At 43.5% G+C, this 107,017-nt stretch overlaps 2 protein-coding genes and 1 gene segment (V, D, J or C); all 3 read left to right on the forward strand.

The window, feature by feature from the left end:
* Positions 1-53,684: 53,684 nt before the first annotated feature.
* LOC144696943 (Ig heavy chain C region, membrane-bound form-like) lies at positions 53,685-71,416 on the forward strand. The segment is given in 7 exon segments: positions 53,685-53,775; positions 64,081-64,380; positions 64,594-64,908; positions 65,533-65,844; positions 66,559-66,888; positions 70,670-70,797; positions 70,936-71,416. Coding segments are annotated over 7 exon segments (1,437 nt in total).
* Positions 71,417-82,133: 10,717 nt separating this feature from the next.
* On the forward strand, positions 82,134-95,043 carry LOC144697840 (uncharacterized). The gene is made up of 2 exons (XM_078569816.1): positions 82,134-82,232; positions 92,321-95,043. The coding sequence occupies exons 1-2, from the start codon at positions 82,134-82,136 to the stop codon at positions 92,837-92,839; spliced, it is 618 nt and encodes a 205-aa protein (XP_078425942.1). The 3' UTR covers positions 92,840-95,043.
* Positions 87,691-103,627, forward strand: LOC144697237 (uncharacterized). 2 transcript variants are annotated; one of them, XM_078569157.1, is made up of 5 exons: positions 87,691-87,762; positions 88,158-88,281; positions 89,588-89,687; positions 101,145-101,194; positions 102,008-103,627. In XM_078569157.1, the coding sequence occupies exon 5, from the start codon at positions 102,373-102,375 to the stop codon at positions 102,961-102,963; it is 591 nt and encodes a 196-aa protein (XP_078425283.1). In that variant the 5' UTR covers positions 87,691-87,762; positions 88,158-88,281; positions 89,588-89,687; positions 101,145-101,194; positions 102,008-102,372; the 3' UTR covers positions 102,964-103,627. The 2 variants fall into 2 exon arrangements, with proteins under 2 accessions (XP_078425283.1, XP_078425284.1); XM_078569158.1 differs by lacking the exons at positions 87,691-87,762; positions 88,158-88,281; positions 89,588-89,687; positions 101,145-101,194 and adding an exon at positions 100,993-101,071.
* Positions 103,628-107,017: the final 3,390 nt, after the last annotated feature.

Raw genomic sequence — 107,017 nt, forward strand, 5'->3', positions numbered from 1 at the left:
ATTGATCGAGAATGACAAAGCTGCGTTGCATAACTGCGCACAGCAAGGTCCAACAAAAAGCGATGAGATTCATGATCCGATTGGGCCAAACTGATCGTGAACATCAATGGTCAAAGGTCAAATACATGCAGTTCAACACTGCTCTGGAGTTTCAATCTGCCGTTCGTTCCATTTCCCTATTTTCATCCATCAACAGGATCCAATTTTCTCCATTTCCGTTTAATTTGAAATATTTCCATTCCGTTCCCCTTTATTTTTGCATTTACTTTGTGCTGTTAGCGCTTCTTACAATCGTGGGAACTTGTCCCAAACTCTCTCAGCTGTCGGTTGGGTTCAGTCTGTTCACTTTCCACTGTGGTTTTGCTATTACTCACTGGGAGCTGCCTCTTCCCGCTCTCTGACAATTTCAATTCTTTCCGTCCATTGACTGATTCTCTCCGCGTTCTCTGAGCGGAGTTTTCTCTAAGTTTTACATTGTACAGGTTCTGCAGGAGATGAAAACGCTATTCGGTCCAACTGAGTCATGGCTGTGTGTACACTTCAGATCAACCTGCCCCGCCCGAAAACTGACTCCCCATTTCTATCCAGCTCCCTGTGTCCGCCTGTCCCGCTCTCCCTCCTGTATTTTCAAGCCTTTCCCCAAATACATCATTACTATCTGCTCCCGGTGGCAGCAACTTTCAAATTCTGAAGGGTCTTTGTTTAAATTTATTTTTCTTAACATCCTGATTTGTTCTGTTAGTGAGGAGCATGTATTTGATGGCCCATTGCTCTGGAATCACCCACAAATAAACAGTAGCTCAACATCCAACCCCAGTGAACTCATTCATAATTTGAAAGGTTTCTCCGAATTCTCCTCGGGGTTCTATGTTTCCCAGAGGATAGATGCCCAGCCTGCTCACCCTCTCCCGTGAAATGTCGATTGTTCCTTATTTCTTTTCTCAAAAGTGCAAGAAATCAAAGCAGATAATATAAGAAATAGAAGCAGGCGCCACCATGACACCTTTCAAACATTCTCTGCCATTCAATAATATCGTGGCTGATCTCCTTCTTCAACATCACATTCCCACACTGTCCCCATATCCCTTGATTCTTTTCAGAGTCCAAACATCTATCGAACACTGTCTTGAATACACTCAACACTGAGTGTAATCTGAAACTGTGACCCCTAGTTATAGGCTGCCCAGCCTGGAGAAACACCAACCCAGAATCTGCCAGTCAAGTCCCTTAAGAATGCTTTATGTTCCAATTATATCAACAGTTATTCCTCTAAACTCTAGGGAATATATGCTTCGACTACTTAATCGCTTCTCATAGGACAATCCCTTTAACTCAGGAAGCAGTCTGATGAACCTTTGTTCACTTCCTTCAAAGCGTGTAGATCCTTTCTTAATAATGAGTGCAAAATTTCACACAGCATCCAGACTGGGGTCCATTACAGTCTTTGCCACTCACATTGATCTTGATGATCAATAAGTGACAAAACTGATTCATCTGCTCAGCTGGAGATAGATGGTAAACAGCAGGAGGTATCCTTGCCCATCTTTGACCAGATGCCAAGAGACTTCATGGGGCCTGGAGCCAAATTGAGGACTCCCAGGGGCAACTCCCTGAAGACTGTATATCACTGTGCCGCTGTCTCTGGGCCTGTCCTGCTGGTGGCACAGGACACACACAGGGATAGTGAAGGTGGTCTATAAGGCATTGTCTATAAGGAATGATTCCGTGAGTGTGACCCTATCAGGCTGTTGCTTGTTAAACCGTGAGACAGCACTCCCAATTTTGGCACAAGCCTCCAGAGTTTGGAGGACATTGCTGGGTTTGGCTATGGTCATTTCGGGTGCCTGGGTCGATAGCAGGTGCTATGCCGAGTGGTGGGTCCGGGTTTCATTAGTTTTTATTTCAGGCTTCGTAACGATTTCATTCATCTGAGTGACTAGGCCATCAGTTCAGGGAGCATTGAAGAGTAAATTACATTGCTCTGTGTCTGGAGTCGCATTTGGGTTAGACCAGGTTCCATTCGCTAAAGGACATTAGTGAACCAGCAATGGTTTCATGATCATGAGCTTTAAATTGCACTGGTTTATATTATTTGATTTATAATTCGGCCAGTTGCTGTTGGTGGGGTTTGAACCCGAGATCCCAGCTCTTGGGCCTTGGCCTCTGGAATACTAGTCCAAAGGCATAACAACTAGACCACCCCCTCCCCAATGTGAACATTACGCTGGATAGTCTGTAACACATGGCGGTTTGGTGTCACTTACCGGCAGTGACAGCCAACACCGTCCCGGATCCATCTTCATAAGCATCTTTCGAAACGGTGCTCCCACATCTATATCTGTACTGAGCTTTACAGTAATAGGTGGCGGTGTCTTCAACTGTCAAATCTCGAATTTCCAGCGAAAATGTCTTTTCTGCTTTATTCACCGACACAACAAATCTCCCTCCGCTGGAGATCCTTTCCCGCTCTGTCCCGGTCTGGGTTTGTCTGAAGAAATGGCCGTTCTCTAAACTATGAGAATTACCATAGAAAACGCAAGTGATGATGAGAGACTGACACTCCTTTCTGGTCACCACTGCAGGGGTCTGTGTCACTGACTGACTGAAAGAGCCTAGAAATTAAACAGAGAGAGTTTAATGTACCATCAGAGCCGAACCACAGAACGGGGTTAAAACTCTAGATAGTGTCTGTAATTGGGATGGTCTCGGGCAGCTTTATATTAAATCCACACAATGTCGGTTTGTTTGATCTGTACTCACGGGGTAAACAGACACACAGGGTGAACACAAAGAGTATTCTTATCGTTATGCTGACCGGAGCTGAGGGTTTATATGACGGGGAGTAGGAGACTGCAGCCCTAGACTGGTCTGGGAGGCCGGACCTCAGAGCTGGACTGAAAGACCTTAGAGGGTAGAGTTTCTTTGCAGAGGACAGTGTCCCGCGGAGCATTGACGGGCCACACGGTTCCCATCTCTCTGGTCCTGTGTTGCGTGATAAAGTGACATATTTAGAAATGGAAACTGCAGTTTCATGCTGCTTCATTGGGGTCAATAAGCCTGATGTGAAGCCCCCTCTCCTATTTTTCTGATGTACAGTGTCCTGCGGGGTTGGAGGGGTGAGTTGGGGTTGTTTCCGTTAGTGAAGTCTACCACCCTCATTCCCCCACAGTAATGAGCTGGTAGATTCGTCCATGTGTGTTTGGTAAGTGGTATTTTATGAGGGTGGGATGTGGGATATTCCCTCCTTCCCCAATATTATTCCAACTGTCATGAAAAAACAGAATGTGCTGGAAAAAACTCGGTAAGTCTGTCAGCATCTGTGGAGAGTGAAACAGAATTAACGTTTCTTCAGAGCTGGCTGCGCCGGAAATTATTAAATATCTCTCTGAAATGCCTGGTGGGACTTCAGTTGAACGTCTGGTCCAAGCGAAGGAGCCTTAGAGCAGCCGGTTCCAGCGACTGAGGATCAGGTTTCAATGTGAGACAGTCCAGTGACTTTGCAAATATTCAGGCAGAAGTACATAATGACCACAAAGAATGAACTCTCCACATCATTGAAAGAAATGCCTGCTGCACACCTTCCTCTGTGATTTACATTTGAGGGGATGATTCCAGTAAGCAATGTTTGATTTTCAGGTTTGAATTATTCAGTTTCCAGTTGCACTGTTAGAACATGAAGCCGCACACAGAGGGACAGTGAAATTGGGGTGGACACTGTGTTTGGGACTTGTTTTCAAGATCACACTCAATGCCTTGTGAAATCTTGTCATTGTGCATAAACTGTCCCGGATCTAACAACACGTTCTGTTCAAATAAACTTTGCGAGCCGGCCGCGGTCAAATGCTCCTGGAAACTGACGGGGACAAGGGCATGGGGCTGCTCAGTAATCCAGGCAGGTACCCAAAGGGCAGAAAAGGGCCAAGAAACATCTTCACGAGCACAGAACTTCACACTAATTTCGTCGACTGTACGTCACTCAAACGTGCTCGATTGTTGAATCGACCTTTGAGTTGCTGCCGCTGATCCCCAATGTGTAATCAAAGACATAAATCTCATCTGATTCATCGAAACAGTAAAAAAATACCTGAAAAGACCTCTTTGCTTCATACACATGTTTTGCACGTTAAATATTGTCCAATTTCCTTCTGATTTTGAATGCTACTGGCCTGATTCAGCGCAGAACAGCGCATGACATAAACATGTTTTGCCTCACAGCTACCAAAAATACAACTTGTATTTTAAAGCACATTTAATACAATGAAAGGTCCCTTCACCAGGTAGTGACAGTGATCTTCGTGAAACATGAATTCTGAGAGGCCGATGTGGCCGATCACCCGAATCACCGTCTGCAATGTGGGACCGCGGCTATATTTTGGCATCATGATTACCAACACTCAGATTGTAGCAGTTTAATTTTAAGAGGCCACGATTCTTTAAAAGTAATCGGAAGGAGAAATATTGACTGAACATTTTTCAATCAATATTCGATTGAAAAAAACATGATTTCTTCTATCAATAGTTTTCATTTTTCTCCAATTCCATTTATTTTGATATATTTACATTTAGTTTGATTTTCTTTCGACATTTCCTTTGTACAGTTTGCGCTTCTTGCATGGGAACGTAGCAATCGTGGGAACTTGTCCCAAACTCTCTCAGTTGCCGGTTGGATTCAGTCTGTTAAGTTTCCGGATTGGTTTTACTGTTACTCACTGGGAACTGCCTCTTCCGTCTCTCTGACAATTTCAATTCTTTCCGCACATTGACTGATTGGCGGGCTCTCTGGGCGGAGCTTTCGCTAAATTTCACTTAACACAGAATCATCCATTCGGCTCAAATGATTTATCCATGTGCATTTGCTGCGGACGGGTTGGTTCGGGGTTGCCATCCGCCCGAAATCTGATTGACCATTCCAGTCAGCTCCCTGAGTCAGTCTGTCCCGTTCTCCCTCCTGTATTTTCAAGTCTTTCCATAAATGTATCAATACTATCTGCTCCAACCACTCCCTGCGGCAGCACGTTCCACAGCCTGACCTGCCTGCTTTTTATATTCCTTCTTCTTAACGTCTTTATTTGTTATTTTAGTGACTATCTTATATTTATGGTACATTGCTCTCGACACACTCACAAATAAACAGCGATTCCACAAACACCTCATTGAAATCCATTAATTATTTAAATGATTTCTGTGAATACTCCTCCTGCTTCTCTGTTCCCCAGAGACAAGAGGCCCGGCCTGTTCAACCTCTCCACAGAGATATGGATTGCTCCTGATTTCTTTTCTCAGAAATGTAAAAAATCTAAGAGTTTGATATAACAAACAGAAGCAGGAGCAGCCACATCACCTTTCAAATCTTTTCCTCCATTCAATAATATCCTGACTCATCTCCTAGCTCAACATCACTTTGCCGCAATGACCCCATATCCCTTGATTCTTTTAGCATCCAGAAATCCACTGAACACTTCCTTTCATACACTCAACCACTGAGCATACACAGTTCTCTGAGGTTGAGAATGTCAGCGATTCCCAACAGTGGTTTGACTGAAGAAATATCTCTTCTTCTCCGTTCTAATGGCCTAATCCTTATTCTGAAACTATGACCCCTAGTTATAGGCTTCCCAGTCGGGGAAAACACCCACACGGAATCTATCCTGTCCTGGGTGTTAGATGTTCTCATGAAATTACATCTCATCCCTCTAAGCTCGAGCGAACATAGGCCCAGACTACTCAATCTCTTCTTTTTGGACAATCCCTTTATCTCAGGAATCAGTCCCATGAATCTTTGTTGCACTCCCTCCAAGGCAAGTAGATCCTTCCTTAAATAAAGAGACCAAAACTTTACTCAGAATTCCAGACTGGAGTCCATTACAGTCATTTCCTCCATACACGTCACCCAACACCCTGGGCTTGGATTGTACGTTGAATGGCGCAGAGATCATCCAATACTTCTCTCCCTTTCGATGAATTATTTATTGATGCTTCTAAATGAACATTCCCCCAGTTTATAATTGTTTCCTTATATTAATATTCTTCTTTATATGTTTAATACATCATGCTGACGGTCTCACTGCACTGTGCTGTTTTAATTCACAGTAACCAGGGATACAGATAAATTACAGCAATCCCATGTCTCAAACATCGACAGACAATATAGAGAATTGTCTGCAGTTCCAAACTTTCACATTCGGTCTGAGGGCGGAAAATATGGTTATATGAAGGCAATTGAAAAAATGGCGGGGACAATGTCACTAATTTCAGTCACTGATTGTCTAATAATAAAATTCCATCTGGACCCACATCAGGATCTCTTTTATCTGGAGTCCGTTGTGTCACCCTCCCGTTTCTCTCCCGGGTCAGGTACAGAACGAGCCGTTGCAGGTATCCGAACTGGTCGCAGTTGTGTTGAGTTTATTGACCCGGTGCTTCATTCACATTGCGCGGCTCGGACTGCAATCTGCTGCCCAAGAGAGAGCTCTGTGACCCCGCTCCCGGGCTCTAAGGGACAGACAGAGCTCCCTCGATCACAGTTAACACCGGGAGTGGAGTCCGGATTGTCAACAATCTGCGCTCATTCAAAGCGATTCAGAGTGTGAGAGTCCGTGATGTTGATGTTGTCCCCGATGTGCCCGTTAAACCAATAATGGTCCCGATTCCGTCAACACACACATCCCACCCAAACTCCACTGATATCAATAATAAACTGTCGGTGAACATTACCCGGGACAGGCTGTAACCCGGCGGGGTTTGGAGTCACTTACCGGCTGTGACAGTCACCACCGTCCCGCATCCATCCGCATATTTGGTATACCTCCACAGTGACACCGCTCACAGTCTCCCCGGTACAACAACCACCGACACCTCAACCTGCCGGGAAATCATCATCAGACAGTATAAGCTGCTCAATTATTCAGCGGGTTTAAATAAATAAACAATATTCAATGTTTGAACGTATCTGTCGGTTCAAACTGTTCTTTGTGAGGCCCTGAGCTCTGAGTAAATGGTCCTGGGAACGAAATGTTCGCTTCATATAAACCAACAAAAATATCAAAGAAAGATAACTGAATGGTGGAAATTACAATGAAATGTAACCAGGTTCCAGCGATAATAACATCAACCCGACAATTCACCATCTTTGCCTAAGTAATTTATATTTTAATTGTACAGAGGTATTTGCTCAGGTTTCTCACGTTGTGAGTTCCCCATACGCTCACACAGTGTTACAAGTCAGTTTAAACTCCCCTGGGACCTTGGTGAGATGTGGGGACTTTAGTTAAACAGATGGGACTGTGGTTCCCCTTTCCAGCTGTTAGACGAGGATCACATCTGGTGTTCGGGGCTTGTAATCGGGATCAGTCATTCCCAATCCCCATTCACTGACACCAATCCCGGGAAAGACATCACCATCCGCACACACTCGGCAGTTATAAAGCTCAAGATGTTAACGGCAATAACCCAATCTCATTATAAACTAGACTGTGGGGCAGACAGTGTGAAGCAGAACTGTCGGGGTTTAACTGCAGATTAACTCCGCTTTTTCTTTTGTTTCTGTGATAATCTGCAGTAAGAGTTTTTGTATCGCGGGAAGCCGAGACCCATCACTGTGCGCTGCCGTACTGAGCTTTACAGTAATAGATGGTGGTGTCCTCAACTCTCACATTCCGAATTTCCAGCGAAAATGTCGTTTGTGGTTTATTCACCGACACAACAAATCTCCCCCCGCTGGAGATCCGCTCCCGCTCTGTCCCGGCCTGGGTTTGTTTGAAGAAATGTCCCCCTTGGAAATAATTCCGCGAAGCACCGGAGAAAACACAGGTGATGGTCAGAGACTGACACTCCTTTCTGGTCACCGCTGCCGGGGTCTGTGTTACTGACTGACTGAAAGAGCCTGGAAATTAAACAGAGAGAGTTTAATGGACCATCAGAGCCGAACTACAGAACGGTTAAAACCCCAGACAATGTCTGTAATTGGGATGGGCTCGGGCAGCTTTATATTAAATCCACACAATGTCGGTTTGTTTGATCGGTACTCACGGGGTAAACAGACACACAGGATGAAAACAAGAAGGATTCCCATCGTTCTGCTGCCTGGAGCTGAGGGTTTATATGACGGGGAGTAGGAGACTGCAGCCCTGACTGCACTGGGAGACCGGACCTCAGAGCTGGACTGAAATACTTTAAGGGGATCGAGTTGATTTGCACAGGGCAGATCCGCTGAGATTATTGATGGGCCGCACGGTTCCCGGGTCGCTGGCTAAGTGTTGTGTGAATAAGAGACAGTTTTATAAAAGGAGGTTGCAATTTTCTGACTCTACATTTGGATTGTGATCCGGATGTGAAAGCCCCTCCCACAATACTCTGGTGTACAGGGGTGGGGGAGGGGAGCTTTTCTTTCTGCCAGTTGTGCTGCCGCCTTCCTTTCCCCACAGAGATGGACTGGGAGGTCGGTGCATGTGTTTGTATTGGGTGGTGTTTGTTAAAGGTGGAATGTGGGCCCAGGACACCAGGAGAACCCCCCGCCCCACTCTTATTCCAATATTCCGGATATTGTTTAACATCGCCCTGAACGGACTGGTGGGACCTCAGTTAGACTTCTGATCTGAAGGCCAGCGCCTCAGACTCGGCATCCTTCCTGGCCCGGCAACTGGGGGCCAGGTTACAATATGAGGGAGTCCAGTGACATTACCAATATCCTGGCAGATATACACAACATACACAAAGACTAAGTAGCAGCTCGTTACCTTACTTGGCTAGGTGGCTAGTGTCTGCTTCGGAATAATGCCAATAGTACGGGTTCTGGAAGCATAGGAACATTCGAACAGGAGAAGGCCATTCAGTCCGTCGAGCCTGCTCCGCCATTCAATACAGTCATGGCTGATCGAACACTTCAAAGCCTTTTTAAGCAGTAGTAATTCAGGCATGCTCCAGCGTAATGCAAGCAGACATGGGTAATGCCGCAATAAATGAGATTGGGTCTCATGTACCGTAAACAGAGACACAGGCTATTGTAATATAAAGAGTGACATTATCTTGTGAAATACTGGGACAGGATGTTGCATAACACTAATGGAGATGACCTCTTGCAATAATAAATGAGATATGACCTAGGATCACATTGACAAAGATGCATTCTATTGCAAATAACTGAAAAAAGGAACGAATGCAATATAAAGTGGGATGTGGTCCAGTGTAGTTCGATTGGGGCAGTGTCTAGTGTAATATAAACATAAGCATTAAAATGTTGTAGTCAGTAATAACAAAAATAGGGCCTTGTCTAACATAAGTGGAGGCATATCTACTGCAGTAATAGCTAAGACATCATCTAGTGTAACAGTGCAGTGCAGTAATAAATGAGGTGACCTCTGGTTTAATATAAACAGAGGGATTGTACAGTGCACTAATAAATGAGTATTGCTTAATCCTTGAGTAACTGTGTACGACCAGGCACTGAGCTCATGCACTGAGGTGGCCATCACTCAAGTCACAGTAAAGGTGCTCAGATTCCTATACCACGTGTTTGTTTTATTTAACTTGCTGTTTTTTTCTGTCAGCTGTGTGCTAATGTTTGCCTTTGTTTCCCGTTGTTTCCTTTAGCGTCATCCCCATTTTCCTGATTAAAATCTCCAGGATTCCCCAATTTTCATGTTTCCTGGTGTCACTGAGGAGTCTACAGACTGTGTGTGCGTCCCAGAACTTCAGTCCGTGTTAGTCTTTCTTGTCCATTTGTATTGCACAGAGCAGTGATGATCCCTTTCCCGCAGTTCACTGCACCAAATGTCATATGGGAGAATAGCCATCATCAACTGTTTATTTTCTGTGCCTTTATATTTATAAATACATTTCTGCATCAATACCCTTCTGCTATTCTCGCTTTGTACCACTAACTGTCCTTACCTCAGCATTATACATCTCTCTCTGTTAATATGTCTCTATCACTCAATGTAATCAATCTCACCTTCATTTATGTCCCTCTGTTAGTGTTTCTCTTGCATTATCACCTTACTGAGTCTCATTTTTTATCAAACTCCATATGCATCGCCCATCGTTCTTCGTCTCAACTTTATATTCGGCATTGTGTAGGTGTCTGAACGCACAGACAGACACAGGGCTAATCTGTAGACGAGGTACACATTCGCCTGTCACAGCTCAATGTTTCAAATCTTTAACTAGTGAGAGCAGGCGGAACTGAAATTATTCACCATGGGGACCTCATTCGCTGATCTTCACAGGTAAATCTCTCAGGCCTTTAACCATTGAGGCCAGACAGGCACTGAGCCGATATACGACGGTGATGGTGGAGGAACATTGTTCAGGTTTTAAACACTCGGTATAAAGTGTGGGGCTGATGTACCGTGGAGCAGGCGGCACTCGCGTGCACAGGGACAATGTTCAGATCTTCCTTTCAATCGCTGACATTGCACGATTCAATAATTTTAAACCGCTCTCTCCTTTTCTGCTTTCTGCCTGGATTTGTAAACTCGATTTATTTATTTCATTTCTGTTTTTATTTATGCTTCTTTCTCTCCGTCTCCCTCTTCTGTTTACAATCCACAGGATCCCCCGCTGCCAGGCGGTGAGAAATTCTCCGTCTATTTACTGAATTCGCTGGACTTTCTTTATATAAGGAGCTGTGTTTGGGCGGCTGAGAGTAGTCGTGAGGTGCGGGGAGTCCCCTGGGTTTTCGGGGGTTGGGGGTGTCCCGTGGGGGGAGTTGGAGTCTGAGAGGTGGGGAGACTCCCTGGGAGTTCGGGGGTGTGGAAGGAGACTCGTGGGCGTCAGTGTGGCTCTGTACAAAGTTACCCAGAAGCTAGAAGTGGTTTTAATTCTAACTTTTCCTGGGCAACTCTTGATGTAGGACAGTCCGAGGTTTGCAATGTAAATTTTATTTTCTGTTTGTTCCCAGTACAGAGCAATTGCCCATGGGAAGTTTCCACTTCCCGGGCAATTGCCGTGTAAACCTTGCCTGGGAAATCCGGGCGAGGTGTTCCCCGGCGCATCTTTGGTGTATCCTCCACTTACACGTCCTTGGAGTTCGGAGGTCATGGCCCAACAGAATGTTGCGGTTTTCTTGCTCCTTTAAGGAAGCTCCGCCTGCATCTGACACTAAGGCTGAATATTTGCCCTTGTTTCCCGGTGTTCGCGCGCCCTCTGCTGAGCATTAACTGAGCCGCTCGTTCTGGCATTTTGACCGGGATCCGCCGTATCTCTGCCGTGAGGCTTGTGCACAGAAATACTCGGCTGTGTCGCAGATCAGAGCCTCAGCTCCGTTATCTTGGTAGTTATGTTTAATGTAGAAGAGAATTGACCAACAATGTCTGTCTTCTTGTTTTCATTCTCACCGATCAGATTATTCGGGAGCTGTGGATGTTGCCCGGGCTGCTGACTATACCAGAACAAATGGTTATGGAGCAAAAACGAAAATAGCTGGAAAAACGCAGCAGTTCTGACAGCATCTGCGGAGAGGAAGACAGTTAACGTTTCGAGTCCGTATGACTCTTTGTATGGTTATGGAGATTTGCTTTGAAGATGCAGATCACGTGGTATTACTGCCGTCTTCGTCATCATTTCAGCTTCGGCATCATTTCAGCTTCGGTATCATTTCAGCAACCGACTCGACCACTGTGTCTGGATGGCTCCATCCTAACATAAAGTAGTTGGGTAGATGTCATCATTATCAGGATCATCATCACCATCATTTCAAGTAGCTACATCATCAGCAGCATCACCTTACAATTAATAACATGTGGGTTACAACAGTCAGGGGGAGAACGGATTTTTTCTGGGAAGGAAATACTTACTAAGAAGTGATATAATGACGAGGACCGGGTGTGATGTAATTCCCCATGCTGCTCCCTGAGTCTGTAACTCTACAGTCCGCCAAATCCTCTGTCAGGGCAGAAGTGCAGATCCTCGGCGCACTGTACTATTGATCCAACCAACATCAAACCAGGAACAGTGGAAAACAACTTTCCAAATCACAGGAAAGGCAAGGAAGGTCAGAACGAGAGAAACAAACAGAACTACAGGGGAGGCGGCCGCGGGCACTGTTGTCACTCGTAAAATCTATCTATAGTGAGCTGAATTCAAGACTAATGCGCTCAACAGAAATTATATAATTCTGCCGGTCTGTCAGGACTGCGTTACGTTCATAGTCATTTCAAATCTGGGGAAAACAGTCTGGCGACAGGAATTAGGGAATTGTTGTATTAGTCTGTAATTACAGATACCTTCATAGTTGAAATCAGTTAAAACAAGGGGCTGAATCTGTCGTGGGGAACAGAACAACTGGGCATCCCATCCCAATGTACTGGAGCTGGGCTGTTGATTAACACTGAAATAAACTTCCCAATTATGGGTCTCTAAGGAAACGTCACACTAATGGGCATAAATACGAGATCAAACGCCATTTCTCCTCAAGTATTTTTAAGGAAGTATGTCAGGAGGTGGGAATCCACGGCCTGATGCGCCACCTGGTGGCCGAACTTAATGAATCTTATTTTCACTGATCTCACATAACACGGGAACGGTGCGAGTTGCCCCGAGGCCTTTCTCACTGAGGGTCTCAGCACACAGTAATACACGGGGTTGTCAGCGACCTGAAGCGCAAACAAGGTGAAAGCAGGTATAGTCTTGGGTATTGTTCGAATGACTGAAAATCGACCTTTAATGTTCTTTCCACAAGAATGTGCCCGAATTACGAAAGCTGCAGCCGGGTTCTGGTTTTGACGATGAAGCTGCAAAAAATAATTCACATCGGAAGTTGAATAGATGCAATTTATGCTCATCGAGATGCCTTCCAGTTATTGGGCTTCTGTTGACCACTGTCCGACTGAACCTCCAGAACTCACTCCTGCAGAAATTATTTCATGGTTAACCATGGAAACGTAATGAACAACAGATAACGAATAGACGAATTAATATATAGATGGCGGGATAGATAGATAGATAGATAGATAGATAGATAGATAGATAGATAGATAGATAGATAGATAGATAGATAGATAGATAGATAGATAGATAGATAGATAGATAGATAGATAGATAGATAGATAGATAGATAGATAGATAGATAGATAGATAGATAGATAGATAGATAGATAGATAGATAGATAGATAGATAGATAGATAGATAGATAGATAGATAGATAGATAGATAGATAGATAGATAAATTGGCAGATGGGTGTGTGGCTGGATGGATAGATAGGCGGATGGAGGAATGGACGGATGGAGTGATGGACAGATGGACAGATCGGGGCTTGGAGAGATGGATGCATGGGCGGATGTAAAAACAGAAAATGCTGGAAAAGCTCAGCAGGTCTGACAGCATTTGTGGAGAGAGAACGAGTGTTAACGGTTTAGAGTCTGTATGACTCTTCTTCAGCTGGATGAATGGATCGGTGGAGTGTGGATGGATGTGCCTGACATTTTCACCTTTACGATTGACTGCTCCATAACTTACAGCAGGTCCTTTATTCCATTTGTGTCTGTCTGGTGCTTTCAGTCCTTCCCGATTTTCTGGATCATTCCAATTCCTTGGCTGTTGACAGCTGACGAGCTGAACGTCACCAAGTGCAACCTGGAGATATCCCTACCTGATCAGTGCCTGATGATCCTTTTCTGGTGATGCTGAATCTTCATCTCAAAGTTAGAAAGCGGTTTCATGACTGTGATCAGAAACAGGAATTATAACATGTGCAACCTGCGGCCTTTTCACCTACAACACTCAGCATATCCTCAAACGAATTACTTCAATCGCAGCAGAAACATAGCAGATGGTTGAATACATACATTTTTTTTCACATTTCCCTGGTAATTTCTTGCTGCTCTGTGATCCTGGTGCAGTCACACCATTCTGAACACCACGGGAAAAACGTGCATGAACTGTGACTTTCTTTACGCAAAATATTGATTGAAAACCATTTTCACAATGAAACATATCCGATGGGTATTACAGATTGTTGTCGCAAATTCAAAAGCCCTTAACCCCTTTAACCACACTCCCGAGAAGCTTTCCATTCAGTACATTCGTGCAGAGAATCAATTCTTCACGAGTTGGATGGGTGATGTCATTACTCCGATGAGATGCGCTCAGGATCGCCGCGATGGAGATTCTGGTTAGATCGGACATGGTGCATGAACTGGACAGAACTGAGTCGGTGAAGTGGCTGAAGTGATTTGAATCACAGTTTTGAACATGAACACAGGGTCAGTGCTCTATGGGACAATATGAATCCAAGCTCATGTTTTTTATACGGTTGCAGTTGCATTGTGAGACGTTTTAGGATCGGAGGGAAATGGTGTTGTGATATGAAGCCTCCAACGTGGAATCAAAGTGGGAATATTCAGTAATTACCTTTCCACCCAAATTTCTGCTCTGAATTTAGACCTTGAAACCCTTTGCGAATGTTCAAAACTACGGCAAAATGAATTATTAATATTGTTATTAATATAGTCATTAATATTATATTGGGGAAATGATTTTAGGTAAACAGCACAGAGTTCCTTAATACACAATTGATCCTCCCTCATTGCAGAAGAGGATCTCTACCTTTAACGAGGATAACTACCTGCTCTGTGCACATTGCCGTTCATGTTCAATGTCCCACTATCAGGAGTAACTGTCGCTGTGCCAACTAACAGAAACAGTGACAGACAAATGGAGAGATAGTTCCAGATCCATGTGTTATGGCGTAGCAGATGATATGTGGCCATGTGGACCAAATCCACAAGGGAAACGTGGTCACGCCATCACAAAGGTTTTCAATTTGTAATAATTATGAGAAGATGAGTGAACTGTCTTCAGAGGTGAAGAGTCCACTAAGGCTTTTAGAGATTTTTAAAATTAAATTATAATATATATTGGCAAAATAAAAGATTTGTTCAAACAGGCTGCGGTGTTTCCTACATTACAACTGTGAATACACATCATAAGTGCATTTTTGGTTGTAAAACACTCGGAGAGTTCCGGTGATCGTGAAAAGCGCTGTAATATATATATATATTATTTTTTTTTCCTTTTCCTTTTTATGAAGTATAGGTGCAAAATGAAAAGTGTTGGATTGAGCCAATAAGTCATAGACTTCTAGAATGAACCCGTGCTCCCGGCTGGGAAGGAGGTCATTCAGTCCCTCAGGATTGTACCAGCATTTAAAAAAAAACTATCGAATTTATCTCATGCACTCGCACCAGCCCCACCACACATCCCGCAGCACCCCCCACCCCGCCCTCGGAGGCTCTGGAGCACCTGAAGAATCGGAGAAAATCACCGCCATCACATTTCAGGTGGTTCCATGAAGAAAAAAATCTCTCCCCACTTCACACTGGTTGAGTTGGTCATTAAAGTTCCCATCATTCCCACAATATGCGCCTTGGTCAGCTGTGGCTCAGTTCATAGCACCCTCGCCTTTGAATCAGAGGGTTGTGGGTTCATGTCCCACTCCCGGAAACCAAGAACTGTGATTGTACTCGAAAGAGTTGCAATTTGTGACTGTTGATAACTCGAAAGAGTTTCTTCGGTTGAAACAAGATCGTCAAGAATTAATCAATATGAATTGAGACACTTTGCTCTTCTCGTGACCTTTAAGTGCGCAAATCAGCCACGTTAATCTGCCACAGTTGCACCATAAGTATTAGGAGTTCTCACAGGAGGTAATGAGCCGATACATCAGTAGAAGTGGTTTCTTGATACATTAAGCCAGCGTGGATCTGTTAAGGGAAAATCATATTTAACTAACTTGTTTGAGTTTTTTGATGACAGAGCAGCGATGGTTGATGAGGGTAATGCTTTTGACGTGGTTTACATGGTCTCCGAAAGACATTTGATGAAATGTCGCATAACAGACTTGTGAGCAAAGTTGGAGCTCACTGGAATAAAATGGACGGGAACATCATGGATTGGGAACTGGCTGAGTGCCAGGAAACAAAGAGTAGTTTTGAACGTTTGAGTTTCGGACTCGGGGAAGGGTTATAATGAAGTTCCCCAACGGTCAGTGCTACAACGCCTACTTTTCATAATATTTATTCATAAACTGGGCCTTGGTGGACAGGGCACAATGTCAAAATATACGGACGATGCGAAATGTGGAAGCATTGCGGGCCATGAGGAGCATAGTTTAGAACTTCAAACAGACATCGAGAGGTTGGTGGAAAGGTCGGACAAATCACAGATGAAATTTAACGCAGAGAAGGCGAGAAGTGGTTCAGTTTGGTCGGAAGAACGCAGAGAGACAATATAAAAGAAAGGGTACGATTTCAAAGGGGCTGCAGGAGCCGAGTGACCTGGATGTTTATGTGTATAAATTATTGAAGGTGTTAGGGCAAGTCGAAGGAGCGCGGTTAATAAAGCATGCAACATCCTGCACTTTATTAATAGAGGAAAAGCGTATAAAAGCAAAGAGGTTATGTTAAACGTGTGTGACACACTGGTTAGGCCTCAACTGGCGAATTGCATCCAATTGCGGGCACCACACTTTAGGAAGAATTTGAAGGCATGAGAGAGAGGACACAGGAAAGATTCGTGGAAATTCTTCCAGGGATGACGAACTCCAGTTATACATAAAGAGTGGAGCAGTTGGCTTTAATCTCGTTTGAGGAGAGAAAGTTTAGAGGAGATTTGATCGGGATATTAAAAACCATGAAGGGTCTGGGCAGAGTAAATAGGGAGAAATTGTTCTCATTGGTGGAAGGATTGAGAACCAGGCAGCTCATGTTTAAAGTAACCTGGAGAAGAAGCAATGGAGATAAGAGGAAAACTTTACACGAACTGAGTGGTTAGCATCTGGAATGCACTGCCTGACAGTGTGGTGGATTGAGGTACAATTGATGCTTTCAAAACGAAACTAGAACCTTATCTGAAAAGAAAAAAAATGCTGGACTACGGAGAAAGCAGTGGCACTAGGTCAATTACTCCTTCAGAGGGTTAGCACGGACAGGACTGGCCGAATGGCATCCTCCTGCGCTGTAAGAATTCGATGATTCTATCGTTAAAGTCGGAAGCAGCAACAAAAAGCGACATTTTCACAACATCTGCAATAGTAGAGTCTGTCCAGTAGATGGCAGTGAAACAGTGAATATTGACATTAGATGAAACAAGCACTGTCTCAATCATTTCTGCACTGAACCCTTTCCCTGTTCGTATTAAACTTGACCTTTGTCTGTATATATTACACTAGTGATGTATCTGACCATATTACAACAGGTTGTGTCTCAGTTGTTTCTATAATAGCTGAATCTCAGTCAATGTACTGACAAAGGCCATATTACACTATACATTCAGTTATCACTGAACTAAACCATGTCTTGGCTAATATGATAATAGTCCATGTCTCAGTTGTTACTGCACTAGTGCTTGTCTCTGCTTATACGAAACCAGAATACGTTCCTGTTTACATGACACGAGGCTCTCTTATTGCACGACTAGACTTTGTCACGTTTATACTAAACTAGGGGATGCCTTGGCTAATGCTGCACCAGCCTATGTCTCTGTTTATATCACACGATGCCCTGTCACTGTTATTATTGTATAATACCGTGCCTCTCTATTATTGCTGCACTTGCCCACATCTCTATTTATATTAATCCAGTCCCTGTGTTGGTAATTATTGCACTGGCTCTTTCTCGGTTTATTTTAGACAAGGCCCTGTGTCAGGTGAAACTGCAGTAGACCCCGTGTCAGTTTCCTTTCACTAGATTCTGCCTCAGTTATTACTGAACTAGACCATGTCGGTGTTCATATGACACAAGACACTGTCTCAATCATTACTGCACTCGGCACTGCCTCACTTTTTACTCCACGACATCAGGCCCCTGTTTATCTTACACTAGATCACGTTTTTGATTATATTCTGTTAGACCCTATCTCAGTTTATATAAAACTACGCCCTGTCTCAGTTTATGTTACATTAGACCCCGTCTCAGGTAATATTACACTGGGGCCCGTCTCAGTTTATATTACACTAGAGCACGTCTATGTTTACATTACAATCGACCCTGTTTCAGTTTATATTACACTAGACCCTGCCTCAGTTTATATTAAATTAGACCCCGTCTCAGTTTATATCACACTAGACCCTGTCTCAGTTTATATTAAACGAGACTCTGTCTCAGTTTATATTACACTAGGCTCCGCCTCCGTTTATATTTCATTAGACATTGCCTTTGTTTATATTAAAATAGGTCCTGTCATTGTTATTTCTGTGTAGACCACGTCTCTGTTTATACTACACAAGGCCAAGTCTGTTATTACTGCACTAAATCCTGCTCAATAATTGCTGATACTAGGCACAGCCTTCGTTTGTATTACTGTAGATGCTGTATCAATAATTGGTGCACTCGGCCCTGTCTCAGCATTCCTGCACCAGACCCTGACTTTATTTATATTGAAATGGATTATGCCTATGATAATATTACACCAGTTCCTGCCTCAGTTATTTCAGTGCTCGGCCTCGTCTCAGCTGTTCCTGAATTCGGCCGTATCTCTGGCTGTATTACATGCGGAAAAGTCTCAGTTATTACTGCTCTGGACCCAGTATCTGTATATACAACGCTAAACCTTGTCTTGGTTGCTGATGCACGAGTCCATACATCTCCTTCTATTACACTCGCCCTGTCCCTGTCTTTATTCCAATAGATCATGTTTCTGTTTATCTTACATTGTAGGCAATCTGAGTTATTTCTGCACCAGGCCCTGTCTAGGATGTTATTAATCCATGCGCTGGATCAATCATTACTGTTCTAGCCCCGAGAGAGGATTAATATCAATTGACCCAGTGCTTAGTGCGCTAACCCTGCCTCAGTTATTTCTACGCTAGGCCATGTCTCTACGATTACTGCAGTGGTCTATGTCTCCAACTGTCAGTTGGAGAGATACTATTTTCCGCAAAGATGTTGAGGTGGGAATTGTTCCCTGGCGTTGGCCTAAAACGGGCGGTATTGAATGGCCCGTTTTTTGCAGTACCTGATAGTTATTTTCATTTAGTTTTAGTCAAAGAAATTATAGATCAGATATGGCCAGTTGTTTGTGCCGTATGGAAAAAAATCATGCCTCTTGCTTATACCGCCGTTTCTCAAAGATAAATGATGATCTTCACCACAATGTTTCAGTGTTTAATTTACTTTTACTCAACCTGTCACTGCGGACGATGTAACATTGTAAGCATTTATTGTTAACATGTTTCGTTGTGTACTTTTGCTTAGAAAGTGATGTCATACTGACCATTTAGTTACTAAGGCGAGCATGTCTATCACCAAATTCACTGAATATCTCTTCTCTCTCTGTCTGAGGCAGCATCTAACTCACTGAACCTCTTCTCTCTTTCTCTCTCTCTCTCTCTCTCACCCTTTCTTCCTCTCTCTTTCTCTCTCTCGCTCTCTCTTCATCCACCATCTAACTCCCGCCCCCCACCGCCCCCGCTCTCTCTCTCTCTCTCTGAAACAGTCTCTTATTCATTTTGAATCTCCCATTGTCTAATAACACTCCTTGGAGAATTTTTTGTTAGTAATTTCCCTTCATTCCTCCCAGTGCTAACTTTCAGTCCTCTCCAGCCTTCAGTGATTGTGTTCAAATCCAAAACTATGCATTTATTTAAATTGTAGATTGTTTAATACTGTAAGTATTTATTGATAACCAGTCTGTTGTGCGCATTTGTTTATAGAGTGATGTCAGACTGACGATTTCGTTTCTAAGGTGCTTTATCTGTCTCCGGTGATCAGTTGGAAAGCGGAGTAAATCACATCCAGAATAACCTGCAGTTTATTAACAAATGATCACCTCAATATCTCACAGAAGCTCCTGATAATCTCGAATGTCTGATGATGTGTGCAAGTGATGGCAAAAATAAAACTTTACCTGCACCTGACATGAGACTAATACACCTGTAATTCCCCGATGTATTATTCCAGTTGATGGGAAGGATTGAAACTCCTGTTGCTCTCCAGAGACTTTCACTATTTCTATTTCCACTTTTTCAACTGTTACCTTCACAAATTCCACCACAACCACTCGAATCATGTTTGGACGGATTGGTTTAACTGCAGGTTATATAATCAATGTAATCTTAACGAAAATAAACCAGGGCCTAGTCGAGCAAAAACAGAGACCGAACTTGGTGTAACATAAGCAGAGATATGGGTTACTGCATTAATAACAGAGACAGTATCTGGTTTAATATAAAAGGAGATATCGACTAATGAAGTAATAACAGAGACAAAACCTGGTGTTATATAACCAGGGATATGGGCCCGTGCAGTAATATCAGAGACAGGACATGGTGTAATATAAACATAGGTATCGGCTAGTGTAAGTAATAACAGACACAATACCTAGTATAGTACAGACAGAGGCATGTGCTAGTGCGGTGATAACACAAATTGGCCCAAGGAGTCAAATAAACAGAAATTGGCTAGTTCAGGAATAAGAGAGAGGGAGGACTTGGTATAACATTGAATGAACCGATATTTGTGTGATCATAATAACAAAAACACTTTGTAAAATAACAATTGAAAGAGGTCATGGCGAAACACTAGCAGAAACAGGGTCAACATTAACAATATGAGAATCAGATTATTATTGAAAACTGATCGGCACAAAGTTTTCAGAAATAATGAGAGAGGTTTGCATTAGAATTTTAATGACATGTAGGCTCTTCGTGCAACAATTACAAAGACAGCGTTTTATACAATGAGATTGGATAGGATATAGGGAACAGACTAAAAACGGTAAAGCTCTGTGTAATTAGTACAATGTTTGATGATAACAGAGGATAGCAGTTTGCAGTGCATCACTGAATACATTACTGGGTCCAGTGTGATAACGACACAGTCAGCACCTGATCCACCCAGGCTGAAGTTGGGTCTGATATAATAGTGTGTGTGAGGCAGCGTCAATTGATACAATAGCAAATCGTTTGCCTAATGCCCAATAACAGAGTCAAGCACCACTGCAATATGAATGGGATGGAGTTGGTGCAATAACACTGACACAGTCTAGTGTAATAGCAAATAAAACATTACATTCTGGAATCACTCTGCAGGTCAGGCAGAATCTGTGGCGATAAACAGAGTGAACGTTTCAAGGCGATGACCCTTCAGCAGAACCGGGGTCATCGATTAGAAACTTTAACTCTGCTTCTCTCCACAGTCACTGCACTCCCGAGTGGTACAGTTGGTGGTCCTTCTGCTTTTGAGCTGTAAGATCTGTGTTCAAATCCCACTCCCGGCTCCGTTGACCACGGGAAGTGTGTTTGTGTGTCTGAACGCCGGTTTTTAATTAGCCTCCAAAATCCTCCCGCCTCTCCAAACTTTCCCCAAGACTGATATATGACGATCCGGAAAACAAACAGACACGACACCTGCTGTCTGACCTGTTGAAGATTTCCAGCACAATCGGTTTTTATTTTAGATTTCTAGCATCTGTCATATGTTGCCGTTGTACCAATGCAATGGGAACTGGAGATATATCATGTCAGCATTGACGAATTAGCGTCACTTTTACCCCTGGGTCAAACGGTTGTGGGTTGAAGCCTCGATCCAGAGAGTTGACCATTTAATAACGCCCAGTGCTCACGGTGATAGTTTTTATGTCAGCCTTTCTGTTCTTTTATCCATTATTTTCTTACACTCAGGAGGAGGAATTAAAGACAGAGAAACTCTGGACAGTTTCTCCATCCAGCAAAGGACAGGTTCCTGGGACATTGTTGCTGCTTTCACCTTCCCGCCCTCTCCAAAAATTCAAACAACATCTCCCTCCTTGGATTCGCAAAGGGAGTTCTGACTGCCGGGCCCGGGCCAGACTGGGGCCTGGTCCAATAATAATCACAGAGGCCGGCTCCAGTGTGTCAATAACAAGAGGCTGCTGGTAATCTTACATAAAGAGAGGCAGGGGTTCTAATAAACATATGACCGTAATAGGGTGTGAAAGTGTGAGGAAACAATGATGTTTAGGGCCTCAGCGCAGGCTTCTGTGTTATGGTGAGTGACCCAGGGATTTGTGTGGTAAAAACGGAGCGGAAACATCATTACAGAGGCCCGTGTGACTGACTCCACCTGACTGAGAGCTGTTATACCCAAGGGGAGGACACTCATGGCGGACTTCAGAGATTTCTGATATCTGCAGGGTCAATGCTGCATCTGTCAGAGGAACAGAAAATAATCTGCTCCCTCTCATTCTTACCGACAGATTTCCATTTACACAGACACGCAAGGGCCGGACCCGGCAGCTTGTCGAAACCAATGTTTAAACCTTCAGCTTGAGGCACATGATGACTGAAAGGATTGAACACCAAAACCTCACCAGAGGAAAAATCAGAGCCGTAAATGTTAAAGATAATCGTGCTTTCTACTAAACGAGCTCTATTCAATGTTATTATTTTGTTCAAAGTAGTGGTTTGTAAACACTAGTGAACTTCTGAATGATCTCTGGCAATTATCGACACACACACACTCAAGCGCTGTCAAAAGACAGGATTAGCAGAAGACGAAAGCTGTGTAATTATTGCATTTTATTTGGGCTCAATGAAGGACAGAGATAGATATAGGAAAGGTGCTGGGACAATGATATAGATGAGCCGTTCAATTGGCCCCATTCCCTGTCATCTTTCAAATTTTAACCCCTTCAAGTATTTATCGAATTCATTTTACAAAGTTACTATGAATCTAATTCCATCACCCTTTCAAGCTGTGTTTCCAGTTCAGAACAACTCGCCGTGTTAAAAAAATAAACAATTACCCTCCTGTCTTCCTGTTCAATAAAGTATAATTGCTTCCCCTGGTTACCGACCCTCCTACCATTTGAAATAGTCTCTCTTTATTCACACTATCAAAACTTTCATGATTTTGAACGCTTCTATTTAACAGACACACAGAGAGGTGGAGAGGGATACACTAGAGAGATAGACAGAGATACAACGAAGGGAAGGAGACTTAAAATGAAAAGGGGAGATGGAATGTTGCAGAGAAACAGAGGAAACAAATTTGGAGGGAAAGAGTATGTGCAGGGAGTGTGTGTGCGTGGCGGGTGGCGGTGGGGCGGGGGGGCGAGTGGTGTTGGGATGCGGTGTTGGTGGGGTGTGGAGGGGGAGTTAGAGTGGGGGCGGGTGGTGGAGCATGACAACGAAAAATGAAAGGTCGCAAGATCTCATTTCCCCGCTTCGGGGACTCGCGGCAGCTCAGTGACTGACCATCCAGTTATGTCCTGGAAATGGAAGCTCTAAACGGATCACACAGGCTCATTTGTAAATGTCACCGCAATGTGATCTGTGTGACTCTGCCCTGACTCTGTGGCCAGATATAGGCCGCCTTGACAGATGTTCTCACCAGATTGTGGCCCCTGGATTTATTTTCTGCTCAGAAGTGAGATGTGCGGTTTGGAACCGGCAGCAGAGAAACAGGAAGTTGTGTTACCTGAGAATGAAACAGCAGGCGTCAGTTCCATGTTATCACCGTGAACAGTCTTCCTGCCTGTGAGGGTGAACTCACTCTTACAGCATCAAGAACAACCAAACAGAGTGCTGCCGGTCTTAGCATTGCATTCACCTCCATTCCCAATTTAAACAATTAAATAAATTAGATTATTTTGGTTACGAGATGGACTGAAGTTTATCACTGGGAGAAAAGTGGGGAAATTAAAACAATAATACCGCTCACAGGGGGTTATTCTAAAATGGAAAGTTTTAAGAGGGTTTGGTGCTGCCTGAGAGAAAGAGAGGAGAGAGGTTAAGTGAGTGAGCTGGTGTCTTTATGGCACTGAATTTTCCTCTAATGAGGTTTTGACGCTTAATCTTTTCAGTGATAATGTGCCTTAAGCAAAAGATTTAAACATTGGTTCCTCATAGCTGCCAGATCCGGCCCTTGTGAGTCTGTGTAAGTGAGTTAAGTGAAGTCTGAGAGAGGGAATAGAGGTTAACTGATTTAGGTGTAGTCTGAGACAGAGGAAGAGAGGGAAGAAGTTCAGTGAGTCTTTTGAAAGATGTATATTTTCCTTGACAACGGAATGTCCAGCTTGACATTACTTTCCAGAGCACTCAAGACAATGCATTACCGATAAATATTAACGACAGCATAGGCAGCATATAGATATATTCTCAATAAACTATCGTAACGTGCTAAAAAAATAATTATAATATCTTTTGCAAGCAATGAAGCATGATATGATCTAGATACATACAGCTGCACACATTCACACACACAGCCACACACACAGACAAATGCGCACACACAGCCACGCAGACAGACAAACAGTGACACAGACACACACACACAGACACACACACATACAGACACACACACAACAGTGACACACACAAGAACAATGGTTATTCGGAGCCTGAGGCTGCCCATTCGCCTGAGGTTGCGGCTTCAGACCCTGTCTCTCACAATCAGTGGCCACGCCAAAAGCAAACAGAAATTCCTATTGGAAAAGTGAAAAGTGTCTGGAAATTAAAGAAAACTGTGAGCAATTGCCACTGATCAACTCAAGTATGGATTATTCATCTCCAACACAATGCAGTTTGTGACTAAGTTGTACAATGTGCAGTGAAATGTGGTTCACTTTTATTTCTATTCCTCAATCTCATTGATGAAGGGAATGTTACAGGATTCACCCCAACCTTTCAACACAAACATTACACACATCACACTAGAGCAATTAGAAATTGCACACAATGTATCATAGTTAGTCACAAGACTAAATATATTCTTCCAAAACCTTTTTACCTACAGGATATTATAACATTTTAAAAATTAACACCCACCTATCCACCTGGCTCTCTCTCCAGCTCTATCCAGTTAGCAGAGACCTGTTATAGTGCAGTAATAACTGATACTTGGTCTATTGCATTAATAAATGGGATTGGACCTTTATAATATAAGGTGAGACATAGAAGAGTACAGTAATGAATGAAGCAGCCTAATACAGTAATATCATAGGATCATAGAATCACAGAACTTTAATGGCACAGAATGAGGCCATTTGACCCATCTTGTCTGCATCGGCTCTCCAAATGAGCATTCTGACCTAGTGCCATTGCCCTGGCTTTTCTCCGCACCCGTGCACTTTGTTTCTATTCAAATAATCATTTAATGCTCTCTTGAATGCCTCAATTGAACCTGCCTCCCTCACACTTCCAGGCAGTGTATTCCAGACCCGAACCACTCGTTGTGTGAAAAAGCTTTTTCTCACATCACATTTGCTTCTTTTGCAAATCACTTTAAACCTGTGCCCTCTCGTTCTTTATCCTTTTACGAATGGGAACAGCTTCTCCCTCTCTACTCTGTCCAGCCCACTCATGATTTTTAAAACTTCAATCAAATCTTCTCTCAGCCTTCTCCCCTCCATGGAACACATTCCCAACTTCTCCAATCTACCTTGATAACTGAAGTTTCTCATCCCTGGGAATATTCTTGTAAACCTCTTCAGCACTCTCTCCAATATGTTCACATCCTTCCTTTAATATGGTACCAAGGACGGTGCACAATATTCCAGCTGATTTCTAACGAGGGCCTTATATAAATTCCGCATAACCTCCCTGGGGTACTCTATGCCCCTATTAATAGAGCCCAGGACACTATATGCTTTAGTAACTGCTCTCCCCACCTGTCCTGCCACTTTCGATGTTCTATGCATATACACACCAAAGTCTTTCTGCTCCTGCACTCCTTTCAAAACTCCACGCCTTATTTTATATTGTCTGTCCATGTTCCTCCTACCAAAGTGCATCACCTCACACTTCTCCACATTGAACTTCATCTGCCACCTATCTGTCCACTCCACCAACTTGTCTGTGTCCTCTTGAAGTTCCACACCGTTCTCCTGGCAGTTTACAACACTCCCAACCTTCGTATCATCCACAAACTTTCAAATTGTCCCCTACACACCAAGGCCTAGATCGTGAATACATAACAGGAAAAGCAAGGGTCCAATACCGAACCCTGGGGAACTGCACTACAAACCTTCCTCCAGCCTGAAAAACATCCATTGACCATTACGCCCTGCTTCCTTTTTTTCAGCTAATTTTGTATCCACATGGCTTCTGTCCCTTTAATTCCATGAGCAATAACTTTTCTCACAAGTTGGTTGTCAGGTAAATCCTAATTTACTACAAACGGAGACTTTGTGCAATGCAACAGCAGCTCAGAAATTGTCATTTGCAGTATATATAGAGGCACAGCTATGTGCATTAATAAATGAAGCATCATATAATGTAATAGAGATAGAGACATAGTCTAGTGCAGTAATAACTGAGGAAAGGTCAATTGTAGCGTATATAGAGGCATGGTCCAGTGCATTAATAAGTTAAACTGCAGATAGCATTATGTACACAGATACATTGCTGAGAGAAAGATAAAAGGAGAAATGGTAAGTAATTTGGAAAGCTAATAGAATGTTTTCATATGTTGCGAGGGGAATTGAATACAAATGTATGGAAGTTATGTTTCAGTTATACAGGGCACCAGTGAGATCATGTTTGGTGTACTGTGTACAGTATTGGTCGCCTTATTTAAGGAAGGATGTAAATGTGTTGTAAAAGGTTCAGAGAAGGTTTATTAGACGAATACTTGGAATGGGTCGGTTGTCTAATGAGGAATGGTTGGGCAGACTAGGCTTATATCTTCTCTGGATTAGAAGCATAAGAGGCGACTTGACTGAAACATATAAGATCCTGAGGGGTATTGACAGGGTGGATGTGGAGAGGATGTTTCCTCTTGTGGTAGAATCTAGAACTAGGGGTCACTGTTTAAAATAAGGGGTCGCCCATGTAAAACGGAGATGAGGCGAATTTTTTTTCATTCTCAGGTTCGTGAGTTTTTGGGAATCTCTTCCTAAAAAAACAATGGAAGCAGAGCTATTTTTAAGGCAGAGGTGGATAGATTCTTGCTAAGTAAGGGGGTGATAGGTTATCAGGGGTCGGCGGGATGCAGATTTCATGTTACTATCAGATCAGCCATGATATTATTAAATGGCGGAGCAGACTCGAGGGCCTGAATGGCCTACTCCTGTTCCTTGTTCGTATGCTCGTATGTTCGTATGGCCCAGTACAGTCATCACTGAGACAAGGTCAGCAGGTCAAAGACAGTGATCACTGAAGCATAGTTCAGTGTAATATAACGAAACACAAGGTGCAGTGAAATATAAATTAAAACATGGTTGTACTACAGTGCAAACTGGAAAAGGGTTAAATGGAGTGTCCACAGAAGCATGGCCTAATGTGGTAATAACTGGCGCAAGACCTAATGATATAAACAGGAGCAGGGTCAGGTGCAGTGATAACTGGGAAAGGACCAATTGCAACACAAGTAGAGATATGGACGGCTGCAGTAATAAACAAGATAGGGCCCATTGTACTATTAACAGTTACGTTTACCTATACAACAATAACTAAAACAAAGTGTAATCTAGCGTTTACAGTTACACATGAGGGCGTGAAATAAATTGAACAGGGAATGTATAGGAATTATTAAAACAGGGCCTTGATTGACATAAACTGAGGCAGGGTCTAGCGCAGTGATTCCTGATGCAGGGCCTCGATTATTATACGCTGAGACAGGGCCTAGTGCAGTGATTACTGATACAGGGTCTAGGCTGGTACAAAAACAGAAAATGCTGGAAAGACTCCATCCCATCCTCTCAGTTCCCTCGCCTCCTTCGCATCTGTTCTGATGATGCCAGTATCCAAAACGATGCTTCTGACATGCCTTCCTTCTTCCTTAACCAAGGTTTCCCACCCACTGTGATTGACAGGGCCCTCAACCATGTCCGACCCATCTCCCACGTCTCTGCTTTCACGCATTCCTCTCTCTCCCAGAATCATGATAGGGTCCCGCTTCTGATCACATTTCACCCCCCCATACCAGCATCCAAAGGATCATCCTCTGTCATTTCCGCTAACTCCAACATGATGCCACCACTAAACACACCTTCCCCTCACCACCCCAGCCCCACCCCCAGCCCTGGCGGCATTCCGCAGGGACCATTCCCTTCGAGACACCCTGGTCCACTCCTCCATCACCCCCAACACCTCATCCCTTTCCATGACACCTTCCCAAGCAATCAGAGAAGATGCCACTCCTGTACCTTTCCCTCCTCCCTCCTCACCATCCAAGGCCCCAAATACTCCTTTCAGGTGAAGTACCGCTTCATTGCATCTCCTTCAATTTCGTCCACTGCATTCAATGCTCCCAATGCAGTGTCCTCTAGATTGGGGACACCAAACACAGACTGGCAGACGGCTTTGTGGGTCACCTTCAGTCTGTCTGCAAGCATGACCTAGGCCTTCCTGTCCCTTACAATTTCAACACACCATCCTGCTCTGATACGCATATGCCCCTCTTTGACCTGTTGCATTGTCCCAGTGAAGTCCAACGCAAACTGGAGGAACAGAACCTCATCTTCCGATTATGCACTTTACAGCCTTATTCATTTATTCATTGTTTTATCCTCTTTTTTATCCCCTTTTTTATTCCTTTTTATAATGTTTTTTCCCCAACCGCTGCCCCCTCCCCCTACCACACCCCCAAAAGGGCCATCAGTTACTTGTCCCATGTTGTTCTTTCACAGTGTGCTGATTCTGGCTCTGCTGTTAACACATTCTGCTTTCTTACCTTTATGACTGCATTAGCACCTACTTTGTCATTACCACTGCCATTAACACTCCCTTTTCCTTTTTACCTATGATATTTTTGACAGTGTCACCTTACCCCCACCTATTGCTTGCCTTCTATCCAGCCTGACCCGCTCCATCCTGCTTAAACAGCAAATGTCATCACATTTTGACTTCTCTTTAGCTCTGAGGAAGGTCATACGGTCTCAGAAAGTTAGTTCTGCTTCTCTCACCACAGGTGCTGTCAGACCTGCTGTGATTTTCCAGCATTTTATGCTTTTCTTTCAGATTTGCAGCATCCGCACTATTTTGCTTTTATCCAGATTAATATAAACTGAGACAGTGCCTAGTGCAGTGCTTACTAATGGAGGGTCTAGATTATCATGAACTGAAACAGGGTCTAGTGCAATGCTTACTGATACAAGGTCTAGATTAATGTAAACTGAGACAGGCTCACGTGCATTGATGACTGATACAGGATCTAGATTAATATGAACTGAGACATGCTCGAGTGCAGTGATTACAGACACAGGATCTAGATTAATATAAACTGAGACAGGGTCTAGTCCAGTGTTTACTCATACAGGGTCTCGATCAATATAAATTCAGACAATGTCCAGTGCAGTGATTACTGATACAGGGTCTAGGTTGATATACACTGAGGCAGGCCATAGTGCAGTGATTACTCATACAGGGCTGAGATAAAAATAAACTAGGACAGGGGCTAGTGCAATGATTACTGATACAGGGTGTAGATCAATATAAACAGAGGCAGTGTCCTTTGCACTGATTATAATACAGGGTCTAGATCAATATAAACTGAAGCAGTGTCCAGTGCAGTAATTACTGATACAGGGTCTAGATTAATAAAACTTGAGATGGGGCCAAGTTCAGTGATTACTGTTGCCGGGTCTAGGTTGATATAAACGGATGCAGGGGCTAGGGCAGTGATTACTCATAAAGGATCTAGACTAATATAAACTGAGACAGGACCAAGTGCAGTGATTACTGATACATGGTCTAGATCAATATAAACGGAGGCAGTGTCCAGTAGAGTGATTACTGATACAGGGTCTTGATTAATATAAACTGAGACAGGCTCTTGTACAGTAATTACTGATTTACGGTCTGAACTAACATAAACTGAGACATGGCCTGGTGAAGTGTTCATTGATATAGGGCCTAGATAAATATAACTGGGACAGGGGCTTGGGCAGTGATTACTGATACAGGGTCTAGGTTAATATATATTGAGACGGGGCCTAGTCCAGTGATAACTGAAACAGGGTCTAGATTCATAAAAAAACCTGAGGCAGAACATAGTGCAGGGATTACTGATACCGGGCTGAGATTAATATAAACTCAGAGAGGCTCAAGTGCAGTGATTGCTGATATAGGGTCCAAATTGATATAAAATGACATAGGGTCTAGTGCAGTGATTACTGATACAGGGCCTAGATTGATATAAACTTAGACAAGGCCGAGTGCCATGATTTGTGTTATAGGGTTGGATGCATATAAAATGGGACAGGGTCTAGTGCAGTGAGTACAGATACAGGGTCCAGATTAATTGAAACTGAGAAACAGTCCAGTGCAGTGCTTTTAGGTTCAGGGTGCAAATTATTATTACCAGAACAGGGTCAAGTGCAGTGATTACTGAAACAGCGTCTTCATTAATATAAACTGAGACAGGCTCTTGTGCAGTAATTACTGATACAGGGTCTGAACCAACATAAAATGTGACAGGCCCTGGTGAAGTATTCACTGATACAGGGCCTAGATAAATATAACTGGGACAGGAGCTCTTGCAGTGATTACTGCTGCAGGGACTAAATTAATATAAACTGAGACTGGATCTAGTGCAGTGATTACTGATAGAGGGACTAGGCTAACGTAAAGTGAGACAGAGTCCAGTGCAGAGATAACAGATGTGGGACCAAGATCAATATAAACTGAGACAGGGTCTAGATCAATACCAACTGAGACAGTTTCTACTTCAGTGAATACTGATACAGGGCCTTGATTAATAAAAACTGAGACAGGGCCTAGTGCAGCGATTAATGTTACAGGGGCTAGATTAATATAAACTGAGAGAGCCTCAAGTACAGAGATTACAGATACAGGGTCTAGATTAATATAATCTGAGACAGGTCTAGTGCAGAAATGACTGATACATGGCCTTGCTCAGTATAAGTTGAGGCAGTGTCCAGTGCAGTGCTTACTGACACGGGGTCTTGATTGATAGAAGATGCGGCAGAGAACAGTGCAGTGATTACTGATGCAGGCGCTAAATTAATGTAAGCTGAGACAAGGTCTAGTATGGTGATTAATGATACAGGGTCTAAATTGATAAAAACTGAGGCAGGGCAGAATATAATTCTAAAATTGGCTTTGTTGTAGGAGACAGAGGATGATGACGGAAGGATGCTTTAGTTACTGGAAGCCAGTGTCCAGTGGCGTAGCACAGCGATCTGTGCTGGGTCCCCCATTATTTGTCATTTATATAAACAACATAGATGACTAGATTAATAGAAACTGAGACAGGTTCTAGTGCAGTATTTACTGATACATGGTCCTGATCAATATAAACTCAGACAATGTCCAGTGCAGTCATTACTAATACAGGGTCTAGATTAATAGAATCTGAGACAGGGTCCAGTGCAGTGAAAACTGATGCAGGGTCAAGATTAATATAAACTCAGACAATGTTCAGTGCAGTGATTATTGATACAGGGCCGAGACAAATATGAACTGAGACTGGGCCTACTGCAGTGATTGCTGATACAGGGTCTGGATCAATATAAACTGCGACATTGTCCAGTACAGTGATTCCCGATACAGGGTCAAGATTAATATAAACTGAGACAAAGCCTAGTGTGATGATTGCTGATACAGGGTCTAGACGATAAAAACAGAGGCAGGGAATAGTGCAGTGATTACTGATACAGGGGCTAGATTAATGTAAACTGAGACAGAGCCTAGTGCAGTGATGACTGATGCAGGGCCGAGGTAAATATAAAGCAGGACAGAGGCTAGTGCAGTGATTAATGATACAGGACCAATATCAATATAAACTGTGACAGTGTCCATTGCAGTGATTACTGATACATGGCCTAGATTAATATGAATTGAGGCAGGGCCTAGTGCAGCGAGCACTGATTTAGGGCCTAGGTTAATATGAACTGAGGCAGGCCATATTGCAGTGAGTACTGAACAAGACTCTAGGCTAATATAAACTGAGACAGGCCTAGTGCAGTGATTACTGATACAGGGTCTTGATTAATATAAACTGAGATGGGGTCTAGTGCAGTGATTACTTATACAGGCTCAAGCTTGACAGACACTGAGACAGGGCATTGTGCAGTGATTACTGATACATGGTCTAGATAAATATAAACTGGGACAGGGGCTAGTGCAGTGATTACTGTTACTGTGTCTGGACTAAAATAAGCGGAGGCATTCTCTAGATCTGTCATTAATGATACAGGTTCTGGACTCATTTAAACTGAGATAAGGTCTAGTGTAGTGATTACTGCCATAGGGTTTAGATTGATATAAACTGATGCTGGGTCTAGTGCAGTGATTACTGATATACGGTCCAGATCAATATAAACAGAGACAGGGGCTAGCGCAGTAATTACTGATACATGGTCGACATAAATATATACTGGGATAGGGGCCAGTGCAGTGATTACTGATACAGGGTCTGGACTCATATAAATGGAGACAGGGTCCAATGAAATTATTACTGATACAGGACCTGGATTGATATAAACTGAGGCAGGCCATAGTGCAGTGATTAGTGATGCAGGGCCGAGATAAATAAAAGCGAGGACAGCGGCTAGTGCAGTGATTACTGAGACGGGGTCTAGATCGATATAAAGTGAGGGTGTCCATTGCACTGATTATTATGCAGGGTTTGATTTATATAAAATGAGACAGGCTCTAATGCCAGGATTACTGATGCAGGGTCTGGATCAATATAAACTGAGACAGTGTCCAGTGCAGTGATTATTGATACAGGGTCTAGATTAATATAAACTGAGACAGAGCCTAGTGTGATGATTATTAATACAGGGTCTAGATGATAAAAACTGAGACAGAGCCTCGTGCAGTGATTACTGATACAGGGCCGAGGTAAATATAAAGTAGGACAGAGGCTAGTGCATTGATTAATGATACAGGATCAATATCAATATAAACTGAGAGATTGCAATGATTACTGATGCATGGCCTAAATTAATATGAACTGAGTCAGGGCCTAATGCAGCGGTTACTGATCTAGGGTCTAGATTAATATGAACTGAGGTAGGCCATATTGCAGTGATTACTGACACAGGGACTAGATTAACATAAACTAGGACAGGGGATAGTGCAGTGATTAATGATACAGGACCAGGATCAATATAAACTGAGACAGTGTCCATTGAAGTGATTACAGTTACAGGGTGTACATCAATATAAAATGAGACAGTGTCTAGTGCAGTGATTACTGATCCTAGGTCTTGATAAAAATAAAACTGAGATAGTGTTTAGTGCAGTGATTACTGATAAATGGTCTAGATTAATATGAACTGAGGCATGGCTTAGTGCACAGATTACTGATTTAGGGTCTAGATTGATATAAACTAAAGTAGGGAAAATTACAGTAATTGCTGATACAGGGTTGAGATTGACATAAACTGAGGCAGGGCATATGGCAGTGATTACTGATACAGGGTCTAGGTTAATAGAAACTAAGAGAGGGCCAAGTGCAGTGATTATAGATTCAGGGTGCAGCTCATTATAACCAGAACAGGGATGAGTGCAGTGATTACTGAAACAGGGCCTTGATTGATGTAAACTGAGACAGACTCTTGTACAGTAATTACTGATACACGGTCTGAACTAACATAACCTGAGACAGGGCCTGGTGCAGTGTTCAATGACACAGGGCCCAGATAAATATAACTGGGACAGGGGCTCGGGCAGTGATTACTGCTGCAGGGACTAAATTAATGTAAACTGAGATAGGGACTAGTGCAGTGATTACTGATACAGGGCCTAGATTGATAAACAAAATGACGCCTGGCATATTGCACAGCATCTAGCTTAATATAAACTGCAGCATGGCCGAGTGCAGTGATTACTGACACATGGTCTCAATCAATATGAACTTAGACAATGTCCAGTGCAGCGATTACTGATGCAGAGCCTAGATTAATATAAACTGAGGCAGGGCCTCATGCAGTGATAATTGATACAGGGTCTAGATTAATATAAACAGAGAGAGGGCCAAGTCCAGTGATTACTGATAGAGGGTCTAAATTGATATAAACTGAGGCAGGGCATATTGCAGTAATTACTGATACACTGTCCCGATCAATCTAAACCGAGATAGGTCCAAGTGCAGCGTTTACTGATACAGAGTCTGGATTAATATAAAGTGAGACAGGGCCTCGCGCAGTCATTACTGATACAGGATCTAGATTAATATAACCTGAGATGGGGCTTAATGCAATTATTACTGATAGATGGTCTGGACTGATATAAACTGAGGCAGGCCATAGTGCAATGATGACTGATACAGGATCTAGATTAATATAAACTAAGACAGGGTCTAGCACAGTGTTTATTAATGCAGTGTCTCAATCAAAATAAACTCAGACAATGTTGAATGCAGTGATTACTGATAGGGGATCTAGATTAATGTAAACTGAGGCATGCTCTAGTGCAGTGATTATAGGCACAGGATCTAGCTTAATATAAACTGAGACAGGTTCATGTGCAGTAATTACTGATACATGGTCTCAATCAATATAAACTCAGACAATGTCCAATGCAGTGATTATTGACACAGGGCCGAGAAAAATATAAACTGAGGCAGGGCCTACTGCAATAATTACTGATACAGGGTCGAGGTTAATAGAAACTGAGAGAGGGCCAAGTGCAGTGATTATAGATTCAGGGTGCAGCTCATTATAACCAGAACAGAGATGAGTGCAGTGATTACTGAAAAAGGGGCTTGATTAATATAAATTGAGACAGACTCTTGTACAGTAATTACTGATACACGGTCTGAACTAACATAACCTGAGACAGGGCCTGGTGCACTGTTCAATGACACAGGGCCCAGATAAATATAATTGGGACAGGGGCTCGGGCAGTGATTACTGCTGCAGGGACTAAATTAATGTAAACAGAGATAGGGCCTAGTGCAGTGATTACTGATACAGGGCCTAGATTGATAAACAAAATGATGCCTGGCATATTGCACAGAATCTAGCTTAATATGAACTGCGGCAGGGCCGAGTGCAGTGATTACTGACACAAGGTCTCAATCAATATGAACGTAGACAATATCCAGTGCAGTGATTACTGACGCAGAGCCTAGATTAATATAAACTGAGGCAGGGCCTCATGCAGTGATAATTGATACAGGGTCTAGATTAATAGATACAGAGAGAGGGCCAAGTTCAGTGGTTACTGATCGAGGGTCTAAATTGATATAAACTGAGGCAGGACATATTGCAGTAATTGCTGATACACTGTCCCAATCAATATAAACTGAGATAGGTCCAAGTGCAGCGATTACTGATACAGGGTCTGGATTAATATAAAGTGAGACAGGGCCTTATGCAGTCATTACTGGTACAGGATCTAGATTAATATAACCTGAGATGGGGCTTAATGCAATTATTACTGATAGATGGTCTGGACTGAAATAAACTGAGGAAGGCCATAGTGCAGTGATGACTGATACAGGATCTAGATTAACATAAACTGAGACAGGGTCTAGCACAGTGTTTATTAATGCAGTGTCTCAATCAACATAAACTCAGACAATGTTGAGTGCAGTGATTACTGATACAGGATCTAGATTAATGTAAACTGAGGTATGCTCTAGTGCAGTGATTAAAGGCACAGGATCTAGCTTAATATAAACTGAGACAGGTTCATGTGCAGTAATTACTGATACATGGTCTCAATCAATATAAACTCAGACAATGTCCAATGCAGTGATTACTGATACAGGGCCGAGATAAATATGAACTGAGGCAGGGCCTACTGCAGTGATTACTGATACAGGGTCTAGGTTAATAGAAACTGAGCGAGGGCCAAGTGCAGTGATTATAGATTCAGGGTGCAGATTATGATAACCAGAACAGGGACGAGTGCAGTGATTACTGAAAAAGGGGCTTTATTAATATAAACTGAGACAGGCTCTTGTACAGTAATTACTGATACACGGTCTGAACTAACATAAACTGAGACAGGGCCTGGTGAAGTGTTCATTGATATAGAGCCTAGATAAATATAACTGGGACGAGGCTCGGGCAGTGATAACTGATACAGGGTCTAGATTGATTTAAAAAAACCTGAGGCAGGACATAGTGCAGGGATTACTGATATCGGGCCGAGATTAATATAAACTGAGAGAGGCTCAAGTGCAGTGATTACTGATATAGGGTCCAAATTGATATAAAATGACATAGGGTCTAGTGCAGTGATTACTGATACAGGGCCTAGATTGATATAAACTGAGACAAGGCCCAGTGCCGTGGTTTGTGTTACAGGGTTGGATGCATATAAAATGAGACAAGGCCTAGTGCAGTGATTACTGATATAGGCTTTAGATTAATATAAACTGAGAAACAGTCCAGTGCATGTGCTTTTCGGTTCAGGGTGCAAATTATTAATACCAGAACTGGGTTAAGTGCAGTGATTACTGAAACAGGGTCTTGATTAATATATACTGAGACAGGCTCTTGTGCCGTAATTACTGATACAGGGTCTGAACCAACATAAACTGAGACAGGGCCTGGTGAAATGTTCACTGGTACAGGGCCTAGATAAATACAACCGGGACAGGAGCTCTTGCAGTGATGACTGCTGCAGGGACTAAATTAATATAAACTGAGACTGGATCTAGTGCAGTGATTACTGATAAAGGGAGTAGGCTAATATAAAGTGAGACAGAGTTTAGTGCAGATATAACTGATGTGGGGTCAAGATCAATATAAACTGAGACAGGGTCTGTTGCAATGATTACTGATACAGGGTCTAGATCAAAGTCAACTGAGACAATGTCCATTGCCGTGACTACTGATCCAGGGTCATGATTGATAAAAACTGAGACAGGGCCTAGTGCAGTAATTAATGTTACAGGGTCTAGATTAATATAAACTGAGAGAGCCTCAAGTACAGAGATTACAGATACAGGGTCTAGGTTATTATATTCTGAGACAGATCTAGTGTGGAGACTACTGATACATGGTCTAGCTCAATATAAACTGTGGCAGAGCACAGTGCAGTGATTACTGATGCTGGTTCTAAAGTAATGTAAGGAAGACAAGGTCTAGTACATTGATTACTGATACAGGGTCTAGTCTGATAAAAACTGAGGCTGGGAACAATATAATTCTAAAATTGGCTTAGTTGTAGGAGACAGTATGATGACAGAAAGACGCTTTAGTGACTGGAAGCCAATGTCCAGATACCACAGGGATCTGTGCTGGGTCCCCCATTATTTGTTATTTATATAAACGAAAGTAGATGCCTACATGTGGGGTAGGATTAGTAAGTTTGCGGAGGACACAAAGGTTGGCTGGTTGGTTAACAGTGATGTTGAGTGTTTTGGGCTACAGGAAGATATAGATGAAATGGTCAAATGGGCAGATAAGTGGCAAATGGAATTTAGCACTGAAAAGTGCGAGGTGATACACTTTGGAAGGAGTAATTTGGCTAGGAAGTATTCAATGAACGGGATGACACTAGGAAGTTCTGAGGAACAAAGGGACCTTGGCGTATGTGTCCATTGATCTCTGAAGGTGGAGGGGCATGTTAGTGGGGTGGTGAAAAAGGCACATGGGACACTTGCCTTTATCAATCGAGGCATAGGTTACAAAAGTAGGGAGGCATGTTGGACTTGTATAGAACCTTGGTGAGGCCACAGCTGGAGTACTGTGTGCAGTTCTGGTCGCCACATTATAGCAAGGATGTGATTGCACTGGAGGGGGTGCAGAGGAGATTCACCAGGATGTTGCCTGGTACGAAACATTTAAGTTATGAAGAGAGGTTGGATAGACGTGGGTTGTTTTCATTGGAGCAGAGAAGACTGAGGGGTGACCTGATCGAGGTGTACAAGATTATGAGGGGCATGGACAGGGTGGATAGGGAGCAGCAGTTCCCCTTAGTTGAAGGGTCAGTCACAAGGGGACATAAGTTCAAGGTGAGGGGCAGGAGGTTTAGGGGGCTTTTGAGGAAAGACTTTTTTACCCAGACGGTGGTGACGGTCTGGAATGCGCTGCCTGGGAGTGTGGTGGAGTTGGGTTGCCTTACATCCTTTAAAAAGTACCTGGATGAGCACTTGGCACGTCATAACATTCAAGGCTATGGGCCAAGTGCTGGTAAATGGGATTAGGCAGGTAGGTCAGGTGTTTCTTACGTGTTGGTGCAGACTCGATGGGCCGAAGGGCCTCTTCTGCACTGTGTGATTCTGTGATTCTGTGATAATATAAACTGATTACTGATACAGGTCTAGATCAATATCAAGCGAGACAGCGTCCAGTGCAGTGATTACTGGCACAGATTCTAGATTAATATAAACTGTGACAGGGCCGAGTGCAGTGATTACTGACACAGGGACGAGATTATTATAAACTAGGACAGTGGCTAGTGCAGTAATTAATGATACAGGATCAGGATCAATATAAACTGAGACATTGTCCTTTCCAATGATTACTGATAGAGGGTCTGGACTAATATAAACTGAATCAGGGCCTAGAGCAGTCATTACTAATACCGGGTCAAGATTAATAGAAACTGAGACAGGGTCCAGTGCAATGTTTACTGATACATGGTCCTGATAAATATAAGCTCAGGCAATGTCCAGTGCAGTCTTTATTAATACAGAGTCTAGATTAATAGAAACTGAGACAGAGCCTAGTGCAGTGATTACTGATACAGGGTCTGGATTAATAAAAACTGAGACAGGCCTAGTGCAGTGGTTACTGATGCAGGGTGTAGATTAATATAAACTCAGACAATGTCCAGTGCAGAGATGACTGACACAGGGTCTAGATTAATGAAAACTGAGACAGGGTCTACTGCAGTGATTAATGATACAGGGTCTAAATTAATATAAACTGAGACAGTGTCTACTGCGGTGATTCCTGATATATGGTCTGGACTAGAATAAACTGAGACAGGGCCAAGTACAAGAATTACTTCATCATTGACGCCCATATCCCAAGAACGAATTAAAACGCTGCAAAATACTGCGGATTTGGGAAATCTAAAGCAGGGCAAAAAATAACCACTCAGCAGGTCAGTGGGCATCAATAGAGAGAGAAACAGGTCAAACGTTCAGGCCGATGACAGGTGCAAAATCTCCCTTGGTACCAATCTATAGAGCAGGACTGTTCTCCCCACTATCCTAGACCTGTATTCATTCTTAAACTAAAATCACATCTTATCTCGTCATTTTTCGCAGCTCTATTCGTGGGAGCTTGCTGTGCACAAATCACCGGATGGAGTTCCAACATTTCAGCAGTAACTAAACTTCAACAAATGTACATCAATGAATTTCAAGGGCTTTAGGACGTCCTGGGGTCATAAGCAGCGTTCTATAAATGCAAATTCTTCCTAAATGTTAACATTTTAAAATGCTAGTTGTGATATGTTGAAAACTCTGAGATTAATATGATTATAGGTCGCTCCTCTGGCTGCTGTTTTAAATTGTCCATTTTTAATCGGTTAAATCTTCCAACAAATTGACATTCAGTGTAATCCCAGCCTGTTCAAATATTCATCATTGATTGTGACAGTAGAACTTTCAGAATTGAATTATTAATTTAAATGTATTTTTAATTATTTGAAATAAATAACATCTGTTCTAATGGACGTTGAAAAAGTTTCTATTAATTTTGTACCAACTGTCAATATTCTTAAAATAAACCCTTGTTTAGAGTTGAAACCAATCAATAAGTGTCTGTGTTTATCTGGTTTTGCTGCAATGAACACTTCATTGAAATCAGTGAGGCGTTTATGTAAATAAACACAGAAATAGAAGTCCCAGATTAGATTCTGGAGACACAAAAACACAACAAATATTTCCCCATCAACACAGCACAGAAATAGAGTCAAACATGCAAATACATCAACCGATTTCAGTAGCAATTGTTTTTTGGGCATTTTTAAAATCAGTTATATGAGAATTATGTCAGGATGATATCTATGTTCAGAATTAAGAAAGATTCCCACTTATCATGAAATATAATGACATGGCAAATGTGTTTGTAAAGATTTCCTGTACCCTCTCTCTCTCTCTGTCTCTTTCTCCTCTCTGGTTCTGTGTCTTGTCTCTCCACCATGGGTCACTGTCTTTACTCCACAACATGAAGTCAATGCCTAGCCAATGTATTCTCTCAGCCCGATTCATGCACTTCAATCTAAATGGATCTAATGAAATGGATTGGAATCCGTAGAGGGAACTTTACTCTAAATCTGTTCTGAGCATTCACTGACCTGAGAGTGCTTGATGGGAAACTGCAGGTGAAACTTTACTCTGTATCTAACCTGTGTTGCAGCCAGTAGCGAGGATTTGGTGTGGCTGTGCCGAAGGATCTTTCCCTGTATCTAACCCCTGCTGTCCCTGCCTTTGGAGTGTCTGATGGGACAGTGTAGAGGGAGCTTTACTTTGCACTTAACCTGCACTGTGACTGCCCTGGGACTGTTTGATACGACTGTGTAGAGGGAGATTTACTGTATCTAAATTGTGGTATACCTGCCCTGGGAGTAATTGATAGGGCAGTTTAGAGGGAGCTTTACTCCGCATCTAAACCATGCTGTATTTGACATGGCTGTGTTTGATGAGACAGTGTAAAGGGAGATTTGTCCCGTATCTAAGCCCTGGGAATGCCTGATGTGACGGTGCAGAGGCAGCTTTCCTCTTAACCTGCCCCCAGTGTCGAGCTTCCTGGGAAATGTCTGATGAAGAGTGCAGAGGAAACTTTACACTGCATAGAACCCTTACCCTACATGCCTTAACTGTGTTTGAGCTGACAATGTAGAGGAAGTTTTACCCTGTATCTGAACGGTGTTGTACCTGACCTGGGAATGTTTGATGGCGATAGTGTAGAGGGAGATTCACCCTGAATCTAACCCGTGCTTTGCCTGCCTTGGGAGTTTTTCATGTGGCAATGTAGAGGGAACTTTACATTATTAATGTAGCCCCATGCTACACCTGTCCTGGGGCTGTTTGATGGAGCCTTGTCTATGCATTACACTAGACTGTGTCTAACCATATCTAACCCGTGCTGTATCTGCCCTGGGAGTGTTTCATGGTGACAGTGTTGAGGGAGTTTCCCTCTCTCTAACCTGTGCTGCATCTTCCCTAGGAGTGTTCAATGTGACAATGTAGAGGTAGCTTTAAATTCTGTGCCTAGCCCCATGCTGCACCTGTCCTGGGAGTGTTTGATGGGACAGTAGACCCTGTCTCGAATATGCATTCGAACGTGACCCAGTCCCTGCTTATATTACACAGACCAGACCCTGTCTCTGTTTATATTACACTAGGCCCTGTCCCTGTTTATATTACACTTGACATGTCTCTGTTTATATTGCACTAGACGGTGTCTCTGTTTATATTTCACTAGACGGTATCTCTTTTTATATTGCACTAGGCCTTCTCCCTGTTTATATGACACTCAACATGTCTCTTTTTTATTTCGACATGTCTCTGTTTATATTGCATGAGACGCTGTCTCTGTTTATATTACACTAGGCCCTGCCCTGGTTTATATTACACTAGACCCTGTTTCTGTTTATGTTACACTGATCCCTGTCTCGGTTTACATTACATTAGACCCTGTCTCTGTTTATATTATACTAGGCTCTGCCCCTGTTTGTATTACACTTGATATGTCACTGTTTATATTACACTCGGCATGTCTCTGTTAATATTATACTCGATATGTCTCTGTTTATTTTGCACTAGGCCCTGCCCCTGTTTATATTAAACTGGGCCCTGTATGTTTATAATACACTAGACCCTGTCTCTATTTATATTACACTGGACCCTGTTTCTGTTTATATTACTCTAGACCCTGTCTTTGCTTCTATTAAATAAGGCCCTGTTTCTGTTTATATTATAATCGACCTCTCTCTGTATATATTAATCTGTTTCTGTATTTCAGTAGACGCTGTCTCATTTCTGTGCTAGATCATATCTGTATTTAAATTACATTAGACCCTGCCTCAGTTATTACTGCACTGCACAAGTGCAATAATGTGGAAATTGGCTGGGGTGGAAATAGTGAAGATAAGGCAGCAAGATGATGGGAACAATTATCATGGGTGCCTATTTAGAAGTTATGACTTGTCCTCCCTGCATCCCAGATTTGTGTTCATGATCCGCAGACCTCTCTTATCTTGCGGCTGTTTAAATTAAACCATTTAACTCCTATTTCCAGGGTCTAGTGTAATGAAGTAAGGAAATATACTAATGTAATATAAACAGAGGACAATTACATAAATAACTGAGACAGGACCTAATGTTACAGAAACAGAAATATGGACTAGAACAGTAGCAATGAGACAGGCCCAGTGTAATATGAACAGAGACCTGGTGGAGAGCAGCAATAACTGAGACAGGGTCCCGTGTTACAGAAACAGAAACATGGACTAGAGCAGTGACAATGAGACAAACTGAGTGTAATATGAACAGAGACATGGTGGAGAGCAGCAATAACTGAGACAGGGTCTATTATTACAAAAACATGGACTAGAGCAGTAACAATGAGACAGACCCAGTGTAGTATGAACAGAGGCATGGTGGAGAGCAGCAATACTGAGACAGGGTCTAGTATTACAAAAACGTGGACTAGAGCAGTAACAATGAGACAGGCCCAGTGTAGTATGAACAGAGGCATGGTGGAGAGCAGCAATACTGAGACAGGGTCTAGTATTACAGAAACATGGACTAAAGCAGTAACAATGAGACAGGCCCAGTGTAGTATGAACAGAGGCATGGTGGAGAGCAGCAATATTGACACCAGATGCCCTGAAGTCCCACAGAACCAGATAAGATATGGGTGGAGATACCTCCTGGTGATTACCACCTATTGCCCTTCCTCAACTGATGAATCTGTACTCCTTCATCTTTAGCACTGCGTGGAAGAAACACTGAGGGTAGCAAGAGCAACGGATGTGCTGTGAACTTTCAAAATCAGTTACCATTCGACAAGACCACGAATGCCGGAGCTGGATGAGTCCTGAATGACGTATCTGCAAGAATGGACCTGCCACAGATGGTTAGAGAGCCAACACGAGGGAAAACCTTACCTGATCTCCGGCCCACCACACTATTGATATAGGTGAGATTGACCCCTGCACTGTCCTTGTGGAAACCAAGGCCGATATTCACACTGAGCACATTCTCCATTGTGTTGTGCGGCACTGCCGCTGTGCTAAACGGGATACATTCAGAACAGGTCTAGCAGCTCAAAACTTAGCATCAACGAGACACTGTTGGTCATAAACAGCAGGATAGTTGCATTCAATCACACCCTGTAATCTCATGGACCAGAATTTCTCTCACTCAAACCTTAGTGTGCCTATCCACAGATTCTTGAAGGTAGCAGAGCATGTAGATGAGGTGGTTAAGAAGGCATATGGGTTACTTGACTTTATTAGCTGAGGCATAAAAGAGCACAAGAGCAGGGACGTTATGCTGGAACTGTATAAAACGTTAGTTAGGCCACAACTGGAGCACTGCGTGCAGTTCTGGTCACCACATTTCTAGGAAGTATGTGACTGCACTGGAGAGAGTGCAGAGGAGATTTACCAGGATGCTGTCTGGGCTGGAGGGTCTGAGCTATGAGGAAAGATTGGTTATGCTGAGGCTGTTTTCCTTGGAGCAACGATGGTTGAGGGGGTGCTGAGGGGCATAGATAGGGTGGATAGGAAGGCACCTTTTCCATTAGTAGAGGAGTCAAAAACCAGAGAGCAGAGATTTTAGATAAGAGGTAGAAGGCTAAGAGGGGAGTTGAGGAGAATCTTTTTCACCCAGAGGGTGGTAGGAATTTGGAACTCACTGCCCGAAGGGGTGGTTGAGTCAGAAACTCTAGTAACATTTAAGAAGGATTTAAATGTTCACTTCAGCTGCCATAGCCTCCAGGGCTATGGGCCAAGCACGGGAAAATGTGATTAGTGTAGTCAGATCTTTGTTTACCGGGGCGGAAACGATGTGCCGGAAACTATGGGCCGAATGGCCTCCATCTGTGCTGTAAACGTCTATGAGTCTAACATCCAGCCTGGGAATAATGAGGAATGTAGGCCAGCAGGTCAGAAGCAAAGCCAGGCATACCTGAAAATGATGAACCATAGCGTGAAGCTAGAACACTGTATGTAATGGACAACAGATCAGGCCTGTCCCCTTGCAGCTCAATCAGTCTACTCTCAATCATCAGTAAAGTGAATGAAGGTGTCGCCGACCTGCTCACCAAAGCTCAGATTGGATCCACCAGGGTCAGCCAGCATCAAACCTCATTGTAAACTTGGTCTGAACATGGACAAGAGAGCGAACTTCAGACATGATGTATGATTGCTTCAGTACTTGATGTCAAAGTAGCTATTGACTGAGTGTGGCATCAGGAAGCCTTGGAAAGTGTCAGGTCAATGGGAATCAAGGGCAAGTCGCTCCACTGGCTGGAGTCACACCTAGCGCATCTGAAGATGTTGTGTTGTTGGAGACCAATCATCTCAGCACCAGGACATCATTCCAGGAGTCTCTCAGAGAAGTGTCCTTGGTCCAACCATATTCAGCAGCTTGATCAATGGCCTTCCCTTCATCACCGGGTCAGGAGTGAGGATGTTCGCTCATATTTTCACAGAGTTCAGTTCCATTCATGATCTCTCAGACGATGAAACTGTCCTTACTTATTGCATCTCGAACTGGACAAGTTTACGTTGATAAGTTGCAAGTGATATAAGCGGCACACAAGTGCCAGGCAATGACCAGCTCCAACAATAAATAAACCAAACATCTCCACATGACGGTCAAAAGACATTACTGTCGTTGAAACCCACCATCAACGTTGTGCAGGTGCCATTGAACAGAAACTGAACTGGACCAGCCATATAAATACTGTGGCTACAAGAGTAGGTCAGAGGCTGGGGATTCTGTGACGAATAACTCACCTCCGGATTCCCCAAAGCCTTTCCATCATCTGCAAATCTGCAAGTCAGATGCCTGTTGGAAATTGTTTACTTTCCTTGACTAATGTAACTGCAGCAACACTCAAGAACCTCCATACCAACCAGGGGAAATCAACCCCTTGCTAGGCTCCTCAACCAGGAGTTAAACATTCACTCCCTTCGCCACCGATACACAGTGGCTGCAGTGTGTGTCATCCACTGCAGCAACTCGCCAAGGCCTCTTCAACATCACCTTCCTTACCTGTGACCTCCACCTCCCAGGATAACAAGGGCAACAAGCACATGGGAACACAATGCCCTGCATACTCCTACACATACCACTCCATAGGTGGGAAATTGGCCTTTGGTGCCGGAGAATAAGGGATATCTGAAATCTAATTCTGCTGACTGCGCTGAAGGTGAATATCAAGGGCTGCGTAGCATATACGGCCGATCCGATACCATCCTTTCAGGCTACTACCAGATACCGATTTCTAGCCTTACGTCTTTATTTATAATATTATCTCTCCATCTCACAGAAGCATGGAGTAATGCAGCCATAATTTAAACAGAGGCATAAATAAAAGCAAAATGCTGCAAATGCTGGAAATCTGAAATAAAGACAGAAAATGCTGGACAAACTCAGCAGGTTGGACAGCATCTGTGGAGAGAGAAGCAGAGTTAATGTTTCGAGTCCATATGACTCTTCTTCAGAAACATAGCCTAGTGCCGTAGTTACAATGACCACTGTAATGTGACATAGTCAAGATTTAACATAACATAAACAGAGACAGGGCCTAGTGTAATATAAACAGAGAAAGAATCCAGTGCAATACAAACTGAGATGGCTTCCAGTGGAATATTAATGAGATAGGGTCTATTTTAATACAAACAGAGGCCTGATCCAGCACAATAGAAATAAAGTAGTTCCCAGGGAATTAATAATCGAACCAGGATCCTGTATAACATGGGAGGGACGATCGTGCAGTGGGAACGTCACTGAATCAGTAACCCAGAGATCCAGGCCTGTTCCCTGGGGATAGGGGTTTGAATCCCGTTATGGCAGCATGTGGAATCCAAATTCAATTAATAAATCTGGAATTGAAAGCTCATCTCAATAATGGTGACCATGAAACGATATTCGATTATATTAAACATCCATCTGGTTCACCGATGTCAATTAGGGACGGAAACCTGCCATCCTTCCCAAGTCTGACCTACATTTTTGTTTGTTCGTTCATGAGAATGGGGGCGGCGCTGGCTAGGCCAGCATTTATTGCCCATCCCTAATTGCCCCCTTGAGAACAGTGTGGCTTGTTAGGATGGGTTTTTACGACAATGTTTTCAGGGTCATCATTAGATTTTTCGATTCAAATTTCACCATCTGCCGTGGTGGGATTCAAACCCAGACCCCCAGCAATTTACTAGCCCAGTGAGAATACCAGCACATCACCACCTCCCATACATATAACTCCAGACCCACAACTTTGTGGAGCCCCATTCTCCAGTTATTTGTTTACTTGTCCACCACCATTTACGACTGGATGTGACAGGACTGCAGAGGTAAATCCGATCGGTTTGAATTGGGAAATTCCAGGCTGTGTGATATAAATATTGGTATTGACTGGTGCAGTATTAATTGAAACAGGGTACATTGAAATATAAAGAGAGACAGTGTTTGGTCTAACATAAAAATAGCTGGAGTCCAATTTTAAAAGACAGAGACAGGGTCCAGTGCAGTATTAACTGAGACAATGCCTGTTTCATAGAATGTGTCCAGCAAGATTTCACATCCATCTGCTGGCCAAACTTTGCAATTGTAGCTACTGTGAAAATGTCGCTGTCAGGTTAGGTCTTTGACATTATTGTATCAAGAATACACTTCCCCAGATGTCACACCACATCGCCTTCTGTTGGAGGTGGTGTCAAAATTTAACAAAATTCAACTAATTGCAGATGAACGTGGTTGATTAGCGCACATTAAAGTCAGCACCAGAGTAAAGCGGCCCAATTCCTGATGATGTAACTTTGTTCATCTTGATTAAAGGGAGGTATGTTGACCAGGGCACTGTACAGAGACCATGGGAGCATTAATATCCAGCTCAACAAACATAGTGTTGGGAAGATTCATGATACCACCTGATAGACAGTTAGGGTCATTTTCTTCAATAGTTAAGGCCTATGGAGCCTCCCAGGAAGTCAAGGTGGCATCTTAAGTTGAAGCACAAGATGCCATCTTGGTCTGTGTGTGTGTGTGTGAAGGAGATTGGGAGGGAGAGAAAGAGAGGGAGAAGCAAATCTCATTGTTTGCAACTGAATTTCATGAAGATCCTGGACAACCTTCCATCTATGAAAGGTCACAGACACACAATGGAAACAAAGCCATTTCTGATGTGCTGATTGCTAAGGAGGCCAATTATTGTGAGGCAGGTTCTGCCACAAGTGCTGCACATGAAGCTAGAAAATGTCGTTGTGGCTTTTTTTTTTCCCGGTGTTAGCCTGGATTACCAAACCACTGTAGCCAATGGTCAACGTGGTGGCTCACGCCAGACCACAGGAGGTGTCGCTATTTTCCTCAGTCGTCAGTTAGTTACACTCAGTTGTGATAATCGATATTTAGGGCCTTCACTTCAAGCAGCCTTGAAGCGGAGCTTTGGGCGTCCCACTGGTTGTCTGCCTCCGGCTCCCTCACCAAACAGAAAGTCCTTGTGTATGTGACCATCTTCCATCCTGCGAACGTTCCCAAGACACAAAAACCGCTTCTGTTTGATGAGTTCTGCAGTTTTGGGAGCTCTGCCTTTGACAGTACCACTGCATTCGTGACTTTATCCTGCCAGTACATACCCAAAATGCAGGCAGTGAAGATGGAAATTGTGGAGCTTCTTTTCTTGATAACTGTAATTCGTACATGTTTCACAGCCATAGATAAAGGTGCTGAGAACGCAGGCCTTATAAACCATCAGCTTGGTCCTAAGGGCCAGTTTGATGTTATTCCAGGGGTGTTTCATGAGTCAGCCAAAGGTGGCAGCTGCTTTCCCCATACGGGTATCAAGTTCTGCAGCAAGGAACAGGCTGCCTATCACCATGGAACCCAGGGAGTGGAATTTACTTCCATCGGTTTGTTATTTAGTCTGATCAAAGATGGAAATGCAACACCTTATCCCAGGACCACGGTTTTCTCCATGCTTATAGTCAGGGAGAACAAGTTACAGGCATGGGAAAGACAGTCCATCAGTCTTTGTGGCTGAATTTCCGTTTTGATGACAGAGTTATCAGCGTGGAGGAATTCTCTGATCAAGATTCAATGTGTTTATGTCTTCGCTTTCAGTCTTATAGATTGTGGAGCTTGTGGTTTGATCGAGTGTATGTCGACTCCTTCCATATTTACAGGGAAGACAAAGATCAGCAGCATGGAGAAGGTGCCCAACAGAGTGGGGATTGGACACAAGTGTGTTTTACTCCATTCTTCACTCCGAATGTGTCGGAAGTGGAATCATCAATCTGTACAGTGCAGGGCATGTTGTCATGGAAGGAGTGAATGAGACTGAGGCGCTTTGGTGAACAGCCAATTTTCCCAAAAATCTTCTCGAGTGGTGCTCTGCTGACGGTGTCCAGCGTGTGGAGCAAATCATGTCCAGAGTATAGCTTCCGATAAAAACATCACATTGTGCTTCAGCCTGCAACCAGATGAAGTCTTTAAAGCATGACCCGAGCAAAGGCCTTCACCGTAACTCTATGAGTGAGATATCCTTGTAGATGTTGCAGTCTCACCTGTCGGCTTTGTTTTCATATAGTGTGGTGATTTTTGCATCATTCACCTCCTATGGAACGGATCTTATCTTTCAGCAGAGAAGAAGAAGGTCGTAAAGGCTGAGAAAGGTAAATAATTATCAACACAAATTATTATCAACTCACGAAGGTAAATAATTATCTTCAAGAATTATCATCAATTCACAAAGATAAATAAGTATATTCACCAATTGGCATCCATTCACAAAGATAAATAATGATATTCACCAACTATCATCAATTCACAAAGATAAATAATTATATTCGCCAATTATCATCAATCCACAAAGATAAATAATTATATTCACCAATTACCTTCAATTCACAAGACAAATAATTATAATCAGCAATTATCATCCATTCACAAAGATTAATAATTGTATGAACCAAGCATTTTCAGCATTTTATTTCATACAAAATGTAATTGCGATTCATTTAATATCATTGACATTGATTGAGATCACACTGACCATTCTGTCAGCAAGGAATCACATCTGTCCCAGAATTCCGTAGAAAATGGAATTAAATCAGACCGAGGATAATGAGCAGCTACCCAGAAGCCTCTGCGCTTTATTGACAAGTAACCAGCTCATAATCACACAGAAACTCCTGATATATAACTGGAGTGGGTGAGGATTTGTAAAGTGATGGTATAAATAAAACTACCTGGACCTGACTGTAAGTTAATGCGGTTCTCCAGTGAGTAATGTCTGTTACCTTCGGTAATTTGGGTGAGGATATGTTGAATGCTTTGTTTTCCATGAAAGGACCACATGTTCCAAATATTACAATCCTCCATCCTAAATCAAATTATGTACCCGCTTTCTGTCTGAAAGATGATGATTCCCCATCAGCAAGAAAGAATCATCAGTACCGCAGGGACATCTCCAGCCTTCTCTTGGTGACGTTCAGCTCGATACCCTGGAGATGGAATACATCCAGAAAATCTGGAGGGACTGAAGCTTTTAGACTGACACAAATGAAATACTGGACCTGCTTCAAGGTTTAAAGTAGTCAAGCACCAAGATTAGAAAGTAAAACAGTATCGTCCAGATGTGCCTATCGATACATCGATCAATTCATTCACTGATCCCTTCATCAAAATGTTCAGGCATCCAACTATGATTCATTCCCGCATCACTGCAGCCATCCCTCCATTCTTTGGCAGACGGTGGTGTTGTATTAATGTCACTGGATTAGTAATCCAGAGACCCAAGCTATTCTCCTGGGGACACGAATTCAAATCCCGCCATGTCAGCTGGTGGAATTTAAATTCAACAATAAACCTGGGATTGAAAACTGGTCTCAGTGAAGGGAACCAGGAAGCTATCATCGACTGTGGAAAAAACTAATCTGGTTCACTAATGTCCTTTAGGAAAGGAAATCTGCCACTGGACCTAGTCTGGCCGACATGTGACTCCAGATCCACAGCAATAAGGTGGACTCTAACTGCCCTCTGAAATGGCCCAGCAAGGCACTCAGTTCAAAGGCAATTATGGAGAAGCAACAAATGATGGCCTTGCCAGTGACTCCCACATCCCGTGAAAGAGTAAAGGGGCAAAGAAATCACACATGTTTGACTGTAACAAAATGTACTCTCTCTATGAGTCATCTCTGATAATCTGCCTGTAATTATTTCCATCTATCTATCCATCACAATATTATGATGTGTTGGAGAGATCCTCCAATGAGCCATTGATGCTGACAGAGTGTCAGAGAAGCTGGATAACTTTTCCTTCCTGAGAGCTGGGCACAGTCCACATAAGTTCACAATTTAAAAAATAAAGCTGACTCCAGTGTTGTTGCTGGGTAGATTTGTTATAAATAGGCCTTGTTGACAATGTTAAGGGTTTGAAGTTGGCTGGCAGCCAAGCAGTCAGTACTGAGGAAACAGATCTTTCATTTACTGCACAAACCCGCAGATGCTTCCTGTAAATAACATTGGACATTCGAGCCTCCCTGACTGCAGCCGGCTGGCTTGCTGCCAAATACTGTGTGGGGCAGATTAGCCTGGATATGAATGAAGAAAATGGGATTTAGCCATTCAAACAATAAATGTTTCTGTCGCACACGAAAGGCACATTTTAAATGGCATTTCATCTAAGGAAACATTTTAATGAATGCCGTGTTCGCTGAGGTTAAACACGATCAGGAAATTGGCCGTATACTATTTAATTTATATTATTTCTAAGTAAAGGACATTCCAGTTATTAAAGCCGGTTTATTAAGAACTTCATGAAGTGCGAGAGAGCGATGTTGATGGTCCCAATCCCCCAGTCTAATGAGCTGAGTAGAAAGACAAAAAAAGAAAAGAAATTAAATTAAAAGAAAATCATAGAATTGTCTCGAACCCGCAGGAATTCCTTGAATATTCTCAGAGTTCTGCACCTCATTTAACCTGAGGAGTCTCTTATACCCGATTAGCACCGTGTACTGTACAGTTTAATTTGTGCTCATTTCGATTATTTAACAGTCCCTCTCATAGCTGCCAATGAGTGGAGAAATGGCCAGTTCATGACCCGCTTCAGTGGAAGATAAAACATTTATTCTTGTGATATTGTGTAATATGCCGTAAAGCCCTGATACCCTGTGTTCCCAATACCAGTGAATGGTAGACAGCCGGTGGTCAATAGAATTAGCTGCAGTGATTTGGATGCTGAAGGATAACTTTGTTGATCGCCGTGTCCGTCCTGATTCATTAACTTCTCTGTCAAGAGTTGATGTAAATTTTACGTTTCTGTGTAAACTTACTGTTTAATTATCAGGAAGGCGGGTTTCTTAAACCGCTAATTTTCAAAGGGCTGTCATAGGGTCAGGGGCAGTTCGAGAAATGCAATGAGAGACGTTGTACAATGTGAGGAGATTCTTCTTATCTCCGGACCCAAATTGTACAACGATAACCACCCACATTGTTAATAAAATCACTTTGTTCATCTCCCGCATTTAGTTACATAAATCAATAATAATTCCTATGACTGATGATACTTTATTGCTGGAATGAGATAGAGACCCGGAGTTGCTGCAACAAAGGCTGACAGTCCCTTTATTCCCTGATAATGTAATTTATTGTTTTAGGTTCAGCCCCTTGTGAGGTAGTGTAGAAATAAATGGACTTAATTTACAATGGAATTATATTTTTATTAACAGATGCTCAACTGTAATTTCACCATTAGAACCACTGGAGACATTACAATAAATCCATTCAGCCAAATATCCCGATACAGATATAATGTCCACTTTTAACAATAACCCATTGTAAATATCTGAGTCCATTCTGTTGGGGATGTGGAAGGTGGGGCGTGGATCCAGTCGCCGCCTCCACCAGGGAATCAACAGGCGGCGCCTGGAAACCCGCCCCCTTCTGCCTGGTATTTAAATGCCGCTCACTGGGACCGGAATCCAACAGTCCGGGAGCTGGTTTGTTCACTGAGTTCTGGACAGAACCATTTTCCCCAAATGACCAGAAGGATGAGGTCGGCGATTTCTCTCAGTTTGTTGCTGACTTTCTTATCCCGTGAGTAGTTTTTATTGTCCAAGTCTCTCACTGCTACTGTCTCAGTGTTAGTCTCTCTCTGGAATGTTACAGAGTCAGGAATCGGTTCACCAGGATTAATCCCCTGGGTTTTTGATATATTTTTACAGGTGTCCAGTCGGAGGTTGTGTTGACTCAGCCAGAGGCAGAGACCGGGCGTCCCGGAGGCTCCCTGAGACTGACCTGTAAAACCAGTGGCTTCGATCTTGGCAGCTACTGGATGCACTGGGTCCGACAGGTTCCCGGACAGGGGCTGGAGTGGCTGGTTTACTACTATAGTTCATCGGACAACAACTACGCCCCAGAAATTAAGAATCGATTTACTGCGTCCAAAGACACTTCAAGGAACATCTTCTCCTTGGACATGACGAGCCTGAAGACTGAAGACACCGCCATCTATTACTGTGCAGCAGAACACAGCGAGAGGATCCAGGGCTGGACCCGATCAAGAACAGATCGAGAGGGACTCAGCAACTTCCATCATAACCTGACGGTCAGTACTTGTTTTAGATGTAATATTAACTGTAATGATCAGAACCAGACAACAAGCAGCTCTGACAAAACTAACACAGAGAAATTTTAACAGTAAAACCTAACAAACCAATCGATATAATGGGCTGAGATTTTACTGTGTTTATATTTACTGTTAACAGTTTCCGCAATTACAGACCTGGATATAATGTTCATTTTAACATGTCTGATACATGGAGGAGGGTCTCTGTTCATTTAGTTTTGTAAATTGTTGCATAAAGGCTAAACTGTATCAGAAGTAAACGTCTATTTGAAGTGAATATTGAGAGGCAGCACTAAACAGAGAGTGGGTGCAGTTTTTGTGCGGGTGTATTCCACTGTGATACTGCGGGGGCCACAGTGCTGTGCACAGCGACATCCTCATACAAAAACCTCAGAGAAGGAGTTTGTTCAAATTGGTGATCACCAATACAGCAGGAACGTCAAAGAAAATGAGATTTAAATAAAATAATGGGGAGAGGTAATATTGGTCTGTAATAAGATATAAAAGTCTTCCACTTTGTTCGTGTTGACGGACACGCTAAATCTGCAAAGAGATTTTAAAAGTATTTCATTCACGTTTATAAATATAATGACCAGCACAAGCTGAAATGTCTCACTGATTCACTCTTAAGCGAGTCGGAATCAGGTTTTTGGAAAGCGCAGTGAAATTAAATCTCTGTATTTTACAGTGAACAGTCTGTCGCAGTATTTGACATGGTGTGTCTCACTGTGATATACTGGATGGCACAGCAGTTACTGTCAATACAAAAACACCTCAGCACTAATTGAGTGCTCGCTTTTACAATCCAACTATATTTACAGTGAAGTATTTTTTTATGTCCAGCACTGCCCAAAAAACATGGTTTAAGATGGAAAAGCTGTGATAATTATCCATTCATCAGTTGGTGATTTCAATAACATGTTCATGTGTTACTCTGTGAAATGTAAAACATGAGGGCCATTGATGAATAGCTAAAGATATCTACAACGCAAATATAATTTAGTGAAGATTCATCGTGATCTTCCTTTGCCTCTGAGTTATCAACATTTAAAATAATGGTGGATTTCTGTCTTTTTCGTGCAGGGACACTTATTGTATGGCACAGCCCATGGAATGTAACACTGTGACATCATGGGCTACTGGGGACAAGGGACCATGGTGACGGTGACTGCAGGTAAGAACCATGCACTGATTTGGTAATTGTTTTATTTGAGCCTTTGTTTTATATTTTTGACTATTTTTATAATTCATTCGTTCACTGAAATGTGGGTTTGGTGGATTCTGTATTGAGATTTTTTAATAATATTTCAGATGATTCTGCTGAAAAAGGTTTTTATAATTTGGCTTTTTCTCGACAAAAAAGTGCTGCTGAGGAATTCAGTCCCTGGTGGTTGAGATTTGGTGTTTATCTACTGAGGATACCGTGTGGCCGGGTTACTTGAAATGCCCAACGTCTGTTAAAACAGTTTGACGTATCTGCAATGTTTAATCTCGGTGACGTCTAATGGCTGCGGGTTTTACCATCTACTGCACAAGGGTTTAAATATGTTTGAAATCAAACACAATATTAACAAAATATGCTTAAGTTTAAATGTTAATTTATTGAATATGTTCCTACTCACAATGCTGTTGACATTATTCCATATTTATGTTTAATTTAATTATTCATTAATTTGGTGACGAGAGGTTGTTTGGATTCAATATTGAGATTTTATTGCAATGTTACATTTGATTCTGTTGGAAGTGTTTGTCGAATTGAGTTGCTTCTCCATGAAACGGGTTTCAGCCCCTCAGTGATATGATTTGGTGTTTTTCTCCTGAGGAGATTGTGTGTCTGGGTGACTTTGAACAAGTAGAATTTGTGAAACAGTTTGGCGGTTCTGCATTGTTTCTGCATTGTTTAAACTCGGTGACATTCAGCTGTTGTACGTTTTGTGATTGAATGGAAACAGTCTACGCGGTTGCATGTGCTTGAAGCGCGATTGTAGGCAGAAAACAGACAGGTTTCAAAAAAAGCAAAAACATTTAAAGATGTGTTGGAACATTTTGTTTTTTTTATTTTAAGTGATAACTGCAGATTAAACTAAGCCATGGATTACGGCGCTCATTCAGAACACAATTCGTTACTGCAATCAGAAACTAAATAATTAACACGTTTTCAAATTGTACAGTAACATTTATATAATTCAAACAATTATAATGTAATATTTCTCCATATTGACTGAACAGATTTCATATTAACATAATTGATCATTAATTGCCTTTCACAATTCTGCTGTGCACTGCGCACTATTAACATGATCGGGAAAGTTTTTAGGCTGGAAACATTTTGTGATTATGCATGTAAAAATTTCAAGAAGAATATACTGATTCTACAGAATTGTTCAGATTCACAAGAGATTTTGAATTACTTTTTTATATCCCTGATAACCTTCGCATTTACTTCAAGAGGAGTTTGACATTGCAGTTTGGCAATATGTCTATCCGGTTATTACATTCTTTCTGTGTAGTCGTAACCATATTATTCCTTCAATGTCATTGGGATTTGGATAGCGAGATAATTGTCACTTATCTAGTCTTAAGCAATTTTCTGGGGGTGGAATTTGCTGGCAGTAAAGGAATTGTTCTTGCATGTTTCTGGAACTGTCAGGAGGTTCAAACTGCATATGATTAGAGATTGACAAGTAAGAGTTTGAAATTCGAACAGATTAATTTAATTGCAAAAATTAATATTAGTTTTGAACTTAATAACAACATCCTGTCTCCCATTGTTGTGCTGTACACAGGATAGAATTGTAGGAGAAGAACGGATTATATCTGAGCTTCAAGTTTAATTCTTATTAAATATTAAATTGAAGAACAAAATCTCGAATCAATTTGCTGATTATATTTCATTGTCGAAGGCGAAGAAAATGAATTGACAATAACAACATAATTAACTTACAATAAAATATTAGGGATAATTAATTCAACATAAATGAACTCCAACAATTAAGTAGCTTCCTGGTCATTATAGTGAATGCAAAATCTCAGCGTGGAGAGAATTGTTACTTGTATCCAAACTGATTTTAGAAAATAATACTTTTCTTACTCAGCTGTGCTCAGCTCGATAAGGTGTTTCACCTCGATGATTTTATTGGTTCTATTTATCCCTAAAATCAAATCAAATCAGTGGGTAATCGGGTTTCAATGTGAGTGTTTCCTGATTTGTTTAATTCTTACCCCGTCATTGAGTCTCTGTTACGGGCACCAAATTATCCTGAATCTGTCATATTTGCTGTGCTCATTTTCAGGGTAACTTAAATCTTACACTGTGGAGATTTGAGACAGATTAGCCAGATTAGATGGAGTTCAAAGGGAGTTTTGAAATAAAAATCAGATTAATTTCAAAGAAGTTATAGAATAATTGTCATAAATTGACCATTGATCAATTGGAATCAAATAGCTTGAATGAAATGGACAGATTGAACAGATCTATCTGCTGGGAACTCGTTTGTTGCATCATTTGTGTCTGTTCTGTTTCTGTGCGCGTGCTCACTGTGCTGGGACCAGGAATCTTCCTGACTGGTTGTTAACCTTCTGGTTCGCTCTCCTGGATTTCAGGAAGTGCAATTTGATTTATTTCTTCAAAAAACTTGTATCTGTGAGAAATGTGAAAGTTTGACTTTTTGACCAGGCGCCTCAGAAATGAGATACCCAACCCATTGTGACAGTCAGAAAGGACAATTCAGAAACGACAGACAGACTGTCGAGGGAGATTTGGTTGACTTTAAATCAGTGATAAATCAGTCTTGGGAGTGTTTGGTTAGGCAATGCAGAGAGAGGTTTATTCTATTTTAATCCGTGCTGTAGCAGTCCTTGACCTATTTGGTTGGACAGTGTGGAGTAAGAAATTAGCCTGTATCTTATTTTTAATCCTGTCATAGGATGTTGGGGTTACTGGCAAGGCCAGCATTTGTTGTCCATCCCTAATTACCCCTTGAGGAAGTGTTGAAATGCCGCCTCCTTGCATAGCTGCAGGTTCACTCACAGTGCTGTTAGGTCGGGAGTTCCAGAATTTTGACGTATTCACAGTGAAGGAACGGCGATATAATTCGAAATCAGGATGGTGGGTGCCTTGGAGGGGAGCGTACAGGTGGCGGTACAAGCATACTGCTGCCCTTGTCCTTCTAGTTAGTAAAGGTTGCGGGTTTTGAAGGTGCTGCTGAAGGAGCCTTGGCGAGTTCCTGCAGTGCATCTTGTATAAGGTAAATACTGCTGTCAGTGTGCAGCGGTGGGGGAGGAAGTGAATGTTTGAGGCAGTGGATGGGGTACCAATTCTGTGGACTGCTTTGTCCTGGATAGTATTGAGTTTCTTGGGGTTTTTTGGAAGTTTCACTCATTGAGGCAAGTGGAAACTATTCAATCCCAGTCCTGACTTGTGCCTTGTAGATGGTGAGTTGTCTTTGGGTGATACGAGTTGAATTACTCACCACAGAATTCCCAGATTCAGACTGGCTCTTGCAGCCACAGCATTTATATCAAAACCGGATTGAACCCTCTCCTGGGCATATTTGATGGGACAATGTAGAGAGAGTTTTATTTTATATCAAACCGATGCTGTACCTGACCCGGAGTGTTTGACAGTTCAGTGGAGAGTTGGCTTTCTGTTGAATCCCACCCTTGCAGCTGATGACAGGAGTGTACTGGGGGAGGAGTGGGGGCTTTAATCCATATCTTAACTTGTCCTGTTCCTTACCTGAGTCTTTTCCATGCAGAGGTCAAACAAACTGAATCAGCATCGAACTAACTGGCTGTGGGTTCTCGAGCCAGATCTGTGAAAATAAATTGCTCCATTGCTCGGTTGAAATGACGCACGTTAATTGTTATTAACAATATTTCTGGAGAGAACATGTATAAATTTTAATGAATTAATTATGTTCAAGCATTTTGAGTATGAGAAAATCATTGAATGTGAGTGACCTGAACTTGAGCACAATTTCAGAACAAACAGAATCAGGGAGTGACAGTGAGGCTCCAGAGAGCAGCGCCTGTTCTGATCTGATCAGAGGCTGCGAGTTATTTAAACGATTGAAATGGACAATGACCAGGCTCTCACTCCAGATAACCAGCCGCGGGGGATTTGGGGAAAAGGAGCCGCCATCAAAAACTGAGTCATTGGATTGCCGCCTGCTGGGGGAGGAGTGAATTACAGAAATGAGAGCATGAGGAGAGGCCCTTCGATCCTGCCCTCCATTCAGTAAGATCATGGTTCATCTACCTCGACACTCAGTCTCTTTACCACACACCTTCACTCGCTCACTCTCTCTGTCACACACGCTCTCTCTCACATACGTGCCCTCTCTCCCTCTCACGCACTCTCTCTGACAGACACACACTGTCTCTTTCTCTCTCTGTCACACAGACACACACACACATAACTCTCACATTCTCCCTCTCACATACAAACTCTCTTTAACACGCATGCACTTTGTCTCAAACATTGCCTCTCACTTTCACACACACTCTCACACATACTCTCTCAACTACACACACTCTCACACACGTGCACACTGTCTCTCCAACACACACATGCACTCTTGCTCACACATGCACTCTCACACACACATTCTCTCTCTCACACATACAAACACACACACACACGCACACTCCCTCTCTTTTATGCACACCCACCCTCTCTCACATCCATGCAACCTCTCTCCCACACACATACACACTCTCACACATGCGCACACTCTCCATTCTCTCTCTCTCACACATATAGATACATAACACTCTCTCTCACACACATGTATCCTCGATCTCTCTCTCTTGCACACGCAGAAACACAAACACATTCCCTCTCACACACACACACACTGTTTCTCTCACACATGCATTCTCTCTCATTCTCTCTCTCACACACACTCACATACTCTCTCTCTCACTCTCCTCTCTCTCTGACACACACACTGGCTCTCTCTTTCACGCACTTTTTCTCCCACACACACACGTTCTCTCTCTCTCACACACTCACTCTCACAGACTTCTACTACCTATCACTCACACCCCTACACTCTCTCTCTCACACACACACAGTCGCTCTCTCTCACACACACACATTTCTCCATCTCAGACAATCTCACACTCTCACACACGCTCTCTCACTCTCTCCCACACACACACTCTTTCTCTCCCACACACGCAGATTCTCTATCTCACACACTCTCACTTATACTCCCTATCTCACACACACATACTCTCTCACATACACACTTTCTGTCTCTCTCTGTCTCTGTCTCTCTCTCTGAAAAACACACATACACTTGAATGCACTCTCTCTCTCTCTCTTTCTCACGCACACACACACACATTCTCACATACAGAAGTGGGCTGAAAATATTAATTGCTGAATGAAAATCCGTTAAGCTGCATGCATGTTCACTGTCCCATTTCTGATGTATTTTTGTGTAAAATGAAATTATACAGGTGACATCACTATATATGTGGAGAATTTCCAAGTGTTGAACCAAACACATAGAAACAAGGAAAAGGGAGGGATCTGATGGAGACCACGGTCGCCTGGATCTACAATACTGGTGCACACTTGGTGCAAGATGCCTGCATGGCCCATCCTGGTTTTGCTGTAACCGTCTCCTCCAGACCCCTCAGTCTGCCTATTCTCGCACTGACACGGGTTTCTCAAAGAAAGACATCGGCATTAAAGCAGCTGGCCAGCGATCTACACTGCTGCCTGACTTTACACAGCCGGTGTTACTGAAAGCTGATCAATATGGAGAATCGGGACAGGATCGATGGAGAGGAAGAGGAGGAGGTGGAGGTGGTGGAGCCGAATGGAGGTGCCCCCAGCTCGGCTGTGGACAACAGGCAACGGAAAGCTGAGCCGGAGCGGAAAATCATCCAGAGAAACATCGCCTTGATGAGTCTGCAGCACCTGGGCACCCTCACAACCCACAATCACTCACCCTCACTCACCATCACTCACTCACTCGCCCTCACTCACTCCCTCACCCTCACTCCCTCACCCACCCTCATTCACCCACCCTCAATCACTCGCCCTCACTCACACCCTCACTCACACACTCACTCACTCACCCATCACTAACTCACACTCACTCACTCACCATCAATTACTCACTCACCCTCACTCACTCACCCTTACTCACTCTCACTCACCCTTACCTAGCCAGCCTCATTCACACTCACTCACCCACCCTCCCTCACTCACCCTCCTTCACTCACACTCATTCATCCTCAGTCACCCTTACCTACCCAGCATCATTCACACTCACTCACCCTCACTCACTCAACCACCCTCATTCATCCACACTCACTCACCCAGCCTCATTCACACTCATTCACCCACCCTCACTCATCCTCACTCAAACTCACTCATCCACCCATCCTTACTCACCTACCTGCACTCACAATCAATAACGCATCCTCCCCACCCTCACACACCCACTCACCCTCACTCACATACCCACCATCACATACCCACCAACCCTCACTCACCCACTCATCTCCCCTCATTCAAACACCCACCTTCACTCACTCATCCATCCTCACTCACCCACATTCAGGCACCCGCCCACGCTCACTCACCACCCACCCTCACTCACTAATTCACTCACCCACGCACCCTCATTCATTCAGCCACCCGCCCTCGCTCTGTCACTCAGCCACCCTCACTTTGTCAATCATGCACACGCTCACTCACTCGATCACTTTTCCTAAATCGGTGTGTGAGAGGGCGGGAACTGCGGGGAAGAGAGACCTGGAAGCGAGGCCTGAGGCCTAGCAGTGCCGGAAAGTGGACCATGGCCCAAGGGAGTGACGAGCGTCAGTTGAAAGGGCAGAGAGGCTAGGCTAAAGCGCAAAGAGCCTGGGGGAAAGGGCAGGGAAGCGGGGGTAAGTGTAGAGGGTCGGGGAAAGGGGCAGCGATCCAGAGGAACGTGCATAGAGATGAGGCAAAGGTCAGCGAGCCGGTGAACGGGCAGAGATCCGTAGAGTAAGTGCAGAGAGGCGGGGGAGAAATGGTAGAGAGGCGGGAGGGTTAAAGGGCAGAGAGGCGGGAGGGGGCAAGGACAGAGAGGGGTGAGGGGGCAAGGGCAGAGAGGGATGAGGGGGCAAGGGCTGAGAGGCGGGAGGGGGCAAGGACAGAGAGGGGTGAGGGGTAAAGGGCAGAGAGGGGTGAGGGTGCAAGGGCAGAGAGGGGTGAGGGTGCAAGGACAGAGATGGGGGGGGTAGGACAGGGAGGGGGAGGGGGCAAGGGCAGAGAGGGGTGAGGGGGCAAGAGCAGAGCGGGGGGAGGGGGCATGGGCAGAGAGGGGGAGGGGGCAAGGGCAGAGAAAGGGGAGGGGGAAAGGGCAGATGGGGAAGGGGCAAGGGCAGAGAGACGGGAGCGGGGAAAGGTCAGAGAGGCGGGAGGGGAAAGGGCAGAGAGGCGGGAGGGGGAAAGGGCAGAGAGGCGGGAGGGGAAAGGGCAGAGAGGTGGGAGGGGGGAAGGGCAGAGAGGCGGGAGGGGGAAAGGGCAGAGAGGCGGGAGGGGGAAAGGGCAGAGAGGCGGGAGGGGGAAAGGGCAGAGAGGCGGGAGGGGGAAAGGCCAGAGAGGAGGCGGGGAAAGGCCAGAGAGGAGGCGGGGAAAGGGCAGAGAGGAGGTGGGGTAAAGGGCAGAGAAGCGTGGGGTAGGACGGGCAAAGAGGCATGGGGGGAAGGACAGAGAGATGATGGAAAGGGCAGTGAGCCGGGGGAAAGGTGAGAGAGTCGGGCGAATGTGCAGCGAACCTTGGCTTAAGTGCAGAGAGCTGGGGGAGAAAGGGCAGAGAGGCGAGCTGGAAAGGGCAGAGAAGCAGGGGGAAGAGCAGAGGGGAGGGGGGAATGGGCAGACGGGAGGGGGGAAAGGGCAGAGAGGCGGGGAGAAGGGCAGAGGGGAGGGGGGGAAGGGCAGAGAGGAGGGAGGGTAAAGGGCAGAGCGATGGGGGGAAAGGGCAGAGGGGTGGGGGGAATGGGCAGAGAGACGGGGGGGGAAGGGCAGGGAGGCGGGGGGTGGAGGAAGGGCGGAATGCCGGGCTATAGTGGGGAGAGCCGGGCGAAAGCACATAAACCCATGCAGAAAGCTGGGGGGCGGGGGGAGGTTGAGGGCAGAGAAGAGGGGTAAGAAATGGCAAAGAGGCGGGAGGGGGAAAGGGCTGAGAGGCGGGAAGGGGAAGGGGCAGGGAGGCTGGGAGGAAAGGGCAGAGAGGCAGTGGGGGAAGGGCAGAGAGGCCGGGGGGAAGCGCAGAACCGGGCTATAGCGGGCAGAGCCAGGGGAAAGCAAGTGCGAGCCGAGGCCCCAGGCACCCTGGGCCCCTCTTTTTCTATCTCTCCCTCTCTCTCCCTTATGGTCTCTCCTCCTCCCGAAATCCTTACCATTCCCGGGGAAAGGTGCTATGTGCCTGGGATAGAAGGGAGACAATGTCTCCATGCGCTTCCCCCCGGCTCCCTGCGCCTTTCTCCAGCGGGTATTCGCTGCCCTCCTATCACAACCTGTTTGTTTCCCACTTTTACTGCTGATAGAGCGAAAATGCTGGAATCTATTATTATGGAGTCTATCACGGGTCACTTAGAAAATCCAAATGCAATTATGTGGATCGATCATGGTCTTGTGAAAGGGAAATCATGTTTGGCTGATTTATTTGGGGCCTTTCGAGGAAGTAACAATGAACATGAATAAAGGGGAATCTGTGGATCTGCTGTACTTGCGCTGCCAGAAGGCATTTGACAAAGTGGCACATCAAAGGTTACTACAAAAAATAATGGTGTCGGCAGTAACATTTCAGAATGGGTGGAAGTTTGGTTAGCTAACAGGAAACAGAGAGTAGGGATAAATTGGTTATTTTAGATTGGCAAGATGTGAGAAGTGGAGTGCCACAGGGATCAATGCTGCGGCCTCAACTATTTACAATTTATATCAATGACCTGAATGAAAGGACTGAATGAATTTGCTAAATTTGCTGATAACACAAAGATAGATACAAACGTAAGTGGTGAAGTGGGGATAAAGGGTCAACAAAGGGATATAGTTTGGTTAAGTAAGTGGGCAAAAAAATGAAGATGCAGTATAATGTGGGAAAATATAAACTTGTCCACTTTGGAAGGAAGAATACAAAAGCAGCATATTTTTGAAAGGGAGAGAGATTGCAGAACCCTGAGGTACAGAGGGATGTGGATCCCTTCGTGCATGAATCACAAAATGTTACAATACAGGAACAGCAAGTGATGAGGAAGGCAAAGGGAGTGTTGTCATTTATTACAAGGGGAATAGAATATAAAAATAAGGATGTTTTGCTGCAGTTTAATAGGGCGTTGATGAGACCTTGTCTGAATTACTGTGTACAGATTTGGTCTTCTTTAAGAAAGGATATAAAAGCATTAGAAGCTGCTCAGAGAATGTTCGTTCAAATGTTACTGGGAGGTGTTGTCGGTTATATCATGAGGAAAGTTTCGATAGGCTGGGCCTGTATCCATTGGAGTTTAGAAGAATGAGAGCTGATTTTATTGAAACATATAAGATCCTGAGGGGAATTCAGAGGGTGGATGCTGAAAGGATGTTTCCCCTTGTGAGAGAGACTAACGATAGGGAATGCAGTTTAAAAATAAGAGGTCTCCCATTTCAGACGGAAATGAGGAGATTTTATTTTTCTTTCAAAGGGTAGTGAAAGTTTGGAACTCTCTTCCCCAGAGAGCGATGGAGGAGGAGTCATTAATATTTCAAGGCAGAGGTAGAGAGATTCTTCATTGACAAGGGAGTCAAAGGTTAGCGGAGAGTAGGCGGGAATGTGGAGTTAACGCCACAATCAATCAGCGATGAACGGAGTGTATGGTGGAGGCGGCTCGAGAGGCAGAATGGCCTATTCCTGCTACTGATCCGCATGTTCACATGTACATACGATTGGAAAATGTCGTACTTACTGTAACTGGTATTCAGTTTAGAGTTCTATGGTCATTATATAGGTACCATTACAAAGGTACTTTCGAAGGGTCGTTGCTATTCTTTGTTTTGGGGGGACGTGGAGAGGGGAGGGGGCATCAGCCAATTTGAACAGATCCAATTTCCAAACAGCAATTATATGAATGACGAGACAATTTCTCTATCACCAAGTGCTGTTGATTGAGAAATCAGTGGTGGCGAAATAATGGGGGAAATCCTCTGCTCTTCCATTTTAATCCACTGAAAGGTACGTCATTCAGATGACATCAAAATGTTCTATTTTAGTCATGGGATAGAAGCGGAAAAAGAGGTGTGGGTTTCTAAAGAGGGAACCGACAGATGAGGATCACCAAATGATGGAAATAATAAATGATCAAATGTGGATGTGGGTTTTAGTTGGAATATATCAGGATATGTTTATAGTTATAGTCAAATTTTGAGTTGTTTGGTTACTTAATGATCTCAAATCACAGAGTCTAACTTGTTCAATCGGCCATTCTTTCCCAGCGACACCGTCTTCGCCCACTCTCTACAGCCTGGTCTCCTCCTGTCAGCAACACAACACCGACGGCTCCGTCACCTACGGTTGTTTGGCGATGGACTATTCCCCAGAAATCACCAAACTGACCTGGAAGAAAGATGGGCAGCCGATCACCACTGGATTTAACACTTACCCGTCAGTGAGAAACCAGAAGGGAACCTTCACCCTGAGCAGCCAGTTAACCATCACCGAGTCAGAGGGGGAATGCAGCAAAATCAAGTGTGAGGTTCAATACAGCGGCTCAGACAAGAGCATTGGAATGCAATGTAAGTGTTGGGGAACCTGTGACAAACAGAACGGCTGTGATTGACCTGTATAGCGCCTTGGTTATAACACATTTATAGTGCTCTGCATAGTTCTGATCCCTGGAAAATCCAGGTTAGTGTCTATTAACGGAAAAAGCCTGTTAAAATATACGATTTCATTGTATCTGTTATCAATTTCTGCTGCAAGAATTGTTCAACCTGTGTTTTTTGAAGGTGCTGGACCTGACTTACCTCCAACTGTTCTCCTCACCGTGAGCTCCAGGGAAGAAATCACAACCAACAAATTTGCCACCGCCGTCTGTTCAATCATCGATTTCCGTCCAAGTTCAATGACCGTGAAGTGGCTGAAGAATGGACAACCCATGGATTCAGGAATTGTCACCTCTCCCGTCTTTGAAGTGAACGGGAACTTCTCGGCGACCAGTCGGCTGAAAGTCTCCGCTGGGGAATGGTTCACCGACGCGGTCTATACCTGTCAGGTCACTCATCAAGGGGTCACCCAAAGTCGAAACGCCACCAAGTGTGAGGGTAAGAAATACAAACCGAGGAAGCAATAGATCATTCTGCTCTCCGATGTTACTCAAATCAGGAATTTATTGGAGTTATTAGAAAGCACGGAACAACTTCTAATTTACTCTCATGTAGTTGGTGTTTCATTCCGATGTAAGGGCTGCATTCGGATTGTTCACCATTCAGGATTTTATCACGTCACGTCTCTACACTGACGTCACAGAATGAGTGAGGTGGAGTTGATATCAGATTTACCCTGAGTCAGCTGATCATATTTGGAGAGGCAGAAGGTGTCTGGAACCCTTCACTGGTAACAGCTTCGGGAGAGAGTGTTGGAAAGTGCATCCACCCTATTTATAAAACAGCTTTCAGTACTGCATTCCAGGGCCCAGGAATGGTATATTTGTAGTGGGACTGGGGCAACATAGATTCATGAGAATGTTACCGGGGCTGAAGGACTTAAATTATGAGAACGATTTACACAGACCAAGCTGGTTTTCCATTGTGTAAATAAGATTAAAGACGATAGTTAGAGGTTGATATGTCCAAGGTGATTTATTTTCGTTAAGAGTGTGAAGACTGAATACTGCTGTCCTGATTCTGAATGTGAAACTTTGGTTGATTTTCATTTCTGTCTCACAGGTGATTCCCACTGCAACGATCCCACAATTACTCTACTGCCACCGCCAATAGAACAGGTCTTACTGGAGGCGACCGTGACCTTAACCTGCATCGTTTCTAATGCTCCTTATGGAGTCCTCGTGTCCTGGACACAAGAGAAGAAGCCTTTGAAATCAGAGATCGCCGTCAAACCGGGAGAGGATCCCGACAGCGTGGTCAGCAACGTAAACATCTCGACACAAGCCTGGCTGAGTGGGGCTGAGTTCTACTGCGTGGTGAGCCATCAGGATCTGCCGACTCCTTTAAGAAGTTCCATCCACAAGGAATCACCAGGTGAGCTGTGAGATTGAAGCAATAAGTAGTTCAATGTGTCTATTTCCAGTGTAAATGTCAGGATCAATATTTACTCTTCAGTGTATTCATGGTCTACTCTGATTAGCAATTTCGCCAACTAAACGCTCTGGGCCTGTGAAATTTCAGGGGGAAATTGATAAGTAGATGAATGAACAATGAACTGAAGGCTGTGCCATTGGGTTTAGATGAAGCAAGATGGGAGGAGCCTGGTGTGGAGCTTAAATACCAACACAGACCAGTTGGGCCGAATGGCCTGTTTCTGTGCTGTAAACTTTGAGAAACTTTCCAGTCCAACCCCATAAGTTCTCAGGGAAAAGGATTGTATCCATCTCTGCTCCGAGCTGGAAAACCGGACAGATCCCAAAGTATTTTATTTATTAATCAGTGGGATGTGTGCGTCGCTGGCTGGGCCAGAGTTTATTGCCCATCCCTAATTGCCCTTGAGAAGGTGGTGGTGAGCTGCCTTCTTGAACCGCTGCAGTCCCTGTGGTGTCGGTACACGCACAGTGCTGTCAGGGAGGGAGTTCCAGGATTTTGCCTCAGCGACAGTAAAGGAACGGCGATATATTTCCTAGAAGCGGATAATGTAAACCTTTAATATTCAACCCAAAAACACTTCCCTCACCCTAACCAGTGGTTTCATTGACTCCGAAATTATCCAGTTTATTGACATTTATTGTACATTTTCTGCAGGTAAAAAACCGCAGGAACCGTCCGTGTCTGTCCTCCTGCCCTCGGCAGAAGATGTCTCCGCTCAGAGATTCGTCTCCCTCAGCTGCTTAGTGAGAGGTTTCTCCCCGCGAGAGATCTTCGTCAAATGGACCGTCAATGACAAGCCGGTGAATCCCGGGAACTACAAGAACACTGGGGTGGTGGCGGAGAACGGCAATAGCTCCTTCTTCATGTACAGCCTGTTATCTATTGCAGCGGAGGAGTGGGCCAGCGGCGCTTCTTACTCCTGTGTGGTGGGACATGAAGCGATCCCCTTGAAGATCATCAACAGAACGGTTGATAAATCCAGCGGTAAACCGAGTTTTGTGAATATTTCCCTTGCACTGATGGACACCGTTAATTCATGTCAATGAGAATCTCTCGGTTACATTTCAAACTTCAATAAAAAAAATAATAAAGTCCTTTTCTCCAATCGTGATTTAAATGCACAGTCGCTTAATTAATTTTGTTTTCCACTTTTGCTAATGTTAGAGCTGTTTAGTTAAAATCGGATATTTCCAGGGCTCAGAACCAAGTCTTGTACACCCAGTGCTCCCAGCTCAGATACACCCTGGGTTAGAGACAGAGTAAAGCTCATTCATCACGGGATTCTGCAAAATAACATCACCAACTCTCCTCCCACTGAGGAGAAATCTGACAATTTCCTATTTCCGGCAAACAAACTCAGCACATTTAGATCTCGGTGTTGCTGCTTCTCTTATTGTTCATTCCTTTAAAATGGATATCAGCTTTAAGCTGCTGCATCGCACCCACTGGGAACTGAAGTGAGGGTCACACAGAAACATGTCTCAACAACCCCCCATCAGAGAGAGGGGAAAGGAAAATTGTTAACCCACTGTACCCCCCACTTCCCCAACAGAGAGAGGGGGAGGGGAAATTGTTAACCCACTGTACTGCGCACTTCCCCAACTGAGAGAGGGGAAGAGGAAATTGTTAACCCACTTTACCCCCCATTTCCCCAACTGAGAGAGGGGGAAGGGAAATTGTTAACCCACTGTATCCCCACTTCCCCAACTGAGAGAGGGGGAAGGGAAATTGTTAACCCACTGTACCCCCACTTCCCCAACAGAGAGAGGGGGAAGGGAAATTGTTAACCCACTGTACCCCCACTTCCCCAACAGAGAGAGGGGGAAGGGAAATTGTTAACCCACTGTATCCCCATTTCCCCAACTGAGAGAGGGGGAAGGGAAATTGTTAACCCACTGTACCCCCGCTTCCCCAACAGAGAGAGGGGGAAGGGAAATTGTTAACCCACTGTACCCCCACTTCCCCAACAGAGAGAGGGGGAAGGGAAATTGTTAACCCACTGTACCCCCACTTCCCCAACAGGGAGAGGGGTGAATTGTTAACTCACTGTACCCCCACTTCCCCAGCAGAGAGGGGGAAGGGAAATTGTTAACCCACTGTACCCCCACTTCCCCAACAGAGCGAGGGGGAAGGGAAATTGTTAACCCAATGTACCTCCACTTCCCCAACAGAGAGGAGTGGAAGGAAAATTGTTAACCCACTGTACCCCCACTTCCCCAACAGAGAGAGGGGGAAGGGAAATTGTTAACCCACTGTACCTCCACTTCCCCAACAGAGCGAGGGGGAAGGGAAATTGTTAACCCAATGTACCTCCACTTCCCCAACAGAGAGAGGGGGAAGGGAAATTGTTAACCCACTGTACCCCCACTTCCCCAGCAGAGAGAGGGGGTAGGGAAATTGTTAACCCACTGTACCCCCCCCCCCCCCCCACTTCCCCAACTGAGAGAGGGGGAAGGGAAATTGTTAACCCACTGTACCCCCACTTCCCCAACAGAGAAAACGGAAAAGAAAAATTTTAGCCAATTTTACCTTCACTTCCAAAGCAGAAAGATGAGGAAGGTCATTGGTTAACCCGGTGTGTCTCCACCTTCTCAGCAGAGAGAACCAAAAGGGAAATTGCTTAGCCAACCAGACGGAGCAAAACTATTAACTCACTGGACTCTCAGTCCTCGAGCAGAGAATCTGGAAGGGAACGGGCCTCCACTGTAAGGACCCAGTTACCAACAGCAGAAGTCGGCTTCTCGCTTACTGGCCACAGGTTTTAAAGTCCCATCATGCTTAAAATGTTGTAAAATATATATTTATGCAACATAATTTTAAGAAGTTTTCACACTCTTGTTCCAGTTAATCTTATGCTAAGATTGATTTCCTATCATCCGAATCTAAACTGGTTATTAAATCCTCCCTGGGTTGTTCACGGTTCTGCCCCTGAATTTTATGAGGCAGATGGTTGATTGTTTGCATTCGTTCACCTGATATCACCTTGCACCTCACAGAAAACACGTTTATCCAGAACATTGAAAGTATTCACCAAAATTTTCACTATCAGGGTCAGACTGGATCGTTGGGACCTGGTGAAACTCTGAAAAATAGTAAAAATGCACACAAGGGACACAAGTGGACGCACACAAACATACATACATACACACATAGGCACAGACACGCAGACACAAACACACACAGTACAGGCAGACACACACACACACACACACACACACACACACATACATACATAGGCGCACACACACACACAGGCACAGACACACACACAAACACACACACATAGACAAATACACATACGCGCACACACAAACAGAGGCACAGACGCACAGACACACATACACACACACACGTACACACAATCACACATAAACACAAATACACACACAAATGCAGGCACAGGAACACACATATACACAATCACACACACACACACAAATACACACGTGCACACACACATACACACACTCACACACATATACACAATCTCACACACACAAACAGATAAAACCAGACAAGCAGACTCATACAAGGACACAAATATGCATCATTAAACATTCACAATGACAGAAATACAGACAAAAAGGCACACACTATCATATACATTAAAACAAGTACATGGATACACATGAACACATGCACACACATGAGCAGACGACACCCAGACAGACAAACACATAGAGGAACAGACTAACACATTCACAGGCACACATGTAGACACAAACATGAAACACGCATATACACACGAGAACACAAAAAACACACGTTAGTACATATGAAAACATAAACACACATTGATACATAGTTTTAAATATCCATCAACACACAAATGCACACATTAAAAACTCTCTCTCTCACACACACACACACACACGCTGTGACACAGACATTAATATGCTGACACATACGTGGAACACAAAAAGAAACATTAACACATATTAGCAGACAAGAACGTATAAACACACATTAACACAGATAGTAATAAATAAACAGAGATATCAATACATAAACACACACAATAACACACTCATACATACACATTGGCAAAAAAACAAAATGCACATGCAGTCGCAGACACAAAAATGCACAAGTCAGCACTCATTGCAAATGAACACACCTCAATACTCATACACACATATGGACACAGAAATAAAGGGTGATTCAAGGCACGATATACTCATGCACACATATATAAAAGCTAAAGCATGACACAAACGCCAGGCTATTGAAGAAGGTATAATTCAAATGCACTTTTTTAACCAATGTATTCTCCGGCAATTGTCCCTATTACATAATGATCCGAAAATCACACTGAAACAATGTTCTTACTGAGAAACTGATTTAAATTAATGACGCACCAAACATTCCCATCACAAATAGACAGCCAAGATGGGAACTCACATCCGAGATTTTAAAAAGCAACGTTCACAGTTTCCAAATAAGTTGCTCAGTGAATCTTTCTCGATATCCATCATAATATTCTCCAATAATAGATCGTACGAAATTGTTCGAAAATAAACTGATATTGGAGATAATTTTCTATATTTTCCGACTCGGACTATACGAGGATTGTAAAGGAAGAACAGCTGTGGAGATAGTTACAGAGATAGGTTGCTGAAATTCACGAGCTTAACAGTAGATATATATTGAACATTAAATTAGAGAATACATTAATAACTTAGGAAAGAGTAAAGAGTATATTTTTTAAAAGATATCCAAGATTAATAAACAACCTAATTGTATTTCCTCGGTTATATCCTCGCAGATTCCACAGATCGCACCTGGATTGAAGACTCTGAGCACGATAACGGCAACATCTGGACAACCGCTTCCACATTCATCATCCTGTTCTTCCTGAGCATTTTCTACAGCACTGCCGTCACTCTGGTGAAGGTGAGAAGATTCAATCTACTCACACTTCAAACTGACAGAAGCGATTTGAAAAATCTCTCAATGTTTCATTGATTAAAACACTAACATAAATGTCCCACATTCTAAACATCTGCTTCATTATTTTATCCTCTTTTGCAGATCAAGTGACCGGTTGAATTTTGGACACCGTAGATTTTCCTCAGCCGTTTATTGAGATCTCCGTATTACGAATTTAAAATATGTCCTCTCGGTGAATCTAAAAATGAAATACCTTCAGTTCATGTTTCCGAATTTGTAACTAAGACAGTCATGGACGGTATTTCCGCTTCTCTGTTTGAAATGTGCGAGATAATTATGGCTGTGTTGTAATTGTAGCTTATAATTCCCCAGTAGTTTGAATTCCATATGTAAATAAGTAGCTTTTCTCATTCCTCATTCACAATTATTCCCTTCCCTTTATGTTGAGCTCCGGTTTTCTCTTTCTGGTCTCTGTTACAGCTGTACATGCAGTTGGCAGCTCAGAGCGAATGTGTTCTGTTCTCAGCGTGACTCAGTCATCATATTCAGTCCAGTTGACTTTAAAATAAACTTTTCTGTAAAATGTTCTCCGAAATTGTTAATAAATCATGAATGTGAAACGAACTGACTTTGCTGAACTCCTTTCCCCCAGGCCCATCGACACCGCTCCATTTCCCCTATTACACTGTTTCCTCCCCTTTCCCAGATTTTTTTTAACCATTCCTGTTTGGAATGTGAATCAAAAACAGAAAATGCTGGAAAAACTCGGCAGGCCCAACAGCATCTGTGGAGAAAAAAAAGAGTTAACGTTTCGAGTCCTCATGACTCTTCTTCAGAGCCCAAGGTCCTTCAGTAAAAGAGTCACTGCGCCATCCAGCGACCCATCGGTGTTAATACACCTTTACCTCTACCTTTTTATGGCAAACCCCAGAGCCAGGATGATTACACAGCGAGGGGAACCTCGGTGATTTCACTCATACTCAGGCCTGTCACAGTCACATGTCAGGTAATTGTAAACAGCAGGGATCTGCTTCATCAGAGGCCCATACAGGACAGTATATGGAGGACGGAAGTTTCCTTTACACTGTCCCATCTAACACTCCCAGGGTCGGTGCAGCAGGGGTTAGATAGGGAATAAAAGTCTTTTTTATCTCTTTACCCTTTCATGATGTGTGGGTGTCGCTGGCAAGGCCGCCCAGAACAGCCCGGCTTCCAAGGCCATTTCAGAGGGCAGTTAAGTGTCAGTCAGGTTGCTGTCGACCTGGAATCACATGTCGACCAGACTGGGAAAGGATGGCAGATTTCCTTCACTAAAGGACATTAGTGCAGCAGATGGGTTTTTACGACAATCGGTGATAGTTGTCATGGTCACCATTACTGAGGCTAGTTTTCAATCCCAGGTTTTAATAATTGAATTCACATTCCAGCAGCTGCCATGTTGGGATTTGAACCCATGCGCCCAGAGCATTCGCCTGGACTCTCTCCACCTTGTCCAATTAAACATTCACAAGGCAGAGACGTCACAATCCACCTTCTCAAGGCAATTAGGGATGTGCAATAAATGCTGGCCCAGACAGCCACGCCCACATCGCATGAATGAATAACAAAAAATACACAAATACCGCAGACTGAACCGTTGACACAAACCATGGGAGATTCCTGGAGACTAGGGCCGATCTGACACAAACACATTATCAAGCAGTAATCCTGCAAATTATTACCACAGTTTGGGGCTTATTAGGAACACCAGGGAGCACAAATCGTGGAAATTCCCAGGCCCTGCGGCCTGCCAGGCACAACAAACAACTGAATTCACGGAACATCACCCCAGGGATCCTCTCTCCCTGCTCCATTCCCTCTGACACCATCCTCCTGAACTCACTGAACATCACCCCAGGGATCCTCTCTCCCTGCTCCATTCCCTCTGATACAATCCTCCTGAACTCACTGAACATCACCCCAGGGATCCTCTCTCCCTGCTCCATTCCTTCTGATACCAGCTCTGCTGGGATGCTTCAAACTCTCACTCCACTGATTCGGCACAGGCTGTTATGCGTTTTCAGTTTTAAATCAATAATAAAATCGCCCTGTTCGAGCAGTGTGGACATGAGCAAAGAACGCTAATTCTCACACGAGAAATTGAACCCGGGCCACGGCGAGTCCCAGCCACTAGGCCAGCACGGAGGCTACCCCTGCAGTTTGATAAACGATACTTTTGCCATTTTTTTCATTTCAGACCACTTTCTCCAAAGACAAAATGACCAATTCAGCTAATTAAAACAACCATTGCCATTGGCAAGAACATGGAATTGACAGTGTGGTGAAATAGTACCAAAAGCTGTGAATTGCAAAATTCAATTTACAAAAGCCACCAACCTAATCACTGCGGCTCCTGTGAAATGTGCAAGGCGATATCAAATTCCTCCACTTTCATGTTACATATTTCAACTTTCAACCTCCGCCTCAGTCATTCCCAGTTCTATTTAATACCCACGTGGAACTTTAACTCTGCTCCTCATTCCATGGATTTTGGCCGACTTGCTATGCATTTTATATTATGATAAAGCCAGGAATTCGTGCTGTAATAAAAACAGAGGGCCGCTGAATTTCACAGCAGGTCTGACAGCACCTGTGGAGACAGAAACAGAGTTCACGCTTCCAGTCCATATGACTCTTCTTCAGAACTCAAGGGAGGTAGAAACATGATGCGTTTGATGCTGCTGACGAGGGTGGTTGGAGCAGATGGAGCAAAAAAGTTCAGGGGTAGGTTGGAGGTCAGGAGAGATTCAGTGACAAAGATATCGTGGAACACAAGTCAAAGGCAACGGGAATGATATTATTAATTATGAAAGCAAGCGTTAATATCTAGACAAAGGTCAGCACTGACTGGAAGCAAAATAGCTGAATGTGTTAATAGCAGAAAAAGGGTCAGCGCTGTCTGAAAGCAAAACAGAAGAACAAGATGCAGACTGGCGCTTGGGGGGTGTGGAGGCTGCAGGGAAATTAAAATGGAGGACAGAGTTCATAATGTGAATTTGTTGACCTCAATGTTGAGTCCAGAAGGCTGTAGAGTGTCGAATGAGAAGATGAGGTGCTGTTCCTTCAGTTTGCGTTGGGCTTCACTAGAACATTGTAGAAGGCTGAAGACAGAAATGTGAGCGTGAGGGCAAGGTGTGAATTGAAATGGCAAGTGAAAGACAGGTCTGGGTCATTCTTGTGGACTGTGTGAAGGTGTTCCGCAAAGCAGACAGTCAGAGAGTGTTTAGTCTCCCCAGTGTGGAGGAGACCACATTGTGAGCAGTGAATACAATAGGCTGAATTGTAAGAAGTGCAAATAAATCTCTGCTTCACCTGGAAGGAGTGTTTGGGGCCTTGGACAGTGAGAAGGGAGGAGGTAAAGGGAGGAGGTAAAGGTAAAGTGTTACACCTCCTGCGATTGCATGGGAAGGTGCTGTGGGAAGGGAATGATGTGTTGGGCACGATAGAGTTTTTGAATCAGTAACTGGTTTCTAGTTTTGATATTTTTGCACAACAGCGAGACCGGGAATCAAATCTGGGCGATGAGAGCACCGAATCCTAACCATTAGGTCACCAGGATGTTTCTGTAACATCTTGTTTAGTGACTTCTGCTGTCAACTCAAACATTGGCGTTTTGACACCATCTAGGGCCAAGTAGATTCTCTCTATTCCTGCTTCTACTTCTATTACCGAGGCAGTTCTGCGTCGTGTCCTTTGGCTTCAAGGAAATATTGGACAAACTTTGCCAGCCCTGCTGTTATCCAGTAAGTTCCCAGACAAGTAGTTTTATGAATATTCATTTCAAAGAAAATGAGATAAGTTAGATCACACACATGCATAACATCCAGCCCATTAGAAATATTGGGTTCAAAGCAACAAATAGAAATTGATTCTATGATTGCACATCTAGAACTGGAGCACACAATCGCACCAAGTGAATCCACTGACTGTTTACATGCTGTTCAATGAAAATTTCAATCATTCTCGACTTTGTGGCATTTGGGCACTGAGTCGGTAAGCAGTCTGGACTCAAATAACGTGCGAACGTACAAACTAGGAGCAGGAGAGTTCACTCGGCCCTTCAAGCCTGCTTCACCATTCAATAAGATCACAGCTGATCTGATTGTAACCTCCCACCTACCCTTGATAGCCTTTCACCCCCTTGTTGATCAAAAATCTATCTAGCTCTGCCTTTAAAATATTCAAGGACTCTGCTTCCACTGCCTTTTGAGGAAGAGTTATGAAGACTCATGACCCTATGAGTGAAAAACATTCTCCTAATTTCTACCTTAAATAAGCGACGCCTTATTTTGAAACTGTGACCCCCCAGTTCCAGATTATCCCACAAGAGGAAACATCCTCTCCACATCCACCCTGTTAAGACTCTTCAGGATCTTAAAGATTTCGATCAAGTCACCTCTTACTCTTTCAAACTCCAGTGGATGCAAGCCTAACTTGTCCAACCTTTCCTCATAAAACAATGAACCCCTTCTTGGTAATGGTCTATGTCATGAAGAGATATGAATGTTTATAACGTTATTGGAAATTATTTTTAAATTGGACTTGTAGTGGGGTCTGTGTCTGTGGGTGTGTCTGTGTGTGCCTCAATTGGATTAAAGCCAGCTAGTATGGGTGTGTTGATGTATTGTAGTTTTGAGGTGTAAATAGTAAGGTCGAGAGCACATTTGCATTCTGTTGAATAAACCATTCAAAGATTAGGGGTGAAATCTTGCACCTGGCTAGGAAACACCAAACAATATGTCCATATTACTAATAAAATTGGTGCTATGAAAGAGGTTTATTGTTAGAAGAGGTGGAGTTCAAGGCCTTGGTGATGCAATGAAGTTTTGCGTTCAAAGGGAAGACTAGGTATATCCAGAAAAGTTTTGTGTGTGGCATTCAGAGGCATGGAAGATCTAAGCCTCCTGTAAACTTACCACTGTGTCTGTGAAGGAACAAATTGAAAAGAACCTCATTTTGATTTCGTAAGATAAAATGTGCTGTGTCTGGTGTCTGTTTGGAGTTTATGGGTTATTGTTGCCTTGATGAAGATTAACTCAGCCGTTACCAACTGCTGTGTCATAACAGTCCAGTAACCCTTCTCTGAACTATGCTAACACATTTACATATTTCCTTAAATAAAGAGTCCAGTGCTGTAAAGAGGACTCCAGATGTGTTCTTACCAATGTCCCGTACTTTTGTATTCAGTTCATCTCACAACTACTGGCTGTACTGAAATAGTTCGGCGTTTTCTTATTCTTTTGGACCGACTGAGCAGCTTCACCTATTCTGAAATGATGCGCCATCTGCTATCTTAATTGCCCTGAGCTTTATATATATCTCTTTCAGCCTATCTGCATCCTCCCCACTCCTTATCATTAGGCTAAGCTAAAGTTTAATTGTAGGCTACAGCCAGGATCGAACGCGGTACGAATTTTAAGGGTTCTGCTCTAACCACTGAGCTACGGAGCCAACTACTGACCGAATTCCAGAAATGTCCATCTCCTCTTGCAACTTTTAAACCTACTGTTATTCCCTGTACCGTTTACCATGAAGATACATAACGAAAGTGAGTGAAGTTTGCGATGGCAAAAGATGCGTTCACTACCTCAAGGAACTGAACCACATTGACACATGGAAAGGAACATACAGACATAGAAACCAATAGTGACAGAGGCGTCGGGCGAGACAAACACCCAGAAAACAAGGACGTCACCAAATTGGCTCCGTTTTTGTTCCATTTCCAACTGCAAATTTGATGAATGCGGATGAACGGAAATGAAAAGTACATGGGAGCATTTGAAAGATATTTTTAGTCCATTTAATTGATGATTAATTCTGTAATTCATTCTTAAAACAGGAACAGTGAGAAATGTAATCTGGCGGGATTTGGACCTGAATCTGAAAACTCTAAAGGATTTCAAACCCATTACCTTAACCACTCAGCTCTGTACACAGGCGCCATTTAAAGTATAATGCTCTGTACATAGAATCATAGAATGGTTACAGCAGAGAACGAAGACATGCAGCCCCACCTATCCCTGGCTGCCCTGCAATTTCCTCGATCTTTCCGACAGGATGGAGCACTGCACACGTCCCGATCACACACTAAGGGATTTGACTGAAAAGATGAGCCGTCTGAAAATCTAGCAGCAGTGAGATTTAAGACCACACCTCCATGGGGGCTAGAATCTAAATCCAGCGCCTTAGACCGCTCGGCCACGCTACCACAGTGGAAACAAAAATTACCAATGCCTTGACTGAAAATTTCTATCATCCTCCACTTTGTTGCATGTGGGGGGCACTCAGTTACTGACCAGTCTCCACTGAAATAAAAAAAAACACTGAAAGAAACAATCTCCGCATGCATCTTTCCAAACTACTTTTTCTCTCTGAACCTTTTTAACATGAAGCCACACAACTAAAGTGAATGGAGTTTGGGACGGTAAAAATGCGTTCATCAGCTCGTGGGGCTGAACCACATTGATATATTCCAGATCCGAACCACTCGCTGTGCAACAGAGAAGCCCCTTCAAAATTGTAACCATTATTTCCTGTTTTCTCTTCTCTTCAACCAAAATGAATCACTTCACATTTCCTTCCATCAAATTTCAGCTGCCACTTGTCTGTCCAAATGGATTTGTTGAAGAGCCCGAAAGGAGAACCGACTCAAACTGGGAATGAAAGAGTGAGAATGAAAGAAGAGAAGTGACGGGTTTTGTAGATCCCGGGGGAAAGGGACTCCAGGGTCAATTCAAACAACATTCCCTGATGAGGGCCAACTCCGGGCGGCAGGAGAGGGAGCGCCGAATATACCATAAGAAACCATAAGACATAGGAGCAGAAATTAGGCCATTCGGCCCATCGAGTCTGCTCCGCCATTCAATCATGGCTGATAAGTTTCTCAACCCCATTCTCCCGCCTTCTCCCCGTAACCTTTGATCCCCTTACCAATCAAGAACCTATCTATCTCGGTCTTAAATACACTCAATGACCTATGGCCTCCACAGCCTTCTGTGGCAATGAATTCCATAGATTCACCACTCCCTGGCTAAAGCAGTTTCTCCTCAACTCTGTTCTAAAAGGTCTTCCCTTTACTCTGAGGCTGTGCCCTCGGGTCCTAGTCTCTCCTACTAATGGAAACATCTTCCCCACGTCCACTCTATCCAGGCCTTTCAGTATTCTGTAAGTTTCAGTCAGATCCCCCCTCATCCTTCTAAACTCCATTGAGTATAGACCTGGAAGCCTCAAACGTTCCTCATATGTTAAGCCTTTCATTCCTGGGATCATTCTCGTGAACCTCCTCTGGACCCTCTCCAGGGCCAGCACATCCTTCCTGAGATACGGGGCCCAAAATTGCTCACAATATTCGAAATGTGGTCTGACCAGAGCCTTATAAAGCCTCAGCAGCACATCCCTGCTTTTATATTCTAGTCCTCTCGAAATAAATGCCAACATTGCATTTGCCTTCCTAACCACCGACTCAACCTACAAGTTAACCTTAAGAGAATCCTGGACTAGGACTCCCAAGTCCCTTTTCACTCCAGACTTCTGAATTCTCTCCCCATTTAGAAAATAGTCTATGCCTGTATTCTTCCTACCAAAGTGCATGACCTCACACTTCCCCACGTTGTATTCCATCTGCCACTTCTTTGCCCATTCTCCTAACCTATCCAAATCCTTCTTCAGCCTCCCCGCCTCCTCAATACTACCTGTCCCTCCACCTATCTTTGTATCATCTGCAAACTTAGCCAGGATGCCCTCAGTTCCTTCATCTAGATCATTAATGTATAAAGTGAAAAGTTGTGGTCCCAACACTGACCCCTGCGGAACTCCACTAGTCACCGGCCGCCATCCTGAGAAGGACCCCCTTATTCCCACTCTCTGCCTCCTGCCAGACAGCCAATCTTCTATCCATGCTAGTACCTTGCCTCTAACACCATGGGCTCTTATCTTACTGAGCAGCCTCCTGTGTGGCACCTTGTCAAAGGCCTTCTGGAAGTCCAAGTAGATAACATCCATTGGCTCTCCTTTGTCTAACCTACTCGTTACCTCCTCAAAGAATTCTAACAGATTTGTCAGGCATGACCTCCCCTTGATGAAACTATGCTGACTTTGCCCTATTTTACCATGCACTTCCAAGTATTCTGAAATCTCATCCTTAATAATGGACTCTAAAATCTTACCAACGACCGAGGTCAGGCTAATAATTCAGGCTGTAATTTTCTGTCTTTTGCCTCACTCCCTTCTAAAACAGGGGGGTTACCTTAGCGATTTTCCAGTCCTCTGGGACCCTCCCTGACTCCAGTGATTCCTGAAAGATCGCCACTAACGCCTCCACTATCTCTTCAGCTATCTCCTTCAGAACTCTGGGATGTAATCCATCTGGTCCAGGTGATTTATCCACCTTCAGACCTTTCAGTTTTCCTAGCACCTTCTCCTTGGTCATGGCCACCATACTCACCTCTGCCCCCCGACTCTCTTGAACTTTGGGGATGTCACTCGTGTCTTCCACTGTGAAGACTGATGCAAAGTACCTATTCAGTTCCTCCACCATTTATTTGTTCGCCACTACTACTTTTCCATCGTCATTTTCCAGTGGCCCAATGTCCACTTTTGCCTCTCTCTTACCCTTTATATATCTAAAAAAAACACTTGCACTCTTCTTTTATATTACTGGCTAGTTTACCCTCATATTTAATCTTTTCCCTCCTTATTTCTTTTTTAGTATCAGCGTGTTTAGTTAAAACACAGAAGACTTGTTCAGCCAATAACAGCATCCGGTGTGTTCGACATGAACATGAAGTGAACAGTGAGGGGAAATTGTGCCACAAGCTGCGGATGGACAACTTTCAATTTCCAAACTCACCAACAGGATCAATGCGGCTCCTCTGAAACTTTCAAGGTAAATATTGATCCTTTATAAGGTGCCATTCCCAGAACTATCCACAGCCCTCCAGGTGTGATCTAACCAGGGCTTTGTATAGCTGCAGCAAACCTTTCCATCTTTTCTATGACAGCCTCTGTAACAGGTTGTACAGCAAAGGGAATTAGATTATATGGAGCGACTGAGAAAAATGAGGACATGCCTGATCTGAATAAATTTCTTTTGGAAGTTCAGTATGAAATCAGCTGCATAAATACATTTTTTGGTTCAAAAACTATATCGGAATCTAAAGTCCAACTCTTGATGTCATTGGGTCAGGGAAACTTTGTTAATGATCACACAGTGTGCATGGGCACTGCAGAAACTCCTGCACCTCTTTCAATATTGTTTCTCTTCACTCAGAGTTTTCAAAAGGGAGTTGGACAATGACTTGAAAGCGAGAAAAATCAGAGTTATGTAAAGCTCTTTGTAAAATGCCATCATAGACATGATGGGCCGAATTGTCTCCTAATATATTGTGTAATTTTATGATGACATTGTTAGATCAGTCTGTCCCCAGCATTCCTATTTATAACAGCTGAATCCATTTCTTCAAAACAAAGACCCAAAGTGCTGCTGCATGGCCGCACAGGTTAACATTGTGGACAGGTCCATTGTGATCTCAGCAGTGTGTCGTTTCTGTAGTGTAGTGATTATCATGTACACACAGAAAGTCCCTCATTCGAAACTAGGCAAAAAAGGAAGCTTTGCCAAAAGCCCTTTGTTAAGTGTGAGTTCGCTAATTTACTTGTGTTATGAAAGTCAGCATCATACAGCCACGTGACACCTCTTGTCGAGGTGAATAACATCCAACAAAATAAAAACAGCCGCCATTCCACCACACATGAACCACTGGAAGTTATTAAACATTTCCAACCGTCACTCGGCAGGCCGATTAGTAGTTTGTGCAGTCAACAAAAAAGGATTATTGATGCAGGTTAAAATACTTACTCCCCATCTCAAAGAGTGGCTAACAGCAATGTGTGCTCCTGAAGGCAGATGAAAGTGATACTGTAACTGAAACTGAGGAAATAGCAGACATGCTGCAGAATCACTTTGCATCGGTCTTCAGAATAGAGGGGGAGGAAAAACTACCAGGGAGCCGAGGAAATCGAGACTCAGTGTAGGTCTGGTGAAACCCCTCCTTTCCTATTCAGTCGGGAAAGAAGAGACATGAACGGGATTTAGGCACCAGAATATAAAAGGTGCCATGAGCCTATTTGAAAGAAGATCAGGAGAGTTCTCCCCGCTTCCTGGTCAATGTTTATCCCTCAATCAACTGTTTCCATGTATCCACAATGAATGTCCCTCCCTTTTGTTTGGAAGAAGAAAACTTTTTAGAACAATTGCTAATGCGGTAGCGACGATCTGAAGTTTTAAGTGGGTATCTTGCCAGGTTGCTTTGCATCAGCTTGTGTGGTGTACTTGTTCAGTATTTGGCTATTTGGTTGGTGGTTCGAGTCCATCCACCGGTGGAGTTTTCACTTCATCGGCGTTTATTCTCTCACAGCTCTGGATTGTCAGGGTCCACATTACCTGCAAGAAAATATTTCACAATCGAGGCAAGCGTTTCTGTTATTTAGTGAATTCCCACGCAAGCAATTTTTTTCTCATGTAAATTCACGTCAAGTTTAATGAGAAAACGGTTAGACCAACCATGTACCTATATCTAACCCATTGGAAATCTATGAAGTTATTGGATTCAAACAAACCCATTCACTCCTCCTCCTCCAGCACCACAGTGAGTGGGACAGGGAAAAGCAGAAAAGCAGCAATATTCCCGCCCCACACTCTCCAATAACCCGCTGCCAGCAGAAAGCGGCGACTGCAGCTTCGATCAGCGGGTTACTGCCCATCCCTGGGACGCAAGATACTCCAATCCGGGCTCCCAATACACCGAGCACAGGTTCAGGGAAACACAGGTAGATTATATCTCGGTCACTGAAACTCCGAGCAGCATTTACAGAATACCCGAGTGAGTGAGTCACAAATAAAAACAATGACAACTTTCGAAATCTTTTCACTACAAAATTCTTTCCTTTGATTTAAAAGCTGACTGTGGTGGATCTGAAAATGAGAACCATGGGATTTGTGTTATCGACTGACTTGTTTTCCATTGTTTGTCCATCAGATTTGCAACTCAACTTGTGTTGGAGATTGAAGCGAATCTGATTTCAAAATGAGGTCACAAAGCAGGTAAATATTAAATCCAGGAACAAATCCTGAGGAAAATGTATCATAATGTTTGGAAGGAGGTGCAGCTGGGAAGCAGAAGCTGTGAATAATGTTATTGATGGTTGATGGGAAAGCATTGGAATCTTGGGCTTCTGGTGGTCAATTCCTTTCTCTACCATTGCATTCAGACAGTATTCTCGCTGTGATAAGGGATATGGACATGTCTTCATCACATGTCCCGCTAGCTCAGTCGATGGAGTTTGAGGCCTTGAAACGTCCTCGGTTTGAGCTATTCCTCCAAGGTATCACGGGGCTCAAAGTAAGTCAAAGTAAGCACTCCATTATTCATATCACAATTCCTGGTTTATGAGTTAAAACTGTCCCCAGCTTCACTGGAAGCACGGCAGACATATGGCCGAGTGTACAATGAATGATGATATTTGAAGGGGAAATTTCCAGTCAAACCGCTGCACCAGCAAAACTGCTCAGAGTCAAAGGGTTAGAATAGACACTTACTGGGGAACTGAGAGAAGTGGGTGCAGTTCAAATACAATACAGCTGAGAAAGATCAGATTTATATGGTTAGGGGAAAGCATTGGGAAACTCCTGCTGAACCTTATTCACATCAAAATGAGCGAGGAGGAAAGATTGGATAGGATGGGTCTGTTTTCTTTGAACAGAGGAAGCGAAGGAGATTTAACTGAGGAATATAAAATTATAAAATCGAGATGGAGAAGAAAGAAAGGACCTATTTCCGTGAGCAAAGCAATCAATAACCAGGGGCATGGGTTGAGAAAGAAACAAATCCTCATATTTGTAAAGTGCCTTTCACCACCACCGGAATCCCAAAGGGTTTTATAGACAATTATGTACTTTTGAAGTGTATTCACTGTAATATATGAAATGAAGCAAACTCCCACAAACAGCAGCGCATTGATGACCAGATAATCTGTTCTTGTGGTGTTGATTAAGGGATAAATATTGGACAAGACAAGGGACACTGTTAGAAAGTCATAGAGTCATAGAGGTCAACAGCAGAGAAAAAGGCCCTTCGGCCCATCGAGTCTGCACCGGTCAAACAAGTACCTAACTATTCTAATCCCATTTTCCAGCACGAGATCCAGATCCTTTTATGCCATGGCATCGCAAGTGCACATCCAAATACTTCTTAAATGTTATGAGGGTTTCTGCCTCTTCCACTCTTTCAGGCAGTGAGTTCCAGGTTCCCACCACCCTCTGAGTGAAAAAATTCTTCCTCACATCCCCTGTAAACCTCCTGCCCCTTACCTTAAATCTATGCCCCCTGGTTATTGATCCCTCCAACAAGGGGAATACTTCCTTCCTGCCTACCCTATCTACGCCCCTCATAATCTTTTACACCTCAATCATGTCCCCCCTCAATCTTCTCTGCTCCAGGGAAAATAATCCCAGTCTATCCAATCTCTCCTCATAACTAAAACTCTCCAGCCCAGGCAACATCCTGGTAAATCTGCTCTGCACTCTCTTTAGTGCAATCAAATCCTTGCAATAATGCGGATTCCAGAACTGCATGCAGTAATATAGCTGTGGCCTAACCAGCATTTTATACAGTTCCAGCATAACCTCCCTGCTCTTATATTCTATGCCTCAGCTAATAAATGCAAGTATTTCATATGCCTTCTTAACCACCTGTTCTTTGTCAAAATTGTGATTTGGGATCTTGTACATCCAAGGGCAGACGAAGCCTCAGTTTAACATCTCGTCAAAAAGGCATATTACACTCGAAAGTGCGGGATTCCTTCCGTATTGCACTGGAATGTCAGCCTAGGCGGTTGTGCTCATGTCTGGCAATGGTGTTTGAGCTCACAATTTTCTAAGTTAGAAGCAAGAGTGGTACCAGCTGACCCATGGAAGACTAAACAATTCAACTTAACGTATCTGGTGGAAGAATTAGAGAAAAGCTGTAGAGTAATTAATTTCACACAGGAGGTGGTGGGGGTCTGGAACTCACTGCCTGAGCTGATCATAGAGACGGAAACCACCATTGAAGTAAAGGAACTAACACATGGAAAAGCATTTGTGGTGCTGTAACCTACAAGGCTATGGAGCAAGAGCTAAAACATGGGATTAGACCGGATTGCTCCTTTTGTACTGGCATGGACATGATGGATCGAATGGTCTCCTTCTGGATCATAAATATTTCTGTTTCATTGTTTCAATGCTTCAATTAATGATTTTCTTTCCCCTGTGCCAGTTGTGTATTTGCTCAATTAAATTTTTCCATAAGTCAATGGAAGAGAAGGAATCAGTTTCCAACGTGGAGCAGAAGAGAAATGGATCAACAGTGAAACAACACATTTCCAATCAGAGCGGAAATAGGTAACAGAAACAGAATGATTCTCCACACCTTTAGTTTCTTCACTCGTCCAATTACCATTCCAATCCATTCACATTGCTTTTGTCTGGCATCCTCATCCCTGGTGTTACTTATTCTCTTCTGTCTTCCACCCAATCACAAAACTTCTCTCCTGCTATTAACGTCTTTAATAATAGCTTCTAATGTTTCCCTTAACGTCTGTCAAGGTCACCATGGTTTTCTGAAAGATAAATCATGTTTAACCAAATTATTGGAGTTCTTTGTAAAGGTCACATGTGCTGTGGATAAAGGGGAACCGGTGGATGTACTGTACTGAGATTTCCAGAAGGCATTTGATGAGGTACCACATCAAAGGTTATTGCTGAAAATAAAAGCTCATGATGGAGGGGGATAACATATTGACATGGATAGATGGTTGGCATGAATGGGTCATTTTCCGGTTGGCAAGATGTAACGAGTGGTGTGCCTCAGGATCAGAGCCCGAGCCTCAATTTTTTACAATTTATACAAATGACTTGAATGAAGGGACGAAAGGTATGGTTGTTGAATCTGCTGATGACACAAAGAAAAGTAGGAAAGTGAGGTGTGAAGAGGACATAAGGAGGCTAAAAAGGGATATAGGCAGGTAACGTGAGTGAGCAAACATCTGGCAAATGGAGCATAATGTGGGCAAATGTGAACTTGCCAAATGTTGGCAGGAGGAATAAAAAAGCAGCTTATTACCTAGATGGTGAGAGATTGCAGAGCACTGAGATGCAGAGGGGTCGTGGAGTCCGAATGCATGAATCACAAAAGGTATAGCAAGTAATTAGGAAAGCTAATAGAATGTTATCGTTCATTGTAAGGGGAACTGAATACAAAAGTTGGGAGGCTATGCTTCAGTTACACAGGGCAGTGGTGAGACCATTTCTAGAGTACTGTGTCCAGCGCTGTTCCCCTTGTTTAAGAAAGGATGTAAATGCGTTGGAATCAGTTCAGAAAATGTTTACTAGACTAATACTTTGGATGGGCAGATTGTCTTCTGAGGGAAGGGTGGACAGGCTAAGCTTGTATCTGGAGTTTAGAAGAGTAAGAAGCAACTTACTTGAAACACAAAAGATCCTGAGGGGTCTTGAGAAGGTGGATGTGAAAAGGATGTTTCCTCTTGTGGAAGAATCTTGAATTAGGACTCACTGTTTAAAAATAAGTGTCGTTCATTTAAGACAGAGACGAGAAGTCTTTTTTTTTCTCTCAGAGAGCCTTGAGTCTTTGGAACTTCTTTTCCCGAAAAAGCGATGAAAGCAGAGTCTTTGAATATGTTTTTTCCTTTGAAACGGAGGTAAATATATTCTTGATAAGCAAGGGGATGAAAAGTTATCGGGGCTAGACAGGAATGTGGAATGTGGAGTTGTGGTTACAATCAGATTAGCCATGATCTTATTGAATGGCAGAACAGGCTTGAGGGGCCGAATAGCCTTCTCCTGCTCCTAATTTGTATGTTTCTATGTTCGTATGTTTATATGTTCGTTCCCTCTCCTCCTTTCCCTGTCTGTGTACTTTCTTGAAATTTATAATACCTTTCTTTTTCTACTTCATTTGATAGTTCACGGACCTGCAGAGTGAATGTTTCAGCTCACTGGCTTTTTGTCCAAACTGGAAGAATTCAGAGATTCAATAGTTTAGCAGTAAGGACAGAGTCAGGAGAAAGAGAGAGCGAGAGGATGGAAGAACAAACGGTCTTGTGATAGGAAGGCTGGAGAAATTAAATGACAAAGGGGGTGATGATTCAATGTAAGATTTGGTGATAATGAGACAAATAAATAAACTAATAGGACAAATGAAGAAACAGAAAACACGTCCAGAGGGGGTTCAAACGATAACAGCAGAACCATTACCAACACCTACTGTCTGAAAAAATTGGAGTGTGGTTATGATCTGAAATTGTTGAAATGACTATAGAGTCCATAAGGTTGTAAAGTGTCTGATCAAAGATGAGCTGCTGTTCCTCGTGCTTCCATGGAGCTTCATTGGAACAGTGCAGGAGGCCAAGGACAGAGAGGCCAGAGAATGATCAAGAGCTAGGATCACGCTTGAACACTCAATGGTGATGCTCCACAAGTCGCCCAAGCCGGATTTATTATCCTCAGTGCAAAGGAGACTGCATCATGAGCAGTGAAAACATGATAATGAATAACAAAGAGTAGCAATCACTGTGTCACCAAGAAAGTGTGTTTGGGGCCCTGGAATGTGGGAAAGGAGGAGGTGAAAGGGCGGGTTCTGCATCGGCTGTGCTTGCATGGAAATGATTCACTGTGATGTTCATAAGAACATGAGAAATAGGAGCAGAGGGAGACCATACGACCATCTGAACCTGCTCCACCATTAAATGATCTTGCACATCCATTGAATCATTTAGTATGCAAAAAGAAATGGATTTCTATTTGAATATACTCAGCAAGAGTGATAGATTCAATTTATTTTCATCTGGAAAACGCACAAAGTGCACATGAATTGCAAGTGCTCCCTATCACTGCTCGGCAATAAGATTAACAACTTAATCTGGCCTCGTGAAACCGCACTGAAATCGTGTCATTCTCAGACACGCTGTTCTTCATGTAATAATTGATGGATAAACAGCTCACTGTTTCACTGTAAAGCAACTTTGTAGATGCTCCGTAGTGTTACAGACTAGCTCATTGGGTCTGCTCATACCATCCCATCTTATATTCAGCTAATGGAGAAAATGAATAAAATACTGAAACATACTGCGATTTGTGGACAGTAGTGAGTTCGGTGCTCAGATTAGCTCAGGTCTCCATATTATAACATGTATTTAGAAGCAATTCAAGAAATGAGCGATGGGGGCGATGCAAGAAAGGTTTATTGGACTAATGCTACAACTGACAGGTTATACCTATCAAGAAATATTGAACAGGCTGGAGACGTTTTATGTGGAAAAGTGAGTGAGGGGTGACTTGATCGAGGAATTTAAGATCTCATAACTGTTTCTACAGGCCAGACAACTGAAAGGTGTTTCCACTTCTGCAAGGACGAAAATAAATATAACTTAGTAATGAATCTAATGTGAAGTTCAAGAGAAGCTTCCTTAACCAGAGATAAAAACGGACAATGCTGGAAATACTCAGCATATCTGGCCGTATCTGGGGATTGAGAAACAGACTCAACGTCCGTCTAATGATGCAGTGCAGTTCTAATGAAAAGTCATAGACCTGAAATGTAAGTGATGTTTCCCTTTCCACAAACACAACAGATCTGCCGAGTGTTTCGATTCAATATCGATTCTCAATGGCTGGGTGGTTACCCAGCATTCTCCGCGGGGAAGAATATGTCCTATCCAGACGACAGGGGGCTTGCTGCGCAGGCGTACTACCGAGCTGGAAATTGAGCATGCGCAGTGCGTTCCCTGATTGGGGCATGCGCAGTGCTGGTTGTGCCTGGAGTGAGACGGAGAAGGGAGAAACAATCGAGTGAGGTTGAGTAATGGGGTCGCTGGGTGGGTGGAAAGGATTAGAGCCAGGGGAGTGGGCGGGGAGGCCTCATAAACACCCGGAGAATACTTCAAACCCCCACTTCGAAGCTCCTGATCCTGCGTTTGCACGGCATGGGGCGACAGTTGTTGGCCTGCTCTGGGTCACAGGCCTAAGTTAACGGCCGCCATCTTTCCCAGGGGCGAGATGCAGCAGGGCGCATGCGCGGTCATCCCTGTCCCTGTCAGTAGGAGGAGAGGATGTTGTCCATTTCTATCCTGGATGGATTTTGGAAACTCCTTTAACAGGGGTGAGAAGGGGTGAATTTCCACACAGCAAACTCAAACGAAGAGTAATGTTTGTCTCTTCTAAATTTCTATCCTGGACTGACAATAAAGGTCTTTGTAAATGTTTTTTCCAGGGTTATTAGAAGTGGAGGATTGACAGACGGGAAACTCAAACCAAAGGTCACATCCAGATCTGACAGAGTCACTCAATTCATCAGAACCTGAATATCATCAGCATCTGAATGTGGAATGAAAAAGGTTTGTCTGTTCTGTCTGTGGAAAAGCACCAAGACGCACAAACCCTGGTTAGACCACACCTGGATAATACGTTCAGTTTTGTGCAACAAACTAAGGAAGCATGGAATGGTCTTGGAGAGAGTGTAGCACAGATTTACCTTAGTGATACCTGAACTCCAAGGGTTTAATTACAAAATGAGATTACAGGAAATACCCATAGAGTCACTATGGCACAGAGGAGGCCATTTGTACCATTTTCTATCCTGGACTGACAGGGATGGAATTTGGAAACTCCTTTTACAGAGGGTGAGGAGGGGAGGATTTACAGGCAGGAAAGTCAAACCAAACATCACGTTCAGAGCAGACCTGATTCATTAGGACCTGGATATTATCGGCCTTTGAGCTTAAGCATTGAGTTCCAGGTCATTACCACTCACTGTATAAAAAAAAGTTATTCCTCACATTCCCTCTTAATCTCTTCCCAAAATCATAAATCCGTGTCCATAATTTTTTACAATCAAATAATGGGAAAAGCTTTTCATTATCTACCTTATCTAAACCTATTATTAACTTGTACACCTCTATCAAATCTCCCCTCAATCTCCTTTGCTCCAAGGAGATCAAGCCCAGTTTCTCCAACCTAACATTGCAACTAAAATCCCTCATCCCTGGAACTATTCTGATAAACCTCCTCTGCATCCTCTCAAGGACCCTCACATCCTTCATAATGTGTGGTGATCACTGGTTTGCACAGACCCAGATGTTCTGTGTTCGTGTCTGTGATGTCATCACACACTGACAGTAGCTCAGTGACATCACCCCGCTCCCCGGGTATTTCCTCAACTGAGAGATTTTTCTCTGACTCCAGTGCTTCTGATATCTTTCCAGCTGCAGGTTCCAGCAGGAGATTTTCAAATTGAAAACTGAAATTGTTTCAGATGTGAGTATTTTTGACCATTGCTTTTCATGAGAGATTCCATGGCTCTGGGGCTGGTCTGATTCTTCTGCTGTGGATCTGAATCCATGTCCATCCATTGCTCTGTTTCAACTCTGTCTTCCCTGATCACCTCTCTGCCATTGTCTAACTTCCTCTGTCTCTAATAATGAACGTATTTTAGTTATGTTCAGTATTTTACTGTTCCTTCTGCTGACCATGTCTAAATGAGGTTTCCACTGCTGCCCATCCCCTGAACGTGTGCTGCTGGCTTACCAGCTCTTTCACTTTTGAGCTTATATTGATCATCAAATTCTGCGCCATTTTTATTGCCTGTAATTCATTCTACAGACCCTGAATAATTAACTCTGTTTCTCTCTCCACCAATACCAGCATATATTGCCAGTCACCAGTTGCTTGTGGAGAAGATGATGTTTGACCTTCTTGAACCGCTGCAGTCCATGTGGTGAAGGTGCTCCCACAATGCTGTTAGGTAAGGAGTTACAGGATTCTCACCCAATGATGACGTAGGAAAGGTGATGTGTGTCCAAATCAACGGAAAGAATTTGTGTTTATCTGGCAGCTTTAACATAAAGCATTCAAGGGCATTTCACAAAATTTTACAAAGCTACATTTAACAACGAGCCACACGATGAGATATTAGGACATAAATTTGGTGAAAAAGGTTGGTTTAAGATATGTCTTAAAAGAGGAAAGCAAGTTAGAGAGGTTTGGGAGCAATTTCCAAAGCTTGGGCCACCAATGATGGAGCAATTAAAATCGGGAATGCTTAAGAGGGTGGATAAGTGCAGATATATTGGAGGGTTGTGTGGCTGGAGGAGATTACAGAGATAGGGATGATAGCATCCATGGAGGAAAACCAAGGATGCTGATTTTAAGTGTTGCTGCCTCTGAATTGGGAGCCTTTGCAGATCAGCGATCACAGGGGTGATGGATGAACAAGACTTGGTCCAAGTAAGCACAAGAGCAGCAGAGTTTTGGATGGTGGAGGTTAAATCTGGAAGGATGACCAGGAGTGCGTTAGTGTTGTTAAGGCCAGAGGTGACAAAGGATTGGATGATGGTTTCAGCAGCTGATGAGCTGAGACTGGGATGCAGTCAGGCGATGTTACTGAGGTGGAAATAGGCGGCCTTGGTGATAATGCAGATATGTAGTTAGAAACTCATCGTGGGGTGAAATATTTCACCATGGGTGTGAACAATCAGATTCAGTGTCAGGCAGTTCCCAGGGAGAGGGATGGAATCGGTGACTAGGCAGTGGAGTTTGTAGCAGGGACTGAAGACAATGTCTTTAGTCTTCCCAATATTTACTGAGGAAAGCTTATGTATTGAGCGATGCTTATTGAGGAAAGCGGTGATGTGGCAGATTTAAAGGAGAAAGGAACAGCACCTGGAGAGAACTGTTAACAGTATTTGTTAACATGGGGACCAAGAGATGAAGTTGAATATTTAGCAGTTCAAGTGACAAAAGTATTGAGGAAGCAAGAGGTGGGTGTCATGGACAAGTTAAGTTCGGAGAGGGTATTTAGGAGACAGGAGAGAAACTAGAGAAAGTTGTTCAGGGCTAGGGCAGGGGACAACTTCAGAGGAACTTTGGCCAGGTGGGCGAGTGGAAGGGAAGGAAGCAGTGGAGGCAGCTGAATGGATGATCTTGGTCTTAATGACAAAAGTCTGTGAGCTCCTCTCTCTTACTATTGGAAGTGAGGGTGGAGGAGACAGTGGAAAAAGGTTTAAGAAAGATGATTTGCATGAGAGAAAAGAAGCCTGGGGTTATATTTGCATTCGAGGATGATCCTAGAATAGTGAACAGTAATAGGTGAGAAAAGAAACCTATAGTGCGTTATGTGCTTCAGCAAGATCTGGGGGTGGATGGTTAAACCAGTTGTCCGCCGTTCAAGTCTGCATCCCTTGGAGCTAAACGAACGGACATGAGGGTTGTACTGGGGGGAGTGTCCAGGGTGAGAGAGAGTCAAGGCTTCACTGGGAACTAGAGCATCAAAGGTGGACATGAGGGTGTGGGTCACTGTTTAAAAATAAGGGGCCACTCATTTAAGACAGAGAAGAGTATTTTTTTCTTTCAGAAGGTTGTGGAATTCCCTTCCTCAAAGGGCAGTGGAAGCAGAGTCTTTGAATATCTTTGAGGCAGAGTTAGATAGATTCTTGATAAACAAGGGGGTGAAAGGTTATCGGGGGTAGGCGGGAGGTTACAATCAGACCAGCCATGATCTTATTGAATGGCGGAGGAGGCTCGGGATTCCAAGTGGCCGACTCCTGCTCCTAAATTGTATGTTTGTATGTTAAATGGAGGAAATTTCTCCTCATGCAGTGCTAGATGTCAGATGTCAGAACGGTGTGTGAGTTGGAGAGGAACTTGCAGGTGATGGCGTTAGTATCCACCTGCTAATCTGGTCCTTCTAGGTGGTGGAGGCTGAGAGTTTGGGAGATTGTGTCAAAGTTCTGGTCGAGTTGTAGATATATAAAATCTCTCTCTCTGCCCTTTGCCCCTCACCTCTCTCTCTCTCTCCACCCATAGAGGCCAGAGTCTTGTGCAGGCCCAGACCGGGTGACAGGTTCCCTTCTGTGAAGGACATTGGTGATCCAATTGCATTTTCACAGCAATCCAGCAGTTTTCATGGTCACTTTTTCCTGGTGTCGGCCCCACAAATGACCAGATTCATTCAGCTCAATTTCATAACCTGTCTTTGTGTTTTTGTGGGTTCTCTCTCACTCCCTTTTTTCTGTTGTCAATCAATTTCACAGGATATTAGAAGGGGAGAATTTGCAGTCAGGAAACTGAAATCAAACATCACATCAGGATCTGGCAAAGTTGTCCAATTAATTGTAACCTGTATATTACCAGATTTTGAACATGGAAGGAAAAAGCACCGTTCACGTTGGAGAGAAACCATACACTTGTTCTGTCCTGTCGAGACACAAGCAGAGTCACACTGGGGAGAAGCTGTGGAAATGTGGTGATTGTGGGAAGGGATTCAATTATCCAGTTAGGCTGGAAATTCATCGGCGCATTCACACTGGGGAGAGGCCGTTTACCTGCCCCAAGTGTGGGAGGGGATTCACTACCTCATCCCATCTGCTGACACACCAGCGCACTCACACTGGGGAGAGACCATTCAGCTGCTTCAAGTGTGGGAAGGGATTTACTCAGTCATCCAACCTGCTGACACACCAGCGGATGCACACTGGAGAGAGGCCCTTCACCTGCTCCGAGTGTGGGAAGGGATTCACCATTTCAGCCCACCTACTGAGACACCAGCGAGTTCACTCTGATGAGAGACCTTTCAAATGCCCAGACTGTGGGAAATGCTATAAAAGTTCTGGGGAACTGATGTCCCATCAACGTGTTCACACTGACGAGAGACCGTTCAGATGCTCTCACTGTGGGACTGGGTTCAAGCAATCATCTGACCTCACAGTACACCAGCGCACCCACACTGGGGAGAAGCCGTACTCATGCTCCGTGTGTGGGAAGAGATTCAATCAGACATGCACCCTTCTGCGACACCAGCAAGTTCACACTGGGGAGAGACCATTCACCTGTTCCATGTGTGGGAAGAGATTTGGTCGGTCATCCACACTGCTGAGACACCAGCAAGTTCACAAGTGACTATAGTGATTGGATTTTTCTGTTCATCACATCCAGGACTGAATAGAAGAACAGCAAGTTCAGGAGAGACAAAATCTGACCGGAGAAGCTGTTTCTTACAGATTCTGTCTCTCACATTCAGAGGCAACTTTTTTCCTGGGTCACCCAAGTGACTGAACATTCATGGGGGTTTTGGGAGCTTTTGTGGGGAGAGTTTTCCTGCCGCCTCTGTGTATTTTGCAGTTCCTCTGATTAACATCGACAATTAGAAAGTGCTGATTAATCCTTGCCAACAATTCTTACTGACTTCCACATTCTTCACCGTGACACCTCCATCATGAAATTAAATTATCAAGGAAGGTTAAACAAAACAGTAAAATATTTTACCAGCACATCAATAAAAGCTTCATCAATCAACATTGATATTGATGAAGTTTGGAAGTTGCTGATTCAATCATTTCTGATACAGCAGCAGCAACATCTGTTAAAGGTGGAACCCACAACAAAGGCTGGTTTGAGACCCACTCTGCAGAGATGAATCTGTCATTGAAGCAAAAAGCAAAGCCAACCTGATGCACAACATAAAGCCGACAGCTAGAACACTGCACAACTTGAAAGTTCCAAGATGGTTGTGCAAAAGACAGGGAGGAGCTGTGTAAATAAACACTGGATCAGCCTGTGTCAAGAAATCCAAACTGCCTGTCACAACGGGAACTATGTGCCATGTATGATGGGATCAAGAGGGCGCTTGGTCCGACCATCATCAAAGTTGCCCCTCCCATGAAATGGGCAGATGGTGAAGTGCTGACTGACAGAAGTGAACAGGTTGTCACTGGGTTTAACACTGGGAGCTGTACTCCCTGTGAGACAGACATCTCCCAGTCTCTGTTTGATTCTCCCCAGCAGCTTCCTGTCAGGGCTGAGTTGGACAAGGAAACCTCATCACTTGAGCTGGAAAAGGCCATTGATTGTTCAGCAAGCAGAAAGGCACCCGGCAAGGATGGGATTCCAGCTGAACTGCTCAAGCACGGAAAGTCCCATCTGCTGCCACACCTTCATCATCTCCTCCTGTGTTGGAAGGTAGGATCCATTCCACAAGATATGTGTGAAGCAAAAATCATCACAATAAACAAAAACAAAGGTGACAGAGGAGATTGCAACAACTACAGGGGCATCTCACTCCCTAACGTCACTGGGAAGACCTTCACTAGGGTCATGCTTAAAGACTTCATCTATTTGCAGACTGAGTGTACCCAGAAGCAGAGTGCAGTTTCTGTGCTGGCAGATCTACAGAGGACATGATCTTCTCCATACACCAGCTCCAAGAGAAGTGCACGATTGGTATTTAATCTAAAATGCTGCCAGTTCCTGTGCTGAGAAATGTGAAAAGTTATAATTACTGAGTGAAAGTAAACCTTTAAGTATGAATCACAATTGACTTGTACAATTGGAAAAGGCACAAAAAATGTGATTCCCTGAAGATAAGCTTCACCCTTGAGGTTATGCTTCAGAGCTCACAAGTTGTGGGAAGCCCCATCCTCTTTAACACTTTTTGGTCTAAGATGGTTGAAGCTCTGTTTACCTGTGAAAGCTCACTTCTTTAGTTTTATTTTTCTTCAGCTTTATTATAGTCATTTGGAAAGACACCTGAAGAAACACCAAAAAAAACACTAACAGAGAGTCATAGAGTTATACAGCACAGAAACAGGCCCTTCAGCCCATCATGTCCATGCTGGCCTCACCTATCTATTCCAGTCCCATTTTCCAGCACTTGGCCTGTGTGGGGCCACTGTATGCTCTGGCATTTCAAGTGCTCATCTAAATACTTCTTAAATGTTGTCCGGGCTCCTGCCTCTACCACCCCCTCAGGCAGCGTGTTCCAGATTCCAACCACTCTCTGGGTGAAATTTTTTTTTCCTCAAATCCTCTCTAAACCTCTTGCCCCTTACCTTAAATCTATGCCCCCTGGTTATTGACACCTCCACTAAGGGGGAAAGTTTCTTCCTTTCTACCCTATCTCTGCCCCTCATAATTTTGTACACCTCTGTCAGGTCCCCCCTCAGCCTTCTCTGCTATAAGGAAAACAACCCTAGCCTATCCAGTCTCTCTTCATAGCTGAAATCCTCCAGCCCAGGCAACATCCTGGTGAATCTCCTCTGCACCCTCTCCAGTGCAATCACATCTTTCCTCTAGTGTGGCAACCAGAACTGCACACAGTACTCCAGCTGTGGGACCCTTGCTGTTTGTAGTGTACATTAATGATTTAGACGTGAATATAGGAGGTATGATCAGTACGTTCACAGGTGAAACGAAAAATTGGTGGTGTCATAAATAGTGAGGAGGAAAGCCTTAGATTACAGGACGATATAGATGGGCTGGTAAGATGGGCAGAGCAGTGGCAAATGGAATTTAATCCTGAGAAGTCCACTTGCATTTTATACAGCTCTAACATAACCTCCCTGCTCTTATATTCCATGCCTCAGCTAATAAAGGCAAGTATCCCATATGCCGTCTTCACCTTATCTACCTGTGCTGCTGCCTTCAGGGATCTATGGACATGTACACCAATGTCCCTCTGATCCTCTATACTTCCTAGGGTCCTACCATTTATTGTGTATTCCCTTGCCATGTTAGTCCTCCCAAAATGCAAGCTTCTCAGGATTAAATTCCATTTGCCACTGCTCTGCCCATCTTACCAGCCCAGCTGGTGGTGGTGGGTGTGGGATAATTCAGGAAAGAGTAAATTCAAAAGCAGCAAGGGAAATGTCAAGCTCCAGAGCAATGTTTTGGTAAAAGTAAGCAGAGTGGGTCGGGAAAAGATAATGAGAATAACACAGGGAACAGGGCATAACAGGTGGATAAGGGGAAAGCAGTTTACATTTTCAAAAAGCTTTTGATAAGGTGTCACAGAAGAGGTCATTACACAAAATTAGGTCTCATGTGATGGAGACAATATCTTAGCATGTATTGAGGGTCAGTTAACAGACATAAAACAGAGGTTCGGAATAAATGGGACATTTTCAGGTTGGCAGATTATAACTGGCAGGCGCCACGAGGATCAGTAATTGGGAATCAGCTATTTGCAATCTATATTATTTACCTTGACGGTGGGACTGAGTGTAACGTATCCAGATTTGCTGACAATGCAAAGTTAGGTGGGAAAGTAAACAGTGTGGAGGACAGAGTCCGCAGAGGGATATAGACAGGTTGGGTGAGTGGGTAACAACATGGCAGATGGAATACAAGGTGGTGAAATGTGAAATTATCCACTTGGGGAGAAAAAAATAAAACAAAAGCAAAATAATTTTCAAATAGTGAAAGACTGGGAAATGGTTGTATTCAGAGGGACCTGGCTGCCCTTGTACATGAATTACGGAAGCTTAACATTCAGGTAGAGCAAGTAATTAGGAAGGCATATGGTATGTTAGCCTATATTACAAAGGGATTGGAATACAAGTGTAAATAAGTCTTATACAATTATATGTTAAGTTCCAATAGTTGTTTAGAAATGAAGACCAAAGCCAAGACTGACTCCTTCAGACAGAGTTTTATTGCTTGTCATAAAACTCTCCACAGAGCCAACTTGTCTCAACTGTTATCCCTTTTATACAACCGAATGGGTACTTAGTTAAACAACCTAATAATTAGCAATTGAACTTCTTTAACTGTTTCCTTCCCTAACAGATTCCCCTCTTCTTAAAAATAAAATAACTTTTAAGTTTATATAATCACACAAAAAAAAATAGTAATAACAAACATCAGTATATAGTTCTGATGAAGAGTCATACGGACTCAAAATGTTAACTGTATTCCTCCCGCGGATGCTGTCAGACTGCTGAGTTTTACTAGCTATTTTTGTTTTTGTTTCAGATTTCCAGTATCCGCAGTAGTTTGCTTTTATTTTTGCTTTTATCAATATATATTGTTTCATTCAATAAATTCACCTTATTCCCCTCCTTAAAAAAAGACAACACATGTACAGATATGTCCGCAGAAAAGGAGTATATTTTTCTTAAAAAGACATCCCTCTTTAAAGATCTCTAATCACTTCTTGGAGCTCGCTTCTCTTTTGGTGAAGCAGTCAGATAACTGGTAGCTGCTATCAATCCATTCGATCTTGGCAATCTCCTTATTCTCGAGCATGTGTTTTAAGCTTGCAATCTCTTCCCATTAACGCACTTCATAGAGTGAACATTTTCCCAAAGTGACTTATTATCTATGAGACATTCGATAGGTATCGTCCCTGAATACCCTTTTCCATTTAAAACGTCTTCCAGTATCTTTGATAGATAGAATACCATATCTATCACCTCAACAAGGGCAAGAGTCTCCGCTGCTAACGTACTTTTTACAACTCCTTGCATCTTTTTAGATTCCAATGTCAAAAGGCAGCATTTGCCTTTTTCACCATAAGAAATATTATAAATCCTCCCATGCTTGAAAACCCATCATATAGGTGTGCATAAGGCACATCACTAAACACAATCCATTTCATTTTTCTAACATCACCCAGAGATGGAATTTCAAACACACTGCTCCATTTTTAATGTTGTCAATGATTTGTTTTCCAGAATAATCCCTTCAGCCTTGGGATCGTTCATTTTAGTGCTTAATTCCAAAATGTCAGAACTGACATCAGGCCTTGTTTGTTTGCCTAGCCAACTGAGTTGCCCAATTAGATTTCTGCATTCCTTTTTTTCAATTTCAGTAGCCGCGGTATCTTTCTGGGAGGCCCTACCACGACTATTTGCAACGGGATTGATGTTCTCTGAGTAGGATTGCTGATGTAAAAGGATATGTGATCCTTCCTGCCTGATTTCCAATCCAATGTACTTAAATGCAACTAAAGGCTGACTTCCAATTTTTAAACTCCATTCTGAGCCCATTAATGGTAACTGTTTCAAATTCACTACTACCCCACACAAATCATCTAGACGCATCATAAAGATGCCTGCAAGTTCCCTCCGTGGTACCAATAAAACATTGCCGGGCCTTCCAACTGAAGGCAGCCCAGCATTAACAAAACTGACCTCACTGAGAAATACCAAACTCTGGAGGCATCATTTAAACTGTATACACATTTATTTAGCTTCCAGAGAATCCTTTCTGCGTTTGGCACCTCTTTTGATGGACGGGGAAAAATTTCCCTTTGAAGTTGGTCTCCCTGCAAAAAAGCAGCTTTAATATCAATGGACTTGCATTCCCAAGCATTTGTAGCTAATAGAGCCAAAATGATATCCAACATAACTTTCACTGAAGTAGGTGAATCTACTCGCACACCCCTGTCACCCAGTTTTTCTTCAAACCCTCATACCACTGGTCTGGCTTTAGTTTTAGAAGTCCCATCAGGAAGCACCTTTTCCATGCATATCTGCATATGAGACAGAGCTGTTGGTCCCTATCTGACATCTCTGTGTATACCCCAAATTCTTTCCAACTATGTAATTCTTGCTGTTTGGCATTCTTTATTAATTTATAGTCTAATTTGTTTGAAACTAATAAGACTTCTCAATCACATGGGCTTCTGCCCCTTGTTACCAGTCTGTGCCATTTTCCTTGACCTTGTTAAGCTATACTCTCTATCTGCCTTCTATCATGCTCCGGATGTTAGGTTTGATCTCCCTCTCTCATTCATAGGTGTTCATTCAACAGTCCCACATCTCTTCTGAGAGGCATGTTCACTCCCAGGCCCACTGTCTGAACTGATACTGCATTTCCGTGCCTTCCACTTTTGTACTTCATGTTTCCAATCCATAGGCCTTTATCTCGTACATTTAACCAGTTTTAATATTTCCAGTGGCCTTCCCTGCTCTACCTACAATCATTGCATCCCACCATTGACTGGCTCCTTCTGGCAAGTATGTAACTTTCGTGCCAGCTTTCGACATTCATCCTCTGGGACAAATCGCTTCATCTTCTTTGCCCAAAGTGCTGTCTCCATCTTCAGATACCCTGTCAACTTTAGCTACCTGGTCCTCACAATCATGCAACATATGGGTATGAGAAGCACATGGTTCCTCGTCCCTTCCTACACTTTCTGAACCCGCAAATTTGTACTCTGTGCTAACTAACCTTGATGAGTGCACCCGAATAGTGTAGTTCCCATGTTGTAAATGACTGTTCTACCATCTTTACTGATAATCTTTCCTGGGCCTTTCCTCTCATTAAGTCCTTCTCTCTTATAGTATACTATGTCTCCCCGTTTGAAAATAGTTTCCGATGGTCGTATATTGTGTCTTAGAGCTCGCCGGATTATTTCCAAAACTTCGGCTTTAAAGAACACTCTTCTACCTATGTGCAGTGCATTTAGATGCTCAGATAAGGTAGAGCTAATCATAGTTCCCTCCCAAACTGGGGGCTGACCATTCAGGGCTGAAGGAATTTTTGGGTTTCTACCAAAAAACAACTGATATAGACTATAGCCCCCAACCATCTGCAATGAATTCTTGGCATGAACAGCCCATGCTAGAGCTGATGATAATTTTCAGCTTGGTCCATCCACCAATATTTTACAAAGCATCTCATTTATTACTGCATGATTCCTTTCACACACTCCGTTACTAGGGGGGCTTTCAGCTGAGGCATTCATAACTATTATATTCATGTTTTCGTACATATCCACAAGCTCGTCACGAGCAAATTTCCACCATTATCAGTGAGGAATTTTGCTGGTGGTCCCAATCCAATCCCTATCCACTTCTCCATTATCTGATCCACAATTATTTTCTCTTCTTCACTGTATATGATTGTCGGCTGGCTAAACTTTGTTGTCAGATCTATGAAATGTAAAATAAAAATGTTCTTTTCTTTATCCTATACCTTTAAATCCATTGTCAGAACTCTATTGAAATGCCCCGCTAAAGGTGGACTCACTATCAGCCTTGACAGTGTCCTTCTGTATTTCTTACATATGTCACATCCATTGCTTATCTGCTCTGTAATTTTAGTGTACTGTCCATCCCTTATTCCTCCATCCCTTAGAAAAATTTTTAACCTTTGCAAAGAAGGATGGACAAACTGCCGATGCAATTTTAACACAATTTGCTTTTCGTCCTCTAAATTGCTATCCCCTGACGCTAATAACACTCCTTTAATCTGCTTAATATAAAAGTTAGGTTTCATTAAAGGAATACAGTAGTGTCCAGATTGCGTAAATCGTGAACCCACAGGTTTTCCAAATACAATGGGGGCAGGGAGGAGGGCGAGAGCAGAGGGCAATAGAATCCCATCCCACAGGCCCCACATTTACATGGTTTTTCCCTGTTGTGGGTGTCCTTGAGTCTCACTGTGTTCAACAATCAGTTGAAGCCTCATATAAAAGGCCTCTCCCCGTTGTAAATGGTGCAATGCTTTGTCAGGCTGTGTAAGTAGCTGCAGCTCCTTCCAACGCCATTGCACTGGAACATTCTCACTTGGGTGTGTTTGTCTCGATGCTTTGCCAGTCACACTGATGTTAGAAATATTTGCAAACAGACAAATATTTCTCCTTCCACGTTCAATGGCCGACGACCATCTGGTCCTGATGAATCAATTAACTCTATCAAATGTTCATGGGATGTTTGATTTGATTTTCCCATCTGCAAGTCCTCCTTCTCCAATATGCTTGACAAGACGTTTACTAAAGCCATTACAGTAAGTACACAATAGAAATTAGAAACTGATATTCCAGTTGACATAGAAAATCCTTTTCCCTCTCAAACTAGAATTCTCCTTCCCTGAAGGTGCTGATTCTCGGGTTCAGTTTCACAGTCACGATTTGCCTCCCCAATATGTCACCCAGGTATCTAAATCTTTACGCCTAAAGTTAACTAACAGTTATGTTCAAGCGATGTCAAAATCAAATCCAGTGACTTCTACATGTACTTTGTGACAGGGTGGGGTCATTGCGCCCCTCACTCCCACTTTTCATGCCAGTCCGATGTGTTTGGAGACCGGGCTGTGGCTCAGTAATGGCAGCCATAACTCCCACAAGCCCCCGCTTCAGGGAAACCGGTCTATCCACCGCGCAGGCGGGACGGCTCAGGAGTGCGCATGGGCAATGAAGAGAGGGGGTGCGCATGTGTGGAGAAGAGAGTTCACGTTGGCCAGCAATGGTGCGCGTCATGGGGTCAGTGTTTTCTTGCGGGGATTGACCAATGGGAAGAGTTGGAGGACCGGAAGGACTTTTGTCCTCCAGGCAATCAGAGCGCGGGCTTTGTGTAAACGAAGATTGAGTTTAACACCGACGAAAACTTCCTCCTGTGCCCAATATCTGTGAGTAAAACTCTTTCTTTTCTCTCCCTTTCCATTACTTTTCTCATTCTGGGTTTAAATTGTTGACTTGCAGGAACTGAAGGGAAAGGAAGTGAATCCAGTGAGGGTGCAGACTCTGGAAAGGTTGGCCTACTCTCTCTCTCTCTTAAAGACATTGACATCGTTTGCTCACTCATCTTGACACATTTATTTGTTTGGCTAGAAGGATGGCTGCTTTCCTAATGTTCACATTTAAATGGGTCGTTTTCCCAGGGAATGGCTGATATTTAAGGGGACAGTAAATTAATATAGGACAGGCTTAAGTGGAGTGATGTTATATGGTACATAGACACATATTTATGGTTTTCCAATAAAGTACATTTATTATTATTTCTAGTCTTGTAATATAGTACTGTAGCTATGTTATAGATTTTCAGACAGTCGTTATGACACAGAAGAAGTCCATTTGGCAACTAGAGTCCATACCAACTCTGCAGAGGAATCCAGTCAGATCCATTCCTCCTTTATATCCTCCTCACCCTGCAAGTTTATTTCCTTCAAGTGCTCATCCAATTTTGAAATAATTGATCATCTCTGCTTCCACCAACCCCATAGGCTATAGGCTGCCTAAATAAAGTTCTTCCTCACATCCTGCATGTATCTCTAATCAAGTAATACATTACTGTATATTACATGCATCTTTAGTCCAAAAAATATATTATATGTATTAGAATCAGTGAGCATGGACCTGTCGATCAGCATGAATTATCACCTTCAGAAGATTTGGGGCGGTGTATATTAAGTACAGCAGAGTGAGAATGGAGGGAGTGTGTGTGTGATGGAGATTTACAGCTTTTGGGGAATGAGAGAGGAAAGAATGTTTCATAGAAACTAGAATTGTTTGTTTTGAATTTCTAACCTGTACTGACTGATGATTTTTGTAAATTCCTTTCACAGGATATCTGGAGGTGAGGATTTGAAGACTGAAATCTCAAAATAAACATCACGCCATAATCTGACAGAGTCACTCGATTCATCGGGATGTGGATGTCATTGGCATTTGAATCTAGAAGGAGAAATGTTTATCTGTTCTGTTTGTGGGAGAGGATTTCAAACATCAGTGTGACCGGGAAAGCACCAAAACACACACAACCTGAATGAGAGTGTTCCAGTGAACTGACTGTGGAAAGAGCTTTAACCAGTTACACAGCCTGAAAAAACATCACAGCATTCACACTGGGGAGAAACCGTAAATGTGTTCTGTTTGTAGATGAGTCTTCAACTGATCGTTGAACCTGGAAAGACAGAAGGACACCCACACCATGGAGAAAAGATGGAAGTGTCGGGGCTGTGGGAAGGGATTCCGTTGCCCATCTGATCTGGAAACTCATCGACGCAGTCACACTGGGGAGAGGCCATTCACCTGCTTCGTGTGTGGGGAGGGATTCAGCAAGTCATCCACTCTGCAGTCACACCAGCGAGTTCACACTGGGGAGAGGCCGTTCACCTGCTCCGAGTGTGGGAAGGGATTCACTCAGTCAACCAACCTGCTGACACACAAGCGAGTTCACACCAGGGAGAGGCCGTTCACTTGCTCTGAGTGTGGGAAAGGATTCACTCAGTCATCCAACCTGCAAGCACACCAGCGAGTTCACACTGGGGAGAGGTCATTCATTTGCTCCAAGTGTGGGAAGGGATTCACCCAGTCATCCAACCTACTGACACATCAGCGAGTTCATACAGGGGAGAGGCCGTTCACCTGCTCTGTGTGTGGGAAGGGATTTAATCGAATATCCAGCCTGCAGGAACACCAGCGCGTTCACACTGGGGAGAGGCCATTCATCTGCCCTGTATGTGGGAAGGCATTCACTTGGTCCTCCCTTCTCTTGAGACACCAGCGACTGCACCAGTGATTACAAGGGTTGATTCTGTTGTTATTGCTGCTGCGAATCACATCCAGGACTGAACCATGTTCATTCTTACAGCTGGACTGGCCGGTCTCATGACCTTGCTTCCAGTGGACTGATGCACTTTGAGACTTGTTGCGAATATCCAGTTTCATCTTTCATTTGGATCACAGAATGAAAGGGTGTTTGGAAGGAAAAAGAAATTCAGTTTGCCTTCCATTTTCTCCCAAAGCATGCCTCATTGTCATGAGGGGAACATGATTCCCCTCATGTGAGGGGAAAAAGAAGCTGGAAGATTTGCCTAGTTTGAAGCTAGAGGAAGAAATCTCCAGTGGTCCTCACAGTGAAAGACAGTTGGCCCTGTGCCAGAGAGCAGTCAGCTTGGAAAGAGCTGTGAAGAAACTGTGGGAGCTGACTGGGAAAAAGCAGTCCAAAGCCAGCTGAAGAAGGCAGTGGCATCCTCACAGAGAGAAAGAGCTCTGGATGTCTAAGTCCCAGACTGGGGAGAAATCAAAGTAAATTCCAGAGGGCTGTGGCATAACTTGGTTTGGCCCCAAAGAAAGTGAATGAAGCCTCAAGATTTCATAAGGTAAGGGAACCATTGGGGAGGGAGTGGTGCTTTCTTCATTTATTCGCTGAGATATATATACAATAAAGTTTGTTTTTGTGTAAAAGCATGAAATTTTGTGGTGTAGTTCTTTCAGTTAATCACTGGCTGTTTAGACTTATCTTTAAACATGAACAGTCCATACCGGGATTGTAACATTCTAGTTTGTTGCCTGGTGAGAATAGTGACCAGAAATGGTCAGTGAGAATCTCCACAGAGAGCGAGGCAGCAGAAGCCAATCAGTGTCAGAAAGAGATGCCAGCATTTATTGTCCATCCTTAATTGCCCATGAGACGGTTGTGATGATCTTCCTTCTTCAACCGCTGCAGCCCACCTTGTCCAACTTATCTGTTGTGGTTTGGTGCAGCTGAGTTTCTTTCTCAGCCATTTCCGAGGAAGATTAAGAGTCAACCACATTGCTGTGGGTCCAGAGTCACACGTAGGCCAGACCAGGGAAGGACAGCAGATTCCCTCCCTCCAGGGTATTGGTGAACCAGGTGTAAGAGAATTCCAAAGATTCACAAACCTTCTGAGTGAAAACATTTCTCCTCATCTCAGTCTGAAATGATCGGCCCCTTATCCTGAGTCTGTGCTCCTGTGTTGTAGATTCTCCAGCTAGGAGGCAACAACCTCTCAATGTCTACCCTTCATACCCTGACACTGGCTGCACATTGGCTCCGCCAATTGTCAATTGACCCTCTGGCATCAAAGTGAGGGAGCCACACTCATGATAAATAAATCATGGCTGGTTGACCTTGGCAGGCTTCCTGCTGCCCCCAGTTGATGCCGCTAACCCCTCCCCTTGACACCAGGCTTCCTCCCAGCCGTGGGATCACCATGTGGAGCAGGAACACCGGCTTTGCTCCTTGTGGCACTGAAGCCCAGTCTGGTGCACACCTGCCCCCCCTCCCACCCAGACAGATACCAGGGACCTGACATTGACCTCCATGGGGCCTAAAGTCAGAAGCATTTTCAAAGCAAATGCTGATGCTCCTTTAAATTGATGCATTTGTCACTGAAAGAAAAATCCAGTAAAAATCTAATTGTAATTTAGTACAGTGGCTATGTTATATATTTCCAGTTGGAGAGTTGTTACGTCACAAGAAATCCACTCAGTAACTTGGGTCCATGCCGACTCTCTGTAGAACAATCCAGTCAGTTCCATTCCCTCTCTCCATCCCCGTTCCCCTACAAGTTTATTTCCTTCAAATGCCCATCCAATTTCATTTTGAAATCATTTACTGTCTCTGCTTCCACCACCCTCGTAGGCAGCGAGTTCCAGGTCATGACCACACGCTGAAAATCCCCCCATATCTCTATCTTATTGAGTAGTGTATACGACACACATTTTTAGTTCAGTATATGCGTGTGTGTGTATATATATATATATATATATGATTTTTATCACATTCCTCATACATGGTGAAGAATTCCTTCACCTTTGCAAAGACCATACAGGACTTGCACATCGATCGCAATGCCATGTCCATGTGCTTGTTCAACATTGCGAGCCTATTCACTAATACACCGCTCAGGGAAGCCATAGAGATTTGCACCAAGTCACTATGTCATGGCAATCTAACCCTCCACCATTGTCTGAATCTGCATTCATTGAACTTATGAACTCAGTAACTCGTGCAGTTGAGTTCTGATTTAATGACACCATGTCTGCCCAAATGGATAGTGTTGACATGAAATCCCCCCCCCAGGCCCAGCTATCATGAACATCTTTCTCAGTTTCCATGAGAAACACGTCTTTGATGGACTAACCCCTAACCTCCTACCCCTTGTGTATTCCCAAGACGTAGATGATATATTAGTTATATTTGAATCTGCAGCTGCATCTAAGGTTTTCCTTACATATCTTAATGGGTTCCAGCCGGTGCTCAAATTCCCCTTTGAAATGGAGCAGTCAAAGGAGCTCCCATTCCTCAATGTGGTGGTTGAGATACCTGCTAATGGGTTCTCTACTACCGTCTACTGCATGCCTGCCTTCACTGGTTAATATATGTGTTGTGATTCCGACATTTCCACGCACTATAAGATTGGCCTAATCAGCAATCTCGTAAACAAGGCCCTGAGCCATTTGCTCACCATGCAAGCTTGATGCCAAATAGGCTGCATCAAAGCTATCCTGCGGGTTAATGGCTACCATGACCAGACCAGGGGTCGCTGTATAATCGCGCAAACTCATGAATGGGCCAAAGGCCTTGGGTCCTGAAAATGCCCAGTCTACCTCAGATTATCCTGGAAGCATAAGGTGTCTCAAAAATTTAAGCAACACTGTTACTATGCAGTGGCAACATTAGTGATATTCTTCACTAACAGAATGCTGATGTGAAACCAAAAAGACATTCTGTCTACCACACAAATGAGTAACGTGGTATATGAATTTCAGTGCTGGGGTTTTGTCAGGTATGTAGCTCGTATGTCTCAATGACTGGCGGATCATATCAATCAGCACATCTTTTTGGCTGTTCGCAACAGGCAAAGTACTGACTGTAGTTAACCAGACAGAGCTTGCAAAACTCAGAACGTGGTGACTAACAGATATGATTCCGCAATTGGACAACACTTACTAAACGATCCTGATTGTGCTAAGAATGAAACTAACAACCAATTTAAGATTATCAGTCAGACTCTCAGTGTGGCTCACCAAGATTCAAACACCAGGCCCCATTTTTTTCAAACAGAAAGAACATGTCCATTCATTGCACCTTTTTCAACTGAACAGAAGCTTTGGGGACAGCCATTCCCTTGTTCATTCCCCAAGGCAATGAATTGACCAATCAGAGTCAACTTGTCTGGTTTGAATTTTTAAGAAAAGCTTGGCAGTTACTGTTCCCTGGTGCATTCTCCATGGCGACAGCTCTACCAATCACAGTCCACTTGCCAACCAATCAGCACCCCTTTTTCATACCCGTTGTTCCCTTTGAGATTTGGTATTCTTGTGGATCTGTCCTGATGAGGGCAAGATGAAAAGCTTCGACATCATGTCTCTTTTCTCGGCAATACTAAAGTTCTGTACTAGCAAGTGACTACCTGTTAATATCATTAATGTAGTTAATATGTTCCGAAGGAGAGTCAAATTGGACTCGAAACGTTAACTCTGTTCCCCTTTCCACAGATGCTGCCAACCTGCAGAATTTTTCCAGCACTTTGTTTTTATTTCAGATCTCCAACATCTGCAGTATTTTGCTTTTATATTAATCTGACCCTTAAGTGATTTATTTATGGCAGTTAATAACATTTATTCAAGTACAGTGCTTACTTTGTTAATTTGTTAATAAAGTGGTGTTAATTCATTGATATTTGTCTGGACTCAATTTCGTTACCATTTTTTATTACTGACTGGGGTCTCCCTCTCTCTCTCTGCGCCTCGTGTTTCCCTCAGCACACTAACTGGGCTATCCATCAAATCTTGGGACATGCATGCTTCATACAAACAGTGAG

The sequence above is a fragment of the Cetorhinus maximus genome, chromosome 23 (genome assembly GCF_964194155.1).
Source record: "Cetorhinus maximus chromosome 23, sCetMax3.hap1.1, whole genome shotgun sequence".
Classification (NCBI taxonomy): domain Eukaryota; kingdom Metazoa; phylum Chordata; class Chondrichthyes; order Lamniformes; family Cetorhinidae; genus Cetorhinus; species Cetorhinus maximus.

Bases quoted from the DNA above. Each gene is read 5' to 3' on its own strand.
- LOC144697840 (XM_078569816.1), top strand. From the start codon at position 82,134: ATGTCTTCATCACATGTCCCGCTAGCTCAGTCGATGGAGTTTGAGGCC. The intron at 82,233-92,320 runs GTAAGTCAAAGT...CTGACACACCAG, and splicing joins AAGGTATCACGGGGCTCAAA to CGCACTCACACTGGGGAGAG.
- LOC144697237 (XM_078569157.1), top strand. From the start codon at position 102,373: ATGGAGAAAAGATGGAAGTGTCGGGGCTGTGGGAAGGGATTCCGTTGC.